Raw genomic sequence first — 113,706 nt, 5'->3', positions numbered from 1 at the left:
TTAATAATTATTAGTTGATTATATATATAAATTAATGATAAAAATTATTAGTTGATCTAAATAATATTAATAATGGTAAGCAGTTTATTTAATTTATTTTAATATTTTACCACATGATATGCTGTTAAAAAAAATTAATTTAAGTATTTTATATATTTCATAATAAATCATAAAGTATTAAAAATAAATAAAATTTATTACAATAACAATAATAATAATAATAATAATAATAATAATAATAATAATAATAATAATAATACATGCTTGACGTCATTGATTACCTCAATTATTCCCAGTTAGTAGTATTATCTGAGTTCTGACGTGTACATCAATATTCTTGTTTTACATTAAATTATATTCTTTTTATTAAATTTGTACATGTACATCACCCATTTAAATAAGAAAATAATGATGCTAACATACACAAATTTATGTATAAGTATTTCATACCTTTTAATTTGGATATAAAAATTATGCTCTTGTTTTACATTAAATTATATTCTTTTTTATTAAATTCGCAATTTTCTTGCTTACATTAATTATTTTATTAACTTTTTTTTCTTAATTAATGTTCTCTCTCAAACTTTATGCTGCCAATATTATTTTGCTTAGTTACATTATTTTTATTTTCTCTTTTTATACTATAATTGAATAAAAATTAAAATATTCATTTATTTATTTTTGTTATAAAAAAGAAATTCATCTATAAACACTCTCTTTTTTATTTTCTCTTTTTATACTATCAAAATATCTTTTTTTGTTAGTTAAATAAATTTTATTTAAATTTTAGCACCAAATATTAACTAAAAAAGACTTCGTATTTGTCATCTCCCTCTTTTTCACCATAATTTGTTTTGAGAAAAAAATTGTTTCCTCTCTACAAAATTACAGTTTGATTATACGACTTCAGTAAATCATTTTTATTAAAAATTTAAATAATTAGATACAAATAATATACGAATAGCAATTAAATCTTGCTAAAAAATTAAGAGGGGTCTAACTAATAATAAGTCAACAAATATTTTTGAATTATATTTTATATTAATCAATGACATTAATTGTTATTAATTAGTGGTTATTTAATTTTTTTTTAAAGATACAAAATTAATGATTATTAATTGTCTCTTTTTACTCTAATTCACCTTTTACCATTTATTATGCAAATAATAATTATTCTTTCTAAAAAAAATTTTGAAACTCCAAAAAACAAAAAATATCAAAACATAAGATAAAGAATCGTCTAAATCTTAAGAAAAAAATATACAAAATATAGGAAAAAGAATAATCCAAAACTAATCAAAAGAATCATCCAAATCCTAAGAAAAAATATACAAAACATAAGAAAAAGAATCATCCAAAACTAATAAAAATAATAATCCGAAATATAGAAAAAAGAAATATAAAACTAATTAAAAAGATCATTTAAAACCAAATAGGAGGAGGAGAAGAAGAGCCGCAGGGTAGACGGCGTTGCGTGGACAGTGAGGGCACTCGTGGTGGTGCGTTGCGATGAGTGGATGAGTTATCATGGATCGGAGTAGTTGATCGCGCATCTCGAATGGGGATTTGGTGGTGGCTGCGTCGCGACGGATGGAGAGTTGTTGGGTGCGAGTGGCGAGCGATGGGGAGTCGCGATGGGATGCGAGGAGGGTGAAGTAGAAGCGCGATGGTGGTTATCTTTCCTGCGCGAACGGCAGATGAGGTGGCGGAGAAGGACGCAAGGACAACCAGCAATGGCGCGCGAGGACAAAACCGTAGCAGCGTAGGGCATTAGAAAGAGGGATTAAGATTTGTGATTTTGTATGGTAAATGGTGAGTAGAAGGGAAAACAAATTAAAGTAAACTTTGATTCAAAAATGTCAATTAATTAAATTTTAAATTTAAGAATATAATTTAAAATAAATTATTATTAATTGAGTTGTTCAATTTTTGGTCTGTAATACTTCACTCCCTATATTTTTTATAGGAATTTAATTTTATAATTGTATCTAGCATCGAATCTATTCTTGAAGCTTTAATAGTTGAATAGTCAATGCAAGTGTCTTGCTGTTACATTCACTTTCAAATATCCATTTCATCCTTGTCATACATACAGTAGAAAATTAAGCAAATTTAATAAAAAAATATTGTTATATAACCAATAAATAATATTATTTTTTTAATATTTAATTAGTAGTAATTTATATATATTTATAAAAATTTTACACATAAAAATATATAATTTATATTTATATTTATTAAAATTTGTATATATAAAATAATATAATTTATATTTATATTTTTTAAAATATGTATATATAAATTAATAAAATTTATTTGTACAATTTAATATTTATAATGATCATAGTAAAAAATTATTAAAAATTATTAGTCTAAAAATTTTTCTTTTTTTTTTTTTGGTGTACAAAAATTTCTCTTTAAAAAATGTGAGATTGCTAATGACTAATGAGGCCAAATTCAGTACAAAACGGGTTTATGCAATTATAATTAAAAACTCATCAATGGCCGCCATAAATATAATTTTAAAACATGACATATTATATCACTTTGGTGGGTGCATAGTTGTAGACTGTTTAAGACGTCCAAAGGAAAAATATTATATGACCAAACTGTCTCCTCAGAGTGTTAATTATATTATTGAAGAAATAATTAAAAAAAGACAAGAAGAAATGCATTATAAAAATTATAATTATATTTTAGCTTAAAATAAGATTTTGAAAATATTGCGAGCTTTAATTTAGACCATTTTAAAGAATATATATATATATATATATATATATATATTGGGAAAATAAGAGTGAATATTATGGACAATAATCTTATTTTAATAATTAACTATGTAGTATGTATGTGGGGACGGTTCCAAAGAGGAAGAGATAATATTGAGATTGATAAATATAACATGAAGCTAACACATTTGAGGTCAAAGTCAAATTGCATTGTATTATATTGCTATAAATTAAGGTATATGTCCATAAGAAAAAAGAGAGAGATATTATTGTCCTGCTCTATAATCTTTATGTATATGAAATGTAGTTTGAAATTAATAATCTTTGAATATTGAAGATACATTTATCTATAAGAGACTTCTCTAAAATTACCAACCATTGATCTAGAGTTTGGAATCAAGCTTGTCTAGAGATCAGAGATATACTTGGAGTTTTGTGAGAGATGTAACTGTTCCGTCTTAGTTCTCTGTATTTCTATACCCAAAAAAAAAAAAAAAAATCATTTGCATCTAAGATTTGAAATTGGATACGTTTGTTCTGTTCTTAAATTTAAGGGATAAGTATTGTTTTAGTTTTTCACATTGAGGGTCAGAATCGAATCCATTTCTGATGTATTTTTTGATTTAAAATTATTCTTAATTAATATGTTTTTTTGTATTAAAATCGTCATTTTTTAAAAAAAATTAATTTTATTCCTAAAATACTCATACTTTAATAAAAAATTATAAAATTAAAAAAAAAGAAAAGAACATGTTTGGAGGGGAGGAAACGCGTTTTTGGGGGTGGGGGGCCGAAAGGAAATGCGAAGGGAGGAGGGGAGGGAGAGGGAGAGGGAAAGGGGAAGGGGGGAGAGGGGACGACGCCGGTGAAGCTTGGAGTTGCCGTCGCCGTCGCCGGAAGAAAGAAGAAAGGAGAGGGGTTGCGACGGGGGAGAAGAGAAGAGGGGAAAGAGAGAGGGAGCGCCGGTGGATGGGAGGACCGTTCATGCATGCGCGAGGAGGGCGGCACGCGAAGGAGAGAGAGAGGGATCCGAGGTTGAGCTGGTCCGCGCATGTTCCGTCGCCGGTCCGCAGGTGATGGGTGGCCGAGGAGAGAGAGGGATCCGAGGGTGGAGTGCGTCGCCGGTCCTCGGACGCTCCGTCACCGCCGTTGGGAATGGGTGGCCAAGCGCCGGTGGTTTTGCATATGCTTTTTCTGCTTCTTTTTCGGCTGCATCTGCTTCTTCTACTTCTTGTTCTGCTGCATCTGCTTATGCAGCTTCGGCTTCTGCATCAGCATCTTCTTCTTCTGCATCTGTTTTTGTTTGAGTTTTTGTTTCTGATTCTATGACTGTCTCTGCTTTTGCATTTGTGACTGCCTCTGCTTCTGATTTTGAGTTGTTGTTTTTTGATTTGGTTATTGAATTTGTTGAATTTGGGTTGATTTGTTGAACTTTTTATTTCTAGATTTGTTGAATTGATTTTTGAATTTGTTGAATTTGTGAAATACACTGTGGTTCTTGCAGGGAAATTGGTTACCTTCTGCACTATGAGACCTTTGTTTTTGTGTGGGTTTTGATTTGAATGGATTTTTGGTGTGTTAACTGGGTTTGCTTTCAGTGTACAATGTAACTGTTAGGTGTTTGTGGAATTAGGAATTTTTGTGTTGATTAACAAAGATTAACAAAGCTATTGATTATACATTGAAATTGAAATGGATTGATGAGAGTGATTTTGCAAAGGTGGATGAGTTTAAGAAGGAAGAGGAAGGTCTTTCAAGTGTGTTTGGTCCAATTATTTCGAAGATGATTGAAGATCATGATGCTCGTGGTAGTGAAAGGAGAAGAGAAAGGTTGAAGAAAAGGTGCTGGTGGTCGAAAACGTGTTCTTTTCTTCTTTTTTTTTTTAATTTTATAAATTTTTAATTAAAGCAGGGGTAGTTTAGGAATAAAATTAATTTGTTTTAAAAAATGACGATTTTAATACAAAAAAAAAAACATGTTAAGGATGATTTTAAATCAAAAGATATATCAGGGACGGATTCGATTTCGACCCTCAACGTGAGGGACCAAAACAATACTTATCCCTAAATTTAATTAATATAAAATTTATATATTCTTAATTAAATTCTTTAAAAAAAATATATTATACATGTAATGATAGTTATATAAATATTTTAATTTAATTTTATTTATTAAATTTAATAGTTATAAAAATAGATAAAAACAAAACAGATATCTATAAAAACGAGTTAGAATTTAATTTTTTATTATTTATAAATAAAAATAAACAAATTTTATATAAATTAATGTAGAATAAAACAAGGAAGAGAAATATAAATAAGAGGGTTGAGAGTTGAGAATTGAGAACTAAACACCTGTTTGTTTACGTAGCTTCCATGTGTATATGTCACTCCCTATGCGAAAACATACTACATACATACATAGTACATTAATAAGAGGAAATTTCCTGCTCTCTGTTTAGTATGTTATGTAGCAGCTATAAAATTACTGTTTTAGCCTCTCCTCTTACTCTTATTCTTAGTTATTTTCTCTGAAATTTTCAGCATGAGTCAGGCTTACCATGTTAGGCATGAACCTCACTACTCATCAACCCCCACAGGCAACTTCCCTTCCATCTTCTTTTTTTTTTTTTCTTTCCTTTTCTTTTAGTATATATCACATTTTAGAATAATTTAATAAAAAAAAAAAAGCAAAAAACAACAATTTTTGTGCTAAATTATTAGTGATTCTTGAAAAATAACTTAACTAATTAACATACAGGGTATCCTACTCCGGATCCATATCCTCCTCCACCAGCCGGACAAGGGTATCAAGGATATTTCCACGGAATAGGAGGAGTAGGAGGCTTCCCTCCACCACCATCTGCGGTGCCACCGCCACCGCCTCCGCCTCTTCGGCCTTATAACCAATACCCCGAAAACTATGGTAGTCGTTGTCCATCTCTTCTCAGAACCTGGTAAGTATTCAAGCCGATAAAAAATATATATATAAATAATTATATCTTTAATAGTTATGTGGCAATTGGTGTTAATGTTGTAAGTGTGAGGAGTACATGAAGTTAGTTCCATATCAAAAAAAGCAAGGAAGAGTAAAAATTTTATAAAATGAGAGATCCATTAACTTGACATATTAAAATTTTGAGTTAGATGTGGTATTTTCTCATTTTATGTTCTCCTTTAATTTTACTTGAAATCTCTAGCTAGCCATGCAAATTATAGGGAAAGATAATCACTTAAAATTTAAAATAATAAATTTATCATTCAAAAATATAATATAATTAGTAGGGATTTATGTTCGATATATATTTTATTTTATTTTGTTGAATGAGCATGACATTGAGTTGGCAGTTTTTATTTGAAGAAATTGCATGATAATTAAGAATGATATAATTGCGTGCAGTCTGGCTGCTCTTTGTTGCTGTTGCATTTTGGAAGAATGGTGCATATAGAGTAGACACGGTTGGAACCAATGCAAGTGAATATTCAGACACAGATTCTCAAATATTTATAAATATAAATGAAAAATAATGTGATAAGAATATATATGGATCGGATCATATTATTAATAAAGTTATGTATGTTCTACTTTTCATGAGTGAATGCAGTTAAACTATACGACTACATTAAGCTTTTAATTAGAGAAGAAATGTGATGACTTTGGTGCGTAGGTGTAATAACTGTAATATAAACCGTATAATTTTAAATTATTCGATTATATATTGTTTTTTTGCTTAAAATTAAACATCATTTTAATAAAGTAAACAAATGAGAAATTTCTTGTATGATATCTTTATCGAAGTGGTTAGATTTTGGCACTATTTTTTGTAGTTTTACTCGTGTAATTAAAGTAGATTTGATTTTTAACGTTGGTAATAAAAAAAGTAGAAATTAAAAATGGTCTTTAACATGTATTACAACTTTAATTAAAGTGTATTATATAAATAGTCATTTTAACATTTTAGTTTCAACACATCAATCAAAGGAGTTTCTGTTCACATTTCTAACATGAATACAAGAGAGTTTGGTTAAAGAGAAGATTAGAAAGTTATTACTTATTAGTAAGATTAATCAAATATAATAATTAAGAGAGTTTCTATTCACAGATTTGGGTATACTTTTGAATTTATCAATGTTTTTGTTTTTCATTTTTTTGTGAGACATCTCAAGACTCTTCTCACAAGCACAGATTCAGGATACTTAATCTCATAGCATCCAAGCCAACAATGATGATATTGAATCTTTTAAATATTTTATCTATGGATTTTTCTTCCTTCATTGAGGACATTTCATATTCTCTGTTAAGCATGTCTATCCTAGTCTTCTTTACTATAGTGGTTCCTTCATAAGTGACTTGAAGTTTGTCCAATATTTTCTTTGCCGTTGTGCATCGTGATACCCGTCGGTACTTCTCGAAGTTGATTGCACAGTTGAACAAGTTGATAGCCTTGGCATTGAGCTCCACCTTCTTTCTGTCTTCTTCGATCCAACTGGCTTCTAGTTTAAGGGAGACTATTCCTTCAGCACTTGTAGTGGTTGGATATTGAGAACCCTCCAGGATGATCTTCCATAGTCTGTAATAATGTTTGATCATCATCAAATTGGTTTTAGAGTTTTTCAAACTCATCAATCTCTCCCTTGATGACAAACATTATTAAAAATTGAAATGGAAAGAAATCAAAGATTAGAGTACTCCCTTTGAAAATTGGGATTTCTTCCCCTTTTCAATTGTTACATGACTCCTCCTTAATATATGCCATTTTACCAAGGGAAGCATTACCTGTAATAATTTTATCAAGTCTAAGGCAACTACGTTATTCAACATATGGAATTTGAGATGTTGAATGGCTTGATTTATGAGTAGAAATAACATGATAAACACAACTTGACTTGTTATCATATGAATGATTTCTGCTCAATAACAATAAAAAAATGCTTTGAGTACAGAGGACATAAAAAGCAGTTGATAATTCCCAAATAATTTGATTAAATGAACAACATTTTCTAGCCATCATATCAGAGCAAAAATTATCAGTTTATAGTAAGAAAAACATTTTCAGTTAAATAAAATCATATCAGAGCATAAGAAATTTTATCAACATATCAAAGCATAAAGGGATTATAAAAAAATAATTAAGTAAAAAAAAACAACAGCAAACAACAACCATTTCAACAACAGATCATAATCATTGAAACAAGATAATCATTGAAACAAAGAGTTTGTGCACAGGGGTGATCATGAATCACAAAAGATTTCAGCCCCTGTTTTCCTTGTTTCTTTCAACTTTTCAATTTTTCACAGCTTTTCTCCCCCTTTTGTCATCAAAGGAGAACCTGCAAAAAATAATAATGCAACACAGACATATATAACCAAAACCAAAATATCCAGTGTTTAACAAAATAACAGAGGTCTAGAGTATCCAAACAACCTATAGAGTACCAAAATAAACCAAACAAAACTAGAATTCAACAAGAGACAAATAAGTCAATCATCAGAGAGGTTGTACTCAGATCCAGATTCATCATCCTTATCGGCAGCCCCCATCTCTTCTTCGAAATTCTGAAGCATCAGACCAACTCTTTCTTGGCACTTTGTCCAAGCTTTTTCATTTTCGTATGCTTGCTTACGAGCGGCCTTGTAAGATTCCACCATGAGTTTGGACATGTTAGAAAACTCAGTGAAAACCTCCTTGATCGATTCTGCCATTTTGGATGGCTCGGCTGGGCGACTCTCAAGATTACTGTCAGAGTGCATTTTGCTTTTGGTGCCTTTCATAGTACCTAAAACTCCTCCTCCCTTAATTGATGAAACTTTATTCTCTACATCTTCATTGATTAGATCAACATTGAAGTATTCAAAGATGCAAGTAAGAAATATGCCATAGAGAAGGTTAGCCTTTTTGATGCTCCTAACACATTTCCACATATGCCTTATCATGAGATATGCAAAGGAAATAGGAGATGAAGTAATAATGACAAAAAGCACAAAGGAATCAGAAACAGTTACTCTATTGTGTGAGCCACTCTGTGGAGTCATAATGTGAGTTATAATTTTGTGTAGCAATGCTTTTTTTGGACCAAGGGCTTTGTGAGTTGAAACCGTGCCATCTAGTCCAGACAGATTTTCACATATTTGTTGCAGAGCAATCTGATGTGTGACTCCCAAAGACAAGGCAGTTTCTTCCGAAAACAAGTAAGAAAAAAAATCACCAAGTGGCAACAACGATTTCTAAATAAACATGCAAAAATCCTAAAGCCACGCGTTGCAAATAAAGGAGTAGTAAAGGCGCGAAATTCTCCTCAAACACGCAAAAGCACCAAAGCAGAAATACAGAAAATGCTACACAAATGACAAGAGAAGGTAAAGAACTAACCTTTTTTCTGTAAATCAAAAGAGAAGCAGTTGCAGCGACAGAAAGCAGCGAACCACCCGAGAACAGAAGGCCAAAGGGAGTTTCTAGTGAAAGAGCAAAAGAGTAGGGAAATTTTTCGAAGAGAAGACGAAAGAAAACAAAGAAAGAAGAGAGAGAGTATTTATAATGGACCAGGGGAACAATAGTAAAATGACGCAGTCATTAAAGCAATACACCGTTACCAATGTAACTGCCTCCATGTATAAATGCGAAATCCCCAAACGGACGCGACGATTGGAAAATTCAAAATCACGTCGGTTTCAAACAAAAAACCACGTCGATTTCTGACTTGAATGAGCCCGAGTTCAACTAATACTCGAATCCAACTCCCGGCTAAGAAATCGGACTCAAGTAGAGGCACTGTTCATACCTTGGCCCAATACTATGGTCCAGGCTCAAGTAAGCCCAAAACGGTCCAACCCAAAGGTTGGCCTTCACCCCATACCCGACCTCTATGAAAGACGTCAGACTCGACATAAGCCCCTCCTCAAAGAGGTCGGGCTCGACATGAGGTGGCAGACAACACTTGTTCAAATAAGTAACTGCTTCCTAAAATCTCTCATCCACTTCCAGAAGCAATATCCAACAACCCTAAGATAAAGGGACGGTTATCCACCTTCAGAAGTGGAACTACTCCAACGGTGATTATTGGATCACCACTATAAATACACTGACACACTCAGGTAAAACTAAGTTCCAATACTCTCAAAATCTGCTTACCCCCTTGCTAACTTAGGCATCAGAGTGTCTTTGCAGGTACCACCCCCATTCTTCAAAACACACAACTTGGACGGCGGCTCCCGAACGCGAACAAGTCAGAGACCTTCCACTAACGTTTGGGCTAATCCTTCAAACCCAATCCACCCATCTCAGGTTACTTACGTAACAGTAGGTTTTATAGGTTTTTGAGAAAGAGAGAATTTGAATCAAAATATACTCTTTTAAATTTAGAATGTACTATTGAATTAGTAGAATTTTTTCGTCTTCTCTCTTCTAACAACAGAAGCTTATTTAAAGATAAAGGAAGAGAGAAAGTAATACCAATATGTATCCTAGTTAATCCAAGGTACAATGAGGTTTAGGTTCAATCTCTAACCCAATTATGGTAGAATTTCATTATAAAATAGATAATATTACAAACACTAATTTTAAGACAAAAACAAATGAAGTTATAATTCGGAACTTCACAAATAAATGTCAAGATAAACGAAGTCATAATTCTAGGTTTCACAAACAAAGACAAAACTCCAAAACAAAAAAAGAACCAAAAACATACTAAAACAAAAGTTGAAAGTAAAGACTTACATGTATTTGTCTTTATTTAAAATTGATAATTGAGAGTTATTATTTATTAGATAATAATTTAGTGAATCATGTCAAATTATCTAATAGTTTTTAACTAACAACTTCAGATAAAGACAATTCTACGTAGATTTTAACTAACAATTCTTAACTACCATTTGACTTTTTTTAATTTATACATTTTTACTCATAATTTTTTTTTTTAAATAATCCCTCACATAGACATAAACATTTTTTTTCTTAACTAGGAAGACTCTAATGGCATAGACTCCCCATACTCAATTAAGAGGTTGTGGGTTCGAGTCTCCTATCTTTCCAAATTTTTGCCAATGAGTTATAGCTCAAATGGCATAGTCTCTCCATACTCAATTAAGAGGTTGCGGGTTCGAGTCTCCTATCTTTGGTAAAAAAAAAAAAAAAAAAAAGTAAAAAACTAAAATTAAATCATCGGTTAAAAGCTTTTGCAATAGGGGAAGAGTGGAAGACATTGTTGCCCTTCAAAAAAAAAAAACAAAAGAGAAGGGTATTTTTGGAAAATAAGATAATAGCGGTGGAGCAAAGGGAAGAGTTGTAGAGAGGGTTAAGGCGAGGAAGATGAAGCTTTTCGACGCACACTGTCATCTTCAAGATCCAAGAATCTTAAGCAACGTTCCCCAAATCATAGCAACCGCCCAAAGCGTAGGTGTCGCTGCCTTCGCCGTCAATGGACTCTCCGAGAAAGACTGGCTTCAGGTCAAACACATGTCCCAATCGTATCCTTCAGTCATCCCTTCCTTTGGCCTCCATCCATGGTTCGTTGCAGAAAGGTCTCCGAATTGGTTCAACACTCTCAAACAATTCTTCGATTCTACGCCATCCGCCGCCGTCGGAGAGGTGACCTATCATTCATCAATTCATATTCTCTGCGAATTTCAATCTATTTCATGTAATTTCATTTTTCTTCGATTTTCTCAGATTGGTCTTGACAAAGGATCTCATGGAAGGAACGTTGATTTTTCAGATCAGGTTGAAGTATTCAAGAACCAGCTTCAACTTGCAAAATCGTTAAACAAGCCGGCATCTGTACACTGTGTTCGTGCCTTCGGTGAACTTCTTGAGATGATGAAGTACGAATATCTATCTCATCTAACCTTTTTTGTTTCTTTCCATAGATAGTAGTGAGGGACATGAAAGAGTGTACATATTTTTGCATAAGGATGTGTTATTTGAGAAAGTTCAGGAACCAAATTCCAAAATTTAACTTTAGCATTTAGGTTTATAATTTAGGATTTAGGGTCTAGAATTTAAATAAATAAACTAATTTTAAAAATTTTGGCTGAAAAAAGTTGGTTACCTAGCATTAGGCGTGTTATTTATGCTACTAGTGTCTTTGGTAGTTGGTATGAGAGCCTCAGATCATGTTTTAAGTTTATTATTCAAGTCATTTTTATCTTTCCAGTGAATTATCGGAATGAACTGAGTAACCGAATCGAGCTTCTAAGAATAGCACATGAATCATAGGTATTGTAGTTCCAAAAACAGTATGGCCAGTTTGTTAACAACCTTGCTTTTGTCTCCTCTATAGCTATAGTGATGTAGTTACTGATTAAGTTCATATGGATGAATAATTTTGTGTGTGGGCTTACTTCCTGATCTTATCTAAGCTTTTCGTACTTAGCTTAGATACTCATAATTTAATAGTGTTGCCATGAAATTAGTGTTAAAGTTATGTTCTAATTGATGATTATGAACTAGCATCTTGGAAATTGAGTCTTCCTTCGAAATTTCACCATTTCCAGGTCAATGGGACCTTTTCCTGCCGGTGTTATTCTTCATTCTTACCTAGGATCTGCAGAGATGGTTCCTGAATTTTCAAAGCTCGGTGCTTATTTTTCCTTCTCAGGGTTTCTAATGTCATTAAAAGCAAATAAGGCAAAGAAAATGCTGCAGATGGTGATTTTCATCACTTGCATTATTTGATTAATATTCTGTAGTTTTGTATTATGTGTGTCGAAACAATTAACAATATTGACATTCTTATTGTTTTCTATTTAGGTCCCTTCTGATAGAATTTTGTTGGAGACCGATGCACCTGATGCACTGCCAAAGTCAAACATAGATTCTCTTTTTTTCGTCGATGGAGATCCTTCTCTCCCGGAGGAGCCTCAAGGTCAAAGCTCAACATCATCCTCAGCATCTGGTACATCGCTTAATGATGGGTCCCAAGTCTTAACAGATGCTTCGACATTGCCAAAGGAAACCCTAAATCATCCAGCCAACATACATCTGGTATATAGCTTAGTATTTGCTTATTTTCACCTTCGATTTTCAAAATAAGTGTAGCTTGATAAATTTTTTTAATACAGAACAAAATTCTCCCCAATTTAAGTTTTACTGTGAACATGCAAGTCATCCAGCATAGCTAGTTCGTATCTCTTCTTTTCTTTTTCTCTCTGATATTTTTTACTAGCCCCGCTACTGAATTAGAATGCATAAATGAAGTGCTTATTATTTGGAAATACTGTGTTTAGCCATAGGTTTCTTAAACTACAAGAGTGTTCATTTTGTGTGTTGGAACCCCAACAAATGAATTTATTTGAGTTGGAACCGAATCATCCCATGTTTGGAAGTAGATAACAATGCAAAATGAATTGGTTTTATTAAATCCATCCAAAACCATTCTTAACAATTATAGGATGCTTACTCAGCATGCTTGTATGGATAATCTTATTACTTTGTAATGCCAAAGGCGAGGTAGAAAGATATGCAGGTTTGCGTGAGGGGCGAGTTGATTGCTGTAATATGGATCTCGTAATAGTGGTTAGGAGTTAGCTTGGGGAGTGGGATATGCACATAGAAATTAATCTCTTTCTCTCTTGTGATTATGTATTTATACTATTCAATTCATTCCTCTTGCAGGTACTTGATTATGTTGCATCAATGCTAGAGATTACAAAAGAAGAGCTTGCTGAACTAAGTTATCAAAACGCAGTGCGAGTATTCTCCTATGAAGGTTCGAAAGTACTCCACGCATAAGCGAAGTAATGATGTAGCAATGTCGACAGAGAAGAAGTAGAAGATTACATGTGTAACGCGCACATAAAGCAAACAACATACTATAACTTTTGTTGCCAATACACAACATGTAAAGAATGAACCGTGCATACAGGCTGGGTTCAATTTATGCATACAGCTATATTGAGTTTGAACCGAAAAGGAAGTAGTCATTTATTATTGTTGATTATTATTATTTATGTAATTATGATGATGATCAATATAACCTCCTTCCACCAGAGCCATTCTCCCTTTGGATGTTATAATAGAGAGCAGCAACAGGCGAACCACGATTGTATAGTTCGGCAAATTCTCTGGTGTTGAAGTTTTGGCGCCAACCAGGGGCATAAACCTTCTCCTTACCCAATTGACGAAATAACACGAATACGATTCGATGAATCCCAGATGTTGGTCGTGGACTTTCATATGCTACCACCTCATTACCTGTAACATAATTGTATTCATCCCATCTCATTATTAACCTTATTAATTAAATAAATTACCTGTTTAACTTTTGTTAAAATTGTTACTAATTACATTATATCTTCTTGAAAGCTCATTTAATTTGTGTATATATATATATATATATTCAAAAGACATGGTCCACGCTGGATTCCCATGTGCACATAGCTAATGCTCAGTTTAAACGCATGGTCCATATATTATATAGTATACTATACCTAAATGGCCAATTTTTATGTTAATGAGATTACACCAAATAAATAAACAAATAAATACACAACAATCTCACGTACCAAAATTAGGTCCAGTTGTGGCGGGAATATCAGTTACCAGCCTGAAGTCAATCAAAAGAAAGAAGCATTAAATTGGAATATATATATATATATATATATATATAAAACTTGGTGTATATAGTCAAAGAAGTGGTATAAGTGTAGTTTTGATAAACCTTAAAACCTAGGCGTAACCTTTATTTAACCATGTACCATTAGTCTTCTTTATTAATTAGTGTACAAATTTTGCACCACAATTATTGTGACTCACCAATGTAGATATTCCCTCAAACTAGGGTCGCTTGGGCTAGGGGCATCTGGGTTCACTGCAACCTGTAAGTAAAATCAAAGAGGAATTTATTAAGTCATTAAAATCACTTTAATTTGTTGTTTTAAACATATATAATCACATATCATAAACTATTTTTCTTTCAATTCTTGGCAGGCTTCAGCTATTGTTAAAGTACATTAGCAGTTTTATATCTAACAAATTAAAATGTTATATTAGACAATAATTACGATAGAAACGAGAGAAGTATTTTTAATTCCAAAAGTTTTGATGACATATTACCTTTTTTTCTTTTCAAATAAATAAAATACCAAATTCAACGGAAGAGGAATGAGATACAGAATCTATAGTCTATACACGTATTAAGAATTGTTAATAATTCAACATGTTTGACTAAACTACTTAACATAACACGTGCCTAAGTCTCATCTTCATCTGAAGATAGTTAAGAAGCGTCAAATAATTTAATATGTTTGACTGAACTGTTTAACATAATACGTGTCTAAAAGAAGATGGTAGTAAATTACCAGAGTGTAGAGGTTCCTGAGGTCATCTCCACCAATGGCTACTCTTGGTTGGTGGACAACTTGAGAAGGCTTGAATTCACAGCCATTGCAAACATCTCTATTATTGTAACTAACTCTAATTGAAATAGAACTTTCAAAGGGGTCTAAAACATCCCCAATCACACGCCCAACTACAAGAGGGTCCTTACTAACAAGTGGCATGGCTTGGAACTTTGATATAGTGCAAAACTAATACTATCTATCAAATAATTAAATTGTTTTTGTGTTATTCTATGAGTTTATTATATTTGGTATAACATATATACATGGGGCTATTTATAGTTTCAAGGGGTGTGTGTAGGATTGGTCCCCATTCATTCTCCTTTTTGTGTTTTGTATGAATACCAATAATGAAAAAAAGTTGAAAGAAAGAAAAGAAACAATGTTATTCGTGTTTGGAAATGCTGAAAAATGAAATTTCTTTAAATATTTTTAGGTGGAAACTCAGGTGCAGTCGACTTCACGTGAAGTTGATACCTGAGAGCTGTTAAATGATTTGACTTTGACTAAATTTTTATCTAACGGCTCTCAGGTATTAACTTCACGTGAAGTCGATTTCACATGAGTTTTTACCATATTTTTATTTGTATATATTTTTAAATAATTGATTATGTGACAATCACTTTATATTTAAATACTTTAGCTGAAAAAAATGGTTTTAAAATAATCTGATTGTATTTGGAATGTGTGAAAAAAAAACACTTTTAAGTGATATAATTACAAAATAGATATAAAATGATTGTGTGTATTATTTAATATTTTATACTTGAAGTAAAATTAATAAACGCCATTATTATAATTTTAAAAATAAACTTTTACTTATGATTATGATTATGAGTTTTTAAAATATTATTTTTACTTAAAAATACTTTTTAAATTCAATTATTAGTTTTAATGATAGTTTATTTTAAAATTTTTATTGAAACATACATATTTTTGGTAAAAGACTGTTATTTTAATGATTCCAAACATGCTCAAATAAAGTATAGTATATTAGTATATATACTTTGTCACGCACATACACTGTAGCTCACGTGGATTCATGTGAACCCTAATCTAACTATGCATTGCATACATTCGGAATTATTCAAAATACATAGTTCTTATAGGATACTTTGAAGGACCAGGAATTAGGGAATAAATGAAAATAATCGGAAAAATAAGGGCCTGTTTGCAAATAGTGGGTTGTAGCAAGTGAGGGCAAATTTGGGTATACCAAGTACACACAAGTTGTAAGCCAAACTTTTGTCAGCTAGCTTCTATGGCAATTCCCAATTGATCCTTGGAAAGATAGCTTAAAAAAAAAATAGTAGTGGCCAAATAGCACCTTTTTTTTTTTTTTTTTTTACCAAAGGAGTCTCAAATCCGCAACCTCTTAATTGAGTATGGAGAGATTATATCATTTGAGTTATAACTCATTGGCTATGAAGCACGGACACTTGACTGAGTTATCGTGTCCGCGCGTCAGACACATTTCGGACACGACACTCGTCCGACACGCGTGTCTGCTGTGTCCAACCGTGTCTTAATAAAAAATAAAAAATTCTTCTTCGGACACGCCTGGACACACCTAAATACCATCACGTGTCCGCGTGTTCAGTCTTATTCTTAACATATATTCTTAAAATAAATTTAGATATAATATATATTATTATTTATTAAAACAAAAAAAATTTAAATACTTGATATAATTAAAATAAGACATTAAAAATAATTAAAAATTTTAATTTATATTTTAATATCATTACAATTTATCTAAAAAATACTTTATATTTTATATATATGCGTGTCCCCGTGTCATGTAACATTTTAAAATTCGCGTGTCGACGTGTCTCGTATCGTGTCGTGTCCCGTGTCCGCGTCAGTGTCCGCGCATCATAGCTCATTGGCGACCAAATAGCAGCTTTGTTAGTACTTAATATATAAATATGATGAAAAATATAAAATAAAATAAATCAAATAAATTCTTTTTATACATAAAAAAATTGATCCAAATAAAAAAATTAATAATAATTTTTAAACTTAATTCAATTGCAGTGATAACATAATTTTTTTTTCTTTCATTTATTAGGAGTTAAAACAAAATTCTTTCCTAAAAAAATATATAATTATCAAATAAAATAACTAAATTTGCATAAACTTTTTTCTAATAATTTTAACTTATTCGCTATTAGTTTAAATTACATAAGCACGCTGAAAAAATATTTAATGAATGTATATTATACCTTATAATTCATTTGTTAATTGTTCCTTTTATTATCAGGTATATATACTTCTTACTATATATTATATTATGCAGATGATTATTAGGATAAAATCATTTTAAATTATTTAACTGATAATATTATTTAATTGTTCGGTTCTAACTTTTATTTTGAAATTGTCCTTATAAAAACTGATCTAACTTAAACGATTTAATATATATTCATAGTAAATTATTTTAAGTTAAATTGGTTTATTCGTACCATATAAATCATTTTAATTTAAATTGATTTAGTAAAAAAACGACATTTTATTCTAAATTAATTTATGTAAAATTAATTTACTAGGAGCTTCGTATTTGTGTTATTTGATTTTATTTAAACTGATTTACTAGGAGTCTTCATCTCTATTATAAGTACTTTTATAATATTTAAAATTTTTATTATACAAATACATAACCTAATTTATTATATAAATAAAATAATACGATTTTTAACATATATTCCTAATACCTCTCACCATATAGTAGAAAATATAAGCTTATAAAAAACACATTGCATTTTTATAAAGTTTACACTTTGCAAAATAGTCCCTTCCAAATTTTATTTCCAAAATAAGGTCTTCTTTGCCTCAAACAGGTCTCAAAGTTAATGGGATTAGTAATAAATAAATTACACTATACTAATTAGTAATTAGTAATTACTAAAAAGAAAAAAGAGAATACAATAATAAATTACACTATACTAATTACCTTTTTTTTTTTTTGCCAACGGTATCCCCCAACCCGACAGGTCAAAGACTAATCCGTCGCAGATCTGAGCTACTAATCCGTCGCAGATCTGAGCTCCATTTAAGGGTTTGCCACTTACCAATGAGTTGCTGCATACACAATGCGGGATTCGAACTCCCAACACTTGCTTAAGCGGACGAGTCAGCGAACCACTCGACCCACTAATTACTTTAAGAAAAAAAAAACTATACTTTACTAAAAAGTTATGGGCAAAAAAGTTTAGTGAATAAATTCTTTTTTTTTTTTAATTGAAAAGTTGTTGCATCATTTTGATGCAAGAAACATTCTTCGATTACCGTTGAGTGTTACATCCACCAAAATAAACAAGACAAAAACCCAATCAAGTTTAATAGAGTATATTGATCAAGAAATTAAGATCAAGATCAAGAAGATGTAGCTGCTGTCAAGTTTCTCTTCACATCACTTTCATCTCACATTAGTTTCTCTTTAAAGTTGGAAGGACCACATTTTCGGAATTTGAAGAATGTTAAGAGATAATATTTTTAGTGAAAAATGAAGAATTTAATAGTGTTACTTCAAATGATGAAAAGAAAATATGTTAAAAAATTTAAAATATATTAATTTCAACATAAATTATTAAATTAGAACTAGGTGTAACGTAACAATAGGTAAATTTAAAATTAAGTAGTATAATTTTTTTAAATATGGGTATGGCAATAGAATTTTTAACTAATAGTATTGGGTTAGTTCAAATATATAAAAAAGAAGAAAAAAATAAATCACAATGCTTATTATAAAATATTGATTCTTGGACCAAATATTTCTTGAGTTCAAACCAATGTGGATCTGTTATAGGAGAGTGTGGTTTTTGGGATGGGTTTGAGTGGATTTGGAACTTCCAATGAATGCGAGAGCTCTTTTAATGGGAGTTGGAACTCCTGAGTGAATTGTATGAGGCTTTGAGATCTATGAAATTAGTTCATAACAGAGAGGACAAAGTGGTGTGGAAATATGATAGGCGAAGTATTTTTACAACTAACTCATTTATGCAGGTGATGCAGGAGGAACTGATCCCAGAGGAGGTAACTAGCTACAGCTTCACCATGACTGTTTGGAAGGGACTGGTTTCGCCTAAAGTGGAGCTGTTTGTCTAGTTTGTTTTGATAGGAAGAGTGAATACAAAGGACAGGCTGAATCGGTTTGGAATCATCAATCAGGAAGATATTACTTCTGTTCTTTGTAATAATGAGGTGGAATATGTACATCACTTGTTTCTAGGATGTGTATTTGCTTGGCATGTGTGGAGTGCTTGGATTTCAGCCTTTGGCCGACGATGGTCTTATCCGGGATCGATGAAAGAGCATTTTCTTAGTTGGACAGAAGAATCGAGGAGGATGGAAGAGCGTAATCACCGGTTGAGGCGCTTCTGCGCGATCGTCTGGAACCTATGGTTGAAAAGAAATAGGCGAATTTTTCAGCACACAAGCAAAGGAGTTAAAGAAATTATCAACATGTTTTCGAATAGTGCTAACGATTGAAATGGTGGGAATCCCTTTAGTTATTGATGGCTATGCCGGAGATGACATGAGGACTGATTTCGTGTTGTTGTGGTTCTTGTTAAGTTTGTTTGTTTTTGTTTTAGTTTGGATGGTTCTAGTTGCTCTACTATTGTGTTAAGCTGTCTGCTTAAAAAAAATGATATCATAATTACTGTGTCTTTACGAAAATACATAACTACAACAAATTTTCTTATTTATATTGAGAACTACAAGTATTTTGAGTTCAACTATATGTGACTTTCTTATGTGTTAAAAAATCGATGATTAATAAAAATGTCATTTTGTGAAAATAATAATTAAAAATTATTAGATAAATTATATTATTTGACTAAATGTTAATATAATATATTAGTATTTATATTTATATTATTTGACTTTTGGTGATGTAGATGTAACATTATATTAGCCGCAATAAAAGAGAATAAACAAGAAAGAAAAAGTTGCATATCCCATAAAATTCTGATGAATCTCATCACTGGTTATTTGGTTACCAACATGATGCATGGGATCCAATTACAAACGAATGGTTATAACCATGGCAGGGGTAATAAATACGCAACCATGCATGCTAGCCATATATAAAAAATTAACTATTCGTATATACATGTGAAAATATAAAATATATATTAAAAATAAATTAAATAATATATATAATAATTAATTTAATAATAAATTTATATATATATATAATACTTTTTATAAATAAATAATTATTTGTGTAAATTATTTTTATTTAATTAAATTATTTAATATAAATTGCTAAATAATCTAGTCAAGTATTATATATATGTTATTTTAGTTAAATATAACATATTTTTTATATTAATATAACATATATTATTTAGAAATAAAAATTATTAATAATTTAGTCAAATGTGTTTATTAATCACCAAATACATAAACTTAATCTCGTAGTATTTTATATCTCGAGTAAATAGTTAAATTGGTCCATGAAAAATTATTTAATCTCTAAATTAATTTTTGAAAGATTAAATTAATCAAAATCGTTCTTGAAAAATTTAAAATTAATTATGTTAATCCATTCGTCTATTGTGTCACTAATAACGTTAAATTTTGCTAATGTGATACGTTAATTTTTTTTATGAGGATTCAGACATATACACGTGTCCAAACCATTAGAAAATCGGAGCCTAACCCAACAATCCGACCCGACAATCACATACTCTCCTTTTTCTCTACGCGTTTCAGTCTCCATGCCGGTTTCAACAATTGCTGCCTTCATCAGTTACTGTCCCCTCAGTGATTCAAATAATATTGTATTTGACTGTCTTCCATTTTATCCGTCAATGCCTTAATTTTATCAAAACTAACATACCATGTCAATGAAATTTAACATCATTAGTGACAGAATGAACGAAATAATTAACGTGATTAATTTTAAATCTTTTGAGAACGATTTTGATTAATCTAATTTTTTGAGGAATCAATTTAGAGATCAAATAATTTTTCATAGACCAATTTAGCTCTTTGTATTTTCGTACGAAAAAAGAACTTATTTATTAAATAGAATCTCCTTTTATATTAGCTTTTTTTTTTTCCCCAGAATCTGGATTCCCTTAGAACATATATATATAAATTCTACAAGCAATAAAGTCAATAGAAGAGATAAAGATGAATGATGAGACAAAATGTATTGTGAGACCACCGAAGCTATTTTTCATTTTTTCTTATATCCTTTCTAAATTCTAATATATCGAACATGCGGCGAAAAGGGTTCGGATTCTCTAAAATGAAAAATAAAAAAAGGCATAATAAATAGAATCTTCTTCTTGTTTTGTTGTTGTGTGTGATGGTTGGAGAGTGGGGATGGATGAAATGATGATGGAGGGTTAGAGAATGAATAGCATGTGGATGGAGAAAATTGAAAGAGACTCGAGGATAAAATTGGAAAAACAATTTGACTAACTTCTAATGTTAACTAAACTTGACGTGTGATTGGATTAGTTTTTATAAAATTAATGGATTATGTTTATTGATTCGTACAAATATAAAGGAAAATCAATTTTTTTCTGAATTCATACGTAAATATATTATTTTTATTCAAAACTTATGTTTAATTACTTGCATTGTATAGCCAATGAGTTATAACTCAAATGACATAGTCTTCCCATACTCAATTAAGAGATTGCAAGTTTGAGTTTCTTATCTTTGGTAAAAAAAAAAAAAATTACTTGCATTGTATATGTAAATGTAGTTCAACTAATTTAGGTTAGTCGAATAGTAAATTTGTTCGTCCATTTAAGTAAATGTTGTTTTATGTATACGATAATTTATTAGTTAGTAATTAGTCTTAAATAGAATTTAGATTTGTGATAAATTAATTCTTATTTTATTAGACTAGAAGATACTATAAACCCAAAAAAAAATAAATAAATGCAATTGCATTGGACCAATTTAAAAGCTATATTTTTTGTAAAATTACAAAATTTAAAAAAATATATATTAAAAAATATCAAAATTTATTGTTTATTTTTAGTCATTAATATTTAAAATTGTGAACTAAAAATATATTATTAAATTATTAAATAAAAAATTGAATTAATAATTAAAAATTATAATAAAAAATAAATTTTAATAATTTTTGAGTATTTTTCTACATAAAACATATATATACGTATGTATGTATGTAGAAAGTATTATACCTATAGGCTATAGCAGGAACACTTTGATTGTGTTACACATCACATCACTTCATCAGAATCTTAAATTCCGTGGCCAATGCGATATCCTTATTATACATCAAAGGTGAAAAAAGTTACATGATTCACATTTTATTCTCGCTGCAGGAATATCCGATTCTTCTTTTTAACAATTAAAGTAATTCCAAGAATCGGACTTCAAAATGAAAATGAAAATGAAAATGCGAGAGAGAAAGGGATAGTACCTACGACCACTCTAATAAGTAAAATTATTTCTAAATTTTTGTTTACTTATTTATTATGTGTTTTTTGTTATAAGAATTTTGACAAAAAAAAAAAATTGGAAATGGCATAGGTTAATTTTAGGTACCAAATTGGGTTAATTAACAATATTTCTAATTTTCCATGGGGTATATATATGTACTGCAAAATCATTTCTTAGCTACGATTTTAGAGTATGAGGTTTACTAGTCCAACCGATTGATTATATTAGAGACTCATCAATTGTTATAATGAAATACAATATTCTTTTTAATGTATATTAGATTATAAACATAAAGAAACAAAAATATTGTTAGATATATATATAACTACAATTCATTTGACATTATCTAATATCTTAATAACCTTTGAAGAGAGAAGATTTCTTGCTTTTTTTAATAATAAATAAAAAAATGTAGGTGACAACTCACATGTAATTATTTTCATGTGAAGTTAATAGTTAAAATATATTAAATTATTTAACATATTTGACTAAGTTATCATCTAAGTATTCTCAATTATCAACGTCATAAAAAATTTTATATTTATTATTTCACATCAAAATACAAATATTTATCTATCATTATACGTAGTATTTTTCAATTTTGCAGACACACAATTTCACAGTCACCATACTTATGAAATAAATAAAGGAAATTATTTTTTTGCAATTTTACACACAATATTAGTGAAATTGAAGCAAATTAAAAGAAAGCAAATAAACATAATCCTAATCAGCCAATGAGTAATAGCTCAAATGACATAGTCTCCCCATACTCAATTAAGAGGTTGCGAGTTCGAGTCTCATATCTTTGGTAAAAAAAAAAAAAAAACATAATCCTAATCCAGATACAAAATAAATGCCGAAAAACATGACAAATCTAAATCAACAAAATATACTTTAAATTTAGGTTAAATTTCAACTCTGTTTAGGTTTTGCACACCCTTATCAAGTTACCAAGGTTTCTCAAACCAAACAAACATCTAAGTAATCATTTATGACTTTTTTTTTTATAAAGATCCATGAAAAAAATATTTAAAATAACAAAGTGATAGTTTGATCGATATTAATAGTGATTAACTCATATATAGTTATGTTCATATGAAGTTAATAATTAAAAATTATTAAATGTTAATTTAGTCAAATATGTTAAATTATCTAATAATTTTTAACTATTAACTTTACATGAAAACAAATTGCATACGAATTTTCACCTTATTAAATTTATATTTTTTGATTCAAGTGTTGTGTGAGTTTTATTGTTCTTCTTCCTGCCACTAGAAAATTATGTATATTATTATTGCTAAGTTGTAAATTTGATGTACACTTAAATTAGATGATTATAAATGAAGAGTTATTTACATTATCAATTTAAAATACCAGCTTAAATTAGATGGTTGCACACTAAATTAAAAAAAAGTCAAGCTTAGGCTAATTTAATTGCAGAAATATAATTTTTTCAAAAGTAAACACTAACACGTCCAATGTCATTTGCAAATATCTTTAGAAAAAGAAAAGAAAAATGAAATTGGTCAACCAAACATGGGAAGCACTTAACCCAAACATGCAAATATGAATTTAACATAAGTGACTCGCACGAATAAACATGTCATACCAAACTCTTCCTCTCATATATGTATAAATATTCATTCACAAAACTTAATACTCATGAAATTAAAGTTAATCATGTCTTCATTCAAATCATACGGCAAAGTTGATGAACATGACCAAATGCTACACCAAACCCAAATAAAAACCCGAAAGAGAATCATAATCATAACCCTCTCCTCAATAATCCTCGTTGCTGTTGTCCTTGCTGCTGTTTTTGGAATTCTCAATAATTCTCGTGATCATAACTCTCAACAAGATGGTAGTTATCATAATCTCTTCTCGTCTTATATTATTTTTGCGGAAATGTTTGGTAACCAAAGAAAATCAGCTAAAAACAGCCATAATTTGCCTTATTTAGTATTCATTAATTGTTGCGACAATTAATTAATGCTAAATAAGGTAAGTTCTGGTTGTTTTTTTGGGTATCTTTTATGGCGCGTAAATTTTACTTATAGAATTCAAATATGAAAAAGTAGGTCCCACCATATTGTATTTTTACTTTGGTGAAACTCAGATGAAGTCAACTTTAGGTGAAGTTGATACCTAAGAGCCGTTAGATGATTTGACTATTTGACTAAATTTTCATCCAACGACTCTCAAATATCAACTTCACCTGAAGTCGACTTCACCTGAGTTTTTACCGTCTTAACAAATGTTTGTAAGATATTTCTGTTTTGTTCGTATAACTTTTTTATTATTAATAATTTTGGAGCAATTATTGCGAAATGAAGGTGGTTCAGTGCTCGCCACGTCGGTGAAGGCGATTTGCGACGTGACATTGTACAAGGAATCATGTTACAGTAGCCTGAGCTCTGTTGTGAACTCATCAGCAGGGGAGGTTAAGCCAGAGGAGCTATTAAGGTTGTCCATTAAGGTGGCCTTAGAAGAAGTGTCAAATGTTGTTAGTAGCTATTTCTCTTCTGATAGTGGGGGGCATAATGGACATTTCCAAGGCTTGAATAATGATGGTAGGGCAAAGGAGGCTTTAGACAATTGTAAAGAGCTTTTGGATCTTGGAGTTGATCATCTTAATAACTCTTTGTCTTCTGTGGATTCCTCTTCCCTTTTTGAAATCTTTGATGATCTTCAAACATGGTTAAGTGCTGCAGGTATGTATCATACATTATTTTTAGGTTTAATTACTCTATTGGTCCTATAATTTTATGAAATTTTTAATTAGGTTTCTATACTTTTTTTTCTTTTTAATTGGGTTTCTACACTAATTTTTTTTCAATTAAGTCCCTCTTAGTAGTAATTGACTTAATTTTATAGGGATCCAACTAAAAAAAAAGTTGGTATAGAGATCTAAATAAAAGAAAAAAAAAGTGTAGGGACTCAATTAAAAAAAAATTTGGTGCAAGAATTCAATTAAAAAAAAAATATATAAGACCTAATTAAAAAATTTGTAAAACTATAGGACTAACAAAGTAATTAAACCATATTTTTATTTCAAGGTCAAAATAGAGTTAACTTTTGATGGATAAATTATGTTCCAAGAAAAAGTTGCAAAATTAGTGGAGAGTTAAAGGTTAAAGTGAAAAGTAAATAAAAAAATTGGTCACCAAATCCAATTTAATTATATTTTTTAATTAGATTAATAGACACTAAAATTAACTATCAATATTAGTAGTTGACATAATCATTTTTAATTAGATGTCAAATATCATTATTTTAAATAAAAATATTTATTGATAAAATTTCTTTCATATCTAATATAATAATATATTATATAGTAAATTATATTAATAAATTAACCAATCAACCTAAATTAGTTATTTAAATATTATTAGTCCGTTTAAACAAATATCAATATCTATAAAACTACTTGATATATAAATAGGTACATACCAACAAACTTGCATTGAAGGGTTTGATGAGGAAAAAGAATCACTAAAATTGAATGCAACAAACTACCTTAAAAACTCAACAGAGTTCACCAGTAACAGCCTGGCCATCATCACATGGATGAAGAAGGCGGCCGCAATGACCGTGAGCCGGCGGCGACGCCTGCTAAGTTCATCATTTCCAGAATGGGTTAGTTCCAAGGACAGGAAGTTACTTGGAAGCAAAGAAAAGAGTAATATTGTTGTGGCCAAAGATGGGAGTGGGAAATACAAGACAATATCCGAGGCATTGAAACATGTTCCAGAGAAGAGTAGTAAGAGGACAGTGATTTATGTGAAGAGAGGAGTTTACTATGAGAATGTTAGAGTTGAGAAGAACAAATGGAATGTGATGATGATTGGTGATGGCATGAATGCTACTATTGTTTCTGCTAGCCTTAACTTTGTTGATGGCACACCAACCTTTTCATCTGCTACTTTTGGTAAACAATAATCTAATTCTTTTTCTTTCTATTTTAATTTCGGTGAAAACTCAGGTACAGTCGACTTCACGTGAAGTTAATACCTGAGAGCCGTTAGATGATTTGACTAAATTTTTATCTAACAGCTCTCAGATATCAACTTCACACGAAGTCGACTTCACCTGAATTTTCACCTTTAATTCCTCTATTCACGTGCATTTGTCTTCACGTGAAGTTAATAGTTGAGAACTGTTAGATAATAATTTAATCAAATTTGTCATATCATCTAACGGTTCTCAAATATCAATTTTACGTGAAAATAAATGAGTGTGAGTTTCCACCTAATAAGACGAAGACTCACATGCAGTTATTTTCATGTGAAATTGATAGTTGAAAACCATTAGATGATGATTTAGTCAAATTAGTTAAATTATCTAACCGTTCTCATATATCAATTTAATATGAAAATAACATATGACTTCCTACAAAATAATAAAAGGCAATTTAACACATTTAGTGTCCTAATTTCTTTTTTTTTTTCTTTTTTTGTATTAGGTAGTTAACAATTGATGAGCAAAAATATCTAATAAGACATGACTAGCTAGTATATGTTTTTCTTTTCAAATTAACTATTTTTTATCATTTTGTTTTATTGAAAAGTTAATTTAAAAATAAAAAACACTATAAAGAAATTTAGTTAGAAAAAAAATCATAATTACTTTTAAGGTTTATTTAGGTGATCTTTTAAAAAAATAACAATAGTTTGATACTTGAATATCTTATAAACAAAAGGTTTATCTTTTGTTTACTAATTATATCTCGGTACGACGATATAATCAAATTATTATAAGCAAATTTTTTAATAAACACCAAATATATATATTCTAATATAGTAGCTACTTTTTAGCATTCATATAATATAATTGAGCATTAAAAATGTTAAATACCTAATACATATATTTAACATACACAAAATAAATAAATAGAGAAGAAATTAATAATTTACTCAAATTTTGAGTAGTTACCTTACCTCTCTTGAATAAAAGCTTATATTATTCTGTTTATATATAAAAGCTGTGTTTGGAAATATTAAAAATTGGAGACTCACATGTTTATCTTCATATAAAGTTAATAGTTAAAAATCGTTAGATGATAATTTAGTCAAACATATCAAATTATTTAATGATTTTTAACTAACAATTTCACGTAAATACAAACTGCATGCGAGTTTTTGCCACATTAAAAATATTAGTTAAATACCTAATAAATATATTTATGGTTTAATTATTTTGTTGGTCCCTATAGTTTCGTGAAATTTTCAATTAGATTCCTATACTTTTTTTCTTTTTAATTGGGTCCCTGCACCAAATTTATTTTTTCAATTAAGTTCCTCTTAGTAGTAATTGGCTTAATTTTATAGGGACCCAACTAAAAAAAATTGGCACAGGGACCTAAATAAAAGAAAAAAAAAGTATAGGAACCCAATTAAAAAAAATTGGTGCAATGACTCAATTAAAAGAAAAAAAAAAGCATAAAGACCTAATTGAAAATTTTGCGAAACTATAGAGACCAGCAGAGTAATTAAACCTATATTTATCATACACAAAATAAAGAATTAGAGAAGAAATTAAGAATTTACTGAAATTTTGAATAAAAGCTTAAAATGATTGTGTTTTGTATATAAAAGCTGTGTTTGGGAAGAATTTCATAGCAAGAGACATGGGATTTAGAAACACAGCTGGTCCACAGAAGCATCAAGCAGTGGCACTAATGACAACTGGGGATGAAGCTGTTTATTACAGATGCCAATTTGATGCATTTCAAGACACACTCTATGCTCATTCCAATCGCCAATTTTACAGAGAATGCAACATTTTTGGTACAGTTGATTTCATCTTTGGCAACTCTGCTGTTGTCATTCAAAATTGTAACATTTTCCCAAAGTTACCAATTCCTGGCCAGCAGAACACTATCACTGCACAAGGCAAAACTGATCCCAACATGAACACAGGTATATTCTCTTTTTTTATTTTTTTTTAATTGAATAAAAACAATAACTATACTCTTTGTTGTTAAAAAACTGATGGAGATAGAAAAGTAATTACAATAAGCCCCTAACTTTTTGCCCCGTGAACATTTTCGTCCTTGACCATTGAAAAATACTTTTAAGTCCCTGACCTTCACAAAATTTGGACGGATCAGTCCCTTCGTCCAAATGCCTCCGTCAGGGGACTGATCCGTCCAAATGCCTCCGTCAGGGACTGATCCGTCCAAATTTTGTGAAGATTAGGGACTTAAAAGTATTTTTCAATAGTCAAAGACAAAAATATCCACAAAACAAAAGGTCAAGGACCTATTTGTCTTTTTTTTTATTTTTAATATTTAATTGTAAAGAGATTGCAAAACACTTCAAAAAATCTGTTACTTTTTTTTTCCCATATAATCCTTGTCTTTAAACTCATAATAAACATATATAATTAGATTCTATTGATTTATTAATCACAACTCAATAAAAATGAACTTATATATCTACGTTTATATATCTCGCAAGTTCTAGTTGGTTTTGGCTAATTTCTTTTAATTATCAAACGTTTTTGCTCCTATTATATATAACCGAAATATTTGGTAACAAAAAAAATTAGTTAAAATTTGTTTTATTTAACCTTCATTAATTATTATTGAAATTAATGAATGTTAAATATAATAAGTTTGAATTATTTTTTTTTGTCTTCCTAGCATTATATATAACGAAGACAAGAAAAATTTGATGCACAATTTTTTTTCTAAAATATCTTTCATCGTATATAATTCATAAAAAGATATTAAATTAAAAATCGAAATCAATAAACATAGAGTATGCTAGTTAATGATAGTAAATAAATATGATATTGTTAAATTCTATGATATATGGACACGGACACGGACATGGGATACGCGAAGACACGAATTTAAAATTTTTATAAGACACGGGACACGGTATATATATAAAATATAAAATATAAAATAGTTTTTAGATAAATTGTGATAATATTTTAGTATTTGATTGATATTAAAATATAAATTAATTTTTAATTATTTTTAATATTTTTTTAATTATATAAAGTATTTAAAATATATTTTGTTTTAATAATTAATAATATATACTATTTTTAAACTCATTTCAATAATACATATGAAGAATAAGACTAAATACGTTGACACATAATGGTATTAAAACACGGTTGGACACAGAAGACACACGTGTGTCGGACGAGTGTCAACGTGTGTCGTGTCTGACATGTATCCGACATGAAGACACGACAAATCAAGAAAGTGTCCGTGTTTCATTGGTTAAATTAAACAATTGAAATCTATGAACATGGCAGGTATCTCAATACAAAATTGCAAGATTTCAGGCTTTGGGAACTTGAGTTCTATCCAAACATATTTGGGAAGGCCATGGAAGGATTACTCAACAACAGTGTTCATTAGATCCAGAATGGAAGCTTTAATTAACCCAAATGGATGGTTACCTTGGGTAGGAAACTCAGCACCAGACACCATCTATTATGCTGAATTTCAGAACTATGGACCAGGGGCTTCTACAGCAAATAGAGTAAAGTGGAAGGGCTTGAGAGCTATTTCTTCTAAACAAGCTACCAAGTTTACAGTCAAGACTTTTCTTGGTGGCCAAAGATGGATTCCTGCATCTTCTGCTCCTTTTCAGTCTGATCTGTGACAACCAACATTCTTAATTATGATCAGATGCAAAACTTCATTAATTCCGTTCTCATAATCATGTTTTTATTATATTTTTTTGGGGAATAAATTATGATTTTGAATTATAAAATATTTGAACACAGACTTTGAAAGAAAGTAACTAATTCAAACGCTTATTCCTACCACAAAATTAACCAAAACTTTATAGTAATATTGCGAAATAATATTATAAAAGATAATTATTTTTTTGAGGCGGCGTTGCATAATTGAGTGCATGTGTAAAATCGTTTTAAATTGATAACATATCAAAATTAAAAATCAATTGTGACTATTTTTTATTTTTACACAAATAACAAATTCCCTCAACACTAAAAGAAAGAGAACATATCAATCCAATGTGCAAAAAATTAATCTGTCACATTAATCATAAAAAATAACCATTTATAGAAATTATTTTCCTTCCTTTCATTACCGATTTTCTTCCATTCAGAATCCAAGCATTACATACATAAATTTATTATCCAACAAATAAACAATATAATTCTCTATTTTCCCTATTGTTAACTTCTTTTTTTTCTCCTAATAATTCAACGGTGAATATTCGCAATCAAGTTGATAGTTGATAGACTGTAAACTAACATATCAAATCATCTAACAGTTCTGGAACTAACAACTTCATATAAAAACAACTGCATATGAATTTTTACCTAATTTAGCAAGCCTTCAGTATAGGGTATATCTGTATCTGGAAGCCATGTATTCCCCAAAGTGAAATTAAGAACAGTAAAATTAGAAGCTTGTGTAGCATTCAAAAGCACATAACCAGGCCAATGAACTCTATTACTAGTGTTAGAACCAGGTCCATAATTATTGAATTCTCCATAAAAGAGAGTATCCAACCCAATTGTTCCATTCCATTCTAACCATCCAGAAGGTTCTATGAGATCACCAATATAAGACTGCAAATACACCGTCCTCGAATACTCCTTCCATGGCCTACCTAAGTAGGTCATGGTGGACGAAGTATTCAAGTCCGGTGCAGCACTAATGGTGCAGTTATGGATCGAGATTCCGGTGTTCATGTTAGGATCATTTCTTCCCTGAGCAGTCACAGCATTCTTTTGATTGGCCATTGGATTTCTGGCGTAGATGTTGCAGCTTTGGAAGACTACGGCGGCGTTGCCGAAGATAAAGTCAACGGTGCCATAAATGTGGCATTCTCTGTAGAATTGTCGGAGAGAGTGGACGTAGAGCGTGTCTTGGTAGCCTTCGAAGCTGCAACGGTAGAATGTGGAGAGGTCGGCGTTGTTTCGCACCGCCACGGCTTGGTGTTTTTCCGGTCCGGCCGTGTTTCTGAAAGTAATGTCCACCGCAATAAATCTTTCTCCGCTAACAGCTGCATTAATTCAATGTATTAATATAAAACATCATATACAATTGTTAAATTCAAAAGGGAAAGTATAGGTAAATAATAAAAATATTAAACAATGTGAATAATAGATATATCGGATGTTTATTTCACTAGGTGTGTGGATGGTTATTCTAATATTAAAATTTAGGTGGATAATTTGGAGATGTAGTGTATTTTTATTTTATTGGTAGTTGTTTATGTTGTTCAAAAAATTATTAGTTATCTAGTATAACCCAATTCAAAAATGCTTTTTTTTTTAATTTTCTATAAGTTGTGCAAGTTATTTAAGCTTAAACAAATTCTGTATATTGGTAAAGTGGTAATTATTTAATGTCATTTTGAATCAATTTAAATTCATTGAGTGATCAGCTTATTCATTGACATAAACAGAGAATCTGACTCTTATTTGCTGTAAGCAGTAATCTATTAATAATTAACTCAAATTCGTAATAAATTAATTTTTAATTTGACTAGTTAAAAAATATATATCATAGAAATTAAATTTTTAATTAGAAATAAGATTGAAAAAAATTTATCTCATACAAAATTTTTATATTTTTAAGTTGCTTATTTGACTATGATGAGCGAGTCTCTTAATAATAAGATTAAATATACTTAGAAAATCTTAAATCTAAGACTTTACTTAAAGTGATATAGAGTTGTTTATACTCGAACAAACTCCATATTAAAAAAATTGTAATTATCTAATGCTACAAATTTTAAACTTATTTAAATTAATCGAGTGATCAACTCATTTTAAGTTCGTTCCGTTCACTTAAAGAAAAATTGAACATATTTTATCTGGACCTAAAACTTGTGTAAGAGAAACATTTTGCCAATTTTTACATGTGTAGTTCTACAAACAAATTTATGTCTTTCTATATGATAAAACAGATTATTGAAGCAACTATTTTTGGTTAAATTAGAAGGAAGAAAAAAGTGGTTACCAAAGGTAGAAGAATTGAAAGTAGTCCAACCATCAATGACACTATGATTGCCAGTGATAATAGTGTTGTTGATACCATCTCCAATGAGCAAAATGTTCTTCTTTTCTTTTGGAACAACAACATATTCCTCATAATACCCTTCTCTAACATACACAACAAAATAACCATCTTCTGCCATTGTGTTATTTGGTGCAGCACCAATGGCTTCTCCAATTGAACTGTAGTTATCACTCCCTTCATAATGGCTCACTATCACAAAATCTTTCAATAGAATCCCTTGGCTTTTGCTTTCTTTTAGAATCCTTTCGCTTCTGCTACAATTTGAATACTTCTTGCAACTATACTTTGTTCGAAGAATCTGCAATATATTAATAATTAATCAGTTTTGGTCATTCTGATTTTTTTAATTAGCAATATATCATTTTTTTCGAAACTTATTTTTAAAATGTCATTTTTTTTAATAACTAACTACTCACATATATCATCTTTTTATCATAGTGACGACTGATTTATTATTTTATTTTTAATTATGATTTTTTATATTAATATAGGCAGAGTGACATGTCGCTGCTCATTTTTTTGGATATGAGAAGTATGTGTGTGTTGTACATTATTGTAGAAAATGTGAGTGCTAAACATAAATGTGGGAACAGCTTTTTTTCTGAAACAGGGATGAAGAAATCGAACTATCCGATTTCTTTGTAAAAAAATTAAGCTTACTAATCAGACAGTCCGATTAGCGTGGAAGGAGAAATTTAAATTTTGGTGGAGGTAATTCGATTTGTGTACTCTAAATTTTTTTAATTTTTTAAACACAAATCGGAGGGTTCGTCGGAGGGTCCGATTTGTGTACTTAAAAATCGGAATTTTTACTCTTAATACCACAGTTGCGTAAAGCACTTATACACTTCATATCTGTGTTTTACACCATTTCCTCTTCCACGTCTAAATTAAAAAGTGACATGTCTCACAGTAATTAATTTAAAAAATATATTTTAATGATAATTTTCAAAAAATGACACATTGATATTAGAAGTGCCACATTATAATAGGAATATATAAATGAAATTTTTTTAAATATACTTGGATCAATAATATTTTAGTAATTTTAACCGTTAGTTTTAATTAATATATATTATATATATTTTTTATAATTAAAATCAAAATTCTTTCCATGTAAAAACTTGACATAGAAGTTAGGCAACATAATAGAAACCAAACTTACATTTGATGATGATTAGAAAAATAATGCAACAAGTTTAGCAAAGTGTGAAAAGGTTTTAGCTCATTAATAATTAAAGAAGCTTCGTACCAACTAATAATTAATAAGAATCAATCATTTGATCATGGGTTGATCACTAAAAAAAAATTAAAAAATAGGCCAAAGTACATTACCACATGCTAATAATGGCATGCCTCATATATATATAAAAGGAATATGGCACGTGATTGGTTTGGTTTGTTGCCAATAGCTTAAGCAAACAAAAGCAACACCCCACGTGATTAATGATAGATTTGAACTATGTCCTTTCATTCAAAGTTCAAACATTGTGCATAACCAAAATAGAAAACAAAGCTCACAATGTTGATACAAAACCAAAGTCAATAAACCATGAAGCATGTTGTTGGTCGCAAAATATTTTCACATTTCTAAAAAAAATTTATATTAAAAAAAATGGTTCAACTAGAAAATCAGTTAGGAGTAAAAAACAGGCATGTTATAAAAAAATTTTATCCTAATTTTTTGAATTTTAAAATAAAAAATAAAAATTATTTAATTGGCTTATATTATAATTAATTTTTTAAATTTTTAAAAAAAATATTTTGACGTAGGATTTTTAATATAAAATTTTTATAAATATAAAAATATAAAGTTAATCAGACGTCTTCATAGGTTTTTGAATTAGTTCATAGTAAAATACATAATCATTTTTTATTAAGAACAAAATATTATTTTAATTACTAATATTTAAGTTAAATCTTAATTTCATTTCTAACATTATATTTTATTTTATTTTGTTTCTATTAATAATAATGATATAAAGTCTTACTGTTTGTCTAATCTTATCAGATCACTAGGATAGAGAAATGGGTTACGTTGAACCTCTTATTAAAATACTGATTTATAATAATAAATTAATAATGATATAGCAAGTAGACAAGTAGTTGATTGATTATAACTTATAAGGTTATGTACCCACCAATAATCCATCGTAACATTATTGATGAATCAATCATACTATATAAGACTAATATAAAATATATATTAAAAATAAGTTAAATTATATATATAAAAATATATGTTAGTTGATTTGAATATGTAAATAGTATTTTTATTATTAAATAAGAAACAAAATTGTACGTAAGACATGGTCAAAAAAAAGAAAAGAAGAAGAAAGCTAAGCCAATTCACAATAACAAACATATACAATAATTAATCATGCTTAATATGTCATTTGGATGTAATCATGTTCTCTTCCAAATGTGAAACATAATCATATCATAATTCATACCCTTACTTTGCCTTATCCTAAGATAAAGCTTTTGACCCCACAAAAGAAAAGTTATGTATGTATATCATGAATTTAATCCGATTTAAATAATATAAAAATAAATAGTTTTTAAATATTTTAAATTTATTATAAAAATAAATTAAATAAAATTTAGACACGACAGAATAAAACTTAGCATTTCCATTTTTAATATAAAATTTATTTTATTTAATATTTATTAATTATTACAATAATTAATAAATATTAAATAAAATAAATTTTGGTTAATTTTGACTAAATTTTTTTTATTACCAAATATTTCTAATCAGTTGAACATCTCAACAAGTCTTGGTCATTGTTATACCCATCATTATTAAAGTTGTCTTACTTTCCTTTGATCTCTTTTAAATTTTTCATCGTAATTACTATAATATTTAAAAGGTGATGTTTAATTTGTTAAAAAAATTAAAAATTAATATTTAATTTAGATAATATAAAAATAAATATTTTTAAATATTTAAAATTTATTATAAAAATAAATTAAATAAAATTTAGACACCAAATAATAAACAGGATAAAATTCAGCATTTTCCATTCTTAATATAAAGTACTTATTGTATGTATGTGCCAAACTAATTATTAAGCATTTGTCTGTATATATAAAGAACGAACATCTTTTAATTTGAACATCCCTTTCATTTTGTAGGAAGTAATAATTATTCTACATCGCTTTCGAAACACTTCTACATATCCGATCATGCGCTTATTATTATAAATTAAACAATTATCTTAGCATCGGTAATATTTAATTTTCTCTCACTTTGAATTTTGGTATATGATCACACTTAACTTTGGATATAATATCAATATCATGATTATGAATCAATTGATGTGGAATGAATGCATGGTACTATAAGTAATTTATGGTGTTTTTTCTTTCCCTTAAGTTTTCAAATTATTTCATCTTAAAAAAAAAACTATTGGCATCAATATAGTATTTAATTTACAGAAATGCTAGATAATATTATTTTATATTAACATACATACAAAATAGACAACAACAAAAAAACATATATACAAAATAAAATTAATAAAATTTATAATTTTTTTAAGTTCACTCATAACATAATCAATTTACTAATAAACTAGTCTCTACAATAACGTATTACGTTAATATTAAATAAATAAATAATAAAAATGAAACTTCATAATGCTGATACTAATATGACTAGTAATAAATAATTTTTAAAAATATATTTTTTTCGTATTTTGTTTTCATCAAGTTAAATTGATGGTTTATTTAAAAAAAAATTACATTTGACCTTTTTTAATAATTAAAAATCGTTAATTAAATAATTTGACAGATACAACTAAATTATAAACTTTACATAATAATAAGGTGGAAATTCAGGTGCAATCGACTTCACGTGAAGTTAATACTTAAGAGCCGTTAGATGATTTGATTGATTTGACTAAATTTTCATTTAACGGCTCTCAGATATCAACTTCACATGAAGTCGACTTCACCTGAGTTTTCACCCAACTGCACCTAAAGGCTATAATTCACAAAATATGAAGAGTTTATAGAAATATATAAATGGATTACCTTAATGAGCTTCTCAAGTGGCTCCCTAACCATAAAGTTCTTGGTTGGAAGGCCATGTTTGCGGGTCTTATTATTATTCTTCTTCATGTTCCTATCAAGAGCCACACTCACCAACCCAAGCGACACACTGTATAATTCTGTGGCACCCTTCAACGACGCCGCGAGCGCGTTACCTATCCCACCTTTCGTGGCCACCAACCCATCGTAGCATGTCTCGTGGTTGGTGGCCACGGCGCTGAGATAGCTCTCGATCTTGTCGACGAGCTCCGCGGCGCCGTTGGCATTATTATTAGCATATTTGAGTTCGGCGGATATGGACGAAAGATAGTCCACGTTGAGCTTGTTGAGGTCTTTGCAGTCGACGATTGCAGAGACCTCAGCATTGTTTAGAGAGGAAGAATTATTATTGGACTGGCGATTGTGGCGGTTTAGAAAGTCGTTGAAGACTTTTTCGAGTTTTGTGGCCTGTTTGAGACTTTGTTTGATGGAAAACTTGCCGTAACCGTACGGATCAGAAGGAGAGTTTCGAATTGTGGAAAGAATGGTGCGACATAGTTTAGGGTACAATGTCGACTTGCACGCATTAGAAGAAGAAGATGAAGAAGGAAAAGACGACAAAGATAAAGAAGAAGATGGTATGAAGAACAAAAGGAAGAAGAAAATAGAAAGAAATAAAGATATAGATGAAAATGACATTTTTTATTTTTTTTATTTTTTTTGGAATGAGATGAGTGTGAGAGTGAATAGAATAAGGTGAGGGATTTATAGGAGTTATGGAGGTTGAGAGTGGAATGTGAGGGGAACACAAATACGCGTAAAGAGGAGGGAGTTTTGTTTGTCTTTTTCAAGAGACAATATGTAGAGAAATTTTTGTTTTGGAGAAAAAGAAGAGAGGAATATTATGGATAGTAATTAAGCATGATTAAAAAATAAGTGAGCAAATTAAGTTGTATTAAGGAATATGTGGGTGAATGTTACATGCTGAAAACTCATGTAAAGTTGACTTCAGGTAAAATTGATGTTTGAAGGATGTTAGATGAAAATTTAGTTAAGTCAGTCAAATCATCTAACAGCTATTAAATATCAATTTCAGGTAAAGTCGACTGCATCTGAGTTTCCATAATGTTACATTGTTATTACTTTGTAAAATTTAAAAGTAAAGTAAGCGAAGGTATTACCATTTGTGACAAAACCAATGAGTGGAAAATAGTTTGAAGTGATGTGGGGTGTGTGTCGGTGTGAGGAATGAATGAATAAGAAAGAAGGGGGAACGTGGAAGGGAAGACTTTAACGAATCCTAATTATTATCTATTGGTGGTTGTTTTGGTACAAGCCACCATTTGTTACAAGTACTTCCTATCCATGCAATTATTACTATCGGTACAACTCAAAAATAAGAGTTTCAACAAAGTTAATATTATTTTAAAAATTTAAATTTTTAATATATTTGTTATGTATTTATTAAAATAAGAGTTTATATTTTTTATTAATAATAATTTTAATAAATATAAAAAAGATTAATTATGCTATTAATTGTAAAACATATCAATAAGTTCTTAAAAGTAGTATAAACGATGCAATTTTAGCTGATTTGTTTATGTCGTCTTTTTTTTTCCCTAAATTTTGTTGATCCTATCAGCGAAATTGCATTGTTTCTTAATTATGCAGGCTCATCTTGCAAAATTGAATTCCTTACGAAATTGGAGATATAAAATACATGAAAATGTAATTATTTTTACTATCACTCTAGGAAATATAATTTTTTTTATTTAGATAAAAAATCCTAAATTTCCCTTAATATTATAGAGTCAAAACCTAAATTGTAGGTACAAAGAGAAGTCCTAATAGCATTATATTGATTATAATTATATTATGTAGACATTAAAATTAGTTATTAATATAAAATATATATTAAAATATAAATATATTTTAAAAATAAATTAAATTATATATATATATATATATTTATATAAATATATTAGTAACTAATTTTAATGTACGAATAACATTTTGAAAAAAATTTAAGTATATCGAGGAACATTAGTGTTCCAATTATTTTAACCGTTGATTTCAATTAATATATATTATATATATTTTTTATAATTTAGATCAGAGATTAAAACAACTGGTATTTTCGGTACACCTAAAATTCTTCCTAACATTTTTAGCATTACATATAGTGCCTAGTTCCAACTTCCGAGTGTGCCAGCCCACATCCCACAAACCCCCATCCAAGTCAATGCGACAATTATTGTTAACAATAGCATAGCACTTCTCTTGTTAGAGGCAGAGTGCATGCTAATGACAGTGACCAGTGCCCACAAACTCTTCTTTTTTTTTTCGGATCGATGTGGAATAAGTTGAGGTTTCTTATGTTCACATTGAATCGAAGATTATTGGTTCATGGAAAATGCAGACATGCAGTTCTCTTGATTGGTTCATGGATGTTGGAAGTCCAAAATTCCATTGAATTGAATAGTCAACCACTTATTAGCTGTACCCAACTCTCCTTCTAAAAGTAAAACCTTGTGAATTGTGTGAATATTGAATGCATAGTCACTCTCTAGGCTTACACGGAAACTTTATATAATATGTAAATACACAACTTATAAAATAACATGGTACCAATAATGTAAAGATAATATTATAAATAGTTAAATAAATTTGACATATTTGACTCAATTTTCTAATAGTTTATAATATCATCTTTACATGAAAAGATCTTCATAAAAATATCTACCTACAAATAATAATAATACGAGAAATGAACACCTAATTTGATTTATGCCCATACTCACATAAATGCTATCTTTAACTTAAAAAAGAGACATGATTCCTAACCTGAATTCCTTATTGTTTCTTCCACAAAACACAAGGCAGAGAGGAACGTGTGCAGGGGAAAAAAAAAAAATAAATCATAAATAAGCAACATTTACTCTTTTGAAGTAATGGAAAAATAAGAAAGCATGCTAAGTAACAAGCACTTTCCAAATTGTAATTTTTCCAGGTAGCCTAAGTTATTATAATACAACAATCTCTATCCAGCATTATTAACTTAACATATATTTATATTACAAAATACTGGATTTGGAAATTCCCCATTTTAACTTGAACCGTGAATGATGTATTCCGTTATCTACACCAAGATAAGCATCCAAAAGTCCTTGTTTCCCAGCCTATCAATATAAAACATTTCAATCACTGATTGAACTGTTAATACTCAACAATATATTCATTTAACCGTAAAAATAATGGGTTTGGCATTAATACGTCAACTACCTTCATGTTCTTGTTTTTGGTCAACTCAACTACATCTAAAAGGATATCAGCAGTCATGCATGCCTCGACGGATCCTCATGCAACTGTGCTGCTCTTACATTCGGATCATCCTGCCACGAGAACCATCATGATATTTTTCTTCAGAAATAAAATAAATAATAAATAAGGATAGCTCTTTTCTAAAACTGAGTTTCAAATTACATACTAACCCGGATGCCATATGTGAAACCTGTTCGCAAAAAATCCAATTGCGCCTGCAAGTTTAGACCATATAAGAACCAAACCTCCTTAAGAAAAAAAATTTATCCTTGGCAAAATAGCCTTACCAGATTTGGCATGCCCTGGTGCGCACTATAATAACCGTCGTGACTTGTTGGTATTGAACTTATTGGTCCCTGTGAAGATATATAAATTATTTAGTAGTCAAAATAATTATTTAACAGAACTCAATCAAAATTTCCTCTATACACACCAGTCCCTGAAGAGTCTGCTGATTCCCGTAAAAATCATCTCGCGGTCCCATTAAGTTCAACTAATCCATCAAATAAAGCAAAGCTTTAGTTAAACATCCACATACAAAATTAAATGAAATCAAACAAACTGTATAGTTTCCTGACTGATGGAATATATGAGAACAGTTTCAATGCTTTGATAGTATAAAGCAATTTTACAGTTTATTTACCATAGTGTTTAGTTATTCACACTGATTTGATAGTTTCTTGAAATTTTATCGGTTGGCAAAGTAAAATTCAAAATTACTATGCACTGTTCGGAGCAAATAAATCAAATCCTGTTGCATAATAAAACATGAGAATTATGGAGTATCGTATTCATACCATTCCCTGCACCTGTTGTTGTGTGCCGTAATAGCCATCAAGGGTTACTGCAGCTCTTGTGCTGAACTTGTCCTGCAAAAGAAGATTCCTTTTAGCTTTAAGAGCAATTTGCTTCAAGCAAATATATACATTATCCATATAACTAAGTTGGAGTTCCAAAGAAATATTTCATAAGATTTTCCCTCAACGCAAACATTTCAAATCCCAGTTCGCAAAACACAACCTATATTTCCTTAACAGCGTAGTATAACAGTAAATAAGATCACACAATTTGAGAGAGACTAACAGCGGGAGGACAAACCATTTGTTGCATGTTGTCAATTGCTCCAACAGTCAACACTTCAGCCTCGGCATTCACCTGCAAATCAAAGGAGAGATCAACAAATGAAAAAAAATAATTATATAAAATCAAGATGTTGCAGTACAGTTATTAACGACAGACCTTTTTCTTTTTAGCTGGATTTTTCTTTTTGTTTGATTTGCCCATATTTCTACTTTGGGTATCTTCTTCAGTAGAAAGCTGAGCATGAGTGACTGATGTACCAACTTCCATGGGACTCTTGCCAGAATTATTAACGCTCACACAACTTTTTTGTGCTTCGTGCAGTGCATGGACTGCAATACTGTAACTCTCTTGTGAAAGAGATCCCTCTTCACTCAGTTTAAATGCTCGCTGACATAAATCATTGTATCGTTGCACCCTTGCCAGCATATGTTCAGACTCTTCTCCCATTATATTCCGGACCTTTGCGTCTTTGGTCCAGCGTTTCAAAATATAATGGGATGGGATTGCAGAATGGCCAGAATATTGCAGAACAATCAATATGTGTCGACAAAGATAGCCTCTATATTCAAATAAACGACATATACAAGACCATTCTGATTTTACTTGATTCACCACAACAAAGAAGTCCTTATTTGATTGCATGTCGTGAACCCTATGAATAATAGTGGTCTCATCTTGTCTGTCAGCTTTAGGATGACAAGCAACTGCACCAACAACCTCAGCTTGAATCTTCTTGAATACAGCATGCGTGTAAACCCCTGCGACACTCTTCTCCAACGGTGAAGGTGTTTTCAATGTTGCTACTTTATTCCAGGTATCAGAATCTGCTTTGGCTTCCTCTTCGTACCTGTCTTGCAAGATTGCTTCATACAATTTAACAAAATCTTGCACAGAGGTCTTCTTGTGAACATATTTGTCAAAGTAATAATTTACACTTTCGGATCGTTGGACAGTAGACATACCACCTAAGAAAACATCCCTCATGAATGTTGGTGCCCACAACTTACGATCTTCATATAGTGACTGCATGCATTCATCCTCTCGAAGTTCAAACCTATCAACAATTTTCCACCATCTCTTCTCAAAGTCATCACTGGTCAATGACCTGTATATGCATTTTTCAAATTTTGCCAAAAACTTCTCATGTTTTTTAATTACATGAGCCATATTTTCAGATATCTTACCCACAATATGCCATAAAGAGACACAATGACAAGCACTAGGGAATATATCTGCAATAACTGACTTCAAAGTCTTGTCATGTTCAGTAATCATCACTTTTGGAACTTGACCACCAACTCCTTTCAGCCACATCCGCATCAGCCAAGAAAAAGTTGTGGGACTTTCATCTGATATTAAGGCACACCCCAGTAGTATAAATTGATAGTGCTGGTTCACTCCAACAAAAAGTGCAAGAGGCATCTTATATTTGTTTCTAACATAGGTGGTATCAAATGACACTACATCACAAAAGTTGGTATAGTCATGCCTACTTTTAGCATCAATCCATAGAATATTTTTCAGTCTTTGATCATCATCAATATCAACTGCATAAAAGAAGTTAGAGTTCATATTTTGCATCTGTACAAAAAAATCCAGCATGAGTTTAGCGTCTCCTGATTCAAGGCTCAAATTCCGTCCTTTATCAAATGGATTCTTTTCATTCTTGAGACCAACCACAGTCTTGTATTCAGCAAACTGTCTGGCCATTGCAGCATACATTCTTCTTGTTTGTTCACTGACTGCTTGGGCTGGTAAAAGCTCATGATTATGCTCCTTCACAAAACTGTGTATAACCCATTTTCCATCATGTTTTCTTTTCACGTGCATACTTGCTTTACAGTCAGTCTTGGAACAAGATCTTCGACCGGTTGAATTTTCAGAATCTGGCTTGCTCTGTCTTGCACGTGGTCGATTGAACGATTTGTCATATTCTCGTTTTGTTCCGTACCTAGAACAAGCAAACTTTGCGTCTATGAATTCTCTTGATGTTTTGGAGCGTCGGCTATTCTGTATTGCAGTGTTGAATCCCATTGAACGAGCATATTCTTGGTAGAATGAATAAGCCTCCCCATGAGACTCAAATTCCATGCCAGAAAGTGGCTCAAGATTAGTATCTTCCTTGAATATTACCATATCAAGTGTGGGCGAATTCAAATCACCACCATTTAGAGCTTGTAACTCCATACCAGGATCAACCATATTTCTCCCCTCCATAGCTCCATTATTCAATTTTTCTTCACCATCCAATATGTTATCAATTGTAGCTGTTTCTTCATCCTCTTTATCATGTTCACCAGAAGGTAACCTAAGGTCTATATCCATGTTCAGAACAGCTTTCTTCTTGATGATATGAAGGGTACTGAAAAATTCTAGCACATATAAATCATGTCAAGCCATCAGCAAGATCCAGTTCAATTTTCTTAATAAATTCATTGTCTAATCAGATCATGAGAAGAAATTTCAACTTTCAAACAACTTGAGGGGAAAACAAGTAAGATCCTGCTAGTGTTTAGGGATAAGTCAGGCAACCTTTGTTTAAGATAACTGACAGTATAAGGGTATAACCTGAACATAACTAGCAGACTATCATATATAATAGGAATCTGTTAAAAAAATCTGCAACCCTAACCGGTAACCAATGCTCTTATTTTGGAAGTCGGTAGCTTGACAATTTAGAAGGGTCCAAAAATATCCAATTAATATCCTGCATACAGGCAAATGGCTGCTGTTACAGAAGCCATGTAATTTGTTCTTCAGTTTCATAACATGAACAGAAGAAAGACTCAACATTTAATATCCTGATTAGACAAGGAGGTCCTCTAATAAGAGAGATAAAAAAGGAAAAATATAATTACAAAAGCTACCACCCCTCTACTTCTATGTTAGAAATCATTAAGATAACCATCAGCTCTAGACCAAAAATATATGACAAATCACCTAATCTTGTTCCACATTAACTGCTAAGCTATAAACGTTTCATTAGAAATGTGCCATGCTCAAAAGAAAAAGAGGTGATATACAAATGTGTCTGCTTCATGATAGTGGTACACACTACATTCTTAATGATATTGTCAACAGATGTCCATGGCACCTAAGCATGTTCCTACATCCTACTCTATGGCATTGACGTTGTGACCATAGGAACAACTTCCCAATTGGTTTGTGATGTCAATTTTCAAATTGACACACAATCTGGAAGTGGATTTTGGTCCATTTGATCTCCCTTTTCATCACCAAACCCAATAGTTAAATAACATCTTTATTTGACCACAAATCAAAGCAGTAAAATGGTACTTTACTTAGTTTTAATTTAATTTAGTTTTCTTTTTAACAGAAAAGTCATTTCATGTTTTACTGTAAACTCTCAAGAAGTTGGATTTGCAGCAAACTTGGATATGATGATTAAAACTTGTGGATACAAGTACGGGAAAACAATGCCTACAGTTACTAGCCAGCTTGTGCTACTTTGTTTATTTTAAAAAGTGAAATAACATAATAGACTTAGGAAAAAGACATTCCATGAGAAGTCATAACACGCCAATGAAATGGGTTAGACATTCCAGATTTCCAGCTTAAAGATGAGAAACAGCTCATGCAGCAAACTTACAGATTAATTTGGATTAAGAATTAGCCATTTAATTCCAATGGTTTGACCCACAGATAACAACCATCTGTTAGTATTCATTAAAGTCAATGAGTCTAGTGGTGCAAAGAGTCATATCTCTGAAACTTGTTAATCATCATATCATATCGGAACAGACCAACTCTCCAAAATCTTTCGTATACAAAACATCCCTAGAACATTTTAGATTAAGAAAAGAACACTGTCAGTATCAACACAATTTAGACTCCTCCACATTCCTTTGTGCCACAAGTCAAATAGGATAACCTCCAAACATTATAAGGTCCAAACCAATAGCTAATTTTTAACTGTGAGTCTTTTTTTAATCCGACTCTCTATTTAACATTATAAACAAACTACAACTAATAAATTCACCTCCTTTATGAGCACACTTCAACCCAACAACGTGTCATCAACAAAAACCATTAGTTACCCTTCTAACATTATACACACTGCCTGACTGCCACCACCTCATAAACTGTACCAAACTTGCACCAAAAAATACAAACTTCCGAACCCAAATTCTAGCTCACAGTGCACTGAATTTGAAGTCTTACATCTATCTAGTAAGTTAAAGAATAGCACAAGAACCTAAAAGCATTGTATAAAGCATAAAAGACAGAACAAGAGCAATTCAAACAGAGTTACACAAAAAAAGAATCAGAGAGAGGGAGAGGGGGGTTAGGGTGTGTGGAAATTGAAGGTACCTGAGAGAAAGAAGAGAGACTGATGATCTGAAACAGAAAGGGATGAAAGAAGGTGAAAGTGAGAGAGAGAGAGAGGAGGGAGAGTCAGGTTCACGCGAGGGGCATGAGCGAGTGGAAGAAGAACAATCCCCAAATGCGTGAGGCTTTAGGGTTTCAAAGACAACTCGCGTTCCTTCTTTAACCAATTCGACTCTTCTATAACACTTCCCTCTCTCACCGCTCTCGTCGCACGTGTCGCGCGTGCCCCTTACCCTCTTTTTTTTTTTTTTTTATTATTATTCTTATTATGATTTCCCGCTATAAAGCTCATAAGTGTCCCAAAATTTTTAATTTTAATTTTAATATGCAGTTAATATAAAAAGAGTTCATTCACAAATAATTATTTTTTAATTCATTACTTAAATAATCTTGTGAAACTTTTATTTTAGATTTAAATTATAATTTATTTTACTTGTATACATAGTTAATATAAAAGGATTTGTAGTACTAACAATTATTTTTTAAATTTATTACTTAAATAATCTCACAAAACTTTTATTTTTAGATTTAATTTTAGTTTTATCGTCACAATCAATGTAATTTATGGCACAAATCATTGTTTTTCGAATTTATTACTTAGATAATTATTTAAATAATTATATGACTTTTTTTTATAAAAGAAGTGTAAAAGGCAAAATTAAACTTTACTTTTTAAATAAATAATTTTCTGTGAGAACTAGACTATTTAACTTTGTGATGATGTTACATCATTTGTGTAATAGGTAGGCTCTCTGATTAATCTTAAATTACTAATTTTTTTAGGAGTTGGATTTTTAGCGAAAAAATCTACTATTGCAATTTTGGTAGTTATTACTATTTAGTTTTTAAGAATAAAAATGGGATGGGCTTTTACAAACCCGTTACCTATCCATATTTCATAGGGACGTATTTGAGTTTCTTCTCAATTTATATAATAGGTTGATCATGTTTATGTTTCTGAAATTAAGCCCATCCTAATTTTCTCTCCTCTCTTACACTGCGTTTGTTTACAATTACAAGTACAAAGTACTGTCATCAAAACACAAAAATATAAAATTAATATATTTTATGTCTATTTTAATAGAAAACATAATTTATTTTTTATTTTATTATTTTTATTAATTTTTTATAATTATATTTTTTTTCTAAAATTTTTTAAATAAAAAATAAAAATAAATTAAATTTTTATAATTTATTTTAATTTATTACCAAACAAAATCCAAGACATTAATTTATGTTTCTATATCTTTTGTGCCTTATTTTTAATGTCTTGTCATCTTCTCAAAACCAAATACAACCCTATAGAATTGAGATTGGCTTAAAAAGGATAACGGTCCCACTATATTACCAACAGCATATTTACCAACTTCTACCAACTCTTATTTATAATTGTATTTTATTTATAATTGTGTTTTATAGAAGTGTCTTCATGGATGTGTCTAATAAAAATATCATTTTTATGGCGGTGTTTAATAGAAATGTCTTTATAGATATATTTTCTGGATGTGTCTCTTTATATATGTATTTAAAATATAATAATTAATTATTGTTAGCCGGCAGATAATTTATTGTTACCCTATACTTTTCCAAAAGATAAATAATAAATTTCAAGACTTTAGAAAGTTCGGAAACTTATGAGAAAGATAACTTTCTGGGTTTAAAAAGAGGTTCACAAACTTCTTTTTGTCTGATTTCACTCTCAATTATTTACCTTTTAATATTTTGTTTGTATCAAAGAATTTGGATAGCTGTAAAATAATTATAATGTAAGTAAATCAGATTGTAAAACAAAAGTAAAGCTATCTTAAAACATTAACACTAAAAGACAGATTTACTTGGAAGGAGAGAGTATTGCATTTACATAGAAATAATAAAAACCTTTTTTGTTATTTGGTTGGTATTTTAACTTTGCTACTCAATCTTAACATTCATAATAAAAATAAAAGATTGTGAAGTTCAATTTACAAAGCTCTAAGCTGCTTGCTACTAAGAGAGTCACAAAGTCTCAACAACTAGTTCTTTTCACATTCTCTATTTTTACTCATTAGCATCACAATTTTCACATGTTAGAGATAACTTATCTTTCAGAGCTTGACACTTTTCCTCCCCCCATTGCCACCAGCGCCGCCGCCGCCGCCGCCGCCCCGCCACCCCCACCCCCTCTTTTTTCCCCCTTTTTATTTAAACTGTTATCAAGAAAGGCAACCTAAAGCACCAACTAATACAACAGCTTTGGTGCCTTTGATTGACTACCCTGCCTCCACTTACAGGTACAGATGTCAGAACGAGGCAGATGATGTTCGGCGAATCTGATATCGAGGTTGGGGTGGTGGGGGTGCACTAGACAACAGGTTCTCTAGTTCCTGCATGTTTAGGACAAAAGTTAGTGGGCTAGTTGAAAATGGACAAGGAACTACAAATGTAACAAGATTAAGACAGCAGCATGAATGTAACATAAACAAGATTTCTGTGTGTATTGGGACAGCAGCATGAAGAATTTGTAATCTACAAGTAGAACCTTTAATAATCTTCCTACCAATTACTTGCATTAAAAAAAAAAATTATTGAAGAAATCTTCTTATACCTCTGCAAAGAAGAGCAGCCTTAAAGGCTTAGTTCAATTATGTGCAGTAACAACTTATGTGTATGCCGTGCAGCAGAAGTAAATGTCATTTTTTGGATAAAACATTAAGTGAATAATTTTAGCCCACAGAAAAAATAAATTAAGAAATCAAGTTTCTTTCACAGAGAGAAGATTGCTATCTAATTCAAGTATAATGAAGAGATGCATCATTCAAGAGTACACAAATGCAAATCTTTGAAGGAAGCAAGAGAGCTTAGAGAAGCCTTTTCCATGAATAAGAACAGGAATTGGAAGATAATAGATTTTAACAATTCAACTTCAGCTAAGAGTTATTTCCAGATACGTAGGGCACAGATCTTCTAAGTTCAATATTGTGTGAGGGAGTTGACCTGAAATGACAAATACAAGGAAAAATGCAATTGCTGAGCCACTTCCCTGAACCGGTGAGGCCTTTTATTTATTTACTTATTTATTTGTTTATTTCATATAAGGCATTTCCTCAATTCTCTCTACTCATGTCTTCCCAGCCAGATTAGAGAACTAGCAGCTCTCTATATGTAATGAATTTTTCCTTTTAAAGCACAACATTAATAAACCAGAGATTTCTAAAATATCAATCATATCTGTCTGCAACCCACTTCACTAATCAGTGTTCTAATAGGCTAATAGCCATAAAAGTGTTAAAATAACATATTTTTGTTTCTTTTGGATTACATTAAGGGTGCATTGGGAGCTCGCAATGGAGATCTGGTGGGGCAATCAAGTTCCCAACATCACCATCCAACCAAATCTTTTGACTAGGTTGGTTCAATGCCAAATTGCACTACAGCACTACTGGCTCAAGTAATGAAATTACTCGTCAAACCATGTAATAAATGATGCTGTTTGTTGCATTGCACTTTGACTTGTAAGGAATACACATGCATCAGATAGTTGAGGAATACACTTTTCAAATTTCATGGTCAATAACTCTAAGATTTTACTCACAATTAGAAAACAATGAAATAGTATGTCAAGACCTTGTAATAAGATTTTAAGTTTAGAGAGAATTAATAATGAAGAAGAAATATAGATTGCTCATATCTTATCTTGAATATTAAGAATTGATATTATCAATCAGAAAATAACACCATACATTCAGCGCTTAAAATTATAAGTCTAGGAGGGCAGCGCCGAGCACATCACTCCCACCTAATAGGACGTGGGTTGGGGAAGTGTACTCGGCTTACCACCACAAGTAGATAGGATGTTTCTTGGATTTGAACCCGTAACTTCTAGGTCACGGCATAGCAATCTTACCATCGTGCTAAGTCTCACTATCATATTCATCACTTGAGAGTAACAGGGGACTAGGGAAGTGGGAGCGGGGATTGAAACAAAGTAAAAAAGAACTTCAAAGATGAATCTAACCTTCCGTTTCCTCAGCTTTTCATTTTCCTCTTCCAGGCGCGACACCTTATTCTCTAATTCCGTTGTGTAAGCCTATTTAGTCATCAAGGTGAAGAAATTTTATTAAGGGAAAAGCTAAACATAGAAAAGGAACTTCATATTATATCACATCAATATGACACATAGTTCAAAGAAAGAGAAAGGTAACCTGCTTCCTTGCTCTAGATCGGGCAGCAGATTCCCGATTCTTGATCATCCTCTTCTGCCTCCTTTCCACCGTCTTCTCCAATATGTCCTCCGGTGTGCCCCTTTTCCTCCCATGTATCTTCGTATCGGACAAGCTTCCCATCAAAGGTGAAGGCATTGCCACCTGACCATCAGCATATGGAACATCCAAAGCAGCACCAGCCCCCATGTGCAATGGCTGTGCTATGTTCTGGCCAGCCATATACATCCCCATTAAACTTTGCTGAGGATGCTGATACTGTGGTTGTGCATATTGCATCATTGGACCTTGTGGAGGGAATGGTGGTGCTGTTAAATTAGAATCAGCAACAGCTAAAGGACCAGCACTTTTAGTATTACCCGATGCTTCAGGGACAATCCCGACCCCTGCTTTCGCCAAGAAAGCCTCCAAGGTCATCTCTCCCAATGTAGCTTGTCTGTCTCGAGGCTTCTTCTCGTTGTTATCTTTATGTTGCTGGATATCTCTCCATACCTCATCAACTGTCTTCTTGCCAAGCGCACTAGTTATCGATAGACTAGCTTGATGCTGCAGCGCAGCTTGATTAGCTTGTGTTGTGCGGTCAATTTCCATACCTATAGACTGGTTGGCCTCAGCAGTCCATACATTTTTTAGAAGCTCATCAAGGTTCATACTAGCTAGGGGTTTTCCTAAGTCACCTAATTGATTCTGAACCTCATCGAGCGTAAGACTGTACATTGAGTTTTGCCGTGCCAAAGGCTGAAGCTGTGCATGTTTACCATTACTTTCACCACCACCTTGAGACCCCATAGTATGGATCCCCCAGTAACCAAATATCAATGATAAAAGTTCACTTCATATTTCATAAACCGAACATGCTCACAAAATCCAAGCCTGAGAAACATTTAGCAATGGCATTTGTGAGGAGATCAGCATAAAGTTCATATGATCTGTAGTAACCAAAAGCCTTTTGCATGCAATCTAACAGAAGGCAAATAAGTAACTTGTGTTTGTTGTAACCTTATAATTCTTCCATTTTAATTAGATGGACAAAAAAATGAAACAAAAGTATTGAATCCATAGACATGCACGGCTAAAGCAACAATATTCCTTAACCATCTTAAATTCTAAATGCACAATTAATTTTACACGATTTTCTCCATTTATTAGTACAACATAAATTTCCTGTTTTCCCTCTTAACGAAATGTATAAAACCAATTTGAAAAAAGAAATTAATGAAACAATTAAAACACAGAAAGATTAACATAATTAACTACAAAACTAAACCATTAACTTGAAAATTATGAATAATAACTTCAAAGTTATCACTCTCATTCTCAGAAGCAAAACATAAAAATTTTTTCCAGAAAAACAAATATTAAAAAAAAAAGAATCAACAATCTTGATCCATTGCATGCAGGCAGGCACAAAGATGCAGCAACATCAACAAAATTAAATTTGAAACCCTAAACCCCATATTTCCCTTTCAAAAACCACAAAACAAAAAGTCCCTGGGAAATTCATTCCAAAAACCCTTTGGTCAGAATATCAGGCCCCAATTCCACACAACAGTTAAAACTGAGAAAAATTCATTTTTAAAACAAATTAGAAAAAGGTACAGAAGATAAACAAACACATTCAATTATTTTTTCTTACAGGATCATCAGAAACACGAGATTAACCCCAAAAAGAAGTATTCACAATATTTGAAACACAGGATTTTCAGTAAACAAACTGAAAAAAACAGAGAAGTAAAACAGAGAGAAACGTCATTTGCATGCAAGGAATTCAGAGTGAGCGCCGAAAAAGGAGAAAAATTCAGCTAAACAGGGCAACGAGATCAGCATAGAATTGGTTTCTCGAATGCAATGATGACATTCAGAAAATTAAAATAAATTACAACAATTAAGAAGAAGAACAAAAGAGTGAGTCTTAAGACATATCAATGTTTTGTTAAAAGGTGAAAAAATAAAAAAATAAAAAAGAGAAAGAGAATAATGGAAAGTACCTGGTTACGAAACACCGATCTGAGAGTGAGTAAGTGAGTGAAGAGAAACAATGGGTTTTGGGAGAAAGATTGCAGAAAATAAATTATAAAAAAAAAAAAAAACTTAAGTGTGAGAATGAAGAGAATCGAGTGTGTGTAATAAAAGTGGTGTGGTCGGAGGAAAGGAATGACAATACCCAGGTTGGTGAGAGAGAGAAGTGAAGAGAGATAACCAAATGGCAAATTCTGCATTTCCTTGCAATTTTAAATATTCTCTCCTCCAAATGGCAAAACTTTAATTTCCTTGCATTATTATATGTTTTTATCTGATGTAATAAAAGACTTTCATTCTACATTTTTTTTTTTCTGAAAATTAAGAGTCAGACTCGAACTCGAAAAACTGTAGGTGAGAATGGAAAAATTATGCCATTTTGAGGCATTGCTAGTTGAGAGTTTCATCCTGCATTTCATTTCACTTTTTTATTCCATATAATATTGTATTAATATGCTAAATTTATTATTTAATTATCAATATCAATATCTATATCTATATTATATATAATCTATACAGTGTATATTGAAAATAATAATGATACATAGTAAATAAAATTTATCACTTTTTGTTAATAATTAACTAATTTTAAATATTATAAACTAAATTCTACATTTTAAATTTTAATAATATAAAAAAATAAAAAAATCTTTTAAAATAAAAATATTAATAAAATAATATTTTAGTCACCTTTAAATTTATAATATTTATTGTACATGTAACGGTTTAATAATATTGATTTTCATTTTAAATTTCTAATAATTTAAAAATGCATGTCATCCTATGACAAATGTCACATCTCGTCATTGTATCATTTTAACTATTTTATGTCTTTAAAATACATTTTAATAATATAATAATAAATTATTTTAAATTTTAATATATTATTACATTAAAAATATAAAAATTATTTTTTCAATTAACTTTAAGTAAAATATTTTTCATTACATCTTCAAATATCTTTTGACATATATTAACAACATCATATATAAAATAGGTTTATATACCATTTTTTATAATATGTTTTATTATATATATTTCATAAAAAAATATTTTTAACTGTTATTTTCAAGACTTAAACTAAGATCTCTTGTTTAAGTTATAACTTAAAAAAAAAGTTAAAATCAACTTACAATCTTAAAAAAATTATTTTTATTTGTACGTACATTTAATAAATAAAAGTAAATGAATAAACACCTTAATACTTGTTTATATATTAGTATATATAAAAGCTTTGGTCGGATTGTGATGTATTTATTTATTGAACGAAATTCAAAATAAGTGGTTCAATGAATCTGTGCTAGTTGAATGAAGGAGTACATTCATCTAATGACAAAAGACGAGGTTTGCTGGACAAGTTATTAAGCATGATCATACATGTTATCTAAATTGTTGGTAGCTAGGGAGTACATGAACTGCACCAGAACTTGTAGCTCCGCCATGGCTGGAAGATGATCCGGTTCATGAAACAAAGTTTGTGCCATTTGAGCAGACGCTAAGTGAGCATAGCAAAATAGGAGCAACTGCACTAATGAGTTAAGTTAAAAAAAATCTATTCTGTTTCTTGTAAAAAAAATATGAAGTCATCATGATCATATATATGAATGTGGTTAGAATAAATAACTATTTGAGTATGTAATAATAATTAAATATCATATTTTCTAAAGTATTTTAGGTATTAATACAACATATATTGATTAATAGAATAGATATATAGCAGATATTTAATAATAATAGATGATTATAAGATTATACTACAAAAAATAAAAAAAAGGATAACATGGAAGTTAGGAAAAAATTTATAGTATACTTGTTGATATGGCAGTTGTGGTCCTCTAGCAGCTGTTGAAAGTTTAGAAAAAGAAAATGAACCATTATTATTCATACACAAAAAATTTTTACACATGTAGTTAAGTTAATTAAATAATCATATAAAATGTAATACTTACACATAAGAAAGAGAATGTACTAATTCTTGCAAAGCATCAACAGAAAACCTAATTTTATTATGCAAAATTTGGTAATGAGTAGAGCGAATTGTCCCCTGTATCAATATTAAAATAAAAATACAAAAAAATGTTACAACTTTTAGTTGTCAATAACAATTCCTGCACCAAAAAAAGAAGTTACAATAGAAAATCAATTTTCACAATTTATTTTTGCATATTCTGGTATACAAGAGACTGACCTGGTGGAACATTATTATCTGAAGCATTGTCCATAAAGAACCTAGTGTGATGGTTCTTCTGAGCAACAATAAAAGTGAATTTGGGAGACCAACTCCCATCAAGATATTTGCATGCCTAAACAGTGAGAGTTATTCAATTTTAATGGAATTCCATTTTATTTTATAAAAATGCTACCTTGATACTATTACACTAACAATCAACTACCATATTTTGTGTATATACATGTATTATTTCATAAATTTTTACTGTGGATTTTGGATTCCAATATAAATGACTGATTTAACAGCTGGTATTGTTACACACAATATAATTATTTTGAGCAATATAATTAAGATTATACACCAGAGTACTTGAAGAGTACCTAAAGAGTACCTAATTAACAAGATAAAATACTATTTAATATATAAGTTTAATTATATCAGTGACTCCGTCTCTAAATATAACATTTGCAAAATATAAGTTTAGACCTATGTAAAGTACATTAATCAATTTGACAACATTACTTAAAAAACAAAACACAACAGATTAATATTCTAAAAATTTGTAAATCATTATTAGGACTAATCCAATGTATAAATTCTCATTTTACTAATAATACCTGAAAATTATAATTTGTTCAAGCTTTCTCTTCCGAAAGATAGAACAAGCAACTCCTTAAAAAGAACACAACAATAGTAACATACATGAATCAAGACTTCAAATCTCTTCAACCTCAAACAAATGCTATTATTAGATAACACGCACCTAATGATACCATTATCTTCATCACTGAAAAGAACAGGCTGATATAAAGACTGAATAATCTCAACTCTTGGTTGTTGAGTATGAACTGCGGTTCTATAGCAGATAGCGGGACATTGAAGGAATTTTAATATACATATTAGTACTCATATTATTTCGTACTATATTAGTACTCATATTATTTCGTAAAGATACAGAATTTTAGTATTCATTATTTTAAAAACTAATAATTAAAAGATATAATTTTAATTTTTAATTTAACAAATTATTTTTAAAAATCCCTATGTAATGTCTTTTTCAAAAAACGATTCCTATGTAATATTTTACTTTGTCAATTTTAAAAAATATTAAGTTGTAACAACCAATTTATACTTAAACCAACCTAATTTTACAAAAAAAATGGATAATTTTTAAGTCCAAATCAACAAATTTATTTACAAAATCACATAAGTAATATCTTTTTTATATATAAAATTATTAGAATTAATATAAAAAATATAAATATATTTTTGACTTTCTATTTTATTAGTACTCTATATATATTTATTTAGTTAAAATCTATTATTTATATAAATTTTATATTAAGTATACAAAAGTAAATACCATTTAAAAAAATATTGAATTTATTTATACTATAATATCATTCATGAAATATTCAAAATTTTAAAAATTAGTTTTATATTTAAATTCAAAATATATTAAATAAAAGACAAAAAAATTAAATTCGATATGTCTCACTATTTATGTCGCATAAAACTCTTGTCAATCGGATCTTGTATTAGATTTTGACATATACATATAAAGTATAAAATTAGAACACATCAACTTTTTTATTAATACATAAACAATTTTTGTAAATTACATTTGTAAATAAATAATGAGTTGTAGTTTTATGTATATGAATATTTGATATTAGGTAATGATAATTTTAACTTTATTCTATCCTAAATATCAAAATAAAAAATCAAATAGTAAGAAATGAGCATGTAACATAAAAAAAATTATCATATGTATGACCATTTTAAATTCTTATTGTATTTTTTTCGGAGCATTAAACTAAAAGTAGTAACTTAAATAAGTTTAGAGATAAAAATACTGTATTGATCTCATTGGTTTTAAAAGAATCCAAAAAATTATCAGCACTATTTAGAGACAAAAATACTGTATTAATCTCATGAAGAATGTTCATAAGGAAACTTCTCTTGGCATTATTAAGTACATATTCTACTTTTGAAACAATTAAATTCATACTTGAACTAACTCTTCACACTTTCTATAAACATAGTTTAAAAAAAAATCTGTTACAAATTGATACATTTAGAAAAAAATTGTAAAAAATAAAGTATAAATTAAAATAATACGCTTTTTCATAAGATAAATCACTATAGTTGAGAATGCAAATTTCTTTCTCTAAATTAAAAATATATTTGGACTTTCACTTTATTTTTCTTTTAGTTGGAAAGTAAATTTTTTTTACCAAAGAAATCATAAGAGTTAAAAGTTTTGCTCTTTTAATTGTTGTAACCTCTTGTTCCATCGTGTTAATTATGAAGGGTGGACACTTATCAAGTAGCTAGACATGTACTAGTTACATTTTATATATTAATAGATAAGTAGATTCTAACATGAATATTATGTTATATTGCATGTGATTAATGATATTGTGTTTTACAATATTATATGATGAAATTATATCTCAAAAAATCTTAGACTCTACCAATAGTTCTTCAATGTTTACCTATATATACAGAAAAGAAAATGAATTCTCTCGATTATAAAATATGATATTTCATTGTACATCTTTTAAGTAAAATTAAGAGTGTTAGAAACAAGAGATTAAATTAGATAAAGGATTTGTATATTATTGAGTGTGTTCTCTATTCAATTTATGTGAAATGATACAATATAGAAGGATATATATAGGTGCTAAGAGAATCGAAATAATAAAGACGTAATCTCTTATAATAAATATTCAGGTATACTAAATAATACTAATTGATCCTAATTATATTCTAACATCCCCCCTCAAACTCAAGTGACAACTCGAGTTTGAAACTTATTTAAAACAATGAAATAAAGAGAAAAAAATTGCATAAATTGATAAAACGGGTGCAGACGGTACTGCCGAAAGGAAGCGCAGACGGAACTGCCACTTGTCTAAAGGAAGCGCAGACAGAACTGCCGCTATATGAAGGAAGTGCAAACAGAACTGCCAGAAAGAAACGCAGATGGAACTGCCACAAGGAAACACAGACGAAACGCAGACGGAACTGTCACGAGAAAACGCAGACGGAACTGTCACGAGAGAACACAAACGGAACTGTCACGAGAGAACGCAGATGGAACTGTCACGAGAGAAGGCAGATGGAACTACCACGAGAGAACGCAGATGGAACTGCCACGAGAGAACGCAGACGGAACTGCCGAAAGAGAGCGAAAACTATATGATTTCTTCATGAGAATAGGTAAACAGCAGATGACAATGGTGTTTGATCATTCGACTCGGAAAAACACAAGACAGAGAAAATAGGCTAGTCGATGAGGTGAAAAAGCATAAAAAAAGTGACAAAAGAGAAAGAAGAATGGCATAGAAAAAAATGAAAAAGCTACGGTGATTTCACCGCAAGAAAAACAACCTATCCTCTTCAAGAAGGATACCTGATACCATGTTAGAAACAAGAGACTAAATTAGATAAAGGATTTGTATATTATTGAGTGTGTTGTCTATTCAAGTTATGTGAAATGATACAATATAGAAGGATATATAGGTGCTAAGAGAATCGAAATAATAAAAACGTAATCTCCTATAATAAATATTCAGATATACTAAATAATACTAATTGATCCTAATTATATTCTAACATCCCTCTCAAACTCAAGTGACAACTTTGAGTTTGAAACTTATTTAAAACAATGAAATAAAAAAAACCTGCATAAACTGATAAAACGGGTGCAGACGGTACTGCCGAAAGGAAGCGCAAACGGAACTGCCACTTGTCTAAAGGAAGCGCAGACAGAACTGCCGCTATATGAAGGAAGTGCAGACGGAACTGCCAGAAAGAAACGCAGATGGAACTGCCACAAGGAAACACAGACGAAATGCAGACGGAACTGTCACGAGAAAACGCAGACGGAACTGCCACGAGAGAACACAAACGGAACTGCCACGAGAGAACACAAACAGAACTGTCACGAGAGAACGCAGATGGAACTGCCACGAGAGAACGCAGATGGAACTGCCACGAGAGAACGCAGACGGAACTGCCGAAAGAGAGCGAAAACTATATGATTTCTTCATGAGAATAGGTAAACAACAGATGACAATGGTGTTTGATCATTCTACTCGGAAAAACACAAGACAGAGAAAATAGGCTAGTCGATGAGGTGAAAAAGCATCAAAAGAGTGACAAAAGAGAAAGAAGAATGGCATAGAAAAAAATGAAAAAGCTACGGTGATTTCACCGCAAGAAAAACAACCTATCCTCTTTAAAGGAGGATACCATGTTAGAAACAAGAGACTAAATTAGATAAAAGGATTTGTATATTATTGAGTGTGTTGTCTATTCAAGTTATGTGAAATGATACAATATAGAGAGATATATATAGGTGCTAAGAGAATCGAAATAATAAAAACATAATCTCATATAATAAATATTCAGATATACTAAATAATACTAATTGATCCTAATTATATTCTAACAAAGAGAATACATATGATAATAAATATTAAATAGTAAAAGATTACATTACAACATCAATTAAAGAAGCATGAAACATATTTTTGTTTTCAAAATTTGTTAAAAATTTTAATAATATCTCTAAATTTTCCATTGTTTTAATTTTGTCCCACGACTAACTTTTCCAAAATCTCAAGATCAATTAAGCAACAATTTTATAAAAACCACATTCAACACAAATAAAACCATGTCATTTGAGTTATATAGCTCTAGATGAGTAAAAAATATACTTCACTTATTAAAAAAATTTAAGATTTATTACATATAAAAAACTATTCTCTTCCCTACTTAGCTAGGAGACTCAAAATTTTTTCTTTTATGGCTTGCCATTTTTATTAACCGCGACCATGCATACTCAAATTTATAAAACTCGAAGTATTTGACAAAATAAAATATATCTTTGTTAAAATATATAAAATAAAAGTTTCTATAGAAGTTTTCGTTTTTAGCATTTAAAAAGGAAAGCTTCAATATCTGGTTTGCTACTTTTGTATTCTCAACAAATAATCTAAAAAATTCCAAGAAATATATTAAACATAAACAGCAAAAAAAGAGACACAAAAATTTTAATAATTACTCGGCCAAAAAAAGTATGAAGACTTGACCTAACTCGGTGTATTTAATTAAAGTAGCTAGAATTCAAATAAGTCAGTGGAATATATATAATATTTTAACAGAAGAACATTGAATTGGCAACATCTTGGTGAAGAAGGGGTAACTGAGGAACATGCACTGCACCAGGAATTGTAGTTCCACCATGGCTAGAAGATGTCTCAGACAGTTCATCAAACTTGATAAATTGTGCCATTTGGGCAGCTGCTAAGTGAGCATAGCAAACTGGAGCAACTGCAATAATGCATTGTGTAAAGTCTATTAAATATTAAATAATCTCAACCATATAGCTATCTAAAAAGTTCACCATGATCATGTATATGAATGTGACAAAATACATAATTATTACACATTCTATTGAATTGGTAGGTAGTAAGTATTAAATATCATATTAGCTACCATTTTCCTTTTTGGGGGGTATTTATAGAATATAAATTATACCTATTGATATGGCAGTTGTACTCCTCTGGTATCTGTTGAAAGTTCAGAAAAAGAAAATGATCCATTATTATTCATACACATAGAGAATTTTTATACATGTAAGCCAAGTTAATCATACTTAGCTACTTACACATAAGAAAGAGAATGCACTATTTCTTGTAAATCATCGGCAGAGAACCCAATTTCATCATGTAAAACTTGGTAATGAGTAGGTCGAGTTGTCCCCTATACAAATAAAAAAAATATACAGAAAATATGTAACAAGAATTGTGAAGATAAAATTCTTGCAAGAAATACTCTTAACCAGCTTCACCAACTAATGAATAAGAAATCTTGGGTAGGGAAGCTTTTGTGTAGTATAAAAAGACAGTTAGTATTACTTAAATATTAATGTAGTATCATGCCATGGAAAATGGTTCAATAATAAAATAAATTAGAAACCATTTGACAATAATACTTACAATCATGCCAGCATGAGAACACATATAAAAGTCATTGTTCTTCGGATGACAGATTTGGCTGTCAATAACAGTTCCTGCACAAAAAAAAAATTAGAAGTTAATATCAATTTTCATAAGTTATTTTGCATATTCTGGTGGACATGTGACTGACCTGGTGGAACATTATCTGGTGCATTGTCCTTAAAGAACTTGGTGTGATGGTTCTTCTGAGCAACAATAAAAGTGAACTTGGGAGACCATTTCTCATCAAGATATTTGCATGCCTGAAGAGTGAAGAATTATTCAATTTCAATGGAATTCCATCTTGTTTTAAAAAAAAATGATATATGCACACTAAAAATCAACTACCACGTTTTGTGTGATGATAACTGAAATCTAAAAAGGCGAATCCAAATTAATACCTCTATGATTGGAACTAACTCTTCGTTCAAGACCTTGATGAACTGCGATTCACTCACTCCATCCCTAAATATAGCATTTGGAAATTATAAATTTAGACCTTGTTTCTATATAATAAAAATATTACATGCTGAATCAAGCATAGTCATTCTAAAATTTTGTAAATCATCATTAGGACTAATACATGAATCCTTAACTAATCTAATACCTGAAAATTATAATCTGTTGAGGCTTCCTTTGTTTTGAAGTTTCATAGAAGTCCATAATTAGCTCCCTGAAAAGAACACCACAATAATAACATACATGAATGATGACTTCAAATCTCTTCAACCGCAAACTAATGCCATTATTAGATAACACTCACCTGATAATACCTTCATCTTTGTTACCATCATCGGAAGGAACAGGCTTAAACAAAGACTGAATCATCTCGACTCTTGGTGATTGAGTGCGAACTGCGGCTCTATAGCAGGATATTGAAGGCCATTTCCTTGAACTCACAACCTGAATATTCACACAAGTGAAAATGCAAACTTAAACATAGTGATATTAATTAAGACTGAATGTGAATTTTGTTGCGAAAATAATATCATACCGCGGCAATAGATGGCACATCCGATCGGCCTGGTGATCCATGAGATACATCCATACCAAGAATTAAGGTAGCTTCATTATGAAGTAAAGGTATAGAAGGAGCACACTCCATTGACAGGAAGGAATTCATTCCACCAAGCTGGCATCACACAAGAGCAAAATGAAGAACAGGACATGGCAACTATTTCTGTTACAATTTAAAAAAAAGTGAATGTAGACTAATATACCTTTGCATTAATTTTCAGGAGAACATTAGTAATATACTGATCATTAATTTTTGTTGGTGCAATACACTGTGTTGCAACTCCTTCATCAGCAAGACTTCTCCTTTTCCAAGGTCCTACAAAACAGTTGCATTAATTGAGGAATTGTATAGTGAGTACCAACAAAACTAAAAGATTATGTTGCTTGGGTAGTATCCAAAAAATATATATGTACAAACACACAAATAAGACTTCTTGATCCTACCATAAATATCAGAATTCTTTCTCTCTGGAAGAATGCACAACAGAAGTTGAGGGGGGCCAGGCAACTTGGACTTTACAAGTTGATACATCCTCTCCACCCTAAGAGGTGCCGGATCGCGCCTTGAACGAGCATCCTCTTCGAATACTTGATATGGAGGATTTATGTACTACAAAAGAAACCAAAAGTGTCAAATGAATGATGTATCACAACATCAACAAACTAAATTAGCCATAAAACTCTTACAATCCCCTTCATTTCAGCACACTTCTTGATGGTATTACACAGAAAACGTGTGTCACAGCGAGCTGAGAAGTTTACAACGGCCCAGCGCTCAAGCCTCATAGGTTTAACTAGTTTCTGAAATATGGCATTCAATGTTAGATAAACAACTCTAAGAATAGAAAATAACAAGATAAAACAATACAAAATAAACCTTATTGTTGAAATTCCAGCGTCCACCCCTTGGAATGAAGCTCTCCTCATTTCCTACTACAAGCTGCAAATACAAGAGACACATGAGAACACCTTCAGAGGCCTTAAAATGCAAATGTGAATAAAAAAACTAAACAGATTTAAGAAGGCTGAGGAGATGAAAACACATACTCTTGGGGGCTGCAGAATACGACCTTCAACCCGAGTAAAATCAGATTCAATGGTAATCCCAGAAGAGCGAAGCATAGGTTCATTACCATATCTGCTGTTTCTTAAAGACTGCCAGAAAGTTAACAATCATTTAAAACTATACACATCAAATACTTTTGTGTTGAATTGAAATTATCAGAAAAGTTCATTACATACACCAGCCAAAGCTTCTTTCCTTTCATTGGGCTTTTGCCTTGACTTCTCAACTAACTGAGCCCTTTGCAAATTTGTCAATGCCTTGGTGTATCGCTGCAACGAGATCAAGGTGCATAGCTGCAATGCAAAGCAAGAACATAAGATTAGTGCTTTCCCATGCAAAAATGCTTTTAAAATCTATGGACATTATGTTTTAAGGCACCTCCACTGGAAAATAAGTTGGGCGCTTTGGCTTCCCAACATTGATGCAGGGGAAATCAGCAGAATAGGGCAATTCAATCCCCTTATGGTGTTTATAGTAATTGTAAACTGTGATTTCAATTATCCGTGGTTCGCCATTCGAGTCCTTCCCATCTTTCATTGAAAACCTGCAAAAAACCCAAGTTCTCCTCATTGGTATGGGAAACATTCTAATGCTATAAAAATTAAAAAGGCCATGCATATTGCATTAAGATCAACCCAATTGACATGATGAACCTTTAACAAGTTTGAACAAAAGCTAGCAATTCTATTATAACTATCCTAAATTCTTCCCTCTCCAACAAACTATACAAAGAAAACAGATTTAAACAACTTACTTTTGAGTCCTGCAAGGATTATCACTGAGTCCACTGATTTTGTACTCAATATTATTAGCCTTGATTCTGAGGTTTTTCAGCACTCTTTTTGCCTGAAAGTAAACAAAAACAAAGCATCACATTTCAATACACACAAACATCAGAACCTTGATATAATTAAAATAAAATAGCAATATTACCTTGGTCCAATCAATAAGATTTGGATGCTTCACATTCTGATTCTCACAAAGGAAGTCCAGTACAGGGCCAGGCTTTACAACCATAGTAGTTGACACATCTTTAAAAGAAGATAAGAACAAATGGTCAATTCAAAAACACAAGGAAAACAGAATTTTCCATGCATGTACCTTTAGAACCTTACCAATATTCAGAGATAAACCTCCTTGAGTGGGACGGAAACTTGAATGGAAACCACGGCAGCCTTGAACACCACCTCCTAGGTCAGTATAATTCCTTGGATTGTCATGGAAGAAGGATTGGCGGACAAGGAGACAGCCCCTTTAGAGGAAAGAAAAAAAAGTAAGGATCAGAATTTCATGGAAAAGAAAACAAGTTAACAAACAGGCTTTTGTGACATACTGCTTTGCTGCATGCTGCCTCAATATGATGTCAAGGACCCTCAATGCTTCCTGGAAATGCTCGGAATCTTGTCCGAGCAAGGCATCTGCAATTGCTTGGATTGGAATTTTGGCTGCATAACTGATCACTACCTTGATAGTTTTGGACTGAGATTGACGCCTCATCCTCTTTTTCTCTCCATGAGTAGGGCTATCATGGTCATCACCAGTCCTTCCAACCCTGAACCACAATATTATGCACTCAAAACCAATCACAACAAAGAATGCAAACCAATGAAGTTAAAATAACATTTACCTCCTTGATGAAATATCCTCCAGCACAACAGTGAATTCCATCTTTTTCTCTTTAAGAGAACCAAGAGTAAATAAGCTTTTCTCCCCATCATATGCAAAATTCTTGTTTTTCAGTTCATCATATGTTTCATAAACTTTGTCTATGACCTTTCGGCCAATTCCCTTAGCTTCAACCGGATTGCCATCCTCATAAGACATTGCAACCTAGTAAGCCAACCATAGTTATGATTTTAACATGTTAACTAATAAACATGAAAGCATGCATATAAACTAAAAAAATAAAATAAGGAATGAAAGGAATTACACTATAATGATAGAAGAAACTGTCCTTTATCCCCACACCAACTCTAAAATGGTTACTCAGCAGCTGTATCTTCTGTCCCTTGGTCCCAACACCTCTTCTAACCATAGGCAAGAACTTTACCTGAGATTCTTCTTTCGCAGGAACAAAATTTGCAGGAATGATTGGTGGTGGAGGTGGCAGTGCTTCTGAAGAATCCATTGATAAGTCCTGCTCTGCTCAAAACTATGTTAAAAAATGTAAGCATACTTGTGAAGTGCAGCAGAAAAAATAATAATAATAACAATAATGGCTAGTCAAAATCATAAATGCTTAATCAGAAACACAAAAAACATATGAACATGACCGTTATTAGAACTATATAGAATTTTAAAGCATTTTTGACTAAGCTACCCATGTCAAACATCAACATAACCATTATATCCATGACTTGTTAACATACAACATAAAATATATTTGGTATTAAATTTTTATATTAAGAAAAAAAAGCTAAATCATTTGAAAAACAAAGGTATCTCTTAGAAAATTACTAAATAGCATATATACTTGAGTAAAAAATAAACTAGGTATGCATTGGAAAGTGACATCCCAATATTATAGCTTGTTGTTAGTGTTAATGATGACTATATTTCCTAATATGGTATAAGACTACAAAAGCAAGCAAATTTTGAGTAGGTTGCATCTTCATCATTTGTAAAACAAACATTAAGGATTTAAAACAATTGCAATGAAAATATTGCAGGATCTTTAACTAAATGTGGTAGACAAAAATAAAATAGATGTGCCAGAAAAACCTACATTGCCACATTGGCATAATTTTTTTTCTTCTTTCTTTGTTTTTTGGTAGAATGACATAACTTTGGTTGAATATTGAATAAGTAAGATTAAAAAAAATATATTTTAGTATTGATGTTCTTCAAAGTATTAATAAAATACAAGAGTCTATTTTCAACTTCTCATGATGTTCTTCAAAGTAAGATTAAAAAAAATATATATATATATATATATATAATAAGTATTGGTGCTTATGCTAATATACCAAAAACCTTCAACAGAGACCTAAACAAAAATAAAATAAAATAAAACAACAAGAGCATTTAAAAAGAAAAAAAAAAAAAAAAGCAACAGTGGTGATATATTTTAATGAAAGAAACATATATTATGAAACAGAATAGTTACTATGGAAACAGAAACTCATAACTCATATCTATATTATAAGAAGAAGGAAGTTAACATTTTTTCAGTCAAGTTATCCAAGAAAGAAGAAAGGCTACAACTTAGAGAAGTTCGCAGCTGGATTCACATTCACGGAACTAACAACAAATACTTTCAAGCAGTATAATAACCAATGTGAAAGAACCTAAACCACATAACAAGGATTCAACTTTCAAAAAAATAAAAAAAGAGTAACAGGCACTATCGATCAAAGAAATAATAAAGAGCTGAAACAAACACACACAGGTTCTTCAAAGATTTGACGTTGAATATGGATCAATGGAGTCACCTGTGAAGAGTTTGAATATATAGGAGTGTGGTTACAGCTTGCAGAAGAAGGCAAAGAAAAGAAAGAAAGAGTGTGTGAGAAAAGTGAGACGTAGAAGACGAAGCGTTACTTAAAAAGGTTATGAAATCAGAATACAAAGATGCATCACAGCTATTGTTACTAGCTCAGTATTTATATTAGTATAAAATTAATTAATTAATTAATTAATTTATTTTAAAACTCATAGCTATTATTGCCTATTATTGTTGCCTTTCTGATTTCTGAACTTTCCATCTTATTTGGTTTTTTAGGATTTTAAGGGATTGAATTTAAATTAAATATTCAACTTGATTTTCAGTTAATATTTAATTAATTTAATTTTTGGATTTTAAATTTATAATTTTAGAAGTTTTAGATATGCTGATTCTTTTTCTAACAAAACATCTTGCTGTAGGATAATATATGGAATATCAATTTTGGTATCAATGAAAAATAATAAAAAATTCTCTTTGCTAATAATGAGTATTTTAAAATCACCATGCATCACCATTCTTCACAAAATTTATTTTATACTCCTTATTACTTAAAAAAAATTGACAATAATAATTTATTTTGCAAAATTTAAAAATGTTCAAAATTTATGTACAACCAAACACAAAAATAATAAATATGATTTTTTTTTTCTGAAAATGCTATTATTTAATATTTTGTCTGATCCGTTGGGTTTCAGTTTTGGAGTGCCTGAAACCTGCGACTTTGTGAGTGGTTCTGAAGAACACTTTCTGTGCCATGGCCAATTAATTCGTGCCACGTGTAAAGTCCCTACACGACTCTCTCACCTTCTCGTTTGCCCCTACACAACTAAGGTCTTGTCTGGCTAAATACCTTAAATAAATTCTTTTTAAAAAAGAATTTAAATTTTAGAGCATAAAGACTTTTATTAATAGCAGCTTATAAATAAGTTATTTTGTATTTAGATTTTTAGTTATAAAAGTATTTAATTTAAAGTTGTAGCGTTTGGATAAATAACTCAAAAAATAAATTTTTTTACAGAAGAGAATGAATATTAAAATAAAGATGATAACAAATACTTTCTAATATTGAATGTTGATTTTACATAATCTAATCACTAATATTATGTATGATATGGTAGGTGAAAATAAAAAATAAATATAAAATGTGTGTCAATGTATATTTTGTTGTTATTTTTTATTTTACTCCTATTAGAACACCCTTCTCCTTGATTGAGGTCAAGAATTTGCTATAATTAACTATGAAAATAATAGCAAACTATAAAATCACATGTGAGAAAAATAAAATTAAAACTGAAATTTCATACCATAGTTAAATACAAATTTAATAATAAAAAATAGAGTGATAAAATAATAACAAAAATACTTAGAAGTAATATATGCAGTAGGTTGTTCAGATGCAATATTGTTTAAAAATGAAAATGGCGGAGGAGGATCAATACTTCCATCAGATGAATCATTTCGTGAAAATGATGGAGTTTGTAACATTGTGTGAGAATGATGGTGGAATGATGATGGAATGCTCGTGCTTCTAGCAGACCTTGCGTGAAAATGGTAGTGAAGGGTCAGTATTTTTCACAGAGTCAAGAAGGAAAGTAAATTTTTTTGTTTTGAAATTAATTTTTTTTAAGGAAGTGGTAGAATGATTTGTCGAAGAAGTCATATATTTCTACTTTTTTAAGAAGTTATAAATTAACTTTTTGAAAGTTAAAAGCTTTTTTTAAAATGGTGTCAAACACGCAGAATATGACTTTTCATAATCCAAAAGTAAAAAAAAAAAAAAGGTAGCTTCTGCTATTTCCCAAACGGACTCTAAGAAGGATATTTGCACTACTATTTTGATAAATTTAGAAAATAAAATCCATCTATTTGATTATGATTTTGAATTTTTGATTGCATTCATTTGATTTTATTTTTCGATCTAATTTAATTGTATTCAAATGATTGCTATTTATATTGAATCAATTTGTATTTAATCTAGATTCAAACTATTATAGTTTGGATTATATTTATTTATTCGATTTTAAAAAAATAATTTCAAATTTTTTAAATTTAAAATTTAAATAAGATATAAATAATCTAATCTAAATTACAACGGTTTGAATCACATGAATTAAAAAAAAAAAAAAGGGAAAAAACTCTATATCCATGTAAAAAATACATGGATGTTATCCAAGTAACTTTCTCCACACACGCCCCACAATCGTTTGTTATATACGCGCCTCATATAACGTATCGCGTTTTCGTTCTTCTTCTTCTCTGTTCGCGTTCTTCTTTTTCTTTTTCTTCTTTTTCTTAGCAATACTTTTTTTTAGTTCATGTGATTCAAACTATTGTAATTTAGATTAGATTATGGGAAAAGCTCTACATCCATGTAAAAATTACGATGTTATCCAAGTACTTTTCACTACATGCGTTTTCCCTCAACCACACACTCGTTTGTTTTACACGCGCCTCATAAACCTTTCTCAACGTAATTTCTGCTCGTATTCTTAATACTATTGTTGTTAATTGAAAGTTGATCACCATTTATTCACTACATGGACATTGTTCGATTTGGTTACCTTTGTGATTTTGATTCACCAAATGAATGTTGTTCAGTTCGGTGGCCTCCATTTACTTTGTTCAATATTTAACATTATTGTGATAGCATGCAGCAATAATTTCTTAGCTGTCTCAACATAATAACCTCATTTAACTGATTTGAAGTTGAATCATTCATTGTTTCTATTCAAAAGTGTAGATTGAAGAAGAAAACGAAGAAGAAGAACGACGGAGCTTATTATACGTTGAATTCAATGCAGATCAATAATGAAGAATGCGAGCAGAAAAAACGCGAACAGAAATTACGTTGAGAAAGGTTTATGAGGGGCGTGTAAAACAAACGAGTGTGTGGTTGAGGGGAAACGCATGTAGTGAAAAGTACTTGGATAACATCGTAATTTTTACATGGATGTAGAGCTTTTCTCATAATCTAATCTAAATTACAATAGTTTGAATCACATGAACTAAAAAAAAGTATTGCTACACATTTAAATATTTTTTCATCGAAGTTTATCCAAGTAGATGTAACACCAACAAAAACTACTCTCATTAAAAGAGCGTCGTTACACGCATTCTCTCCTGCACTTCTTCTTCTTTCAAATACACGTATACGTCCTCTTCTTCTTCTTCTGCTTCTCCTCCTCATCTTCTTATTTTTCTTATCTTTCGTTATCGTCATCACCAACAACATAAATATTTTGCTAATGGATTATTTTTTCAATCGAATTGAATGGAATGCAATTGCTAAATTGAATTGAATTGAACTGAATGGACGCAGGTGTTCTGAATTGATAATTGTAGATACAGGTATTTTGAATTTGATTTTATATAATGGATAATGTTTTGTTCATTTAGTACTATACAATTGTTTTACCATAATGACGTGTTCGGTTCGAAAGCTGTTTTGAATTTGATTTTATATAATGGATAATGTCCATTCATTTAATACTATACAATTGTTTCACCTTAATAACATGTTTAGATGAATTAAATTGAATTGAATGGACACCTGTGTTATGAATTGAATTGAATTAATAATCTCTAAAAAGAGGAGACGAAGGAAAGAACTTGCGTGTGCAAAATTGGAAGAAGAAGGAGGAGGAGGAAGAGGAGGAGGAGAAGAAGGGACGAAGAAGAACCTACGCAAACTTGGAAGAAGAAGAAGAAGAAGAAATACGAAGGGGAAGAGAAGGAGAAAGCATGTGATTTAAAAAGTTGTTACAACAACTTGGATAGACTTAGATAAAAATTTTGTTTGGATGTAGAATTTTTATTCATTAAAAAAATAATTAATACAATACAAATCACAATCAAATCGAATAAAATTTTATTAAATTGAAAAATTAAAATCAATCTGAAACAAATAGTAACAAATTATATCGATTTTGTTTTTTAAATTATTCCAAACATCCCTACATTCTAATCTTATTAATTTAAACAAGATAAATATACACATAACTATAAACGAAATCTTATATACCCAAAAGTACAGCCATCATATATTTGTAATTTTATTTTTCAACTCATTTTCAATATGTATTTTTGTATTTAAACGTGTATTCTCTACGAATGTCTAATTTAGTACTTGATTTTTTGTGTATACCTAAATTGTAACATTGTTGAACTTAAATATGGGTTGTTCATTGTTTTGATTATTTTTTCATTGATTATTTTTTCAATCACACTACATTGAAATCTGAGGTATCCAACTAACTGGTGTTCATTGAACTTAACTGGTGTTTAACGAAACCATTCATCTTTGGTTCTTATAATCCAGCTTATTGAGAATGCAAAGAATAGTATTGGTTTTTTTGGACATTTTCATTCAAATACCTTGTTCGGACTTCACAATCTTGTTTGCTCTAGACCACTTTTTACTCTTAACAATTTCTTCTTGTCAAAGGGTACAGTTGTGCTCCTCAAATTCAGAATCGAGGTATGCTTTCTGCTGACACCATGGTTCTAAGTCTTGGATATCATCATCTGCTTGATTTTCAATTTTATGAATAAACTTTGCAGGCAGTATCAAGGTTGTGTTAGATGAAAACATGTCAGCATCAGGTGTACCAGAAATGAATACAGCTGCCTCATCTAGCGAATCAGAATCAGGACTTTGGAAGCTCTCAAATTCAAAGCTGAAGTCAATGCTGAAAGCCAGAATTCATTCTGAAAAGAAACGGGCTCACTGATTCCACAATCAGATTATAATTTTGCGGCGGGTGCAGTACTTGGACATTAATTCCGCCACGAACGAAGCGTCCATCAATGAACTTCTCAGTGCTACTTCTTAGCAACTCTTTCATGACATTAATCTCCTCATCTTTTTAATAATATTCTCTCCACTCTTACCAATAATCTCCACAAGAACAAATTCCGTTACTGAAGTGATGAAAGCGATGGGAGTCCCTCAAGATTATCAACCTTCCAACAATCTTGGATATGTGTTTGATGGCATTATGACAGTCTTGACACACACGCAAGTTTTTCATGACACGTATCGGTCTGTCAGCAGGTATGGTCAGAATTCCAAATGCTACAGCTAATTTCTCACTGTGATACTTGAGCATGTGCTCCTTTTCTTCCTCTTCCACATCATGCAGAACCAATTTGGTTGATGGAACATACCCATCAAGCTTCATTTTCTGATCTAACTCTTCTAAGAAAGCATATATTTTGTCTCTTTCTGGGTGGACGCGGTCCCCAACTGTGAATTTATGAATTTTGTTTTGTACCTCAACCCAACTATACCCCGGTACTTTCTGCACACAGGCGTCCCTCAATTTTGATCTCATCTTACCAACATCGACCCATCTGCCTGAAGTTGCATATAGATTTGAAAGAAGGACATACATTCCTGTGTTATGAGGCTCCATCTTGAAAACCATCTCAGCAGCCTTTTCAGCCAGCTCTGTATTGCCATGAATACGGCTAGCACCTAGTAGAGTACCCCATGCTGCAGCACTTGGTTCAAAAGGCATGCTTCTCATTAAGTTTTGTGCTTCTTCCAGGCGCCCAGCTCTACCAAGAAGATCAATCATGCAAGCATAATGTCTTGGATTTGGTGTTATACCATAAATCTCATTCATTGAATAAAAATATTCAGTTCCCTTGTCAATCAAGCCAGTATGACTACAGGCAGACAGAACACCCACCTGAACAATGGTAAAAAGAAGAATATTGCAATATTTAATTACACGAGAAAAACCTATAAGCAAAGCAACTATTAACAAAGTTGTATCTATGGAAAGACGGTAAATGCATGACTCCCTTTAGAGCAGGGAGTACCTATATGAAAACTCATGAGATAAATAGGTGGTTAAATAAATAATAAGAATGATATTATCCTACGCAAATGAATTTCTTAATATTTAATAAATATAAACAGGACTATCGATCTCTTATGTACAAAGGGTGAGGTAAAAACAAAAATTGAAAGTACCATGAAAAAAATGAAGTGCCGATGACAGTGGATCATGACAGCCATGGTAGTAGAAATTCATGTTAAGGATAAAATTTAAATGCATACCATTGTAATTTCATCTGGTTTAACACCTGCTTTGTTCATCGACTCGAATACTGATAAGGCCTGTTTGCCAAATCCATGCCTAGCATAACCAGCTAACATTGTGTTCCAAGAGACGATGTCTTTCTCTTCTATTGCTTCAAACATATCATAAGCTTCGTCTATGCTGCCACATTTAAAATACATTGCAAGAAGTGCATTCCCAACAAAACACCCTGTCTCATATCCCGTCTTCACCGCTTGCCCGTGAACTTGTTTCCCTAATTCCAAAGCTGCAATATCAGCACAAGAGCTCAAAGCACAACTAAAGGTACCCCTATTTAAACTTTCTCCATCTCGTTTCATCGCAACAAACATGTTCAAAGCCTCTTCATAATGACCAGTCTGAGCATAACCAGCAATTATAGCTGCCCAAGACACAGAATCACGCTGAGGCATCTTATCAAACAAGTTCCTAGCCTGGGTTATATCATCATTCTGACAATATCCAGTAATCATGGTATTCCATGAACTAATATTCCGACAAGGCATTGCCTCAAACAAGTCCCTTGCTATGTCCATTTCCTTGCTCTGCACATATCCGGCAACCATTGCATTGTATGAGACCTCATTTTTCAATGGCATTTCATCAAAAATCCTTCTTGCTTCATCCAACATCCCATTCTGTGTATATCCCGACACCATTGCTGTCCACGAGAACACATCCCGTATTGGACACTCATTGAACAATCTCCTGGCTTCCAGCATATCTCCATCCTGGGTATAACCAGTAATCATAGTATTCCACGAAATGTTATCCCTAACAGGCATCTGGTCAAAAAGCCGCCTAGCACCACCTAACATGTTCCTCTTCAAATACCCAGCCATCAAACAATTCCAAGAAATCAAATCCCAGTTTGACTTGGACTCAAACAAGCGACAAGCCTCCTCGAATTTTCCGTTCTGAACATAAGCTGCGAGCAGCCCATTCCACGAGATGGAATTCTTTTCAGGCATGTTCTCAAACACCTCTCTTGCATCGTCTACATAGCCATTCTGGGCATACCCAGAGAGCATGGCATTCCAGGACACAACATCCTTTTGGGGCATTCGTTCAAACAGCTTGCGGGCATCACCGAGCCTCCGATTCCTGATGTATCCAGTAAGCATGACATTCCAGGAAAACAAATCCCTTTGGGGCATTTTGTCGAACAGGTTGGTTGCAAGGTGGAAGTGGCCGTTCCTGAGGTAGCCGGAGATCATGGTGTTGTAGGAGACGGAGGTTCGATGAGGCATCGAGTCGAATAAGCGGAGGGCTGAGTCGCATTCGCCATTGCGCATGTGAGTGGAGATAGCCTTGTTCCATTTCAAAATCTCTGCGTCTGTGGAAGGAGATTGTTGCTTCTTCTTCTTTCTCAAGCTGAAACTACCTAACTGTTTTCGAACAGAGTTCCCGCGCATTATATGATTAATAATAATTTTTATTGTGACGATTTAATTCAATACTATCATCACTGCTATTCGGACAGATAACATTATTATGAAATTGCTAACTGATGAAGAAGAATGAAAGAATAAAATAGTTAGACAGTGATAACCAATCTACAAAATAAAATATAAACATTTTGCTGATGAGTAAAGCAAGATGGCCGAGGATAAATCTCTCTCTTTCAATTAATATTGATGCTGGTTACAAAGCATTTAATCACATTTATTCTTTTAAATAATTATTTATTTAATATTTATATAAAAATTAGTTATTTTTATTAAAAAACACTTAGTAATAGACTTAGGGCTGGTTTGGGTGAGTTTTTAAAAAAAGATCTTTTTTTGAGTTATCTTTTTTTAAAAGATCTTATAGAGAAGTAAAAGTAATTTTATGTTTGGATATCTCATATAAAAAGGTTTTTTTATCTATCAATTATGTTTGGGTATAACAGTATAAAAGTACTTTTTTGTTTATTTATTACATAAAAAACATCTTTTTTTTTAAGAAAAAAAGATCTTTTAAAAAAAAATGTAAATTACAGCTTCTCAAAAAAGATCTTTTTTTTTATTTTACTAGTGCTTTTACTTTTACTACTAAAAATTTGCCAAACACGTTAAAAAATAAAAAAAGATCTTTTTTCATTGAAAAAAGATCTTTTTTTTAACAAAATAATGGCGCCCAAACATGCACTTATTTACACTAATAATTTCTTAAAATTAAATTAAAAAAAATTGAATTAAGAAAATTTTGTATCTTTATTCCTGTTTACTATATCTTTAGTCCATTACTATTAGTTTGCTCCCCCTTGACTAGCCGAGTTACCGAGTTGATTGCATGGCAATCAAACCAGACCGATGGCCATTACCGGTTTCTTCAGTTGAACCGACTGTTTTGGTTCAATTTTGACAACTATCGTCATATACATTCCTTCCATCTATTTTGATCTAGAGAAAACGGTGTAAACTGATACTCTAAATTTACAGTACTTGTTGGAAAGAAACGCCTCCATCAATCATCATACTTAATTGCTAATCTGGTGCAATGGAGCAACTTCAACATTGTACTCTACAAGTGCCAAAATCAGCACCCTTCTCTCCAAACACCCAAAGTATTCATCAGGAAAGAGAATGCAAGAAACCATATCCAATAATCAAAAGCACATGAATGTGCATAAACAGAGAAAAGGAAGGAAATACTAGTAATTGAAGCACATTTACATGGTCACTAATTATGTAATAACAGTACAGCAGCAAACAAATTTCACTTGTTGCTATGCCTTCCTTTCCTTTCTTTTCTTTTCAAGTTACACTTAGAGCTGCAACTATCATAGTTATTCTATGGACATCAAAACTTAAAAACTGATTGATTACAACATTTTCCCAAAGAATTTTGTACAAAACAAATGGTACAACCTGGCAATGATTGCACAAGAGAATAGAGTCGGTGAGGAATCAAGCAGAAAACAAAGGAAAGGAGCAAGAGTAGTCCAGTGACAGTGTACGTTAGACGATGATCTTCAACCATTCAGTTTCTTTGATTCCAAATGGCAAAATACTCTACAACTTGCCCTCAATTTTTTACCAGCAAAATTAAAGATTCAGTTAGCTGTATAATGTTCTACTATCATGCAGGGCCTTCGGCAGCTCTGGATGACTGACCACTTGTTCTTACCACTTGAGAACCAGTAATGGGCTTCTGCAATGGCTTCAAAGCAGCCATAATTTCGGCAAACGTGGGTCTCAACTTTGGATCTCTGTAATACAAAATGCAGCATATCTGGTCATGCATAACATAAGTAAATGAAATGTACTATCACAGACATATATACGTGTATTTATACCCTTTAAACGATCAAATTCACAGTTATGCATCTATCTGTAAGTAAAGATTTGAATCATAAATCAACACTATTTCTCAGACGTCAGACTATGGCACAGTAACATTCTATCTGGTTTAATGAAAACAACAATAACATATCCTGGTCACTAGTGAGAATGGAGGGTCAAAATTATTGAAATGTTACACTCACGTCTGCCAGCATTGCCTGATGATATCTGCCACTGCAGGGTCCACATCATCTGGAATGTCAAGACGCCGATGTTGGAAACCAACAGCACCAACAACTTGCATTGGATTCATTCCTTCCCATGGTTGCTGCAGTGTAGAGAGTTCCCACAATATAACCCCAAAGCTATACACATCACACCTAGAAAATGCATCACAACTTGTAATCATTATAAAAGCAATGATGATTTAAATTGCAAAGCCAATGAGAGGATAGATCTGAGATAAGGGAGCCAGTTCATGACGCTAACAGAAATCATCAAAGTAAACAGGCTTCACTATTTCTTTCAGTTGATAAAAGAAGGAACTTTGCGAGAGAGAAAGGGAATTACAACAATGCTTCGCCGAAAAGAAATAAGTAAACAAAGTGAGCCTGAAGAGAAGCTGTCAGATACCATATTCTAATTCCTTAAACACATTCTTCAATTTATAGTCCAGAACCCTCCATATAGCATCCCTAGTTATCTCTACACAATTCTGTAACCAAGCAGGCATGGAGAATAATAATAATAATAATAATACTCAACAAAGTATGAAATATATCCATTAAATTGTCTATTTATATTCGACATATGCTAATGTAAACAACATAAAACATATCATAGCAACAGCCTAAAATGTATTGGCAAGCACAAGGATTAATCTTCAAGTAAATAAAGAGAGAAAGGAACTGTATTTAGTTTTAATAACACCTTCCTCTCCCTTAGTCAAATTAAGAAATAATAATAATAATAATAATAATAATAATAATAATAATAATAATAATAATAATAATACTCAACAAAGTATGAAATATATCCATTAAATTGTCTATTTATATTCAACATATGCTAATGTAAACAACATAAAACATATCATAGCAACAGCCTAAAATGTATTGGCAAGCACAAGGATTAATCTTCAAGTAAATAAAGAGAGAAAGGAACTGTATTTAGTTTTAATAACACCTTCCTCTCCCTTAGTCAAATTAAGAAATACCAAGAATAATAATAATAATAATAATAATAATAATAATAATAATAATAATAATACTCAACAAAGTATGAAATATATCCATTAAATTGTCTATTTATATTCAACATATGCTAATGTAAACAACATAAAACATATCATAGCAACAGCCTAAAATGTATTGGCAAGCACAAGGATTAATCTTCAAGTAAATAAAGAGAGAAAGGAACTGTATTTAGTTTTAATAACACCTTCCTCTCCCTTAGTCAAATTAAAAAATACCAATAATAATAATAATAATAATAATACTCAACAAAGTATGAAATATATCCATTAAATTGTCTATTTATATTCAACATATGCTAATGTAAACAACATAAAACATATCATAGCAACAGCCTAAAATGTATTGGCAAGCACAAGGATTAATCTTCAAGTAAATAAAGAGAGAAAGGAACTGTATTTAGTTTTAATAACACCTTCCTCTCCCTTAGTCAAATTAAGAAATACCAAGAATAATAAAGCTTACTTTTCATTGGAAAGCTCATTTCTTAAGACTTCTGGAGCCATCCACTCAGCCTGAAGCATATAATACATAATGAAGTAACTAGCATACCCAATAGCAGTCTTGAAGTTTCATTTCATCAATGCAGACAATACAATGATAATGCAAGAAAATGAAGGCCCTAATAAGGAGCTCTAAGAAAACAGTACCTAAAGGCAACAGGCAGAAGTTCCAAAAAGGGGAAGAAAACCCTCGGTCTTTTGAAAATACTGTTTAATACTTCTAATTGTTAAAAGCTATAGCAAGTGTCTGGATTAGCCAATGTTTATATTATAGTATGAAGGAACTAATCAATAAAAAAAGGGGGAATATGATAGCTGTTGGACGCGGAAAATAAAAATTATGATTGTGCTTACCGTTCCTGCAGTTGATCTGGAAGAAAGGAATGTACTATGCTTCATTCGTGATAAACCAAAATCACAAACCTATTCAAAAAACAGAAATTATGATATACCACATCAAAAAATAGCATTCACCATGCTTTAACATTAACACAAGATTTGATTGCCACCTTTACAACCCAGTTTTTGTCTACAAGAAGATTAGGGGACTTCAAATCACGATGCACTATTACTGGAGAGCAGCTGTGCAAATAGTTCATTCCACGAGCCTAAATAGTCAGAAGAGACATATTATATCAAGTGAGATTCAGTTGTCACTATATTAATAATTTGCTATGACTATGGATTTTACTTAAAAAATAAAAAATTTCCCTACAGCATCTAAGGCCATCCTCAACCGCCTTCGCTCATCTAGTTGATTGTTAGGTCGGTGAATTAACCTATACAAACTCCCTCTGCAAAAGACAATCTACATCTCATTATTTGGGAAAGAAAAGGGAAAAGGCGTCAACCATTCAATCAGCCTGCATAGGGTTGGATTAGGCTAACAATAAATTTAGCCCAACCTTAATATTATATCTAGAAAGCATTTTTATAGATAATATTATATTTAGAAAGCATTTTTATAGATGTAGCATTAGTCTTCTCATAGAGTAGTGGTAGAGAATAGACATCCAAAATGTTGGAAATCTACAATCTTGGGTCCAGCGCAGAAAATGAAGAAAAGTTACCTAGGAAGAAATTCAGTAACAATAGAAAGATTTGGTGGCCGGGTTACAGCTCCCATGAAGAGAACAACATTTGGATGCCTTAGTCTCTTCATTATTTGGACCTATTGCAATTTACATTATAAATCAAATAAGAACATCAGTCATCCTCCCACAGAAAGAAGTATTCAAAATTCAAAAGGGAGCCATGCATTATGTAAACAAGACAGTAGACAAACAAAACAACCAATGCTAAAAAATGTTTGCAGAAGTAAAACAAAAGTACTTCTGAAAGTATTTTGAATTAGTGAATCTTGATAAAAAAAAAATAGAATTATTACATATAATTAGTCAAGTAGTTTCTAGACATGACAAAACATGTAATTCAGCTGGTCAAAGTAGTTAAGCCTGTTAATTTTAATAACTTTCCAACTTCAATTTACCACAGAAGATAACAGAAGAAGTTTCATCAGATAAACATGATAATTGAATGAGATGATGTTGGAGAGTTCTCAAAGTTTTTATATAGTGCTTTAGTTTGACAAAAGGCCCATCAATAATAGTGAATTATACAAATATGTGGTAGAAGAATTTTGGATGGCACCCTAATGTTACTGTTGGTGGACTGAGACTTGGGAACAATTATACATCTCTAGATAATCAACTGGGAGTACAAATGAGTAGAAGTTGCCAAATAAACAGTGGGAAGTAGAGTAGCCTATACCTCACTTTTGAACTCTTCAAGTAATTCACCGGAGATAACTTGATCTAGAAACCTCTTTACAGCAACTTCCTACAGATGAAAAGAGCAGAAACATGTTTGTATATAACTAAATATGCATAAAAAGGTCTATAATTTACAAGATAATAGGAAAACATTCACAAGATCACGGATAACAATGAATGGGAGAAGCCAATTCAGGTAACAGCCTAGAAGTAAAGTTGGCATTTTAAACAGATGATTACTTTGAACAGAAAGAAAAATGAATCGAAAACACTTTCAATTAATAAAATTAGGTTTTTAATTTTTTTCACTTGGACTTACAAAACAGAAGCATTTAGTTGACATTTGATTGTCAACAAAGCAATAGATGTAAAAGAAGTCGCCCAAAAAAAAAAAATAGATGTAAAAGAGATAGCACACATAAGAAAGGGAGAAAAATGATATAATTGAATAGGTTCATATATATATATATATATATATATATAGAGAGAGAGAGAGAGAGAGAGAGAGAAGACGAAGGGGGAGACTCACAGTTCCATGCCAATCACCGTGGTACACTTCCCCATATGATCCTGCCACAAAAAATATGGCACACAGTCGCAATCAAGTCTTTCAATGTAATACAAGATAAATAAAAGTGCATGTAAGTGTATGCATAGAAGCAGCATGCAAAACAATGTGGAGAGCAATAAACAGTTAATACCAAGCCCAATACGCTCGCCAATCATGATTTCCTCCCATGGAATGTCATACTCAGCAACATCATCTAGGGCAGAATCCGATTTTGCACTATCACTTCTTGCTGATCTATCAGATATTCTCTCGCCCTCTGAGTTTGCTCCTAAAGCAACATGCTCTCCGTCACTATTACCCCTCAGATCATGACCAAAACCCTCTGCATCTGCATCACTTCGACTACCCTGCTCATACTGTTTATTGACAGCGGCAGTGGTTGCTACTACAGCTGCAGCAGTAGCAGTGGCAGCTGCTGCTACTGGAATCTCAAGATTTGAATCAGTGCTTGACTTCGCCACAGCAACTACCATAGAAGATGCAACAACAGCAGCGGCGGCAGCAGCAGCCGCAGCAACTGGGACATTTTTCCCATATTTTACCTGAGTTGCTTCTGCCTGAGACGATATTTGCTGTCCAGTAGCCTCCCTTGTATCAAGAGGTAAGTTGACTCCCAAACCCTCTAAAGGCTTAGAATGGTCCAGCTGACTGCGAGGACTTGCTTTGGCATGTACTCTCTGAAGGGGCAAAGGAGGTAAAAACTGAGCAAGACCTTGATTATCATCAACCTTAGTTTCTTGCTGTATACGTCCCTGTTTTGATTCACCTTTTTCATCAACTGGAAAATTTGCCTCAGATGGGGAACCTAGCTGCTCCTGATAAACTTCAGTAAATAGGTTTGGAGGAGCAACAACGCCACTTTCAAGTAAAACATCATGAAGCTTTTGAGCTAATTTAGGGTTCTCCTTTGCAGCATCAATCATATATTGGGAGACATCTTTAACTTTCATTCCATGCACTGCAGGGGAACTGATCCCTTCAGTCCAAGAAGGAGATCTTCCATGCATATATGGATAATTAAGTCTGCTAGGAGATTCTCTCACTATGACCTTTTCCACATTACTAACACCTTTGAATTTATCTATGGCATTCTTTACTTCTTCCCTGCCTGTAGTGGGACTGATTACATCAGATGCTTTCCCTGCATGGACAGAATGTTTTGATCTGTTTCCTTTATCTTGAGTCCCAAAGTCTAGAGTTCCATCAAATGAACTTCCAACCCCACTGCCAAATGATGCCATACGAGAGGAGTCAAGGTCTCTTGATGAAGGAGTAGCTACAAAAGAAGATTCATCATAGTCAATGTGTGATCCAGCTGCATCAGAAGGAATAAGTGTTCCTGGATCAGCCATCAGGTCAACAATGTACTCCCTGAAATTCATATCAAACGCAACTTATAGATACATAATAACAAGGCTTTGCATCTCCCACTTTAGAAAATTACAACAACAAAAATAAAGAACTTTCAGCTACAGACAAATATAAGTGAGTAATTGAAAAAGTTAATCGAATGACACATAACGGAAGGCAAAAAAGATCAGCACATGGACTAATGACAAAATACATCTTCTATGGTATAGAACATTATACAATGGATGAAGCACTGAACATAAATTCTCATCAAACTATTGATGACGACGTAACAAGTAAAGCAATGCATGCGAGCATTAAGTTTTTTTAGTCTCCAAGACCATGAAGAGAACCACATACAAACAAAACAATTCAGCTTCCTTGTATCGCCAGAATACACATCTGATAGTTACCTCCCGTCATCAATCTTGACAAAGTTCATAGCCACATCGTCGGATCCTGTATATTGTAGTCCTTTCACCAGCTGACATGGGATGCCCACACTATCAGCTAAAACCTACACACAATATAGAGGAAACATTTTTATTAAAAATGATGATGGAATCTCATTACACATTGTGATGATGGCTAATTCTGTTAATGTGATCTAAGAATTTCGTATTGGCACAAATCTCACTTATTGTAGTACCAAGGCTTACGTCAATGACGGATGGGATTATTCTTATTTGAAATGCAAATCAGTTAAGAAAATGTTGGGGCAAGTACCTTAAACAACAAGGCACGATGCCTAGCCAATCCTATGGTCAGTGAGCCCAGTGGTAACACCATACTACCAAGGGTTGCTTTTAGACTGTAAGTGAGACTCCTCCAGGCTCTTGCCATGCTTTCAGGATCTTCAACTGGTCCACCCATGTAGTCAGCCACTAAGATAGCAAGCTTATGCACCAAATTACTATCTACAACTACCTCAAAATCTTTTCTTGCCTTAGCTGCCAGCTCTTGGGCCTCCTGCTCGAGTTTCAACAAACTGGAATCTGCAGCCCTATTGACCAAGATTGCTTCCCAAGTGACAGAATCTGAAGTTGATGTTCCTTGCAGATCCAAAAGGCATGGCATTCTTGCAGAGTTCGACTCGGTCACAGTCCCATACAGATCATAGAAACCATCCGAGATCTTGTCATCAAAACCAAGAGCATTGTAATTCTGTGAAGCACATAAATCTACGATATGAGATAAGTTAGAAAGGAGTTAATGTAGGACAAATTAGAGATAAAATCATGATGTGTCTATCCTAGTAAACATTGCTAAGCAGGTGCCTCAAAGCCTACCCATTTTAAGATTATATTATCCTTTTCTTTCTTTGATCCGAGATTAACAGAGATTGGACATTCATACATCAATCATCTAGGGAGGCCGGCACCGTTTACTTAAAAGGTTTCTTAAAGGACAGGTTATCTAACAGCACCACTCAATGATCAGAATGTCTATTAATTATAACAATGCCAAAATCCTGGCAACAAGAGATCCTCTATCTTTCTCTTGATAAATTTCCTTCTGCTATACACACTCTCTCTCTCTCAAACAGAAATCGAAGCTTCAGATTATGTAAATGAAGTACCATCCCTGCATGAGAATCGACATATCTTCAAAAAAATAATGTTCTTCCAAATTCTTTTGTTCATGTCCATAATTGAAACAGCAACAATGAAAACTGAACCTAAAGTGAATGGAGTTAAAAGTGGATAGAGACGATTACCCAGTACCGATATGAAACGACTTGTGCCGGCGTGTTATGAGGATCACAGGATCCCAAACTAATCTGCTTAACAGCTTCAATCTGAACGGCCTCAGGATCCTCCCTTGCACTAAGCTCTAAAGCAAGTTGTATCTGATATTCTTCTTCTTCGTCGTCGTCCTCCACTTCAGGTTCCCTAAAAGTGCTAGACGGCGCCGAATCCAAACCGCCACCGGCAAGTGAATCAGAAGGATCCGTCTCCGTCGCCGTCGCCGGAGTCGGAGTCGGAGTCTGCCTATTGGATACAGAATGCAACCAATTAGAAATCTTCTTATTGGACCTTGATGAAGCAGGAGCTTGGTCCTCTTGTGATTGGTTAGTAGTAGGCATGATATGAAGCTTCTTGAGAATGTTCTTCATATCTCGTTGAATTGAGAGAAGGCTAAAGAAGCGGAAACATGTCCCTTATCGGAGGGCGCAAGCATGAATCTCTCACGGTTATGGAGAAAGGAAAGAGTGGAAGCAGAAGACCATAACATAAGAGGCTTCAAGATAGAAAGAGAAAGAGAGAGAGAAGGTAGGAGCAAGTGGGAGGAGAGGGTAGGGGCCACAAGGCATGACACACTACCACTGTTGTGTTGAGAGAGAGAGAGAGAGTTTGGAGGAGGAAGGAGAAGTTTGAAAGGGAAAAGGAAAAGGCGAAGGAAAAAGAGTGTCATTAGAACCAGTCAAGTGCGCAGAAATGGTATAGAAAAATTAACAACTTGCAATAACATACAAAAGTCATTCTTTGTCGACTAAATTATCATCTAACCGTTTTGTAAGGCTGTATTTGTTTAGGAAAAAGCTATCGTTTCTGTCCATTCTTATTTATAATTATATTTTATAAAAGTATTTTTATAGATGTATTTAATAAAAATATTTTTTTATAGTTATGTTTAATAAAAGTATCTTTATAAATATATTTTTTAGATGTATCTCTTTATATATATATTTAAAATATAATAATTAATTATTATTAACAATAAATTAGTAGATAATATGTTAATATCCTATACTTTTATTTATGAAAATAAGACACTAAAATAAAAATATAAAAATATAAAATTTCATTTAGACAGAAGAGATATAAATAGATATAATATATTGAAAGACTCAAAATTAATATATTTTGTATTTATTATGATAAGAATAACATAAAAATATTAATAAAAAATATATTTTATTTTTTATTTTTTTATTATTTTTATTAATTTTTTATTATTATATTTTTTGTTTGAAATTTTTTGAATGAAAAAAAATAAATTAAATTTTTATAATTTATTTTAATTTATCACTAAACAAAATACAAAAATATAAAATTTTATATATCTATCTTTTATATTTTATTCTCAGTATCTTATTTTATCTTATTTTCTGGAACAAACGCAACCTAAATTTTCAGTTTTCACGTTGAACAATTATGTTAATTAGATCTTTATTATTTTATAATATTTTATTATATTATTATAAACAAATTTAATTATTTATTTTTATATGTTTCATTATTTCTACATGTCTAATGACTTGTTATTAAGTTAAAAAAATATATGAATTGATACGTAAAATATATACACAAATATATAGTAATTATTTGTTATATAATTATTTTTAATATTTTAATATAATAGTTATCATCTTCATATATAATCATATATCGTAATTCGAATTTTAATTTCTTTTAAAGTTTTATTATAATTTTATATTTTACGTGTTGAATTTATTCTATTAAATTTTAGATAAAAAAAATTTCCTACTATTATATAAAAATATCTTTGTGTGAGTAAAAAATAATGGTCAGAAATTATAATTATTTTTTAATGTTTAAATACATAATTTTTGAAAATATCAAAAATAAAAAATTCAAATATTTTGTATAAAATGTAAAAATAATGATTTTAAGATTTTCAATTATTTTTTAAATAGAAATTCTTGTTTATACTAAAGAAAAATCCTGATTTAAGACAATTAAATAATACAAAATAACAAAAATAAATAAATAATTATAATTAAATATAAAATTAGTATTTTATACTTCTTAAAAAACATGTTTACTTTGAGTATGCTCCTTTTCCCCTTTCAAGTAATCAAACTAACATTATTTGTGTCCTTTGCCATCTTCCAACTACACGACAATTTTCCTTTTATAATCCCAAGTGCCCAACCCATCTCTCCCTCTTTCTATTCACTATTCAATTCAAGCCGCAACCAATTTAATCACACAAATTTTCATAATAATATTGGGGTATATTATATACTCGAATAGTTTCTCAAAAAATTTTGTATTTGACGTTTTCGTCTCTAAAAAATATTATTCCATTGAAGTTTTTAACTTAAAGAAAAATAAGATATATAAGTTTTTATATTAATTATACCTGTTATTTTTATTTAGATAAATAGATCTTAAAAAATATAACGAAAAAATGTATATATTTTATTTTTATAAAATTTAAAAAATTTAACATAATAAAATTTATTTTGAGATAAGAATATCCGACGCAAAAATTTTTAGATACGTAATTGAGTATATATGTTTAGCAGAAATAAAATATATTTTTTATTCCTCGTATTTGTGAATTTTTCTTTTAAAATATCTTTAATATTTAGTTATATTTAATTTTGTTACTAACATTTTTTAATTTGTATCAAAATTACTCCAACATGTTAATTCCATATAAGGCGTCAAGGACAAAATTAAATATTTTTAGAGATAATTTTTACATAAATAAAAACGTTAAAAATAAAATTAAATAAATCAAAAAATTGTGAAACAAAATTGAATAAAATTAAATATTAAAAATATTTTTAAAAATATTAAACGTTAAGAATAAAAAATATACTTTACCCTTTTAGTATTTAATAAATTTCTCGATTACTTATTATTAGGGTTTGGCTAAACATTGTCCCAGTTCCTAAAGACATTCTTTAAAAAATTAAAAGGAAAACAAAGTTTTTGAATATATAAAAAAATTAATTTTTATACACTGTTAGTATAAAAAAATTTACATAAATAATTAATCATGTATTATCATATTAGTAAAACTAATTAATTTTAAATTAAAATTTAAAAAATTATTTAAATACATAAATATAATTAAATAATTATATAAAATACTTTACATTATTAAAATTAAACACTTATAAAAAAATTAAAATTAATATATTTTGTATTTTTATTAAAAATTCAAATTTTTAATTGGTATTTTTAGAACAATTATTAATAAGATCGGTAATTATTCTATATCTTTAAAGGATTTATGTATATATAATGAAAAAATCTAGAGAATCAATTAGAAAAAGTATAGGTACACAATGAAAATATTAAACAATAGGAACAATGGATATATCAGATTTTCAATTCACTAGGTGTGTAGATAGTTATTCTAATATTAAGATTTAGGTGAGTAATTTGGAGTATAGTGTGTTTTATTTAAATTGGACTAATTTTAAGACCCATTGTTCATATTGTTCAAAAAAGTCATTAGTTACTTAACATAATCCAATTAATTATGATATCAGCCAACTCTGCCAACTTTAATGTGGCCACAATAAAAAGACCCAATAATACAAAAAAGATATCTCATAAACAAAAAAAAACATCTCATAATATTACCCACACGACCAAACCAAATCCTAATTTGATTTCTTACTATTATTCACTATAAATAAATGAACTTTTGTATCCATAAAAGATGAAAACGTTGACATATGTACCCACACTAAATCAAAACTAAACTTGTACCCACGCAAGATGCCTTTTGTGTGACAAAAGTACCCTACATGTGTCATGTAGGATACTTTTATCACACGAAAAATATCTTGCGTGGATATAAATTTAGTTTCGATCTAGTGTGGATACATATGTCAGCGTTTTCATCTTTTATGGGTATAGATGGTCATTTATTCTAAACTTCTATTTAAATGCAATAAAAAAGCAATTATACATTAATAATTAATTAATACTTATAAAAACTAACAACATTTACATTAATATGGATATCCACGTATCTTTTATTCACAACAATATGGACTATTCTTTTTTTTTTTTTTTTTCTGTTTTCCTTTAGAATTTTGAAACTCTAAATAATTTTCAACCTGTTGCTGGTATGATCTACCTAAACATCAATACCAGCTTCATGAAGAGAAAGGCATAAAGATGGATTTCTTTCTATATTTTCATATACAATGATATAATAATGAACACTAAAATATTTACATATTTATACATAGAATAAAGTATATTTTTTATCCTTATTAAAGTTTGTCAAAATTTTAAAAAATACTCATAAACTTTATTTTATTTCAATTTTGTCTTTGAAATTTTTCGATTTATATCAAATATATTCCTGACATTAATTCAGCAACTAAATTTTGTTCTTATGAAATTGTTGCTAAATTTATTTTAAATATTTTGAAAAATTAGCTGTCAGGAATACATTTGATGCAAATTGAAAACTTTTGAAACAAAATTGAAATAAAATAAAATTTAAAAATATTTTTAAAACTTTTAACAAACTTCAAAAATAAAAAATATACTTTATCCTTATACATATTATAATATATTTATAGACAACTTTGTAGCACAAGTGTTCCAGAGGTGGTGCCTCTAATGTTGTTGCATGATGAAGTTGCAGCTTTGTTGTTGTAAGTTAGGTTTATATCATGCAATTTGATCCCTTGACATGGATTACTTGCACTGCAATCAAATGTTACTGCCTCTGATGTTGCTGAACTTCCATGTATGTTCTTGTAAGTAACTTCACTAATTTCAATTCCTGAAGTCTGTTAAATAACATAAAAGGAAATCACTTTGATTACATCATATAAAATTTCATAGAACATTTATTTTATATATATTTATATTTATATAAAGGTGGAAACTCAGGTGCAGTCAACTTCACGTGAAGTTGATACCTGACAACTGTTAGATGATTTGACTGATTTGACTAAATTTTTATCTAACGACTCTGAAATATCAATTTCACATGAAGTCAACTTCACCTGAATTTTCACCTTATATGAAACCAATTCATCAATTTTTGATATTTTTTTATTACCTGACCAGGACAACCTTGGTTGTTGGGGCAGTAATTTTGATCAATGATGATGGGATTCTGAACGTTGAAGATTGTAATGTCTTGGAACAGAATGTTCCTAACGAATCCCTTGCTTGCTCTGGCCCATGACTTTATCCTCATTCCATTGTCAGATCCATAAAAAATGGCATTCCTTAAACTCACATTTGCAACTCCTTCTTCCTCCATTTCTTTAGCTAAACTTCCAATGCTGTCCCAACATTCAAATGATTTATTATGTGTTTGGAGTTTGCGTAAAATTGATTTTGATTAGAAGTGAGTTAGTGTTAATGTGATTTATGTTTGACATCTTTATATCAAAATAGATTATAATAAAATAAATATTGTTTGGATTATATGGTTCAAAATCACTTTTAAGTGAAAATTTACTAAAAAAAATATAAATTTAAATAATTATTTTATATTATTTGATACTGTCTTTGAACGATTATGAATGTAAAATTAAAGTGTAAACACTTCGTGCGTAATTTCACACGAGTCGCTTGTGACGAGTTGTTGACTAAATACCCAAATTGTTTGTCCACTAGTTTATTAGATTTGTTAGACATATAACCATTTACGTTATCTTTTTCTATCAACTTAAGCAATCAATGATTTCAAGACATGGTATCAATCTGAAAAATCTAAAGTCCAATCTTTGCTAAACTCTAAAAGTAAAAAAAAAAAAAAAAAAAAAAAGAATAAGACAAATAAAAGAAAAAAAAAAGGCCTATGCAAAAAATTAAGCAAGCCAAATAAGAAGCACTTGAAGAAAAATGTTAGAGATATAACTATTCACATTGTCTTATTTTATCGGCTTAAACTTTTGAGAGGAATAATTTTATTATAAGATTTTAATTTATGTTTTTTATTTCATTTTATATTGATATTAGAACATACATAAACATAGTACATATTTTTCAAATCTTGTACTCTTAAGCCATACCCAGATATTAAATTGTATGATATTTTAAAGCTAAGATTATGAATCAACTTGTTAGATTTCATTTTTTAGAGATTAATAATTTATTTAACACAAAATTGATAGAAACCATTTTAAAATGTTTACTCATATTATATATGTAATTAGAAACACATGCATACATATTTATTTGTAGATCACATTTAATTATTGCACTAAAAATCTTCATAAAATATTTTTATGCTGAAAACTCAAGTGAAGTCGACTTCACGTGAAGTTGATACTGAGAGCCGTTAAATGATTTGACTGAATTTTCATCTAACAACTTTCAGGTATCAACTTTACGTGAAGTCAACTGCACCTGCCACCTTATTTTATATGTATTGTACAGAATTTCGGATTTAGAGTTGAGAATAAGAATCTGACCTTATGCCATGGCCAGGTCCACATTTGATTTGGTCCATGAAGAGATTGAAAGTGGCATCACCAATGGAAATGCAATCATCTCCAGTTTGAATGGTAGTGCCAGTAATATTAACCCATTTTGAGTGTTCAACATGAATGCCATCAGTGTTAGGACTCTGATCTGGTGCAATAATTCTCACATTTTTTACTATGACATTGTTGCATGTGTTTATCACAATATGACTTAATTGGCTGTTGATTGATGTTATCCCACTAATCACCAGGTTATTCACCCAGTTGAATGTCATTGACTGCAATTAATAATTAATCATATAATGTTGCATCAATATGGCTGCATGGATTTGGTTATGAAAACAGGATATTAAGAACAAAACACAAAAAATAAAAATATAAAAATGAGTATTTTTAATTATGTTTAATGATAAATTAAGTATAAAAAAATAAATTATGAAAGTTTAATTTATTTTAATTTTTTTATACAAAAAAATTAAAAAGAAAAATATAATGATAAAAATTTTAATTATAAAAAATTAATAAAAATAAAAAAATAAGTTGTGTCTCTCGTTATTAAAAGAAAGATAAAATATACTAATTTAGTGTCTTTTGATATAATATCTATATTTATATTTCATCTGCCAAATATAATTTTATATCTTTATATCTCTATTTAACTGTCTTTATATCTTTTTATTTTTGGATACTAATTAAAAAACTTGGGGGAGGGGGAATGGATAAGACAATCATGAAAAATTATTAAAGTTAGAAAATTTTAAAAATACAAAATTGCTCATAATTAATAAAAAAAATGAAGCATGAAAAAATTAATGATTGTTTTTCCCTTCTTATTTTTCATCCCAAAATGAAAAAAAAAATGAAAATGAACCAAATGCACTCTAATATCACATAAGATTTCCAACAAACAATTATTTCATAACATATATAAAATTAATTCATAATATCGTTATTATGATAAATGATTGACACACGTGATAATTATAAGGTGTCTTTCATCTTATAAACTCCTAACTTTTCCTTACTTTCTTTGATGTAAGACTAACTTTAACACTCCTCACACTTACAACACTAACAATAAAGACTCTATTTAATCGTATATATAAAAAAATAAATAAAAAACATACCCTTGCTCCAAGAGGACAATTCTTTCCAGATCTCCTACAATCCCAGAAAGCAGAGCCTTGAGCATCCAAATTCCCACCAATAACAGTGAGATTATCAACATGGTTGAACAAAATCCAAAACCCTCCTGAATTTCCAAGCTCATTGTAATCATAAGGTGCCACAAGAGTTCCATTGATTATAAATGTGACCTTATTATTCTTACATGGACCCCGGAAATTGGTGTATTTGAGTAAGTACCTTCCTTTTGGGACATAAATAGTGGCTGGCCTTATGCTTGTGCATGCTGATTTCCATGCCATTTTGAATTGTTCTGTTGAATCTGTTTTCCCATCTGCTTTTGCACCAAATTTAATCACATTAATAATATTATTGTTTCCATATCCATATGGTGGAGCTGCTGCACCATGTGAAGTAGTAGTAGTGCCAAGCAATAATACTGTCATCATAATAATAATAACAAAAAATGTATATCCAATAACACTAGCCATTGTGTATAGAAAGTGGGAATTAAAAAAAATGTTTTTAAGGTATAATTGGTGTTTAGGCTTATAATTTTTTAGATGAAAACCTTAGAAGGGCACATGTATATATACATACATACATACATATTAATTTAGGGTTTAATTTGCTTTCATATAATGCTAAGTCAAAAGGTGAAATTTGAATGCTTTAATTTCACACATGTAATTGCTTTGATAAGTAGAATTAATATATATTATGGGTATAAATAATTTTCTTGAAATAATGATGGTGGAAGATGAACATACAAGTGACGGCTAAAGTATTTGTTTATTGGTAAAAACTCAGGTGAAGTCGACTTCGCGTGAAGTTGATACATGAGAGCCGTTAAATGAATTGGTTGGTTTGATTAAATTTTTATCTAACGGCTCTCAAGTATCAACTTCACGCGAAGTCGACTACACCTGAGTTTCCACCTTGTTTATTTTATTTATTTAAAAGAGTTACGTTGTTTGAGTTTATAAAACTTAAATAAAATAAAAGTTCAAAACTATTGCCTCTATTTTGTCTTGCATTACATGAGAGATTTTCATGGCTCTAAATATATGTTAAATTAATCCTTCTAAAACATTTTTCATTGTTTATGATCCATCTATTCATTTTCTTTTTTATTATTTATTTTTTTTTTTTTGGTTCGTGCAAATGCTATTGAATATGTTTGGGCTTTAATTATATTATCAATAAGAAATTAAGAATCACTAGCTGAAGTCACTAGGAATGGTTCAAGTTCATATAACCAAAAAAAAAAAAAAAAACATTATTGTGTGCTTATAATCTACATTAACTAAATTTATAAGTGATTAGTTTAGTGTTTGCTTCCATATAATGTGATTTATCTGGTCATTGTATATAGAAAACTTGGTCCGAAGTCAAAAGATGAAATGTATTTGCATGCTTTCACACATCTAATTGCTTTGATAAGTAGAATTATGGATAATCTGCTTTCTTAAAACGGTAGAAGATGAACATACACGTGACGGCCCATATGTCTTAATTTATTTATTGAGGGTTTAATTTTACGGTGAAAATTCAGGTGCAGTCGACTTCACATAAAGTTAATATCTGAGAGCTCTTAGATGATTTGACTGATTTGACTAAATTTTTATCTAACGGCTTTCAAATATCAACTTTACGTGAAGTTGACTTCACCTGAATTTTCACCTAATTTTATATATGATTTTAATAGAATAATTTTCAGTTGAACAAAATTGAGTTAGTCTAGTTGTTAGTTTATTAGTATGGGAGTTCAAATTCTACTTTGTGTAGGGTTACCGTGAGAACAAAAACAAAAAGAATCTGCTTCCATATATTTTTTTCAGAGGTCGTTTTGTTGAGATTAATTTTTTTTAGATTAAAATAGTAGTTTAATTTTCTAAAAAGATATAGCGAGTTTTTGGCTGTTTTTTTTTCTTTTTCTATTTTAAACTTAAATAAGAACAAATTTATACATCATCCTTCTTTCCTTTCCTTCTCTTCACAACTTGCAAATACATATGAAGAGTTGAAGTTGCTTAATATCTTATCAATCAATAATTCAATGGGTAATCTTTATTCATCTCTAAATCAATGTAAACGTTCCTAGAATATTACTTTCTTTAAACTGAAACTAGATGTTACGCTAAATGCACAATGACAATGCAATTACTTCAATAGTATTATTATGATAATTATATTATTTAGTGCAATTAAAGGCATATATTTTACGTACGAAGGGAGAGTTGACTACACAAGATTGTGCTGCATTTTTTATTCTATAGACTTATTATTATAGATCATAGTTTTGAGAGTGTTTTTCTAATTATAAGTACATGATAAGTACGGAAATCGCGGGAGGAAAATTAGTGAGAAAATTCCCCGTGTCTTAGCTCCAAAGCATGATCATTACATGCTTAATTGTTCTGCGAAAACCATAAAATACTTTTGGACCATTAAATGGTCCCAAAACGTTTGGACCATTAAATAGTTTCAGAACAAAATATATTTTTTAAGTTTTTTTAATAACTACTAAATAGTCTTTTTTTTTTAATTTTAATTACAAATTAACTTCATATATTTTATTTAATCATAAAAATTATTTTTTATTTTATAAATTATTATTTTATCATTAATCTATTATGTTTATTAACAATCAAAAACAAAAACAAAAACAATAACGAATTAGATCTTCCATTGATCGTAATAAATTTTTTAGCTATTCCAATCGATTAAAAGATTATATTTGATCCGTGACAGGACTGTGAAATCGTGTTTCTTTGAAAATCAATTGATTGGATTATCAAAACAATCGATTGAATTTCAGGTTTCCCATAACTCAATCGATTGGACTACATGTTGTTATCACAAAACAATCGATTGAAAATTGCAAGACAGTATGGTTTTCGCAAAAATCAATCGATTGGTCATATTACCCAATTGATTGCACGATGACTAAAATGTTGGTTTTTAATAATTCAATCGATTGCTTATACTACCCAATTGATTGAATGCTTCAAAATAATCTGAGATCTCACAATTCAATCGATTGGTTGTGCTATCCAGTAAATGATACATATGGTACATAAAAGACATATAAAATTGACTAACCATCACTTACAATTCCTAGGCACAAAGGTCACAAGTTTATTCAAATACATAGAATATATTATCATTTATGCAAAAGAGAGAATGCATAACTAATTACCCTTAAAGTTTGGAGTCCCATTCATTTATGTAGTCAATCACATTTACATGCTCAAGTGAATATGCTCAAGAAGACAATGTTATAAGAATGCAAAATTGATATCAGATCTGAATATAGCTAAAACTAAAAGACGGATGGGACACAATTCTTAGTGGATTAGGATTAGCCTTAATTCTTTCCATTAATATCAAGTTCTAGATATGCAATTGCAAGATCTAGAACTATGATTTGCGTAAATACAATTTGAAGATTTCTTCAAATGAATATGAAAGAGTATATAAATCAAAATAAAACCTTAAAAATTGAAGATAGAATTTTAAAGATAAGATAGATGAATAATAAGATAATAATTTATAAAAACGATAACAAAATTGAAATAGGTGTAGTACACACTTCAATCGATTGGGTAGCACAACAATTCGATTGAATTTGGCAAATCCATATTGTTTTGATGAATTCAATCGATTGGTTAACACAACCAATCAATTGAATTGTGAGACCTCAGGTTGTTTTGAAGCATTCAATCGATTGAATTATAAAAAATCCACATTTTAGTCATCGCGATTGGGTAATATGACCAATCGATTGATTTTTGCAAAAACCATGCTGCCTTGCAATTTTCAATCAATTGTTATGTGATAACAACCTGTAGTCCAATCGATTGAGTTATGAGAAACTTGAAATCCAATCGATTGATTTTTAAAGAAATACGATTTCACAGTCCTGGACGAACGTCACGGATCAAATATAATCTTTTAATCGATTGGAATAGCCAAAAAGTTTATTACGATCAATGGAAGATCTAATTCGTTATTGTTTTTATTTTTGATTGTTAATAAATATAATAGATTAATGATAAAATAATAATTTATAAAATAAAAAATAGTTTTTATGATTAAATAAAATATATGAGATTAATTTGTAATTAAAATTAGAAAAAAACTATTTAGCAGTTATTAAAAAAACTTAAAAAACATATTTTGTTCTGAGATCCAAACGTTCTCGGACCATCGAATCTAGTGCCATGTCACTTAAGAGAAAATCAAACTTATCAATGTTTGATTGCTTCAAGCAGTCTGTGTTGTGACTTTGTTGCTGCCCTAGATCCTAAACAAATATCTATTTTTAAAATTCAATTTGGTCAGATATTTAGTATTAATTATTTTCTTTTCACTAATAACTCTATTACATAAAGAGAAAATAATATATATTATTACTAATAGCTCTATTAAACGAAGAAGACAACATGCATTGGACATAACTTTCCTCTTTCTTAAATTAAAATTCTAGTGAGCCTTGCGTAAATAGGGCAAAAAACCATATTGAGCCAGAGCAAGAAACTTGTAACCAAAATGCGCCAAATCCAATTTCGTTTCAGTAATGAGCCAAAGTGTATTTTAATACAATTCGAACCAAGCTGGTTCGAATTGCACTCCTTCATAATTCGAACCAAGATGGTTCGATTTAGTGTTCCACGTTTTTGAATAATTCGAACCAAGATGGTTCGAACTTCTCCCACACATAATTCGAACCAATAAGGTTCGAACTTCTCTCATGCATAATTCGAACCAGGGTGGTTCGAATTATGCTTTGTATTCGAGTCCATGTAATTCGAACCAGGTCGGTTCGAATTACTCCTAATGCACTCCTTCATAATTCGAACCAGGCTGGTTCGAATTATGTGTGATTCGACTATATAAGGAGTTCGAATCACCCTCATTCGAACCATTATCCCTCCCCCCTACCCCACAAAATCTCAGAGAAAACGACCCAGATTCTCTCCGAGAAAGACCTGAACGGACTACTCTGCTGATGGGGGACGATCCGGCACGGTTATATCGGTTGGACGGAGTCGCTCATATAGCCGGGGTCATCAACGACGAGGTTAGTACGGAAATTTTTTTTGATTCAAGCGTTAGTTGTGCCTTAGTGGTTTTGTATCTTGGTTAGACGGTAATTTATGTTAGTGGTTTATGTAGGTGGTTTAGGTGAGGGGATTATGTAGGTGGTTTATGATAGTGGTTTAAGCTAGCGGTATAAGTTAGTGGTTTATGTAAGTGGTTTAGGGTGGTGGTTTAGGGTAGTGGTTTTTGTTAGTGGTTTAAGTCAGTGGTTTTTGGTAGTGGTTTATGTTGGTGGTTTATGTTAGCGGTTTTTGTTAGCGGTTTTTGCAAGCGGTTTTTTTATGTGGTTTATGGTAGTTGTTTAATGCTAGGTGGTTTAAGTAAGCCGGTTTATTGAATTTGTTTCTTGTTAATGGGTCTCGTTAATTGTGGTATATGCTAGCGGTTTAGTTGTGTGGTTTAGGGTTTGTTTTCCAGTTAGTTATCTTTCATGTAATGTTATGCTGTTTAATTTAGAAAAATGGTTAATGTAAACCTGTTTATGGAAACCGTTTTATGTAAACCCGTTTATGTAGACCGGTTTACTGTGAACCGGTATATGTGAACCGGTTTACTGTAAAACCTGTGTAGTTATATATCTCAGTATGTGGTTCTTTTCATGCGCAGCCCGAGCGATGCATTAGGAGCATGAGGCGGCAGCAGGGCATGCGTCTTGATGACAGATACGTTCCATACTTGCAGATGGCAGGGCTATACCATCTTGCACGGCTGAACGACCGGTGGTTCCGGCTAGACGAGGCGCTCGTCAGTGCATTCGTTGAGAGATGGCGTCCCGAGACGCACACTTTTCATATGTCGTTCGGAGAGTGCACGATCACACTCCAGGACGTGGCATACCAGCTGGGTTTGCCAGTCGATGGCCGTTACGTGAGCGAGTGCCTGTCAGAGTTCCATATATACATCGATGGAGGCCGTCCACCCTGGGTCTGGTTCCAGGAGTTGCTAGGAGTTATACCTCCTCCCAGTCAGGTTCAGAAGTACGCAGTGAACTGCAGCTGGTTTCAGGAGACCTTTGGTGAGTGCCCTGAGGATGCAGATGATGACACTGTTCGCCGATATGTCCGTGCGTACATCATGATGTTGCTAGGCACGCAGTTGTTTGCGGACAAGTCTGGCAACCGGATTCACATTAGATGGCTTCCATATGTAGCGAGGCTGGAGGAGCTGGGTACGTACAGCTGGGGTTCGGCAGCACTGGCCTGGTTGTACCGGTGCATGTGCAGAGTGGCAAACAGACATGTTGTGAAGTTAGCGGGCCCGCTCCAGCTACTGCAGTCTTGGATCTTTTGGCGGTTTCCTCAGTTTAGGCCTGCAGGACATGAGACGTTTAGCTGGCCGTTGGCGTCGAGGTACTATACTGGGCCTATTCTTTTTCAATATGACTTAGAGAATTGCGTGTATGTTAATACTCTATTGCATAATGTAAACACAGATATTAGTATATGTAACTCATGTGTATGGTGCAGATGGGCAGGTTACAACCCTTCCGGTAGCGAGAAGGGTCCGAGAGTGCGGTCGTGGAGGCTTAGGATAGACCGGTTACAGTCCAGGGAGGTTAGTCTGCTAATTAATAACTGATGCATTTTAGTTAAATATTTTACACTTGGGTCGTACAGTTGCCCTGATAAGGGTCGGTTTGTTCTGCAGTTTATATGGATGCCGTACAGTAGCCCCGACGTACTTCAGGTGTTGCACCCGGAGGTTTTGGAGCCTCGGCACATGGCGGTGTGGCGCAGTGTGACCGCGCTGATCTACTTTGCTGTCATAGAGTGGCATCAGATAGATCGTGTTCTTCCTCAGTTTGGAGGGGTACAGGCCCCTCCGCGGCCCGCCTTGAACATCGACTTTCTGATGTCCAAGGACGGGAGAGGCGGCGATCGATGGTTCCCCTTTTCCATGCCGAAGTGGCATGCATACTGGGATGCTCGTCATGACAGTGTATTGAGGTGCTCAATACACTTCACCAAATGCTGACTGAACTGCTGTCCGGTGCCCATCTGGGCCTCAGCCTCTCGCCCCTTGCGAACAAAGAGTTCGGCCAGCCTACCATATGTTGCCTTCACCAGGGATGCTACAGGAAGATTTCTTACACCCTTGAGGATTGAGTTTACACACTCGGAGATATTCGTCGTCATGTGACCGAATCTCCTCCCCTCATCGCGATGCTGCGTCCACAAGGAGTAATCAATACGGTTCGCCCACTCACACATCGCCGGGTCTTCAGACCTCAGTATATCAAACCAGTAATCAAACTCAACCTCAGTCTTCGCGTACGCTGCATTCACGAGAAGCCTCCTAGCGTTTTTGCCCTTGAAGGTAAGGGCGAAATTGGCCGCTACGTGTCGTATGCAGAATGCACGGTACGCAGAAGGTGGTAACCAACCTCCGTCCGGGGCCTCAAGCGCAGACTTGATGCCGTTGTGCCTATCCGATATAACCAGCAGACCGGGAAGCGGGGTCACGTGCTGCCGAAGGTGCGAGAGAAAGAATGTCCACAACTCCGCATTCTCACCCTCTACTAGTGCGAATGCGACAGGTAGAATGTTGGAGTTCCCGTCCTGTGCAATCGCAATTAGCAACGTTCCCCCATACTTACCATATAGATGTGTGCCGTCAATGCTGACTAGCGGCTTGCAATGCCGGAATGCCTCGATGCATGGAGGGAAAGTCCAGAAAAGTCTGTGGAAATAAGCTTGAGACTCGTCCACCTGTCCTCCAACTAGAACCGGGCTCGTTCTGAGGACCGCAACAGAACCAGGCATCGTCAGCTGGACACCCAACACCCACCTAGGTATCTCGCTGTATGACTCATCCCAGTCACCATAGATGAGGCCAACGGCCTTCTGCTTCGCCATCCAAACCCTTCTGTAAGTCGGCCTAAAACCAAAATGCGCTGCCGTGGCGTTCAGGAGCACCTTTATGCTAACCGATGCGTCAGCCCTAACCATTGGCATAATGAACGCCGAAATCACAGAATGATCCAAACTTCTGTGATCACTTGATATGGATGTGGCCAGGCAAGTGTGAGGGCCATTGTACCGTTTGACCTCCCAAATGCCCTTGCGCTTCCGGAGACTGAGCCGAATCAACCATGTGCACCCATTCCCGAACTCCGAACACTTGCCCACATACCGGCGGTGATCGGACTCCACCACCTTGTACTGTACCCCTCGCCGGATGCTGTAAGTCTTCACACTTAACAGGGCCTCATCTTTATCCTGGAATTGCTGACCAACCTGGAACTCTGTGAGACCAGCATTTCCTTCCGCATCTCTAGCTCCGAATCCAACAGGGTGACCTAGCGCACCCTCATGCGTCATGGCGTCCAGGTCCAGAGAAGAAAAATATGGTGGATACTGCTGTGTGCCAGAGCTAGAACCACCGCCAGCCAATGCAGGCCCAGCCGCTTGAACCTCGTCCCCGCTATCATCCTCAATCGTTTCGGGCTCAACGTCGTCCTCATCAGGATAACCCAATTCTCCATCTCCGACGCCAACCGGTGGAACGCCCTGTAAAGCGTTTGCCAGAACATCAAAGGATCCTACCTCGTCGCGGACGCCGTCATTCAAATCAACAGCAAATGACGGAGAGGCGACAAGTTGGGCCGCTGGCTCGTAAACTGGTACGGAGGAAGAGGCCACAGCAGCCATCGAACTGGAGCCAGCTGCCGTGGCTACATTGGCGGTATTCCGGTTCGAACCCCCTGAGCTGGATACCACATCAACCAGCTTTGCCAGCAACTCTGGTGTGCGGACCTCCGGAAACTGCCTCCGACAAAGAAACATGACTTGGAGGTCCTCATCACTACCAATCGTCAGACAATCATACTTCACCGTATCGTGCAGGATCGTGACTGGAATGCGATAGAAAAACTTCTTAATCCGCTTCGCACCTTCCAGGCCAAGTTTCATCAGCACAGCTCTAACCAGGTCATCATAGCTTGTCGTTCGATTCACCACAATATAGAGAGGATTCTTATCTGTGAACTTCACTCCGGACCGAGTTTTCCTCTTGATGGATCCTTTGTGGTGTACCAAAACAGCAAAACTCTCCTCCTCACTAGCCATCTTACGTCCTCTAATGAGAGCAATTCACGTTTACAGCGTTTATATAGAGCTCTGATTCCTACTAATTCGAACTAACCTGGTTCGAACCATCATACATGTAATTCGAACCAAGCCGGTTCGAATTACTACAATCAACCTCTCTTTGGTTCGAACCAACCTGGTTCGAACCAAGAAAGCATGTAATTCGAACCAGCCTGGTTCGAATTACTACAACCAAGCTCTCTCCCCATAATTCGAACCAACCAGGTTCGAATTACATGCTTTCTTGGTTCGAACCAATCTGGTTCGAATTATTCAAACTTTTCCAGTAGTAGTTCGAACCAAGTTGGTTCGAATTACTAGTTAATACAGTTCGAACCATGGTGGTTTGATTTATATAAAAATGCCTCTTGGCTTATTGCTGAAACAAATTTCTGTTTGGCATATTTTGGTTAAACTTTTCTGCATGTGGCTTAATATGGTTTTTTGCCCTAAATTAATTATACTATATAATATATTTTAATAAATGTTATATTATTTAGAAATTGATTAGATAATATATAAATTAATGTTAAATTTAAATTGTTTTATATTAAAAATATTTTTTATAATACTTATTTAATAATTTATATATAATTTTATATAATTATTAAATTAAAATGTAATACAAATTGAAATATAGTTTATTTTAAAAAATACATAGGTCTTTTATATTAGAGTGGTATAAAACTATATCTTCATTTGTTACTTTTATTTTTATAGTTGTTTTAGTTGCTATATTTTGTCTTCTTATATGGTATTCTTTGCTTTACAAAAAATCAAAGAAAAAAAAAAGTATCTATTAACTTTATAATCATAGTATATTTGAATATATCTAATAAGGAAATGTGTCAAATTTAAACTTACTTAGATTAGGAAAAATAAATGAGAATAAAAAATACTAAAAATATAATATCAAATTAAAATTAATTTTATAATCATGATATATTTAAATGTATTTAATAAAAAATGTACTAAATTTAAATTTACTTGAAAGAATTTTTGTCAATTGATATGAGAGATCTTAATAAAGAATAATAAGAGTCTTATGTAACATGTATAGATAGACTAAATAATGTAGTAGTAAGAATCTTAATATATATAAGTTATAGAATTTCAACATTTGTAATTGAATATTTTTATAATAATTATTATTATGGTATTTTTAAAGTGTGTTTATTGTATTTAATTATTACTTTATGTTTCAATTGAATAATAATAAATAAAAGTTTTTTCTTTTAATTTTTTAAAGATCTTTTTTTAAAGGATGATTGATTAATTTCTAAATTTTACTAAATAATCAACGTTGTTGACATGATATCATTATAGGAGAAAATATGACTTAAACTCAATGTAAAGGAAATTGGTTAACTTTTATATAATAAAAATGTGAATGCTATCTTACCCACTCTAAAATAACATGTAAGTTACATTCTCTGATATGTCATATTTTAATTGGGTGTTTAATTTAACCTGAGTTACTTAAATCTCATGAGAGTTAATATCTATGAATGACGGTGATGACCAGACAAAGGAAAAAAACGGGGCACCCAATGAGACGGTGATGCTTGGAAGGCGCAACGACGACGAAGGAATAAAGATTAGGGAGGAGTAAACGCAATTAAAAAATTATTAAAGGAGTAGTTGTATAATATTTTAAAATATTAAAAATTAAATCTTGTCCTTTTTTTTATCCAAATCATTTTTTTAGAAAAGGCACCCTAACTCTTTCTAATTGTGTTTACTCCTCCCCACTTCTTCGTTGTTGTTGTTGCGCCTCCCAACTATCACCATCTCATTGGGTGTTTTGTTTTCTCCCTCTGTCGGACTCTCACTGTCATCCAAAGATATTAACTCTCATGAGATTAAAATAACCCGAATTAAAATAAACACCCAATTAGAATGTAATACATAAAAAAAACTTATATGTTACTTTAAAAAAGATCGGATAACATTTGTCGAAAAATGAATATGGTTGATTTAAGACTTCAGAAATAGGAACCACATATCAGACTCAAATAGTCATGAATTTCCATCAGCTACTTTTTGGTCAAATGAGATTTAAATCTAGAGCCTCACCAATATTCTTAACAATGGATTTTAAACTGTTAATTGGAACTTTTGGAAATTTTCACCATTTTAATATAATTTGTTGACGATTAACGGAACAAAATTCATTAACTCCACTTAGGGCAGCGGCAAAGTTAGATAAAATATTAGAGGAAGGCCAAAAATATTTTTACAATAAAATAAGATTAAAATAAAATTTTAAAAAAGATTAAATTAAAATTCATATATAATTTATATAAATGTGTCAATGTGCATCTTTACCTATCCTTTGAAAGGAAAAATGTCTACGCTTTTAATGTGAATCTAAGTCAGCAAATAGTCCAAGCTCATTGCCCTCTTCTCCAAGTCAGAGACAGAGAGCTCTTTTCTCTAAGAAACAAGCTCTAAAGCAAGCATTTCTTTTCTAGATAATGGATCTTCGATGCTATAAATATCAAAATAATGTCTTCACATAATTATGAGGAAGACCCAAATCCCATTTTAGCTTCTCAATTACATAAAGTGGCAATTTTTTCATACCAGCAAGCATCAGAAGCCTTGCAATCCTATGAACAATGTCTACACGGTTAATGGGGCAATTGTGGATATCTATTTCTTCTTTGTGTAGGCATAAAGCATGAGGTGTGAGCTTAATATGTGGAGGGAAGCCACGATCTTGTTGGAATTGCATGAAAATACAATGATACTTGTCTATAAATTCGGTGGTTGTCGTGGAAAGGTTGAGCGGTTGGTTCTTTCAACAGAGAAGCATTGTATAAGGAGAGGGATTTGGAAGTAGATGAAACTATTTCATTCTTGAAGGAAACAACATGTTTAAAATCTTTCTCTTTAAGGATTGCATTATCAAGAGATGAGTCCCGAACCCAGTTGACCTTTGCATTCACAAAAGTCCTAACGAGGATGAACGGACGAGGAAGTTTGGAGGGGAGAGGCATGAATGACCAGCTCACTACCCTGTAAAGTGAAACACTCTGTCACCAGACTCCAATTCTTCAATAGACTTCAAAACTTACACAGCTAAACTTAAAAACTTTAACACAATATAATGTTGACTAAAGGATAAAACGTCCAGCACAAACTTTTGTGCCATTCAACTATGTTCTATTTTAATAGAATGCTATAGCATTGCCTAATCCATATAACTCGCACCACCCACTGGAATAAGGTTTAATTATTTTTGTCAACTGTGTTCAATTAAAGCAACAATGTGTAAGTCTTGTGATACCCTAATCTACTCAAATTGTGTAAACATAACCTACAGAAGAATTCTCAAATTATAGGAAAATTGCAACAGGTGAAGGGAGTGGACCAGGTCAAGCCGTAAGCGTCATATGTGTAGTTGAAACATTTGAATCTAGGACGGATTCTATTACAAGTAGGTTACACAATAAAACATTTAGTATCACAACATCACCTTTCCAATGCAGCAAACAGAGACGAGATATTCTCCTTATTCTGTTCACCAAAAGTACACAATGCAATAATTCCAAAGTACAGAAGACTTCACATAGAATGCTTCCAATTGTGGACTGCATTAGGCAATATCCCTGGCACAACGGCATAGGACAGCAATTGCAGTGTGAACTGCCAAAATGTCAATTAGTCACTTATATTTTACAAATGCAAAGAAGACACATCACAGCAAATGCAAACATTCCATATTTCTATTTTTCTAAGCTTCCTCAACAACCAAACATTGATCACCAAGCAAGAATGAAAAGTTCAAAACTAGAAAAGAGGAGATCGGTGAAGAGATCTGACACGCGGCGAGAGAGAGTACAGAGGAAGCGACCGAGACTGGATGAGCAGAGAGCACAACAGCGGCGGAGAGAGGCGCATAATACCGGAGGGGAGCAGATCGGCGATGAGGTCACAGGTTGCAGCCTCGCTGGAGAGTCATCACATAGCTACAGCGACGGTGGAGAGAGAAGACATAGCAGCAGTTGGAGAAGAAGATTAGGGATTTGGAGGACTGGATATATTGAAAAGAGAAGAAATAATTATTTATACTAACATATTACTGTGTGACTCTGAAATCTAGCTTCTATTTCGGGGAGGGTGGGAGAAACGAAACCCTTAGAAAATCGAAATTTTAAGTAAAATCGAAAAAATAAATTATTAACCAAATTTAAATCGTAAGATTGTAGACTTAGTATAAATTTTGTAAAATCAATAAACTTATTTAAAATTGTAATATCGAAAGATTTTAAGAGGTAAATGGAGATTCTATCTACCATCGACTTGACCCGCCAGCTCCGTTCCCACTTTCCTTCTTCCCCGGTTTCAATTTCTTTCCAGCCGCTCCTAAAACTCCAAACCAAATGCACTCCCACAACCCTCTTCGTCTCTTACGTTCCACACTCAAACAAAAACCCATCCCTACATTCTCATTCTCCCTTCTTCATCACCACCACCGCTTCTCTTCTTCCTGGCTCTCTCTTCGCGGAAACCCCCTCATTAAATGGCCAACCCTACCACTCCCTCAACCCCCTCCCAATCCCAAACCCCAATCCTCCGAACCCCAACCCCAGTCGAATTTCTCGCCGCGTGATTTCTCCGCAATTGCTGATATATTCGCCGACACTTCAGTCTCTCCCGGCTCGCTTCTCCATGCAGAATTGGACTGCTCCGGGATTCAACCGGCTTCAGAGCTACTGCTCGCCGTGTTTGACCGTTTCGGTTCGTCGCCCAAGCTGCTTCACTCGCTGTTCCTGTGGGCCGAGAAGCAACCCGGGTTCAGACCTAATTCGAAGCTGTTAGACGCTGTGGTCAAGGCTCTCGCTAAGTCCAGGGAATTTGACTCCGCTTGGACGCTGATTCTTCGTTACATCGATGATGGAAAGGACGAGGGAGAAGCTTTGGTTTCCGTTTCCACCTTCGCTATCATGATTCGAGGCTACGCACGTGCAGGTTAAAAAAACCCGAATATTTTCAGTTTTATGTTTTCATAAGCTTCAATCTGAATCTATGAAAGAATAAGATAATGATGTTGATAGTTTGCGACTGAGAATTTTAACTCATAGAAAAGTATAGAAAAATGGTTTAATTTTAACCTAAAAAAAATGAAAACTTTCAGGTATGGTACAACCTGCAATTCGTACATTTGAATTTGCAAGAAAACACACTTCAATCATAGATTCTGAGTCAGAATTGAGTTTATTTGAGATATTGTTGGATTCACTTTGCAAAGAAGGATCTGTTAGGACAGCTTACGAGTATTTATGTTTAAGAAAGAAGATAAACCAGGGTTGGGTTCCTTCCATTCGGGCTTATAACATAGTGTTAAATGGATGGTTTCGGTCAAGGAAACTCAAACACGCTGAGAGACTTTGGGAGGAGATGAAGAAGGAGAATGTAAGACCAATTGTTGTGACATATGGTACCCTTATCGAAGGGTATTGTCGGATGCGTCGAATTGAAAGAGCGCTGGAGATGGTTGATGACATGATCAAAGAAGGAATTGCACCAAATGCAATAGTGTATAATCCGATAATTGATGCATTGGGAGAAGCTGGGAGATTTAAAGAGGCCTTGGGGATGATGGAACGATTTCATGTTTTAGAAATTGGCCCTACGGAATCGACATATAATTCTCTGGTGAAGGGGTTTTGTAAGGCAGGAGACCTTGTAGGTGCTAGTAAGATTCTTAAAATGATGATAAGTAGGGGTTTCCTTCCAAGTTCCACCACCTATAACTACTTCTTTCGATACTTCTCAAGATGCGGAAAAATTGAGGAAGGGATGAACTTGTATACCAAGATCATTCAATCCGGTTATACGCCTGATCGGCTAACATACCATCTTTTGGTGAAGATGTTATGTGAAGAGGAAAGGTTAGACTTGGCGGTTCAAGTTAGTAAGGAAATGAGACATAAAGGATTGGACATGGACTTGGCTACAAGTACCATGTTAGTTCATTTGCTATGCAAAATGCATAAGTTGGAAGAGGCTTTTGCTCAATTCGAGGACATGATGCGAAGGGGTATAGTTCCTCAGTACCTTACTTTTCAGAGACTGAATGCGGAGTTAAAGAAACGGGGTATGACTGAAGTGGCACAAAAGCTTTGCAATTTGATGTCTTCCATTCCCCATTCTACCAACTTGCCAAATACTTACAGTAAAGACAACGATGATGCGCGTGCAAGAAGGAATTCTATAATTCAGAAGGCCCAAGCATTTTCTGATATGTTGAAAAATTGTAACGACCCTCGAGAAATCCAACAGTATAAATGTTCATCTGAAAATGATGTCTCAAGTGCGAACCGTTTGATAGAGGATATTGAGAGAAGATAGGTGCCAAATTAACATCTTCTGTTATCTAACCTCGTCATCAACCGGGAGCAAAACCAACTGACTGTGCGAATGAGAATCAGTTCGCATCTGAAGCATCTGAGCACAGAACCACAGTACATAATGAGAGACATTTCCAGAACAAAAAAGCAAAATATCTGCTCTGCATTAGTCAGCAGTAAGTGGTTAAGCAAACTGATTCAGAAATGTCTATATAATTAGGATTTGGATATTCTAATGTGACTTTGTCATCTTTGTATTTCTACCTTTCATTTGATTGCTCTAGAAAAATGAAATTAAAATGAGAAACAATCAATGGTGAAGATACTTGTCTTGTTCATTTTTAAAATGAGAGGATCCAAATTCATATATTTATGTGTAAACCCTTGGTGTTCTGATGCAGAGCGCACGGCTGCAGAATATATGGAGCAAGTGAATTGTAGGAATATCAATAAGGAAGAACAAAATGGTGACGAAAACTAGCCCCAAAGAGGATAATGTCTTCAATGATTTTGTTCTGAATGGTGGGAATGTTCTTAGGCAGGGTGCTTCGATGAAGAAAGTTGGAACATTTTGTCAATATTTTTGCAACAGCCAGAGGAAGAATGGATAAATGTGTGTACACATGAATTTTCATACCGTGAATAGATATGCACTAATTTTTTAATGAGTCATCTGTACACACGAAGGGAGAGTTGACTACACAAGATTGTGCACTGCGTATTGCATTTTTTATTAGGTAATACTCTATAGACTTATTATTGTAGATCATAGTTTTAAGAGTGATTTTCTAATGATAAGTACGGAAATTGCGGGAGGAAAATTAGTGAGAAAGTTCCCCATGTCTTGGCTCCAAAGCATGATCATTACATGCTTAATTGTTCTGCGTAGACCATAAAATTCGAATGTTTGCGGTAGATGTGTGTTATGTAGCAAAGATAGGTTATGACTTTAGAGTTTAGATTAAGGATATCTTAATTAAGTTTGAATTTGGGATGCATTCGTTTAATTACTTCAAAAATACTTTTATAATGACACTTTTAAGAGAAAATTGAACTTATCAATGTTGGATTGCTTCAAGCAGTTTGTGTTGTGACTTTTTTGCTGCCCTTAATCTTAAACAAATATCTATTTTTAAAATTCAATTTGGTCAGATATTTAGTATTAATTATTTTCTTTTCACTAATAACTCTATTACGTAAAGAGTAAAGAATATATATTATTACTGATAGCTTTCCTCTTTCTTAGATTAAAATATGGTTGATTTAAGGCAAACTTCAGAAATCAGAACCACATATCAGTCTCAAATAGTCATCAATTTCCATCCGCTACTTTTTGGTCAAATGAGATTTGAATCTAGAGCCTCACCACTATTCTTAACAATGGATTTTAAACTTTTAATTGGAACTTTTGAATTTTTCACCATTTTAATAGCATTTGTTGATGATTAACTGAACAAAATTCATGAACTCCACTCTAGGGAATCTATATACATCTCAATACTTGTAGCACTGTGCATCTTTACCTATCCTTTCAAAGGAAATATGTTTATGCTTTTAATGTGAATCTAAGTCAGCAAATGTATAAATAAATGAACATGCAAAGAATCAATCTGCTTCAAGGGCCTCAATTTCATATCTGACTTCTTCTAGATGTTCATTTATGGCTGTGACAGCATCTTGGACACCTTTAATAGCTTCCTTAAGAGCATTATCATACTCAGCATCCGCCTCGGCCTCCTCAGTTCCAGAAGCTTCAGTAATCTCCTGGACATGAACACACTCGTGTTCTCTCGGTTTTGTATATTTGCAATTCTCGTGGCTAACCAGTCGTTCAGAAGGGCGCCCAGCTTTCTTTAACACTTGAATGGTAGCTGTCTTTAAAAGTAAAGAACTTGTCAGCAAAGACCATAAGATTGAGCTGTTAACTGTCGTTTATATTTTAGTTGCAAGAAACAGGAAAGGGATTTGATAAAGAATAAGAAAACACTGAATGCAATTTATGGCACATGGAATCTAATCAATTCATCATGATACATGATCTTTTAGAAAATCTTCAAGGACAGACAACCTCATGCAAAACTGAACAAAAAAGGGGGAGCATTATCGGAAGATAGGACGAATTACATTCAGTCTTTCTCTATTCACTTAATCCCTCTATTTTTTAAGTTGACACAACTCCCCTCATTTAACCTTCTATCTCTTTTCTCCATCCTTCATCTCATCCACATGACACATCTCTCATGTAAGACAAACAACACTATATACCCCATTTGTGTTTCCCAAAAGCCAGATCTAAACTCTAAATCCTAAACCATATATCCAAGACTTTCAGCTCAACTAGTGTAAACCAGAACTTTTTCTTTCATAAAATTGGAGCCAATGAAACTTGCCATGATGAGACTCGAGATAAAAGCAACAGCTATAATATAAAGGGCAACCATATTGCAAAGGAAGATAAGAGAACAAAAAAAGACCACTTTTCACCAGTCATCCTCAACCCCGGCCTTGCCCAAACACCCAATTGCGCAAGGCCATCATTGATCATGGCCTCTGCCCTTCTAACCCCCCCCCCCCCCCCCAGCTGCTATACAAACCACCGTGACCCACCACTGCTTCTGCACAGAAGATCAAATTTAGCAGAGGAGCAGGGCACACAAACCCTGGCAGAGGAGGCACATTGCTTTGCATCATAGAAGATTGCCAGCTTCACACTTCACAGTGCTCCTAGTTGTCAGTTCTTCTCTCTAGATAACTCTGCATGGAACTTCCATTTAATTCGAGATTTAAATGATAGAGGTGATGAACTACGACCAATGATCCAAAAACTAGGATTTGGACTCTTGACCCCTTTGGTGTTTTATCTTGTAAATCTTATATTCAATTCTTGACATGTTCTCCTAATCTAGAGAGATTTTCCGTGGATAAACTTATTTGGAAATCTAAAGCTCCTCCTAAGGTTTAGGCTTTTATTTGGAGTGTAGTTCTAAATCAGATTAACACTAATGATGCGATACAGAAGTGCAGGCCACTCAGTGCTCTGTCACCTATCATCATCATGTGCAGAATTGTGTGGGTTGGGTATTAAATCAAGGGCTCATCAATTTTGTCACTGCCCTACAACAAGATCGCTGTGGGGTAGGCTTTCTGGTATCTTCCAACGAACTTGCATCACTTTCTTCTCACTAAGTTCAGAGGATATGCCTCACGTAAAACAATAGAGGTTCTATGGCAGTCCGAAATTTTTTGGCAGTGCTCTGGACTAGTGGTGTATGTGTATATGATTGGAAAAGAATTCCAGGATTTTTAGAGGTCCCTTTTCAACTATTGGTTTCATTTGAAATAGGATTATTCTTTTGACCTCCCTTTATTGCCTAGCACATAATCTGTTTAATGGGGTTTCTTTAGCTAACATTCAAAGGGCATGTGTTGTTATGTAGCTAAGCTTTTACGCCTTAATAACTATACCTTTTGTATCTATGCAAGGATGGCTTATCCTATCTTTTGTATATTCTCTTCGAATTTAGTAGAACTTCCTTTTTTTATCAAACGATAAATAAATAAATTTCCCATGTTAATAATCAAAAGAAGTAAAGCCATAAAGTAAGTTGCACACTTCAATAGAAACTGACATTTTTTGTTTTAGCCAAAGACACATACCAGGTGCAGTTTTTGCTTTTCCTGATCTTGAACTGCTCTAAGAATTTGTGCAAGATCTAATCTCTGGTAGTCAGGGCTCTGGAATAATGACTCCATCTCAAGGACCTATGCTAAAGCAGAAAATAAAAAAGCTAAGGAAATGCAGTAAAATAAAAAAAAGGAGGTGAAAAGAAAATTGATAAGATTGGGATCACATGCATCTAACTTTTTTTGAGCAATCATTGAACTCTATTGTGATTTCACTGCAAAGCTTCTGGTAAGCCAATTCCCCTCCTGAAGCCATGTAATCAGAAAACCCCCTGTCAAGTTAAACATTTCATTAAGTATAAAATGCCAACAGTATTTGAAAATTCAAAAAATGCTAAAACCTCCAATAATATTCTCTCAATTTCTAAATAAGGGAAATATTGCATGCTTTCATGTTTACGAAATTTAAAATGATATTTGCACTTTCATTTAGTACTATCTTTATTATGTATTATGAGTTATGTTTCAGGAGTTGTTTTACACAAAATGATTGGCTAGATGAATGAAATTATGACAACAACCTTCAAAGGAATCTTGCCAAATTTGCTGAGGAACTAAGTCATTGCAAACACTATCAGCTCCACTATTCAGGCAATTAACATCAAGACAAGGATTCTATCTTTCAGTTATGGGTTCTCATTTCTCAAAGTACTCTAGTGAGAGCTTGATTGGCAATTCAATGAATCACTAACCAAAATGAGTATTGATGAAGGACAGACGATTAACAAGATGAAATGAGACTACAAAGATTGATCACAATTCACAAATGAAAGGCAGAGCAGGAAATTCATGTTATCAGCTAATTGGCTAATGTGATTACTTGATTATCAGTCAATAGCAAACTGGTTACTGAATTGAAGCATAGATCAGCCATCAGCTGTCGATTGAAATTTGAAAGCACATTTTGGATTTGAGATAAAACTCAGCCAAAAAAAAAGTTTCAACAGATGGCTACACTGACTTAGGATCCTAATTAGAAACACGGGGCAAATCAGCCAAAGGAAAATAGAAAAATATCACAAACACTGTTCAATTTTCAATCCCAAAACAACCTCAACAAGTTGCCACCAATCAATGCTCACGTCCACAGCTTTCCGATACTCGGCATCTTAGCTGGCAACAACTTAAGTTTGGTTGAGCATTTTATTCGATTTAAGCCAAGTGTTCTACATGTTTTGTGTTAAGCAGAATTTGCCGAATGCTATCTTACTTGGCTATCTTTCTTAGGCTAAGACTTACTCAGCTATTGAGCACTCAACTAATCTTCCCCACAACTTAGGGTTTATGCCCCTTTCCGTGGATTGCTCGATACTAAATTCAGCTCAGAAACATTCAAATCATCGTAGATTCAGAATCAACGAAACGCACAGTAAATCGATACAATCCCAAATTAACTAAATAACATTAACGAAATCGATGTAATGTGAGATGGAGCGAGAAAATAGATAGAGGTTTTAACCTTTTGAGTTTGGAATATGCTTCGGCTCTGCGTTGCTGAATTCCGAGAAAACTGCGAAGCAAAAGAAGAATTTTGGTTGAATTTGATGCGTTTTGTTCAGCAGCATCCATGGTATCGTTTATCGAAACCTTCTTTCCAAAATCAAAATCTTCTTCCATCACTCTTGTTTTGCTGAGATTCTCTTCTCTTCGCTCAACTCTTTTCGCTCTCCCTACTTTTTTTTTTTTTGTCGTCTTCTGTGTTTATTTTCAAGGGGTCATTTTGTATGTTACATTTGCGGTGGTATCAACCCTAATCAAAGCAAGTGATAATAATAATTGCATGAGTTGTGAGCTCATTCTTTCGTTTAAAAAAATATTAGAAATTTAAATTTTATTTTGTGTATGATATTTGTTAACAATAAATTTTTAAGTAGAGTTTAGATTTGTAATAAATTAGTTCTTGTGCTATCGAATTAAAGAATATTATAGAAAAAAAAATAAAAACTAATAACAGAAGTACACAATTGATATAGGATAAAAATTACAAATTTAACATGTGAGCACCGTTTAGGTTTTTCAAGTAAGGAGTACTCTCCTTTAACTTGTTCTACTAGGATTTTTTTTAAAATAGAATTTTTGTGCCATCTAGGTTAATATTTGATTTTGTCAATTCCTTTCTTTATTTCCTTCTTTATTCCTTCCCATTAATTCGTCATGAGAGTTCTTTCATGGAATTGTCGTTGTTTGAAAAAACTCCTGACAGTTCATAACCTTAAAGAGATGTATCAATCCCACTCCCTCGAGATATTGTCATTTTACGGATTAGAGAATTGTTAATCCGTCTACAACTGGTGGATTGGTTTTAGCATGGAAGGAGGGCACAACCGTTGAAATTATTCCTGAAAGAGAGTTTTTCATAGCTGCCAAGGTAATTGATCATGCTTTGAACTGTTCTTGGGAACTGATTGGGGTACATTTAAATAGCTTAGATGGAATTCGGTCTACTCAATACACGGAATTTTTCTCTTTTATACAAGGTTTCTTTGAAAAGTTATAATTATGGGTAATTTTAATGTTATAGTGAGCCTCGATGAGAAGTAATGAGGGGGTTAAAATCAGTTTCATCTAATTCTGAATTTGTGAATTTTATAGATGGTGGTGGACTCCTGGACTAATAGGCAACGAGGGCAAGACCAACTCAGGGAGTGGCTTTGACCGTGCACTTGCAAACTGTGAGTGGATGGATTGTTTTCCATCAGCCTCGCTGTCTCGACTTGCAGAAATCGGTTCAGATCATGCGCCTATCCTCCTTGATACAAATTCGGTCATAGAAAAATCTAATCGGAGGTTTAAATTTCAGGAGAGATAGTGTGGTTTAGATGAAATTCAGGTAATTATCACTGAAACTTGGAAGGAATTGGTGGATGACTCAATAATGTTTGTTTTGGCTCAAAAATTGAAACATTGTAGGCACCGTATTGTTCAATGGCAGCAGTAGAACAAATCTAATTCGAAGAAGGGTATTGGTGAACTCACGTCTTAGCTTGAAATTCTTAGAGAGGAGGGTATTACAGGGGGAGAACAAGTTGAAGCCTTGAAAAATAAACTTAAGGATGCTTATTTTAGGGAGGAAAGCTATTGAAGGGAGAAATCTCGTATAAAGTGGCTAAAAGAAGGGGACAAAAATACAAGTTTCTTTCACCAATCATTCCAATCCAGAATCCGGAGAAATAAAATTTGGAAAATGGAAAAGAATGATGGTACGTATGCTACCACCCGTGAGAAAATTGCACAAGCAGTTGAAACATACTTCAAGGATATCTTCACATCGATTAACCAAGCTAATCCGACACATGCATTCAAAGATTTTGAAAAGAAAGTTTCAGCAACCATGAACAGAAAATTAACTAGACTGGTCAGTTTTAATGAGATAAAACGTGCAGTTTTTAGTGTTCACCCCCAGAGCGTCCCTAGTGATGATAGATTTACGGCTAAATTTTTTCAATTCTACTGGAGTTTAGTAGGGGAGGATATTTTTAAGGCTGTTCTCAGTTTCTTTGTCAATGGTAGACTACTAAAGAGCTTCAACTATACACAAATCTGTCTCATTCCTAAGATTTCTTATGCAAAGGATATGACACAGGTTAGACCCATTAGCCTTTCCTTAGTTGTGTATAAGATTATTTCTAAAGTACTAGTCCATCGGCTACAAAAATTTATGACTTCGCTGATCAGCCCTAATCAAAGTGTCTTCATTAAGGGTAGATTGATTTCAGACAATGTCCTAGTCATTCATGAATGTATGCACTATCTAAAGACAAATAAGTGGAGCCTATCGAGTGAAATGGCTGTTAAATTGGATATGAGCAAAGCCTATGATCGTGTTGAGTGGCATTTTTTTTGGTTCATTTTGGAGAAGTTGGGATTTGAATCTACATAGATTGGTTGGATACAGGAGGTGGTGACTACAATTTCTTACTCTGTCGTTGTTGAAGGCAACCTTTTGATTTTTTTAAACCAAATAGAGATATCCGTTAAGGAGACCCTCTATCTCCATACCTTTTTTATTTCTGTGCAGAAGGATTATCCTTTTTGCTAAACAAGATAGAGCAAAACGGTCTCATTGAAGGTATTAAGATTAATCGAAGATGTCCTACTGTTAATCATTTATTGTTTGCGGATGACTCAATCCTTTTTTACAAAGTGTCAGAAAATAATTGTGAAAATATTCTCAATCTTCTTTAGTCATACGAGGGGTTCAGTGGCCAAAAAGTTAATTTGCATAAATCAACTATATTCCTTAGTAATAATACTACTCCCGCTGCTCAATTATTACCGGCTCGGAAATTGAAAATTGATCATATTGGTGCACAGGATAAATATTTGGATCTTCCATCTACAGTGCAAAAAAAAAAAAAAAGGCCACCTTCGAAGAAATCAAGGACAAGGTGAGGAAGCGAGTTCAAGGGTGGAAAAGAAAACTTATCTCCTCTGTAAGCAGATATGTTCTAATCAAAGCTATTAGGCAGGTTATCCTAATTTATTCATTATCATGTTTCTATTTTTCTGACACTTTAATTAGGGAGATTCACAACATACTCTCCTAATTTTGGTGGGGTCAAAAAGGTACAGAACGAAAAATGGCATGAGTTAGTTGGGATACTATGACAATACCGAAATTGAAAGGTGGACTAGGTTTTAAGGACCTAGGGGCTCAGAATTTGGCGCTATTAGCAAAACAATGTTAAAAAGTTGTCTCTCAACCACAATCACTCCTATCTAAACTCCTCAAAGGTAAATATTTTCGATACAGTTCTATAATGAATGCAGAGATCGGAACAGTACTTTCGTGAGGGTGGCGTAGCATATTGGACGGGCGTAAGGTTGTTGAAAAGGGGCTGGTTTGGCGAGTTGGTGATGGATCCAGTATCCGAATCTTCAGTGATCCTTGGCTTGCTCCTCCACATTCTTATGTTGTTTCTTCATCTAAAACTTCCAATCTACAAAATCAACCACTATTAATGGTCAAAAACTTAATATTTTCTAATGGTCAATGGAATCAAACTCTAATTAGAAGTATTTTTTCTGAAGCCACTAGTCAACATGTGCTAGCAACAACAATTGGGGGTGGAGAAAATAAAATTTATTGGGGTCTTAATAAAAGTGGTTTGAATGAAGTGA

The 113,706-nt window shown here is 32.1% G+C and overlaps 13 protein-coding genes and 1 pseudogene across 32 annotated transcripts; 4 read left to right on the top strand and 10 right to left on the bottom strand.

The window, feature by feature from the left end:
- Positions 1-3,206: 3,206 nt before the first annotated feature.
- Positions 3,207-13,997, top strand: LOC107623720 (TatD related DNase). The gene is made up of 6 exons (XM_088486104.1): positions 3,207-3,268; positions 10,926-11,314; positions 11,396-11,547; positions 12,220-12,373; positions 12,476-12,709; positions 13,340-13,997. The coding sequence occupies exons 2-6, from the start codon at positions 11,036-11,038 to the stop codon at positions 13,454-13,456; spliced, it is 936 nt and encodes a 311-aa protein (XP_088342230.1). The 5' UTR covers positions 3,207-3,268; positions 10,926-11,035; the 3' UTR covers positions 13,457-13,997.
- LOC107621929 (protein CYSTEINE-RICH TRANSMEMBRANE MODULE 7-like) lies at positions 5,141-6,324 on the top strand. The gene is made up of 3 exons (XM_016323895.3): positions 5,141-5,329; positions 5,491-5,686; positions 6,130-6,324. Exons 1-3 carry the CDS (start codon positions 5,275-5,277, stop codon positions 6,176-6,178), a joined length of 300 nt encoding a protein of 99 aa, XP_016179381.1. The 5' UTR covers positions 5,141-5,274; the 3' UTR covers positions 6,179-6,324.
- Positions 13,692-15,309, bottom strand: LOC107623721 (protein VERNALIZATION 3-like). The gene is made up of 4 exons (XM_016326070.3): positions 15,025-15,309; positions 14,480-14,541; positions 14,230-14,270; positions 13,692-13,918 (listed from the first exon to the last, which is right to left on the bottom strand). Exons 1-4 carry the CDS (start codon positions 15,223-15,225, stop codon positions 13,692-13,694), a joined length of 531 nt encoding a protein of 176 aa, XP_016181556.1. The 5' UTR covers positions 15,226-15,309.
- An 8,856-nt stretch (positions 15,310-24,165) lies between these two features.
- On the top strand, positions 24,166-30,131 carry LOC107623563 (putative pectinesterase/pectinesterase inhibitor 46). Of its 4 annotated transcripts, none has more exons than XM_016325892.3 (5): positions 24,166-24,367; positions 24,840-25,217; positions 25,949-26,434; positions 28,101-28,424; positions 29,779-30,131. In XM_016325892.3, the coding sequence occupies exons 1-5, from the start codon at positions 24,166-24,168 to the stop codon at positions 30,129-30,131; spliced, it is 1,743 nt and encodes a 580-aa protein (XP_016181378.2). The 4 variants fall into 4 exon arrangements, with proteins under 4 accessions (XP_016181378.2, XP_088342225.1, XP_088342222.1 ...); XM_088486099.1 differs by having other exon boundaries at positions 24,184-24,367; positions 24,849-25,217; XM_088486096.1 differs by having other exon boundaries at positions 24,184-24,370; positions 24,849-25,217.
- Positions 29,811-37,307, bottom strand: LOC107623564 (putative pectinesterase/pectinesterase inhibitor 47). 2 transcript variants are annotated; one of them, XM_016325893.3, is made up of 4 exons: positions 36,569-37,307; positions 32,471-32,828; positions 30,820-31,508; positions 29,811-30,125 (listed from the first exon to the last, which is right to left on the bottom strand). In XM_016325893.3, exons 1-3 carry the CDS (start codon positions 37,262-37,264, stop codon positions 30,820-30,822), a joined length of 1,743 nt encoding a protein of 580 aa, XP_016181379.2. In that variant the 5' UTR covers positions 37,265-37,307; the 3' UTR covers positions 29,811-30,125. The 2 variants fall into 2 exon arrangements, with proteins under 2 accessions (XP_016181379.2, XP_020969176.1); XM_021113517.2 differs by lacking the exon at positions 29,811-30,125 and having other exon boundaries at positions 30,553-31,508.
- A 2,172-nt stretch (positions 37,308-39,479) lies between these two features.
- On the bottom strand, positions 39,480-45,605 carry FHY3 (far-red elongated hypocotyls 3). Of its 6 annotated transcripts, none has more exons than XM_088486054.1 (9): positions 45,302-45,605; positions 41,126-43,331; positions 40,985-41,041; positions 40,684-40,755; positions 40,320-40,379; positions 40,174-40,242; positions 40,057-40,101; positions 39,848-39,957; positions 39,480-39,744 (listed from the first exon to the last, which is right to left on the bottom strand). In XM_088486054.1, the coding sequence occupies exons 2-8, from the start codon at positions 43,292-43,294 to the stop codon at positions 39,901-39,903; spliced, it is 2,529 nt and encodes an 842-aa protein (XP_088342180.1). In that variant the 5' UTR covers positions 43,295-43,331; positions 45,302-45,605; the 3' UTR covers positions 39,480-39,744; positions 39,848-39,900. The 6 variants fall into 6 exon arrangements, with proteins under 6 accessions (XP_088342180.1, XP_088342168.1, XP_088342179.1 ...); XM_088486042.1 differs by having other exon boundaries at positions 40,970-41,041; positions 41,126-43,341; positions 45,302-45,474; XM_088486053.1 differs by having other exon boundaries at positions 41,126-43,341; positions 45,302-45,474.
- Positions 45,606-47,219: 1,614 nt separating this feature from the next.
- On the bottom strand, positions 47,220-51,791 carry LOC107623913 (ABSCISIC ACID-INSENSITIVE 5-like protein 2). Its single transcript, XM_016326315.3, has 4 exons — positions 51,507-51,791; positions 49,501-50,391; positions 49,314-49,385; positions 47,220-47,682 (listed from the first exon to the last, which is right to left on the bottom strand). Exons 2-4 carry the CDS (start codon positions 50,305-50,307, stop codon positions 47,599-47,601), a joined length of 963 nt encoding a protein of 320 aa, XP_016181801.1. The 5' UTR covers positions 50,308-50,391; positions 51,507-51,791; the 3' UTR covers positions 47,220-47,598.
- Positions 51,792-58,777: 6,986 nt separating this feature from the next.
- On the bottom strand, positions 58,778-65,375 carry LOC107621718 (protein argonaute 4A-like). 4 transcript variants are annotated; one of them, XM_016323731.3, is made up of 23 exons: positions 65,188-65,375; positions 63,732-63,953; positions 63,429-63,631; positions 63,135-63,353; positions 62,917-63,053; positions 62,735-62,832; positions 62,556-62,647; positions 62,180-62,345; positions 61,978-62,094; positions 61,783-61,890; positions 61,613-61,675; positions 61,423-61,536; positions 61,180-61,345; positions 60,939-61,051; positions 60,713-60,850; positions 60,482-60,621; positions 60,326-60,391; positions 60,120-60,183; positions 59,870-59,981; positions 59,719-59,792; positions 59,388-59,482; positions 59,258-59,289; positions 58,778-59,050 (listed from the first exon to the last, which is right to left on the bottom strand). In XM_016323731.3, the coding sequence occupies exons 2-23, from the start codon at positions 63,927-63,929 to the stop codon at positions 58,875-58,877; spliced, it is 2,691 nt and encodes an 896-aa protein (XP_016179217.1). In that variant the 5' UTR covers positions 63,930-63,953; positions 65,188-65,375; the 3' UTR covers positions 58,778-58,874. The 4 variants fall into 4 exon arrangements, with proteins under 4 accessions (XP_016179217.1, XP_020969558.1, XP_016179218.1 ...); XM_021113899.2 differs by having other exon boundaries at positions 65,233-65,369; XM_016323732.3 differs by having other exon boundaries at positions 63,732-63,943; positions 65,233-65,360.
- A 4,055-nt stretch (positions 65,376-69,430) lies between these two features.
- Positions 69,431-72,931, bottom strand: LOC107624470 (Tetratricopeptide repeat (TPR)-like superfamily protein). The gene is made up of 2 exons (XM_016326961.3): positions 71,314-72,931; positions 69,431-70,939 (listed from the first exon to the last, which is right to left on the bottom strand). Exons 1-2 carry the CDS (start codon positions 72,748-72,750, stop codon positions 70,133-70,135), a joined length of 2,244 nt encoding a protein of 747 aa, XP_016182447.1. The 5' UTR covers positions 72,751-72,931; the 3' UTR covers positions 69,431-70,132.
- Positions 72,932-73,906: 975 nt separating this feature from the next.
- On the bottom strand, positions 73,907-82,517 carry LOC107622443 (putative serine/threonine-protein kinase SIS8). Of its 6 annotated transcripts, none has more exons than XR_015883120.1 (14): positions 81,771-82,498; positions 80,780-81,217; positions 80,467-80,570; positions 78,834-80,074; positions 78,662-78,702; positions 78,131-78,199; positions 77,431-77,531; positions 77,076-77,154; positions 76,870-76,968; positions 76,715-76,783; positions 76,323-76,372; positions 75,175-75,319; positions 74,808-74,984; positions 73,907-74,531 (listed from the first exon to the last, which is right to left on the bottom strand). XR_015883120.1 is itself a non-coding variant. In XM_088486031.1 (13 exons), exons 1-13 carry the CDS (start codon positions 82,167-82,169, stop codon positions 74,402-74,404), a joined length of 2,997 nt encoding a protein of 998 aa, XP_088342157.1. In that variant the 5' UTR covers positions 82,170-82,517; the 3' UTR covers positions 73,907-74,401. The 6 variants fall into 6 exon arrangements, 4 of the variants coding, with proteins under 4 accessions (XP_088342157.1, XP_088342158.1, XP_088342161.1 ...); XR_015883121.1 differs by having other exon boundaries at positions 75,238-75,319; XM_088486031.1 differs by lacking the exon at positions 75,175-75,319 and having other exon boundaries at positions 81,771-82,517.
- A 3,834-nt stretch (positions 82,518-86,351) lies between these two features.
- Positions 86,352-89,839, bottom strand: LOC107621239 (polygalacturonase-like). The gene is made up of 4 exons (XM_021114992.2): positions 89,351-89,839; positions 88,212-88,501; positions 86,846-87,074; positions 86,352-86,570 (listed from the first exon to the last, which is right to left on the bottom strand). The coding sequence occupies exons 1-4, from the start codon at positions 89,837-89,839 to the stop codon at positions 86,352-86,354; spliced, it is 1,227 nt and encodes a 408-aa protein (XP_020970651.1).
- An 11,037-nt stretch (positions 89,840-100,876) lies between these two features.
- Positions 100,877-102,164, bottom strand: LOC107622445 (protein WHAT'S THIS FACTOR 9, mitochondrial-like; annotated as a pseudogene). Its single transcript, XR_002356738.2, has 2 exons — positions 102,024-102,164; positions 100,877-101,563 (listed from the first exon to the last, which is right to left on the bottom strand). The product of XR_002356738.2 is annotated as a protein WHAT'S THIS FACTOR 9, mitochondrial-like (transcript).
- On the top strand, positions 102,011-105,814 carry LOC107622444 (uncharacterized). Of its 2 annotated transcripts, XM_088486029.1 has the most exons (4): positions 102,011-102,667; positions 102,833-103,519; positions 103,686-105,077; positions 105,303-105,814. In XM_088486029.1, exons 2-3 carry the CDS (start codon positions 102,931-102,933, stop codon positions 104,900-104,902), a joined length of 1,806 nt encoding a protein of 601 aa, XP_088342155.1. In that variant the 5' UTR covers positions 102,011-102,667; positions 102,833-102,930; the 3' UTR covers positions 104,903-105,077; positions 105,303-105,814. The 2 variants fall into 2 exon arrangements, with proteins under 2 accessions (XP_088342155.1, XP_016179813.1); XM_016324327.3 differs by lacking the exon at positions 102,011-102,667 and having other exon boundaries at positions 102,811-103,519.
- A 480-nt stretch (positions 105,815-106,294) lies between these two features.
- Positions 106,295-110,359, bottom strand: LOC107623900 (DNA repair REX1-B protein). Its single transcript, XM_016326299.3, has 4 exons — positions 110,045-110,359; positions 108,764-108,857; positions 108,559-108,663; positions 106,295-106,776 (listed from the first exon to the last, which is right to left on the bottom strand). The coding sequence occupies exons 1-4, from the start codon at positions 110,200-110,202 to the stop codon at positions 106,507-106,509; spliced, it is 627 nt and encodes a 208-aa protein (XP_016181785.1). The 5' UTR covers positions 110,203-110,359; the 3' UTR covers positions 106,295-106,506.
- Positions 110,360-113,706: the final 3,347 nt, after the last annotated feature.

Source organism: Arachis ipaensis, chromosome B10 (genome assembly GCF_059453495.1).
Source record: "Arachis ipaensis isolate K30076 ecotype BB chromosome B10, ASM5945349v1, whole genome shotgun sequence".
NCBI lineage: Eukaryota > Viridiplantae > Streptophyta > Magnoliopsida > Fabales > Fabaceae > Arachis > Arachis ipaensis.
The sequence above is the reverse complement of the archived record's forward strand: the minus strand, read 5'-3'. Positions and strand labels throughout refer to the sequence as shown.

What these genes read in the sequence shown, in the direction of transcription:
- LOC107621718 (XM_016323731.3), bottom strand. Translation starts at nt 63,929, where the DNA reads ATGGATTCTTCAGAAGCACTGCCACCTCCACCACCAATCATTCCTGCA. An exon ending in AGGTTTATCTCTGAATATTG is followed by an intron (nt 62,833 to 62,916) that starts GTAAGGTTCTAA and finishes CTTCTTTTAAAG; the next exon opens with ATGTGTCAACTACTATGGTT. An exon ending in GTATTCTGCAGCCCCCAAGA is followed by an intron (nt 61,676 to 61,782) that starts GTATGTGTTTTC and finishes TTGTATTTGCAG; the next exon opens with CTTGTAGTAGGAAATGAGGA.
- LOC107623913 (XM_016326315.3), bottom strand. Translation starts at nt 50,307, where the DNA reads ATGGGGTCTCAAGGTGGTGGTGAAAGTAATGGTAAACATGCACAGCTT. An exon ending in GATCTAGAGCAAGGAAGCAG is followed by an intron (nt 49,386 to 49,500) that starts GTTACCTTTCTC and finishes ATGACTAAATAG; the next exon opens with GCTTACACAACGGAATTAGA. An exon ending in AAAAGCTGAGGAAACGGAAG is followed by an intron (nt 47,683 to 49,313) that starts GTTAGATTCATC and finishes CTAAACATGCAG; the next exon opens with GAACTAGAGAACCTGTTGTC.
- LOC107621929 (XM_016323895.3), top strand. Translation starts at nt 5,275, where the DNA reads ATGAGTCAGGCTTACCATGTTAGGCATGAACCTCACTACTCATCAACC. An exon ending in CTACTCATCAACCCCCACAG is followed by an intron (nt 5,330 to 5,490) that starts GCAACTTCCCTT and finishes ATTAACATACAG; the next exon opens with GGTATCCTACTCCGGATCCA. An exon ending in CCATCTCTTCTCAGAACCTG is followed by an intron (nt 5,687 to 6,129) that starts GTAAGTATTCAA and finishes AATTGCGTGCAG; the next exon opens with TCTGGCTGCTCTTTGTTGCT.
- LOC107623564 (XM_016325893.3), bottom strand. Translation starts at nt 37,264, where the DNA reads ATGTCATTTTCATCTATATCTTTATTTCTTTCTATTTTCTTCTTCCTT. An exon ending in CACTTGAGAAGCTCATTAAG is followed by an intron (nt 32,829 to 36,568) that starts GTAATCCATTTA and finishes AATATATTGCAG; the next exon opens with ATTCTTCGAACAAAGTATAG. An exon ending in TTTCAATTCTTCTACCTTTG is followed by an intron (nt 31,509 to 32,470) that starts GTAACCACTTTT and finishes GAATTAATGCAG; the next exon opens with CTGTTAGCGGAGAAAGATTT.
- LOC107623563 (XM_016325892.3), top strand. Translation starts at nt 24,166, where the DNA reads ATGAAATTAAAGTTAATCATGTCTTCATTCAAATCATACGGCAAAGTT. An exon ending in AACATGGTTAAGTGCTGCAG is followed by an intron (nt 25,218 to 25,948) that starts GTATGTATCATA and finishes ATATATAAATAG; the next exon opens with GTACATACCAACAAACTTGC. An exon ending in TGATCCCAACATGAACACAG is followed by an intron (nt 28,425 to 29,778) that starts GTATATTCTCTT and finishes TGAACATGGCAG; the next exon opens with GTATCTCAATACAAAATTGC.
- FHY3 (XM_088486042.1), bottom strand. Translation starts at nt 43,294, where the DNA reads ATGGATATAGACCTTAGGTTACCTTCTGGTGAACATGATAAAGAGGAT. An exon ending in AAATGGTTTGTCCTCCCGCT is followed by an intron (nt 40,756 to 40,969) that starts GTTAGTCTCTCT and finishes CTTCTTTTGCAG; the next exon opens with GACAAGTTCAGCACAAGAGC. An exon ending in AACAACAGGTGCAGGGAATG is followed by an intron (nt 40,380 to 40,683) that starts GTATGAATACGA and finishes TTGATGGATTAG; the next exon opens with TTGAACTTAATGGGACCGCG.
- LOC107621239 (XM_021114992.2), bottom strand. Translation starts at nt 89,839, where the DNA reads ATGGCTAGTGTTATTGGATATACATTTTTTGTTATTATTATTATGATG. An exon ending in ATTGTCCTCTTGGAGCAAGG is followed by an intron (nt 88,502 to 89,350) that starts GTATGTTTTTTA and finishes TATTAATTGCAG; the next exon opens with TCAATGACATTCAACTGGGT. An exon ending in ACCAAGGTTGTCCTGGTCAG is followed by an intron (nt 86,571 to 86,845) that starts GTAATAAAAAAA and finishes GTTATTTAACAG; the next exon opens with ACTTCAGGAATTGAAATTAG.
- LOC107624470 (XM_016326961.3), bottom strand. Translation starts at nt 72,750, where the DNA reads ATGCGCGGGAACTCTGTTCGAAAACAGTTAGGTAGTTTCAGCTTGAGA. An exon ending in AACCAGATGAAATTACAATG is followed by an intron (nt 70,940 to 71,313) that starts GTATGCATTTAA and finishes ACCATTGTTCAG; the next exon opens with GTGGGTGTTCTGTCTGCCTG.
- LOC107623721 (XM_016326070.3), bottom strand. Translation starts at nt 15,225, where the DNA reads ATGCCACTTGTTAGTAAGGACCCTCTTGTAGTTGGGCGTGTGATTGGG. An exon ending in TCAGGAACCTCTACACTCTG is followed by an intron (nt 14,542 to 15,024) that starts GTAATTTACTAC and finishes TTTTACTTACAG; the next exon opens with GTTGCAGTGAACCCAGATGC. An exon ending in CACAACTGGACCTAATTTTG is followed by an intron (nt 13,919 to 14,229) that starts GTACGTGAGATT and finishes ATTATGTTACAG; the next exon opens with GTAATGAGGTGGTAGCATAT.
- LOC107622443 (XM_088486031.1), bottom strand. Translation starts at nt 82,169, where the DNA reads ATGAAGAACATTCTCAAGAAGCTTCATATCATGCCTACTACTAACCAA. An exon ending in GTTACTGAATTTCTTCCTAG is followed by an intron (nt 77,155 to 77,430) that starts GTAACTTTTCTT and finishes TGTCTTTTGCAG; the next exon opens with AGGGAGTTTGTATAGGTTAA. An exon ending in ACAAAAACTGGGTTGTAAAG is followed by an intron (nt 76,784 to 76,869) that starts GTGGCAATCAAA and finishes TTTTTTGAATAG; the next exon opens with GTTTGTGATTTTGGTTTATC.
- LOC107622444 (XM_088486029.1), top strand. Translation starts at nt 102,931, where the DNA reads ATGCACTCCCACAACCCTCTTCGTCTCTTACGTTCCACACTCAAACAA. An exon ending in TCGAGGCTACGCACGTGCAG is followed by an intron (nt 103,520 to 103,685) that starts GTTAAAAAAACC and finishes GAAAACTTTCAG; the next exon opens with GTATGGTACAACCTGCAATT.
- LOC107623720 (XM_088486104.1), top strand. Translation starts at nt 11,036, where the DNA reads ATGAAGCTTTTCGACGCACACTGTCATCTTCAAGATCCAAGAATCTTA. An exon ending in GAACTTCTTGAGATGATGAA is followed by an intron (nt 11,548 to 12,219) that starts GTACGAATATCT and finishes CACCATTTCCAG; the next exon opens with GTCAATGGGACCTTTTCCTG. An exon ending in CAAAGAAAATGCTGCAGATG is followed by an intron (nt 12,374 to 12,475) that starts GTGATTTTCATC and finishes TTTTCTATTTAG; the next exon opens with GTCCCTTCTGATAGAATTTT.
- LOC107623900 (XM_016326299.3), bottom strand. Translation starts at nt 110,202, where the DNA reads ATGGAAGAAGATTTTGATTTTGGAAAGAAGGTTTCGATAAACGATACC. An exon ending in GCATATTCCAAACTCAAAAG is followed by an intron (nt 108,858 to 110,044) that starts GTTAAAACCTCT and finishes TTAACTTGACAG; the next exon opens with GGGGTTTTCTGATTACATGG. An exon ending in AAAAGCAAAAACTGCACCTG is followed by an intron (nt 106,777 to 108,558) that starts GTATGTGTCTTT and finishes TTACTTTTAAAG; the next exon opens with ACAGCTACCATTCAAGTGTT.